General features: G+C 50.7%; 4 protein-coding genes and 4 long non-coding RNA genes across 12 annotated transcripts; 3 read left to right on the top strand and 5 right to left on the bottom strand.

Moving 5' to 3' along the window:
• Window positions 1–33757: 33757 nt before the first annotated feature.
• Window positions 33758–66840, top strand: FAIM2 (Fas apoptotic inhibitory molecule 2). The gene is made up of 12 exons (XM_047786571.1): window positions 33758–33940; window positions 37614–37809; window positions 40190–40293; window positions 40727–40791; window positions 41492–41545; window positions 47497–47547; window positions 47882–47921; window positions 48695–48732; window positions 49295–49382; window positions 49657–49752; window positions 51459–51512; window positions 63278–66840. The coding sequence occupies exons 1-12, from the start codon at window positions 33926–33928 to the stop codon at window positions 63425–63427; spliced, it is 951 nt and encodes a 316-aa protein (XP_047642527.1). The 5' UTR covers window positions 33758–33925; the 3' UTR covers window positions 63428–66840.
• On the bottom strand, window positions 39440–40683 carry LOC125130792 (uncharacterized). The gene is made up of 2 exons (XR_007135804.1): window positions 40427–40683; window positions 39440–39546 (listed from the first exon to the last, which is right to left on the bottom strand). It is a non-coding gene; the product is annotated as an uncharacterized LOC125130792 (long non-coding RNA).
• Window positions 40739–47154, bottom strand: LOC125130791 (uncharacterized). The gene is made up of 3 exons (XR_007135803.1): window positions 46481–47154; window positions 45299–45370; window positions 40739–41137 (listed from the first exon to the last, which is right to left on the bottom strand). It is a non-coding gene; the product is annotated as an uncharacterized LOC125130791 (long non-coding RNA).
• Window positions 48545–86454, bottom strand: LOC125130790 (uncharacterized). Of its 2 annotated transcripts, XR_007135801.1 has the most exons (5): window positions 86186–86454; window positions 81424–81583; window positions 58244–58327; window positions 54516–54663; window positions 48545–49396 (listed from the first exon to the last, which is right to left on the bottom strand). It is a non-coding gene; the product is annotated as an uncharacterized LOC125130790 (long non-coding RNA). The 2 variants fall into 2 exon arrangements; XR_007135802.1 differs by lacking the exons at window positions 58244–58327; window positions 81424–81583; window positions 86186–86454 and adding an exon at window positions 54737–54868.
• LOC125130789 (translationally-controlled tumor protein-like) lies at window positions 70845–71474 on the bottom strand. The gene has a single exon (XM_047786574.1). The coding sequence runs from the start codon at window positions 71422–71424 to the stop codon at window positions 70906–70908; it is 519 nt and encodes a 172-aa protein (XP_047642530.1). The 5' UTR covers window positions 71425–71474; the 3' UTR covers window positions 70845–70905.
• On the top strand, window positions 86349–91212 carry BCDIN3D (BCDIN3 domain containing RNA methyltransferase). Its single transcript, XM_047786573.1, has 2 exons — window positions 86349–86614; window positions 90515–91212. The coding sequence occupies exons 1-2, from the start codon at window positions 86381–86383 to the stop codon at window positions 91187–91189; spliced, it is 909 nt and encodes a 302-aa protein (XP_047642529.1). The 5' UTR covers window positions 86349–86380; the 3' UTR covers window positions 91190–91212.
• An 8808-nt stretch (window positions 91213–100020) lies between these two features.
• Window positions 100021–107744, bottom strand: LOC125130786 (uncharacterized). The gene is made up of 3 exons (XR_007135800.1): window positions 107418–107744; window positions 100763–100952; window positions 100021–100049 (listed from the first exon to the last, which is right to left on the bottom strand). It is a non-coding gene; the product is annotated as an uncharacterized LOC125130786 (long non-coding RNA).
• On the top strand, window positions 106911–137818 carry NCKAP5L (NCK associated protein 5 like). 4 transcript variants are annotated; one of them, XM_047786570.1, is made up of 13 exons: window positions 106951–107054; window positions 123939–124000; window positions 125077–125226; window positions 125920–125988; window positions 126091–126129; window positions 127155–127274; window positions 130316–130429; window positions 131774–134403; window positions 135316–135478; window positions 135740–135821; window positions 136162–136470; window positions 136549–136691; window positions 136917–137818. In XM_047786570.1, the coding sequence occupies exons 3-13, from the start codon at window positions 125104–125106 to the stop codon at window positions 137127–137129; spliced, it is 4005 nt and encodes a 1334-aa protein (XP_047642526.1). In that variant the 5' UTR covers window positions 106951–107054; window positions 123939–124000; window positions 125077–125103; the 3' UTR covers window positions 137130–137818. The 4 variants fall into 4 exon arrangements, with proteins under 4 accessions (XP_047642523.1, XP_047642524.1, XP_047642526.1 ...); XM_047786568.1 differs by lacking the exon at window positions 123939–124000 and having other exon boundaries at window positions 106912–107054; XM_047786569.1 differs by having other exon boundaries at window positions 136162–136691.
• Window positions 137819–140137: the final 2319 nt, after the last annotated feature.

Raw genomic sequence — 140137 nt, 5'->3', positions numbered from 1 at the left:
TGCAGAGAGGGGAGTGAGGCCCCAGAGCTCCGAGCAGCCTGGACTGGAGGAGGAGGCAGACAAAGCCACACACTGGAGTCTCTCCCTGCACTGTTGGGGCGGGGGGGGGGAGGCAGCTGCCTGGAGCTGCAGAGGGTGATGGTCACAGGAATTCAAGTTCCATCAGCAGTTTCCAAATCGTCCTTCCAGGGCAACATGAGACAACCCTGGGTCCATGAGGACTTGTCCAGCAGTGGACTGGGCCGGGGCCCTCCTGGGGTAAAGGGCACAGAGCAGTGAATGAGGTCAGGTTGAGAAGGAGGCCCTTCGCAGGGAGAGGTCCACACTCCACAACCCTACACTCATTCCAGGGGGAACTGGCCCACCCCTAGACCCTTGGCTTCTCAGAGCAGGAGGGAAAGTCAGCCACTGCTTGTCTTGTGGGTGGCTCCTGGGCCCAGGGCTGCACAAAAGCTGGGATGGGGCTTCTCAAGCTCTTCACTATTATTCAACGGGTGTATCAGGCTCTGAACATTTCCCTGACATGAGGTTGCCATCAAATAACTCAGCCCTAAAGAGCCTCTGCTTATTCCTGGAATTCTACCAACCTTGGTTGGCAGGCTTGCTCTCTGCTATAGATCTGAGTCGGCCCCATACGTCTTCCGTGAACAAGAAATGGGGAAACAAATTAATCATTACTCACATGTGGTCCGCTCAGTTGGCAACATTTTTCAAAGCATGTCGTCCATGGCAGTGGCGGAGGTGGGGATAGATAACAAAGGGTTGCTTTGGTGGCGAAAAGACAAGAAACTATTATCCACTCCAGCCCTGCGGAGGAAGCAGCTGAGGTCCAGAGAGGGAAAGATTTTCCAAGACTGCACAGTCAGCTGTGGAAAGATGCAGAATTTGAACACAAGTCCCCTCCTCCTGGACCAGAGTGCTTCCCATCAGGCCACCTGCCCTCTCCACCCTCTCATGGACTGCAGAGACCCCCACACACATGACATTTACTCCATTTTATTTTATTTTTTGCTTTTTAGGGCCACACTCGTGGCACATGGAGGTTCTCAAGCTAGGGGTCTAATTGGAGCTACAGCTACCAGCCTATACCACAGCCACAGCAATGCGGGGTCTGAGCCACATCTGTGACCTACACCACAGCTCACGGCAATTCTGGATCCTTAACCCACTGAGCAAGGCCAGGGTTTGAACCCGCAGCCTTGTGGTTCCTAGTCAGGTTCGTTAACCACTGAGCCACGACAGGAACGCCAACATTTACTCCATTTTATATTTGTAAGTCCCTAGAGCCAGTTTTTCAAACACCCTCTTGTTTTCCCTCTTCAGAGTTTTAACCAATCTGTTTGTTCAAAAGGAAGTGCCAAGGGAGTTCTCTTGTGGGGCAGTGGCTTAAGGATCCGGCATTGTCGCTGCAGTGGCTTGGGTCGCAGCTGGGTTGCGGGTTTGATCCCTGGCTGGCAACTTCCACATGCTGCGGGTGAAGCCCCCCCCCCCCCAAAAAAAGGAGCTAGTGCGCGGAGAGTCCACACTATGTGATTCCATCTATATACAGGACAAAATCAGAAAAAACTGATCTATGCTGTCACAAGCCAGGACAGTGGTTGTCCTTGGGAGGAGGGGTGACTGAGAGGGGAACCAGAGGAGTTCTGGGATGCTGGTCATGTTCTGTCTCTTGACCCAGGTTCTGGTTACACGGGTGTGTTCAGTTGATGACACGTGCATCTTAATACTTGTTTGTAATACGCCAATGACAAAACTGAAAAGGTATGTGATCAGTAAATACTTATCATTGATTGATGCAGAAAAGCACATGGGGACAGTTTCTGAGCACTGGACAAAGCTACACAGAGTTCCCAGTGCTGCGGAGGCGCTCCCCACCCCTGTAGCTTGGGCTCACAGACAAAGGCCCCAGAAGGGCAGGTGAAAAGTCTGCATCTTGTGACACCTGAGCTTCATCTGGACCAGGAACCTCTGGCTGAGTTCGTGCCGGGTCTCCAGAGATAAGTGCCAGAGTTTGCAGTGAGTAAGGACCCTGAAGGGAATGTCCAGTCTGGTGACAGAGAAAGCGCTGGCACTGATGAGAAGGAAGGCCAGGGATGGCAGACATTTGATGCCCCCTTGGAGGAAAGGACAGCTGGGACCCAGAGCCTGGTGGGACCTGGGGCTGTGGGCTGACGCAGGTGGACAAGATGACATCTTTCCGACAGTTCCCGGTTCTTGGGAGAAGGATGCACCTGAGCGTGTGTGTATGTGTGTGTGTGTTGGTACAATGTGTGCTGATGAACACACCTTTGCTCTAGTCGTTCCATCTGCCTGGGCCACCTCGCCCACCCTGCCTGAAACCCGAAGTCTTTGCCGGTACCCAACAGAACCCTAGGCAGGATTCCAGGCTCAGTTCAAAGATCTGAGGTGGCCTGAGGCCTCCCTGCCTCCCAGGCAGAATTATGCCCACCCAGCTGGGCCCACTGTATGACCCAGCGCCTGGCCCCCTGACTCAGAAGAGTCAAGTGTGTCGTGTCTGTGCTTCCACTGAGGCCAGAGACTCAAACCCCAGCTCCCCACTGGACGGTGTAAGGGACAAATAAATATGTTAGCTCTGGGAGCATATATTAGAATCAATTAGGGCTAATCCCTCTAAACAAAGAAAATCACTAGCAGATTAATTAAGGGCCCTGTTTGGAGTGCTAATTTGAAGGCTAATAATCTTTTAGTTGAAGCAAGGTCTGTTGCTTTGATAAGACCTGTCATTGTGTTACAGTATTGACTGAGGCCAGGCCTGGCGGTGAAATGCCTAAGTGTGCAATTCACACATAACTCCTCCACTAATTCAGGCACATTTTTCTCTTATTGACAAGCCTTATAATGACTATAATAAACTAAGGAAACCTCAGGTGAAACAACACATGACTATACTTGTCAATAGAGGTGTAACTCCGAATTTAAGGAATGCTTTTCCTAAGCCCTTCTTTGTTAAGGATGTTTGTCAGGTTCTGATCAGACTATGAACTATACGAGTGACTCAATAGTATTCATTTATTTATATGCTTATTTGTTCATTCATTCAGCATGTGATCAGCTCTATCATAGTCCTAGGCTCCATGCCAGGGGGTATGGGAAATATTTTCAAATAAAAAACCAACCCCCGTCTTCAATGAGCTCTTCTTCCAGTGAGATTGGTGATCCCAGCAACTTCACAAGAGTAGAAGATGCTGTAAGACAAGTTCTAAGGAAGCATCCAGAAGAAGGCAGATCCTGAATGGAAAGTCTGGGAGAAGTTCCCTAGAGGAGGTGGCTTTTGGGTTGGAATGAATGGAATACACAGGAGTTTGCTAACAGTAATATGTATTTTTTTTCTTCTGCAAAAGTAATTCATGGAGTTTGCGTTGTGGTTCAGTGGGTAAAGAATCCAACTAGTATCCGTAAGAATGTGGGTTTGATCCCTGGCCTCGCTCAGTGGGTTAAGGAGTCGGTGTTGCCATGAGCTTCGGTGTAGGTCACAGATGCGGCTCAGATCTGGTGTTGCTGTGGCTGTGGCTGTGGCGTAGGCTGGAAGCTGCAGCTCTGATTTGACCCCTAGCCCGGGAACTTCCATATGTCGCAGGTGCAGCCCTAAAAAAGCAAACAAACAAAAAAGTAGTTCATGCTTCAGAATGGTCAGAGCAATCTTGAAAAAAGAAGAACAAAGTTGGAGGAGTCACACTTCCTGATTTAAACTCACTGCAAAGCTGCCGTGGTGCTCCGTGTCCAGTATCAGGACTGTGTGGGGCTGGTATAAGGAAGATGTGGAATAGACTTGACAGTCCAGAAGTAAACCTATATATTTATGGACCACTGATTTTCCACAAAGGTGCCAGGACAATTCAATGAGGAAATAATAATCTTTTCAACCACTGATGCTGGGACAATTGGATATCTACATGCAAAAGAATGCATTTGGAGCCCTAGATTAAAATTAAGTCAAGATGATCAAAGACCTAAATGTCAGAGGTAAAACTTTAAAACTGACAGAAGAAAATATAGGGATGAGGCTCTTTGACCTTGGATTGGGTGATGGTTTCTTAGACGTGACATACAAAGCATAAGCAACCAAAAAATGATAATAAATTGGATGTCATAAAAATTGAAAACTTTTGTGCTTCAAAGGATACCATCAAGAAAACGAAAAAACAACCGATATAATAGGAGACAATATTTGCAAATCATATGTCTAATGAGTCTAGTATCCTAAATATGTAAAGAATAATTATGACTCAACAATAAAAAGACAAATAACCCAGTTTAAAAATGGGAAAAGGGAGTTCCTTGGTGGTGCAGTGGGTTAAGGATCCACCATCCTCACTGCTGTGGCTCTGGTTGCTGCTGTGCCATGGGTTTGATCCCTGACCCAGGGAACATCCTCACGCCATGAATTCAGCCAAAAAAAAAAAAAAAAAAAAGAAGAGCCACACTGTCTTGGAGTTCTCACTGTGGCACAATAGGATAAGAATCAAATTGCAGCAGCTTTCTTGCTGCAGAGGCAAGGGTTTGATCCCCAGCCTGGCTCAGTGGGTTAAAGGATCCAGCATTGTTGAAGCTGTGGCATAGATTGCAGCTGTGACTCAAATTCAGTCCCTGGCCTGGGAACTACCATATACCGTGGATGTGGCCATGAAAAAAAAAAAAAAAAAAGATGGTCAACAGCATTAGTCATTAGGAAAATGCAAATTCAAACCACAATAGGATGCTACTTCCAGCCATTAGCATGGTTATAATAGGAAATACAGATAATAACAAGTGTTGACAGTGACATGAAGAAACTGAAACCTTCACACAGAGCTGGTGGGAATAGAAAATGCTGCAGCCGCTGTAGAACACATTGTAGTGGTTCCTCAAAAATGTTAACTGGGGAGTTCCCATCGTGGCTCAGTGGTTAATGAATCCGACTAGGAACCGTGAGGATGCAGGTTTGATCCCTGGCCTTGCTCAGTGGGTTAAGGATCTGGCATTGCCGTGAGCTGTGGTGTAGGTCGCAGACGTGGCTCGGATCCGGTGTTGCTGTGGCTGTGGCTCTGGCATAGGCTGTGGCTATAGCTCTGACTCGACCCCTAGCCTGGGAACATCCTTATGTCACAGGAGCAGCTCCAGAAAAGGCAAAAAGACCAAAAAAAAAAAAAGTTAACTGGAATTACTATATGATCCTGCAATTTCACTCCTTACCCAAAAGAATTGAAAACAAGGACTCAAACAGGTCATTGTACTCCAATGTTCACAGCAGCATTATTCACAATAGCCAGAAGGAAGAAACAAACCCAGGTGTCCGCCCACAGATGGTTGGAGAAACACAATGTTGTATATCCATACAATAAAATATTATGCAGACTCAAAAAGAAAGGAAATTTTAATACGTCCTATAACATGAATGAACCCTTAATCATGCTAAGTGAAATAAGCCAGTCACAAAAAGCCACCTATTTTATGATTCCATTTATGTGAAACATCCTGAATAAGCAAATCTACAAAGATAGTAAGCAAATTAGTGGTTGCCAGGGGCCAGGGAGAGGGAGAATGGGAGTGACAGCTAATGGGTATGGGGTCTCTTTTGCGGATGACGAAAGTATTTTGGAATTAGATGATGGTGGCGGCACAGCCTGTGACTATGCTAAAAACCACTGAATCGTACGCTTTTTTAAAAGGATGACTTTTATGTCATTTGAATTATGTCAACTTTTTCTTTCTCCTCCCTTCCCCATTTTTTTTTTTTTTTCAGCACAGCCACAGCAACCCCAGATCCAAGCTGCGTCTGAGACCTACATCTCAGCTCATGGCAACACCAGATCCTTAACCCACTGAGCAGGGTCAGGGATAGAACCCACATCCTCATAGATACTAGCCTGGTTCTTAACCCACTGAGCCACAACAGGAACTCCAAGAATTATATATCACATTTAAAGATAGTTCATGCTGGTCATAGCAAATTTGGAAACAAATTTTTTTTTGTCTTTTTGCCATTTCCTGGGCCGCTCCCGCGGCATATGGAGGTTCCCAGGCTAGGGGTTGAATCACAGCTATAGCCACTGGCCTATGCCAGAGCCACAGCAGCACAGGATCCGAGCAGTGTCTGCGACCTACACCACAGCTCACGGCAATGCCGGATCCTTAACCCACTGAGCAAGGTCAGGGATCGAACCGGCAACCTCATGGTTCCTAGTCGGATTCGTTAACCACTGCACCACCACGGGAACTCCTGGAAACAAATATTTTAAAAAAGAAGAAAAGGCATCCTCTGAACTCTGACCTGAGGATCTTCAAGGGTTGGGGGACCCATCAGCAAAGAAGGAGGGAAAAGGTGGGCTAAGAGTAGCAGGTGTCCAGGGTGACTGGTGCTGACCTTCAGAGAGACTGAATGGCCCCTGAGACCATGTGCAGGACAAGAAGGACCCAAGAAGGGTTCTGGATAGACCAGGCTGAACCCCAGTTAGGGGGTCATGTAAGAGTCTGGGCAAGAAGTAGCCTCCAATAATGGTCGTTGTCCCATCAAATAGTGAAAATGTGTTTCCCTGATTTACTGTAAACTCAAAGTGTTCACAACTCATGTGCACAGAAAGTAGTGAATGGGGATGGCTGTATTATTTACAATAAAGAGAAAATGGAAGCCCTACAAGGGTCCAGCAAGAATGTCCCTGCAGTTATGTGAGAGGAAGTCGCACGGGAAGATATGTGACAAGACACAAGTTTAAAAAAAGCATTCACACTAAGAACTTGACTTTGTTTAAAAAAAGTTATTCAGGAGTTCCTGTTGTGGCTCATCAGAAATGAACCTGACTAGCATCCATGAGGATGTGGGTTCAATTCCTGGCTCTGCTCAGTGGGTTAAGGATCTGGGATGTGGCCATGAGCTGCGGTATAGGTTGCAGACACAGTTTGAATGTGGCATCGCTGTGGCTGTGGTGTAGACCAGCAGCTGCAATGCAGATTCAACCCTAGCCTGGGAACTTCCATAGGCTATACATGCAGGCCTTAAGGAAAAAAAAAAAAAAAAGAGAGATTATTCATAACCCCACTCTTTATATATGAGTGGAATTAGATAAGCTTAAATGTAACTGATAGTTCTCTGCTTGATAGAATTTGCCTGACTTTTTATTTATTTTTTATTATTTTATATTATTCTGGGGGGGGGGTGTGTGCTGTGCCTGTGGCATGTGGAAGTTCCCAGGCTAGGGTAGGGGTCGAATCAGAGCTGCAGCTGCTGGCCTATGTCACAGCCACAGCAACGAGGTATCCAAACCTTGTCTTCAACCTACACCATAGCTCACAGCAACACCAGATCCTTAACCCACTGAGCGAGGCCATGTACAGAACATGCATCCTCACGGATACTAGTCAGGTTCGTTTCCACTGAGCCACAACAGAAACTCCCATAAGACCAATTCTTATAACCCTTTATTGTTGTTTTTTTCTCCTTTTTTTTTTTTTTGCTTTTTAAGGCCACATTTGCAGCATATGGAGGTTCCCAAGCTAGGGGTCCAATCAGAGCTACAGCTGACAGCCTATACCACAGTCACAGCAACGCCGGATCCTTAACCCACTGAGCGAGGCCAGGGGTCGAACCCACATCCTCATGGTTCCTAGTCGGAATCATTTCTGCTGCACCATGACAGGAACTCCATAACTCCTTATTGTATATTCATAGGTCTAGGTATAATGTGGAGGTAGCATGATATCAATTCTTTTTTTTTTTTTTTTCTTTTCTGGCTGCCCCCACAGCACATGGAAGACCCCGAGCTAGGGATCAAATCAGAGCCAGAGCGTCGACCTACACCACAGCTGCAGCAATGTCAGATCCTTAAGCCACAGCTCAGCACCTCCACAGAGACAAGCCAGATCATTAACCCACTGCGCCACCGGAACTCCCATTCTTTACATTGTTCCACAGCAGCAGTTCTCCAAATGAGGATTCCCGGGAATCCCTGGGCCCTTCCATTGGGTCCATGAGGTCAAAACCATCTTCATCACAAAACTAAAGCATCACGGAGCTTCCCCCGTGGTGCAGCAGGTTAAGGATCCAACATGGTCTCTGTGGTGGCTCGAATGTGATCCCTGGTCCGGGAACTTCTATATGCCGCGGGTGCTGCCAAAAAAACCCCCCAAAAAACCCCTATCAGTTTAATTTCTAATATGATGACTGCAGATAGTTACAATTTACATAAACAAGAGCTCTTTGGAGTCACCAATAATTTTTAAGAATGCAAAGGAGTTCTGACCTAAAAATATTTGAGAATTGCTATTTTATAGATTGAGAAATTGCTTTAAGAAATTTGTGGGTTTGATCCCTGGCCTTGCTCAGTGGGTTAAGGATCCGACATTGCCATGAGCTGTGGTGTAGGTCACAGATGCAGCTCGGATCCTGCGTTGCTGTGGCTCTGGTGTAGGCCGGTGGCTACAGCTCCCATTAGACCCCCTAGCCTGGGAACCTCCACATGCTGTGGGAGCAGCCCTAGAAAAGACAAAAAGACGAAAACAAAAAACATTTTGTAATTTTTGGTAACAGTGGGAATGTATCATATGCCATCCCGTTATTTTGTTTGTACATGATACATAAAATTTGTGATTTCATTCTGAATCCAAGCATTGCTTTGAGAATCGTATTGAAGATTTCCAGCCTCGTGAAGTTTCTCTAGACTGAAGTTAATAAGAAACTAACCACTATAATCACCCAAGAAAGATTGTCTCATTTGGCATGACTGTCAACAGAACACAAATTATGTGAAAAAAAATCTAGTTTTTCAATTTTTTTTTTAAATTTACAACATTACATAAGTTTCAAGTGTATGATACAGTGCTTCACAATTTTTAAAGATCATAATCCATGTATAATTATTACATGAAAATCTTTATTATAAGCATATAGTTGGTAACTATGACAAAAGCAAGAAAAAATTTTCATTAACATGAATTATGTATAATTAATTACACATACATTTATTACTCAACCAAGCATTGCCAGCCCATCAAGAGTACACCCAGATGAGGGCAATAATAATTAAATTTATTAGCTATATAATAACTTTTAGCTTTACAATAACAATAACGTCACACATTTGCAAAATGTTGTCATTATGAAAGTATATGATCAAAGTAGGTGATAGACCTTATTTCAGTTGGCACTTTGACACTTAGCTTGACCAGTACCTTTTCAATATATAGACACCTGGTGTAAGAACCCTGCCTGGGTCCTGTACACGTTAAGGGCGGGTCTGGAGCTGTGGACTAGGTCATTATTTCTCACAGAATAGGGCAAGAACTTCCAGAATGTTCAGATCCCATGTCAGCCACTTTTCACTCAAGCCGGTAGTTCTACCAAAGGAGAGTGGAAGGTGTGCCATCCATGCCTCAGCTTGAATCATGGCGCTCATTGCCTTTTCCGTGGAGCTGGTATTGCCTGAGGTGTGAGAAAAGTCTCTGTCCTCCACAGCGAGCTCTTTGAGCTGCAGTGTAAGCAGATATTTTACATACACAGAGACCAGGGCGGGGGGTGGACCACAGGGGTCCCGTCCCCGCGCACCCTCGCGTGGGCTGCAATGATGAGCCTGATGTCCTAGGTGAGAACAAAGGGCAGAGCATCTCCTTTGGGCAGGACGGCCTTTGCAGGAGGCTGGGTCCCAGAGCTCCAGGCCCGAGGTTCCCTGTGGCTTGGCAGGTGCGGCTATCCCAGCTCAGCTCACTTGGGCACAGTTTCTCAACACGGGTTGTCCGTCAGTCCAGGAAATCTGGGTTAGAAGGTTTCACCCAGACCTCAGCTCTCTTTCTACACGTCTCCACAGAGGCCACTCAGAAAGAGCCAGGTGGGGGCTGGGGGGCAAGGATGCAGGGTGGCAGCCAATGGGAAGCCAGCTCGGTGTCCGGCATCCTAGGAGGCATCGCCGCAGAGGAAGCCCTAGACCCCTTCACCTCATCTGCATAGTCCAGCTTGACCTCCTGTCTACGCCTCTCTTTTGCCTCCTGGCATGGAAGGAAGGATGGGAATGTGGAGAAAGAGTGACCCTGTCAACTTCTGATGTCCCCTTCGTCCAACCATGGGTATGAGGACACAGTCAGTTGTGGTTACAAGGACAGAGAGAGCCAGGACCTTGGGTCTTCCTCCTCCTCCTCAGTTATCTCTCATGAGCAACCCACGTTAGGAGCTGCACAGGGTTCAAAAGAGGATGCCATTCACTACCCCGAGGCATCTCAGGGCCAGGAGACTTGGAGGACAGACATGCCTCCAAGGGTGAAATTCAGAAAGATCTGGGAGCTCATTGGACCAGACAAAAGGGCCGAGGCGGAAGGGTGGGGACAAAGGCCCAGTGGAGGGGTGAGGCGGATTGACCGCTCTGGGCCTCAGCCCTTAGAGTCTTGAGGGATGAGGGCCCAAGGATGTGGCAGGATGAGGCCAGAGCTGTTGCTAATTCAGTTCTCATGGGCACCTACTACCTGCCAGACCTCATCCCTTCCCTCAAAACACTTAACAATGTTTTCAACCAATTATGCATTTATTGAGCACCTACCACACACCTGGCTCAGAGCTGGCCACCAGTGTCTCAAAGATAAATACAATTTTAAGGAGCTTACAGTAGAGTATCCGAGTCACCTGTGCATGGAGTTAGCACTAATTAACAGGGTGACTGGAGTAAGTCATGTAGTCTCTAGCAGACTTGACTTTCTCATTTATAAAATGGGGGGGGGGGCTTGACTATCTATTTACTACTTATATCCTACTTGTTTCCAAAAGATTTTGAGATCACTTCCAATTAAACACGCATTTACAGTCATTTTGTTAAACTAGAATTGGAAAATGACAAAGCAGGTGGAAGGAGAGGAAGCAATTGAAGGAGAGAGGGAAAAGGAGAACTAAAGTGACATCAGATTGGATTAAGAAGTCCGATGTCAATCACTCTAGTTACCTGTTGCCATAATGGACCATTAATTACGGCTCTGAGGTTCCTGGTAGCCAAAGCAAAGAGAGAAGGAGAAGTAGTCATATAGTTATCATTATCTGGGAAAAGAAAACATATTGGGTCTTCAGGAGAGAGAAATTCTTTTCCTAGTCATAAATGTACTACGTGCGTCCTTCCGTCTGGGAACAGATCACCAGATCAGACAATGCCTTTAGTGGTACTGTTTTTAGGACAAAAATAATGCAGTGTTTCTCATGTGGTCATTTCTCCTGCCAAACATTTACTGATGCCAAGAGTGTACCGTTGAAATGGAAAGAGGCTGAAGGCATTTTTTTTTTTTTTTTGGCATGGGCAGCTAAGCTAATGTGGTTCAGATGTATAATTTTCCTAGGACATGAACTGACCACAAGATAGAACCCAGAATATGCAAAGATGCACCGAGAGAGTAGGTTGATTCCCACACCCTCATCCCTTGGGTAGTGGCACATGTTTTCATTTCTGCCTAGCGAGGAGTGAAAAAGGGATATCTAAATTCTAGTTTGTTTGTATGTTTTCAATTATGAGTGATAAGCATCTTTCTACATGTTTATTAGCGTTGTATTATATATGTCTAAATGTGTATTGATGTTTCTTTTTCTCTAAGCTACCTGGCTATATTCTTTGACTCTCTTAAAACAACAACAACAACAACAACAACAACAAAAACTGCTTCCGGAGTTCCCCCTGTGGCGCAACAGGATTGGTGACATCTTCGGAGCGCTGGGACAAAGGTTCAATCCCCAACCCGGCACAGTGGGTTAAGGATCTGACACGTAGGTGGCAATTGTGGCTTATACCTGATCCCTGGCCTGGGAACTCTATCTGCCACGGGGCAGCCAAAAAAAGAAAGAAAGAAAGAAATTAAAAATTTAAAAACTGCTTTTATGTCCTCATTTATACAGTAAATAATAGCCTCTTTCTCATAGTGTTACCTACAGTGAGACTTAAATAATATATGTACTTAAAATAGTGTCTGGAACATAGTCAATAATTATTAGGTATTAGTTTTTATGATAATTAGGCTTTTTATTTTTATTTATTTTTTTAATTTTTATTTTTTGCTTTCTAGGGCTGCACCTGCAGCATATAGACGTTACCAGGCTAGAAGCTGAATTGGAGCTACAGCTGCTGGCCTACACCACAGCCACAGCAACACAGGATCTGAGCCACGTCTGTGACCTACACCACAGCTCACAGCAACGCCAGATCCTTAACCCACTGAGTGAGGCCAGGGATCAAACCTGCATCCTCATGGATACTAGTTGGGTTCTTAACCTGCTGAGCCACAGTGGAAACTCCTGTTGATTTGAACGGAAATGCTTGCGCTTTTCACTAGAGTTCCCAGCCCTTCCTCTAAGGTTCCTCTTGGTCCTAACACGTTAGGATGGAAGCCATCCCACGGGAGGAGATGAGGTGGGGATGTGGGGAGTGGAGGACCCTGGCCTGGAAGGTAGGCGACCTGGGTTCCAAGCCTGTACTGTTAGCCTGAGAGTGATCTTAACAAGTCATTTCCACTTTCTGGGCCACTGTACCTCTCTGTAAAATGAGGAGATAAGACCTGATGGTTTCTTAAATCCTTTCCAGCTTTTTTTTTTTTTTTTTTTTAAGGGCTGCACCTGTGGCATATGGGCAGCATATGGAGGTTCCCAGGCTAGGGGTCAAATTGGAGTTGTGGCTGCTGCTCTACACCACAGCCACAGCAACGCCAAATCTGAGCCGCGCCTGCAACCACCACAGCTCATGGCAACGCTGCATCCTTAACCCGATGAGGGAGTCCAGGGATCAAACCTGTGTCTTTCTGGATACCAGTTGGGTTTGTTACCACTGAGACACAACAGAACTCCCCTTCCAGCTTTATACCATTCAAGTCTAGAAATGACAGAGTGCGTGCACAAGTGTGTGAGCCAAACCTGCAGATGGAGGCATCCATGGCATTGGTCAGTCTCTTAGTGCCAGCCCTGCCCTCCTCACCATCCGCACCCCCCTCCTCTGCCCAAGAATCAAGGGCTGGGGGACCAGCTGTCTGCCATCTTGGAGACACTGGCTCTGGCACAGGAAGGCAAGGCCTGAGAAGCTGCTGATTGAAGGAGAATGGACAGATGGCACAAGCCCCTGACAAAGCCAGCCCTGAGCCAGCATTGCTGGAGGGAGCCCCCTCCCCTGCCCTAGGCCCTCCCAAGAGAGAAAGGCTCGGGGAGGACTGGAAAACCCTACGCTGAAGATTGGAAGTGACCGTGAGTAACAGTGCATGGGCATGCACAAGGCATATGCACAAAGGAGGGCAAAATTATTTATGCTCTGAGATGAGACAGACCTGGGTTCAAATCCCTGCTCCACAGGAGCAAGATACTGAACTTGCAGAGTCATGATACTTTTACCTGGGCAAGATACTGAACTTCCAGAGTCTCCTAGAGAATAAACTTTACAAGATTTTGTGACAACTCAGTGAGTTCTAACACAGTGCCTGGGACACGGTGGGAAGCCAGTTCTGGATACCCCATGTCCACCTCTGCTCCTCGCATCCCGGGTGCTTGGGTCTTTGAACCATTGCAAGGGCAGTGGAAATGGAGCTGGGTCAGCCAAGCCACGTGGCTCATGTCTCTAGAGCACGCAGCCTGGCTCCTGGTCCCCAGTGGACACACAGGAAGTGGTATAAATGTTATCACTTTGTACAGCTTCCAGGTTCCTGGAGGGCAGCGTCCAGGCGGGTCCTGGGAGGGCAAGGTGCCCAGACATGCCGGGAACAGAGACTGACTGGCCCCAAGAAGGCTGAGTCTAAGGGATTGACTAACAAATAAACCTAAGACAATGGCACAGCAACAATCCCACGGCCCCAGGAGGTGTCTTGATGCTCATTCTCACATTCAGTTCAGTTTTATCTTTTTTTGTTTTTAATCGTTTTTGTCTTTTTAGGGCTGCACCCGCAGCATGTGGAGGTTCCCAGGCTAGGGGTCTAATCGGAGCTGTAGCCGCCGGCCTACGCCAGAGCCACAGCAACGCTCACGACAACACCGGATCCTTAACCAGGGATCAAACTCGCCACCTCATGGTTCCTAGTCAGATTTGTTTCTGCTGCACCACGACGGGAACTCCCAGTTCAGTTTTAGATCGGCTTTGCAGAGCCATTTCCTGGCCCCGCAGCCCTGCCATCCCACTGAGTCCCTAAACTGTCATCAGCAAGCTTTCCAGATAAAATTCAGGATGCTCAGATGAACCGGAATTTCAGCAAAACAGCAAATCACATTTTTGTGTTATAAATATGTCCTGGAGGGTGGCAGAACACACCATCCCCAAATAGACCACTTTGACATGAGGATTATTTTGAGCTACAGGCACTTGCGAAACAGCAGATGCGAGAAAGGCATCCTAATCTCTTTTCTTCCTGAGAAAAAGGAGATAAAAACTCCCGTGTGAAAGATGCCCTGCCTGTACCAGGAAGACAAGAAACAAACATTCTCCGAAGGTTTGTCAAAGCCCAGAGACTTCTGTACAATCGGACCTTGCTAGAGTAACTCTTATCTTCCTTTTTCCTCACCGTGGAGTTTGGTTACTTTTCCACAATTGTCTCTCTTTGTTCAACCCCAAATAAAGGCACGTCGTTTTCACCATTCCTTTGGGTCTTATAAAATCTATAGAAATGACTTTCCTCCTGTTAACCTGACTTCCATCAGTTTAATTCTCAAGCCCCGCCAAAACAAAAAAACAACAAACGACACTTAGAAAATAGAGGTAAAATTTTGTTTCCCCTACAGTCCCCAACAGTGTGCGGGATATACTTAGAAAAAAAATTTTCTTGGGTTATTTATCTGAAATTCAAACTTAACAGCGTCCTGGATTTGTATTTGCTAACGGTGGCAGCCTCGCCATTGATCAGCCGGTAGAACACTTAAATGCCCATTACATCAGCTGTGTGCTGGTATGACCTACCTTTCAACAGAAGTGGCCTGGTGGCCCCTTGACACAGAGTGTGGGGGTGTGAAAATGCTGCTGAGAGGAGGGTCAGAAACTAAAACCAGACAGTGAGCTTGGAAGTGGGTGGAGGCTGGCTCTGGGGAGCCCTCAGTCAAAATGTTAATACTCCCATTTATCATGCAAACTGAAGTGCATTTATTTAAAAATAGGTTTTGAGGAGTTCCCATTGTGGCTCAGGGGGTTAGGAACCCAGCGCTGTCTTCCAAGGATGTGGGTTCAATCCCTGGCCTCGCTCAGTGGCTTAAGGATCCAGCGTTGCTGCATGCTTCAGTGTAGGTCTCAGGTGCAGCTTGGATCCGGTGTGGCTGTGGCTGGGGCATAGGCTGCAGCTCCAATTTGACCCCTAGCCCGGGAACTTCCTTATGTTGTGGGTAAGGCCATAAAAAGAAAAAAAAAGTGTTGAGTGCAGTACTTTTTCTGGCCTGGGAGGAGAGGTTAAAAAAAGGGTCCCCTAACTGGTCGATAAGGACCCTCTGAACTCTGCATCCTCGGGATCACTTACCCTTCTGCTGCCAGGGCCTCTGCTGTAGCTGCTGACGGCTCGCAGCATCCTCCCCACCAGGTGTCCACTCAGCTGCCCCCTCACCTCCTTCAAGTCATGTCGCTCATACTGCCAAATCCTGTAACCTCTCCTCAAATCGGCCTCCTCATCGCACTCGGTGGGTGTGGCTCTAATTATTAGGAAGTCTTACCTATTTATCTTGCATTTTGCTCACTGATCTATCTCAAAGCAGCAGGATAGTGCCTGGCATGGGGGTGCTCAATAAACATGCATCGTATTGAGCCCATGGAACTGGATTTGGAAGGGACCCCAATAATCAGGTTGTTTCTAAGCAGGTGTGTTTTCAGGTTCCCATGGAGCTTGTTAAATTACCCCCAGCAGAGTCCCTTCCCTGGGCCTCCTGAGTCAGCCTGAGATCTTCCTGGAGGCTTCTGACATTAAAAACTCCTTCTCTGGCACAGCCCCCTCACACAGCCGCGGATTTACAGAGGGCCTTGCTCAAGGTCACGGCTAAGTCAGGGCCTGAGCCAGCAAACCTGCAGCTCTTCCCACTGGGGCCCTTTTGAGCTCTTCAGGCAGATCTGGGGCACCTCCTAGTCCAGCACCAGGAACCCTCTGTTCAGAATATTGGTTATCAGGGAGTTCCCATTGCGGCTCAGTGGTAATGAACCCGACTAGTATCCATGAGGATGCTGGGTTGATCTCTGGCCTTACTCAGTGGGTTAAGGATCTGGTGTTGCCATGAGCTGTGGTGTAGGTTGTAGATGCGGCTCTGGCATTGCCATGAACTGTGGTGTAGGTCTTGGGTGTGGCACGTATCCCACATTGCTGTGGCTGTGGCATACACCATTGGCTACAGATCCAATTAGACCCCTTGCCTGGGAACTTCCATATGCCACACTTGCAACCCTAAAAATCGAAGGAAAAAAAAAAAGAATATTAGTTATCAAGAGTTCCTGCTTCGGTGCACTGGGTTAAGAATCCAATTTCAGCAGTTCAGGTCACGGCAAAAGCGTGGGTTCGATCCCAGGCCCAGCACAGTGGATCTGGCATTGCTACAGCTGAGGCCTAGGTTGTGGCTGAGGCTCAGATTCAATCCCCAGCCTGGGAACTTCCACATGCTGCAGGTACAGCATAAAAAAAAATAGTTATCAAAGAGGGTGTCTGCTGCTTTTGTTCTCTGTCTAGTTTTTTCTACAGCACCTCTAACTACTAGACATTTTACTCATTTTTCTTGTATTTTGCTCACTGAGGTATTCCAAATGTAGCACATAGCTGGAGCCCAATGAATATTTGTTGGTATTACTTGCTGTCTCATTCTTGATAAGCAGGGATGCCTGGGATACAGGCCCAGGTGATCCCCGTCTCACACTCCCATCAAGGCTAAGCAAGAGCAGGGCTGAAGCCAGCAGCTAAAGCTTGCCTCTGTCTCTTTCCCTCTGCCCTGTGTGTTGGAGCAGTGTCCCATGCTGGCTAGAGCACTGGGCTTGGGGCCAGGGGTTAATGGCTTTGGGGCCTGAACATGTCTCATAACCATTCTGACTGTCTTTGCTAATCCGCAAAATGGGCAGCTCTCAGAATTGGGGTGAGGCTTCTACTCGATAATGTCCCTCGAGAAGCTCCTAATAAACCACAGATCTCCACGCAAACCCAAGGTATCACTGTCGCCAGCGCTCTTGCCTAATGCCTCCCATGGCCCTGCATCCACTCCCTCAAGGACCAAATTCCAGCTCCTTGGCTGGAACCTGAGGTTTCTACCTTGGCCCCAGAACCTGCCCCCCTCCCCGGCCCCCTCCATCTGCTGCCACTCCTCCCTCCACTCCCTTCATTCTGGGTTAGTGGCCTGTTCAGGGTTAGTCACCACCCTGAACAGGCCAGACCCTTTCACGCCTCCACACCTTTGCACAAACCGTTCCTCCTGCCGGGAAGGCCCCTCCTTTCTTTGCTCCCCAGAGAACTTCAGCATCACCTGCTTCTGCAGCACCCTGCTTCCTCATCAGCTTGTACCCGATGTGGAGTTGGGCAGCTTAGATGAGATTGCTGGCTCTGCCACCTGCCCCAGGCAAAGTTGCTTAACCTCTCTTAGCCTCCATTTGCTCACTGGCAAAATGGAGATAAGAAAGCCCACCTTTTCTGAGCACTATGAGGTTGAGCTGCGATAATTTAGGGCCTGACCCCTGCCTGGCACAAGGCAGGTGCTCAGGAAATGCTGCTCTAGGTGGGTTTTTTTTTTTTTTTTCCCCCCTAGGGCCACAGTACATGGAGGTTCCCAGGCCAGGGGTCGAATTGGAGCTGTAGCCACCGGCCTACGCCAGAGCCACAGCAACTTGGGATCCGAGCCGTGTCTGTGACCTACACCACAACTCACGGCAATGCCGGATCCTTAACCCACTGAGCAAGGCCAGGGATCGAACACCGCAACCTCATGGTACCTAGTTGGATTCTTTTCCGCTGCACCACAAAGGGAACACCTGCTCTTGGTGTTCTTATCGATAACACCTCCCTCCCAGCTGCACCCACGATATCTGCCCTCGTCCCCAGCCAGGTAGGACCTGGACTGTCCTCTGAGACTACTTGAAGGCCACCCAGGCCCCTCTGGGGAAGCAGAGGGAACGTTCCTGCCCTTAATTAACAAAGCAATTAGGATGAGAACCACGAAGGCAGTGGACGTAGAACTCACCCAGAACAGCTGCCTTCTTGGGCAAGAGGCCTGCATCTCAGCAGCTGAGGGGGAGCCTGGGGAGGGAGAGACCACAGCTGCAGGAGTGTCGCCCCCTCCCCCTTGTGCCAGATCTGACCGCGCTCCATTTCTGAGGGGAGATGCCAAGAGCCAGTGAGAACCCCACTTGCCCTCTGGGCCCTGCCCTGACTTTCCCACCTTCCAGGCCCTGCCCTTTTCCTGGTTCATTCCTTACCCCATCCCTTCCTCCCATGGTGGGAGTGATAATTCTAATTACAATCATTCTAATTACGTACCGACTATAGGCCAGCACGGTGAAAACAGGGTACGAGCTAAGACTATGGGCTTTGGAGTCAAGCCAAGTGCCTGGCATGGAATGGGCATGGGACGAACGGGCATCACCACCATCATCTCAAAGCTTCGCAATAACCATTAGACAACAGTGGGCTTGGGAGCGAGGCTTCCCCGGGTTCAAGTCCAGGTTCCACCCCTTTCTAGGTGTGTAACCTTGACTAATTGCTCAACTAGTTCATGTTTTAGTTTCCTCCTCATCTCTACCTGGGGATGATAATGGCTTCTACCTCACTGAGCTGATATGAGGATTACATGTTATTATGCTTTTTTTTTTTTTTTTTTGGCTTTGTAGGGCCACACCCAGGGCATATGGAAGTTCCCAGGCTAGGCAGGCTAGGGGTTGAATCGGAGCTGCTGGCTTATGCCACAGCCATAGCAACGCAGGATCTGAGCTGTGTCTGTGACCTATGCCACCGCTCAAGGCAGCGCCAGATCCTTAACCCTCTGGGCAAGGTCAGGGATCTAACCGCATCCTCATGGATACCAGTGGTTTTTTGTTTTGTTTATTTGGATTTTTTTGTTTGTTTGTTTGTTTTTTGTCTTTTTGCCTTTTCTAGGGCCGCTTCCGAGGCATATGGAGGTTCCCAGGCTAGGGGTTGAACTGAAGCTGTAGCCACTGGCCTACGCCAGAGCCACAGCAATGCGGGATCTGAGCAGCGTCTGCGACCTATACCACAACTCACGGCAACGCCAGATCCTTAACCCACTGAGTGGGGCCAGGGATTGAACCTACATCCTCTTGGATCCTAGTTGGTTTCATTACCGCTGAGCCACAAGGGAAACGCCTATGACTTTTTAAAAAAAATCCATCACTTTGGGGGATGCTAAAAGGAGGTAACTCATCATTTCAGAAAGTGTATAAAAAGGGAGAAGAATGAAGCACTGACCGGCTTTTCCTGTTTAGTTTATAAAAGTTAATTCAGGTTAACCAAGTAGTTGAGAGATGCGCATTTCTTTTAGTAAAAGCCTTTCAGCTATTAAATGCAGAAGAATGATGAAATAGCACTTTCTGCAACCCTTAAAGAAATAATGGATGAAGCATTGATCATCAGGCGCTCACACTGTATTTTCTGATAGAAGAACACACCACCGCCTGTGGGGTTATTGTCCCGCATGTTGAACTTGAATCACATCAAGCCTTTAGATAAAGGGATGCGACCAAACTCCAAACTGTGGGAGAGTCTACAGAACAAATGACCTGGTTTCTTCAACAAATATACTGTAAGGGAGAGAAAAGGGAAAGGGGGGAACCTACAGTTTGAGAGACACAGTAGGAGTTCCCGTCATGACTCAGCGGAAATGAATCTGACTAGCATCCATGAGGATGCAGATTCGATCCCTGGCCTTGCTCAGTGGGTTAAGGATTCAGCATTGCTGTGAGCTGTGGTGTAGGTTCCAGAAGCAGCTCAGATCCTATGTTGCTGTGGCTGTGGTAGAGGCCAGCAGCTACAGTTCCGATTTGACACATAGCCTGGGAGCCTCCATGGCCTGCAGGTGTGGCACTAAAAAATAAAAAATAAAGGGGAAATAAAAGACACAGCAAGCAGGAGTTCCCATTGTGGTTCAGCAGGTTAAGAACCCAGTATAGTATCTGTGAGGATGTGGGTTTGATTTCTGGCCCCACTCAGTAGGACTTGGCGTTGCCATGAGCTGCAGATAAATTGCAGATTTGGCTAAAAAGAAAGATGGCATCTTTTAGATGCCCTAAAAAGAAAGATACAGCAATCATTTGCTATATATAGATTTTATTTGGACTCTGCTTTAAACAAATTATTTTAGAAATGAGACAATTAGGGAATTTGAAAATGATTGGATATTTGATGATATTAACACATGATTGTTAATAATTCGGGTATAATAATGGTAATGCAGCTATTTTCAAGTCCTTTTCTCATGGATATATACTGAAATATTTACAGGTGAAATGATATAATGTCTGAGATTTGCTTCAAAAGAACTCAGGGGTATGTCAGAGCTATAGATGAACCTCAGTGGGCCTGATAAGCGTTGAAGTGGGGTAAGGAGTTCCTGGGAGTTCACTGTGTTATTTCTCCATTGCTGTACATTTGAAAATTTCCATAATAAAAACCCAAAGAAAAACACTGAATGATATAAAACCATTTTGTCTTGATAACAATGCCTAGTTATTACTCCTCTCTGGGCTTCGTTTCCCCAAAGGTGACGTGAGGGATTAGACTATTTCTAACACCGTTTACCATGTGCCAGGCACGGTTCTACGTCCCTGATTTGTTTTCAGTCATTGCATCTCTGAATTGCCCTTTGGACAGGGCACCAGGATTGTGCCCATTTTCGAGGGGAAGGATCTGAGGACTAAAGAGGTCAGCTAACAACTTGCCCAAGGCCACACCCAGCAGGTGGAGAAGCTGAGATGTGAACCCGGGTGTTCCAGCTTTAGCGCCCCAGTGCTCGAGTTCTACAACAGGCTGCTTCTCAACACGCAGTGCAAACCATCCATCCTCTGAGGTCCTCCGGGGTCCTCTCTGTGTCCCCAAGCCCTCCCCGACACTGCTGCTTCCCTCCCTTGCCTGCTGCTGGGCAGAAGAGGCTCCCAGAGGGTGGGGACTGTGGGAACCTCCCAGCTGGACCCCACCTCGAGAGTTGAGGTGTGTGAGAAGGATGCTCTTTAGAGTTGCTGACCCATGAATTGGGCCAGGGTGGGGCCCTGGCTTGAAATGGAAGCAGAGCTGTGTCAAGCGGGAGCAACTGAACAGTTCCGCCTTCTGGGCTGCACTAGGCAGCCTTGCCACCCCAGCCTGAGCAGGGAGAGACCTGCTGACTTCTCTCCCAAGTGCGCGTGCCCTGGGGAAGGACCAGGCCTGAGCTCGCGGGCTGACAGCGGGAGGGGGAGCAACCTGCTGCTTTGAAGGGAGCAAAGAGGCAGGAGGCTGGATGGGATGACCTCAGGGTGTCCTCACTGCCTGTTCCCTATTGTCTTCCACCACCTGCGCTCCCCCCCTCCCGAAGTACATATGCCTCTTCTCTGGAGATTATAATTTAAAAGATTTAAGGATTAAAATCTCCAAATGTTCCAAGTGCCGTAGCCCCCAGCTGGGCCCGGCAGCATGTCAGCACCCCGTCCTCTGCTGCCTGGATTCTCTCTCCATTCATCCCATCCTTTGCCTCATCCCTTAGTGCAGGGCCTGTCTCCAAGCACTCACTCTAGGGCAGGCTCTATGCTTGGCACTGAGGATATGAAGATGGATAAAACAAGGTCTTATTTATCCCAGAGAGATTTATCTCCGGGAGCTCACAGCCTGCTAAGGAGGCAGACATATGAACAGAGAAATATGGAGGTGAAAGAGAAAATACCAGCTCCACGCTCCCCTCTTCCAGGGGCCTCATCGGGCAGAGCCGTTCCCCGCGCATCCCTCCCCATCTCCAGCCCAATCTCCGTGGATCTCGCCCAACACAATCCCTCTCCATCTGGGTCTCCCCCGAAATATCTCCCCACGGGTTCTCCCTGGGGGAGTAGGGAGTGGTTCCGTCTAGATCAGCACTGATCAATAGAAAGAAATATCCAAGACACAAATGCCAGCACGTCTGTAATTTGTTTTAATACCCACTTGAAAAAAGCAAAAAGAGGAGTTCCTGTTGTGGCTCAGTGGTAATGAACCCGACTAATATCCATGAGGATGCCAATTCCATCTCTAGCCTCACTCGGTGGGTTAAGGATCCAGCGTTACCATGAGCTGTGGTGTAGGTTGCAGATGTGGCTCAGATCTGGTGTTGCTGTGACTGTGGTATAGGCCGGCAGCTACAAGTCCCATTCCACCCCTAGCCTGGAAACTTCCGTATGCCTCGGGTACAAAAAAAAAAAAAAAGAAAGAAAGAAAGAAAAGGAAAAAAAGAGCAAATAGAATTAACTTTATTTATTAACTTTATTTAGCCCAATATACCCAAAATATTTTCACTATGTAGTCAATTTTAAATTTATGAATATTTTATATATGCTTTTCATATTGTCTCAATAGCAAAAAAGCCCCAAATAAGCTTGATTAAAAAAATAGGCAAAGGGAGTTCACATTGTGGCTCAACAGAAACAAATCTGACTAGTATCCATGAGGATGCAGGTTGGATCCCTGGCCTTGCTCAGTGGGTTAAGGATCTGGCGTTGCCGTGAGCAGTGGTATAGGTCGCAGACATGGTTCAGATCAGGCATTGCTGTGCCTGTGGCATAGGCCAGTGGCTGCAGCTCTGATTAGACCCCTAACCTGGGAACCTCCATATGCTGCAGGCGTGGCCCTAAAAAAAAAAAAAAATCAAAAGACAAAAATAAAAATAAAAATAAATAAATAAATAAAATAAAAAATAAAAACTAGGCAAAGGACTTGAACAGATTTCTCCAAAGAGAACATACAAATGGCCAACAAATCTATGAAAACATGTTCAATGTCACTAATCACCAGGTAAATGCACATCAAAACCACAGTGAGATACCTTATCACACCTGTCAGGATAGCTAATATTAAAAACAACAATAACAACAACCCCTCAAAACCAATAACAAGCGTCAGTGAGGACGTGGAGAATCTGGAACCCTCGCACACATTGGGAGGAATGTAAACTGGTGTAGCCACCCCAGAAAACAGTAGAGCAATTTCTCAAAAAAATTAAAACTACAGCTACTGTATGATCCATGAAGTTCACTTCTGGGTGTTTAATCCCAAAGAACTGAAATTAGGGTCTCAAAGAAATATTTCGACGCTCATGTTCATTACAGCATTATTCACAATAGCCAAGATGTAGAAACAACCTAAATGTCCATCAGTGGATGAATGGATAGAGAAAATGTGACATATTCAACCTTAAAAAAGGAAATCCTGCTACAAGTAACAACATGATTGAAACCTGAGAACATTATATTAAATGAAATGAGCCAATCACAGAAGGAAAAATGCCGCATGAGTCCCCTTTTGTGAGGTATATGAAAGTCAGACTCATAGAAGCAGAGAGCCCAGTGGTGGGGGAGGCGGGGGAATGGAGAGTTGGTATTTAACGAGTATAAAGTTTCAGTTATGCAAGATGAATAGGTTCCAGAAATCTGCTATATAATATTGTGCCTATAGTTAACAATTGTGGATTGTGCCCTTAAAAATGTATTAGGAAGGTAGATCTCACGTTAAATGTTCTTACTTCAACAAAGTTGTTTTTTTGGTTGTTGGTTGTTTTTTTTTTTGTGACGGGGTAGGGGTGTGGAGGAAGAAGGCACTTTGAAAGGGCTGTGAGCCAGTCACAGACCAGCAGTTCTTTAGACCTGGATCTTTCTTTCTTTGTTTTCTTTTTAGGGCCGCACCCACAGCATGTGGAAGTTTCCAGGCTAGGGGTCGTATCAGAGTTGCAGCAGCCGGCCTACACCACAACCACAGCAATGCCAGATCCAATCCACATCTGCAACCTATACCACAGGTCACGGCAATGCCAGATCCTTAAGCCACTGAGTGAGGCCAGGGATCGAACCCGCATCCTCATGGATACTAGTTGGATTCTTAACCCGCTGAGCCACGATAAGAGCTCCTAGACCTGTATCTTAGAATAGGGCTATGGGAGTTCCCATCGTGGTGCAGTGGTTAACGAATCCGACTAGGAACCATGAGGTTGCAGGTTCGGTCCCTGCCCTTGCTCAGTGGGTTAATGATCCGGCATTGCTGTGAGCTATGGTGTAGGTTGCAGACGCGGCTCGGATCCCGTGTTGCTGTGGCTCTGGTGTAGGCCGGTGGCTACAGCTCTGATTAGACCCCTAGCCTGGGAACCTCCATATGCCGCAGAAGCGGCCCAAGAAATAACAAATAGACAAAAAAAAAAAAAAAAGAATAGGGCTATGAACATTTGGATGTATGAAACGTCCCCTATTTTGGGTTAGGAAGTCACGACAAGACAGGGGTCTGCTGGGTCCTGGCCAGATGGTAGTTTCTTGTCCTGGCATTCTCCCAGGGGCAATGGCGGGGTCCCTAGGAGCACCCGACATCTGCCTGGTGGATGAGCCTGAAGAGGTCCCTGGGATTAGTCAAGGAGAGGAACAGGAGCCAGTGGGAAACAAAGCGACCAGATTTCCAGGGCCTAAATCAGCAAAGTATTCTTTTCTAAAAAAGAAGTTCAAGTGCTCCAGAGGCACTGACCCAGGCCAACTTGCCCTCAGTTCTAGCTTCCACCCTTGCTCTAGGGGCACAGCCTATGTCCCTTGTTTTCTTCTTTGGGCTCCCTGCAGCACTTCCTGGATCCCAAGTGTGACAGACCCCTTGGCATAATAGCCAGGTTGGAAGGAGGAGCCCGTGGAAGGCTGCTGAGTTTGGCCGTGACCTTGGGAAACGAACGGGACCCTGGGCCGGTTCCTGCTCTGGTCTCTCTCCAGAAGAAGTCTACAGATCTGTCTCCTGCCAGGGACTGTCAGCTCTGCCGGGAAAAGGTCTTCTCCTTACAATGAAGCTGATCAAACACATGCAACAGGCCCGGGATGTCTCCCAGACCTCACTGTCACAAGGGCTTCGGAGAACGGGCTGCACAGCCTCAACCACACACAGATGCTGCTGAAATATTTATGAAGCTTCTGGCTCGTGAAACAGGGCGAGGCAGGTATGAAGACCTACAGCATGTCACATCACTCAGGGAGTTTCACCTTCATCACAGAAGCCTCCTGGCTCAGTGAAGGGGCTACCGTGAACCCCATCTAACTGGTTAGAAAACAGTATCTGGAGTACCCATCATGGCTCAGCGGTTAACGAACCTGATTGGCATCCATGGATCCATCGCAGGCTCGATCCCTGGCCTTGCTCAGTGCGTTAAGGATCCAGCGTTGCCATGAGCTGTGGTGTGGGTCAAAGACGCGGCTTGGATCCCGCATTGCTGTGGCTCTGGCGTAGGCCAGCGGCTAAGCTCCGATTGGACCCCTAGCCTGGGAACCTCCACGTGCTGCGGGTTCGGCCCTAAAAAGACGGAAAAAAGAAAAAAGAAAAGAAAAGAAAATAGTATCTGAGACAGGACAACTTGTGGTAGAGAGCTGGGCTCTGGGGTCTGGCTGCTGACTGCCAGCTGTGGGAGACCTTGGGCAAATCACTTAACCTTTCCAAGTCTCAGTTTCCTCATCAGTACAATGGAAATAAGAGGACCTATCTCTGCTGTCAAGGACGAAATGAAACAATCCACGTAGCACACTTAGCTCAGTGCCTAGCACTGAAGTGCTCAGTAAGTGTTAGCTATTGCTGTTATATTATTCCCCATCACATCACCCCGGTCCCCCACTGTTCCTAGGTCTTTTCCCCACTATTCACCTCATGGCCCAAGAACCATCCTTCCATGTTATTCCTGTGGGACGACTTGCCCCCTGCCAGGGAACTCCTGGAGGCTGAATGCTTATCCAAAGAAATGAATATCTAATGGTGTAATTTGAGCCTGGGGTAGTCTTAGCCAAGGGTAGAGGGCTGGGAAGGGGCCCCTATAAGCCCTACCTCTGGAGCAGTTGTTTCTTGTGCCTGTGAATACAGCTGCCCTGCCTGGATCAGCCTTCAACCTCACTCTCGGCTAAGCTATTTTGGAATTAAGCACAAACTTGGTGCCGCATATCTTCCTTCCTCCAAGCCTTTGTGTGCCATTCTCATCTGCTGAAGGGCCTCCCTTCCTATTGCTGCTAATACTCTCTCCATCTGCTACATTTTACTCTTCTTTTTACATCAACTATGACAGAAAAAATAGAGTTCCCATCATGGCTCTGCGGTAACTAACCCGATTAATATCCATGAGGACGTGGGTTGGATCCCTGGCCTTGCTCAGTGGATTAAAGATCTGGTGTTGCCATGAGCTGTGGTGTAGGTCACAGACTTGGTTTGGATCCCACGTTGCTGTGGCTGTGGCATAGGCCGGAAGCTACAGCTTCAATTTGACCCCTGGCCTGGGAACTGCCATATGCCGCAGATATGGCCCCAAAAAGACAAAAAAAAAAAAAAGAAAGAAAGAAAAGAAAAGTCTTTAAAAAAATTTGTACACTTCCAGATGCAGTTCAAAAACCACCTCCTACAATCCCTTCTGATCTCCCAACCAAGTATAATCACATCTCTTTCTGAACCTCCCACAACCATAGTGTTGATTACCATACATGTACGGCTTTGTCTGAAGGATATTGGGGGACAAACAGATGTCTCTGTTCTACCTGACATTCTAGGACTTTTTAGTTCTTTTAAGTACCTGATACAAACTGGCGCTGCTCCAGCTTCTGAATGATGATGAAGATGGTGCCCGTTGTTAGCATGTGCAGTAGACTGCAATTTTTTTTTTTTTGGCTTTTTTGCTTTTTAGGGCCATGGATGTGGCATATGGAAGTTCCCAGGCTAGGGGTTGAACTGAAGCTTCAGCTGATGGCCTACACCACACCCGTTGCAACATGGGATCCAAGTCGCATCTACAACCTACACCACAGCTCATGGCAACGCCAAAGGCTGAATCCTTCATCCACTAAACGAGGCCAGGGATCAAACCCGCATCCTCTTGGCTACTAGTCAGATTCATTTCCCCTGAGCCATAAGTGGAACTCCCTGCAAGTTCTTTAAGGGCATAGATGGGTGTGCTGCAGCTATGTCTTCCTAGCACCCAGCACGGAGCTGGCACATAGTAAGTTCTTGCTAAATGGTCCGAAATGGATGCTCGCAACAACTGCTCCCATTCTCCTGCCTACCGTGTCAGGCAGTGGGCTAAGCCTTTCCCATATGATGGCTCATCGAGTCCTCACAATCGCCCCAGGAAACAGTTATTAATACTTCCCACTTAAAAGTAAATCCCACAGGGCAGGGATTTGCTTCCTTTGTGTTCGCTGCTGTATACACATCAGATATAATAGGTCCTCAATAAACATTGGTTGAATGAGTGAATTAATTAATGGATAAGCTCGGAGAAGTTTAGTGACTTGCCTAGGATCATTCATGTTGTAAATGGCAAGGTCAGAATTTGCACCCAGATGGGTCGGATTCCAAAATCTGTATCATTATTAGTTTATGGGTGCACCCTCAGCATATGGAAGTTTCTGGGACTGTATCTGAGCAACACCAGATCCTTAACCCACTGCGCCTGGCTGAGGATTGAACCCTTGCCTCTGCAGCAACCTGAGCCACTGCAGTTGGATTCCTAAACCACAGTGCCACAGCAGGAACTCCCAAAATCTGTATTCTTCACCACTGATCTCTGGCAGGTGGAAGAGATGGGGTGAGGACTGAAAGGCTCAAAATACACTTACCCTTAAAGGAGCTTTCCTAAAAGGAACGAAATAACAGCATTTTCAGCAACATGGATGGACCTAGAAATTATTACACCAAGCGAAGTCAGTCTGACAATGAGACACCAACATCAAATGCTATCACTCGCATGTGGAATCTGAAAAAAGGACACAATGAGCTTCTTTGCAGAACAGATACTGACTCACAGACTTTGAAAAACTTATGGTTTCCAAAGGAGACAGTTTGGAGGGGGGGGAAATGCACTGGGGGTGTGGGATAGAAATCCTATAAAACTGGATTGTGATGGTCATTGTACAGCTGTAAATGTAATAAACTCATTGAGTAATAAAAAAAAATGAAGTAGCTTTCCATCTGGTGGAAAACCAGAAATGCAGAAGCATAGCACACAGAACACAACAAGTGATCGTAATAACCAGTGACCCTTCCAGGAATCAGGGACATGGACAGGGTGGGGTGGGGGGTGGGGATGGCGCCCACACCAAGCCCCAGGGGAAGGAAATGACTTCTCAAGGGCCCCAACACTGCCCAGAGCAGCAGGAATGAGGTATCACACCATAAGCAACCCCTATGCTTATGGGAAGGAGGGTGATTCAGGGCGTTGGTGCCTGTCAAGCACTTCAGGTCCCTGTGCTTCGCAGACTGTATCTGGGGGTGGGGGGGCAGGAATGGACACCCCAGCCCAGAGGGGTTGTCCAACAAGGCTATGATTGGCCAGTATAGGAGGTCAGGTTCTTTACTATAGGGCTGCTGAGGGGGGTTGGGGGAGGTAGACAGGGCCCATAAGGATAGCAGGAAGCAGGGTAGGAAGCCAGGGACCTGTTTCAAAATCTGTGGGAGGCAGCACAGCTGAGGTTCAGGTATCCCTTGGGGCAGGGGGTGGGGGGGCGCTCACAGTGGTATGCCAGAGCTGCAGCCCAGCCCAAGAAACCTGCCTCTCTGAGCCACCTGGGCTCTAGGCCCTACCCTTGGGGGGCAGGTGCTGTTGCAGGCTGGGTGTGCAGATTTTTGGGGGCAGTGAGTGAGGATCTGGGGAAAGGTGCCTGGATAGCTCTGATTCGGCCCCCCTAGGAAGCCTGAGAATATCCCAACTCCTCCCCACACCCGTCTAAGTGTCGGCATGAGATCACTCTTGGGCTGAGGGTCCCCGAGCTGGGGTCACATTCATTCTTCTTACCTTGGCTCAGCCCCCAACGTGCCATGTAACTTTGGGTTAGTCACGCACCCTCTTTGGCCGTTTGCTTCAAGGCTGTAAAATGAGAAGAGATGTCTCTGCCCACACCTCTGACCCCCTCCCCTTCCTGGCACTTGCCGAAAAAAAGAGCTGGGTGCCAACCACGGCAGAACAAGGATTGGGCTGGGCTGCCACTGCCACGGTGTGGGCCTGAAAGGAGCAGCGAGGAAATGCCTGGGACCCCACCACCGCCAGCCCCGCCCCCGGCCCCACAATCTCCCCTGGTCCGGGGCATGGTCTTCGGATCTCTCCACACCCACCTTAACCTGGTGAAGACGGTAAGGGGGATTCTGGAAGGAGGAAATAACTTTCTTCTGTGCTGCTTACAATTCCCACTCCCCCCAACTCCCTGCCACTTTCCTCCTTGGCGCACCCTCCAGGGACATCCTCAAACAAATACTCTGTGATTCAGCCACTGTCTATATGCTAATGACCTGTGGCTGCGCAGTCCCCGTCAACTATACCGCTAAAGTCCCAGAGGCGGCAGTGCTGGGCTCCAGGGCAGGAAGGGAAGCAGCGGTCCCCATAAATTCAGTGCATGGTGCCCCCTGAGCTGTCTAAGGCCCTGCCGGGACCTCCAGTCGACTGCCTGCGGGACATCTCCACCCGGGGGTCCCGGGGGCACCACAAACTCACCCTGACCTCATCTGAATATGTCAACACCTTCCTCCATCCTAAATACAGCACCATTCTCCTAGGGACTCAGCCTCCAAAGCTCCATCTCTTCTGACGCCCCTTCACCCCTTACCCTATATCTAGCCTCCTTCCCAAGCCGCCTGCCTCTCTCCATCTTTTCTGCCCCTGGATCATTGTCTCTCTTTTTGTTTTTCTTATTTTTTTTTCGGCCACACCAGTGGCATATGGCAGTTCCCAGGCCAGGGATCAAATCTGAACCAGAGCTGAAACCTACATCACAGCTTTAGCAACACTGGATCCTTAACCCACTGCACTGGGCTGGGGATCAAACCAGCTTCTCCACAGAGACAGCCGGATCACTAGTCCACTGCGCCACAGCAGGAGGAAACCCTTGTTTCATTTTTAAATGCTATATGCCTGGCTCTTCTCTAAGCACTTTACCAATCCTACCTCACAACCTTCTTTTTACAGCAGAGGAAACTGAGGCACAGAGAAGTGAAGGATCTCACCCCAGGTCTGGACTTGAATCCAGGCAACCTGCTTTCAAGTCTAGGCTCCCAACCTCCATCATGAGAACTCTCCCAAAGTCTCTGCTCATCCTGGCACCTGAGTCTCTCCCTCATTCTGTCCTTCCTACACGTTGCTCACAGACCCCTTCTCCCGCCTTCTCTTTAAGAAAATGCTTTAGGAATTCCTGTTGTAGCTCAGTGGGTTAAGGACCTGACTAGTATCCATGAGGATATGTCTTTGCTCCCAGGCCTCGATCAGTGGGTTAAGGATCCGGTGTTGCTGTGAGTTGTGGTGTAGGTTTGCATACGAGGCTCCAATCCCGTGTTGCTGTGGCTGTGGTGTTGGCCAGCAGCTGTAGCTCTGATTTGACCCCTAGCCTGGGAACCTCCATATGCTGCAGGTACAGCCCTCAAAAGAAAAGAAAAGAAAGGAAGGAAAAGGCCTTAGGGACAAAAACGACTCCAGCAGTGTGGTCTTTCTGAAGCATGCCTTTAACATGTTAACATGAAAATCTTAAAGCCGCCCCGCCTCCTCCAGCTCCACTTCCCTACCTAGTGCTAACAGAATAAAGCACCCACCCGCTCTGGGCTAGGGATTCAGGATGTGACCGTAACAAGCTCCCAGCTCCACTGGGGAGCCTCTTACTGTTCCCAGCTCCCCTGAGGCACCCCGTTCCTTTAGCCCCCTGCCAGCCCTGCTGTCCCCGCCCCTGCGCAGGGGTGAGATCCGAATGCGCCTGGGATGGATCCTTCCTCCTTAAAGAAAGGCTGCAGGTCTGACTCCTCTTGGAACCGTCAAAGCATCTACCACAGAGCCTCACACAGAGGAAGGCATGACACACTTGATAATAAATAACAGTAGAACTGAGCTGCTTTAGGAGAGTGGAAATTAATTATTTCATTAAACAACATTCGTGGAACCCCTAAGGCTAACAGCTTACTTACACAGAGAGCTTATTTTGTGCTGGAAAGGCTGTGAAACACTTTACATGCATTATCATTAAGCGTCTCTGCCATCTTCTGAGGTCAGCACTATCACTATTCCCCCATTTTACACGTGAGGAAACTGAGGCTCTGAGAGGGGCACTGCGTTGTCCAGGGTCACACAGCCTTCAGGTGGAGAAGCTGGGATCAGAACCGAGGCTGCCTGACTCTGAAGTCTGTTTTCTTGGCCACCAGACCTTACCGGCTCCAGAGGCCAGAGGAGTTCTAGACAAATATTCCAACGTCCAGGTGACGTCCAAAGACTACCTAATAGTGACATACAAGTGACGTCAAGGTCGTGGGGTCCAACATCTGAGAACCATCGGAGCAATGACAAAGTCAAGATGTCTGAGGAATCTAAGAATTGTGTATAATGTTGTACTTTACTCGTCCAAACATTTACCAAGCACCTACTTCAGCCATGCCAGGCACTATTTTAACCCCAGCATGTAGAGCAAAAATGCCTCCTTTCATAGAGTTGATATTTCGGTGGGAGAGAGACCAAAAACTAAACAAAAAAATATATATCAGAAGAGACAACTGCCAGGGAAAAAAAAATTAAGCTGGCTCAGGAAAAAGGGACAGCCCAACAAAATGGGTGGCACTACATTGGTGGCATTTGCATGTGTACAGGATCAAGAAGGACACCCCCCCATAAGGTGATGCCTGAGCAGAACAGTGCAGTAAGTGGGAGAGTGAGCCAGCCAGCGATCTGTAGATATGCCAGGCAGAGGGCAGGGGAAGGGCAAGGCCCTGAGCTAAGCTTGACCCAGTCTAGGAACAGCCAAGAGGCCTAGGGCAGAGAGAAGGGGGAGAGAAGGAGCAGGTGAGAGTCACAAACACATGCAGATGCCAAGTCCTACATAAACGCAGGCTCTGTGTGTCACTGCACGTCTGCGTTATAGTAATGGGATTCATTCATTCCACATGCCTGGCACAGTCCTCAGTCCTGCCAACACAAAAACTGCTGCAGACAGAATCTCTTAGAGTCTAACAGAGAAAAAGACAAACTCCACGGTGCCATGTGACAGCTGCTTTGTCAGGGTGCTATGACACCATGAAGAGAGCATCTAACCTGGACTAGGGGGCCTCCTGGAGAAGATGGCCCTTGACCGCCAAACAGAAGGAAGATGCCCCAGAACACAGATCCGGAGACGGAGGGGAAGGCAGAGCCTGGAATGCCGGGCAGAGCTCCAGTAGCAGTGCGGTGGGGGGGAGGGGGGGCAGCCTGAGGGAGGAAGGGATGAAGAAGAATGATGGGACAGAGAGGGGGAGGGGGCTGGGGGGAGGGGCTGGTAGGAGGGGCCGGGGGAGGGGGCTGACAGAGCCTCTGGACAGAGAGGCCCAGGTTTAAGTATGTGGGAAGTCTGTGGTTATGGAGTAGGAGGCACTGGATGAGTGGAGGTGGTTAAAAAAGACTAACAATTTACCTGCCAATCTAGGGCCCTGCTTTCTCATGGGTCATTAGGTAGGTCTAGCTGGGAGGTGACAGAGAAAGAAGGTAGGGGGCCACCGCCACCTGCACCATCCACAAGGTTCAGATCCTTCCCTTTAGGCAGCTCTTTGAGTCCTCAGCTAGGGGCAGCTCGAGACACTCTAGGAGATTCCTCAGTTAATAATAACTCCAATCCAACCCTGTGTGGTCTTCAATGCTTTTCCACCACCATAGCCCTTGTGTCTTACAGTAAGTCTAGGACGAACAGAGCTCCACTGTTATCCTCCTTTCTGTAGGAGATACCGCAGCTCAGAGAGGTCAAGGCTTAGCCAAGGTCACACAGCCAGTGGGTGACTCAACTGGACTTGAGCCCAGCTATTGAGATGGCAAATCCCACAGCAACACTGCAGCAGCTGCGGAAAACAGGGCTTGGTGATGGCCAAGTACCAAGGACAAGCCTGGGGAGGGGGTGGGACCAGGTCCAGAATGGGGAGGAGATGGAGATGGGATGGTGGAGGCTGAGAGGGGAGGCAGACAGGGAGCAGGGTGGTGGGTTGGAGGGGCTTTGAGACAGAACTAGAGGTCTCTCCAGGGAGACCCGGTAAAAGCCCAGGATTTTCAGTCCCAGCAGGGTTGAAAAAAAAGAAATAGAAGCTGCATCTTCCCACACTTGTGTCTGTGTGACAAGGTAGGGAGGGGCCTCTTGCTCCTATTTCACAGGTGAGAAAAGGAGGGAAGGAGAGGTGCCCGCCTGGCCTGCCCAAAGACCCACAGGAACTCAGGGCCCCGGGGCCCTGTTAGAAGCGGGTGGGGTAGACAAGACATCAGAGACTTTTCCCACCCCCAGCTCAGATGACGAAATTGGGATGATGAGAGGGGACGTGAAGATGGAGACAGAAATCAGGGATGCATCCAAAGACGGAGGGGGAAAAAAGAGGTACGGATGGCTCCTGGCAGCGGCAGAGATGTGGAGAGATCAGACCCTGACACCCAACTCCAGTTACAGGCAGGCGGCATCAGCTGGTCAGGTGTCACCGAGTCCAGGCGCCTCCTCCCGCCGGCGCGGACCCATCCACTTGGCCAGTTCCGCAGCGCTCCCTGGTCGCCCGGGTGAGGGTACCAGGGTGGAGGAGGCGGGAGGAGAGGGCGGTGCGCCTCCTCCTCCCCCCCCTTCTCCGCCTCCTCTTCTCCCTCCTCCTCCTACGCTTGCAAATCCGCAGAGGCCTCAGCAGCAGCTTCCTTGCCCGCTCGGGGGCCCCCTCCTCCCTCCCCATACCCCCCCCCCCAAGCCTGGATGGTATGCTCCGGTCTGCCTGGCCCGGCTGCGGTGGATGTTGCTAGAACCCACGCGGAGAAAGGAAGAGACGCAGGCAGGCTGCGGTGACCCAAGCGGCCGCCCCTGCCTCAGGGACCCCTTCCCCGAGAGACGGCACCATGACCCAGGGAAAGGTACTGGCATCTCCCCCGCCTGCACCATCCTCCCTCCTCTGGTTCCCCCGACTCCCTGTCCTCCAAAGCAAGCTCTCTGGACCACCGAAAGCATCCTCCCTTGGCTCCTGTGCCAAGGTCTTCTGTGGTCCTTGCTGAAGTCAGAGGACCAGAAGGCCCATTTCAAGGAATGGGTTGTGGCCTCTTTCTGCCCATTAGGCTCACCTCTCCTCCCATCTACCTTCCACCTTGTGCTTTGGCATCACAGGGCCCTCTCCAGATACCCAGGTCCCCTTAAAGGAGTTAGCCTAGGTGCCTGGTGTGTGTGTGTGTGTGTGTGTGTGTGTACGTACCCACGCGCGTGCCCCAGCCATGAGGGGCACTCCCAGGAGGGCACCCCCCTATCTGTCTGATCCCAACTGCAACCACACTATGCTCATCTTCCACACACTCCACAGACCACCCCCCACCCAACGCCCTGTCATTATTCCATATCTGAATACATCCCCTGTGGTTGAGGGGGTTACTATGACAACCCTGCTTCAGGATGCTCTAATTTTTGTTTTTGTTTTGGCCGGACATGGGACTGGATAAAATGTATTCTCCCTATCTCTCTTTCCCTCTCTCTCTTTTTTTCCTCCAATTTAGGTCTGAATTGCAGGGGAGGGGCTGGAGCAGAGACTTGGCTGGCCTAGTGGGGTTATGTAACATCAACAGCCTGTGGAATTATACAACCACCAGGGCCTGGGGCAGAGGGGGAGGGTCCTCTGGCCTTCTGCTTGGGGGTGCTAAGGATTGGGCAGAGAAAACAGAAAAGGGACCTCCCCTCCACTTCCCCTTCTTTTCTCTGAAAGGAACCTCGAGCCAATGGCATCTTTCCTGGGCTCCCAGACCCTCCTTTCCCTGTTTTTAAAGCTTATCAGGCCTCAAAATGATGTCATTGGGTGATACCACCTTCCGCCATCGGGCAGACTTCACTTGGGAATGTCGGATGTGTGTGTGTCTGTGGGGAGCAGTGCCCAGGAGACTCTGGGTGGGTGGGTGGGGGTGCTAGTCAGCAGGGGGGGGGGGTGCTGCAGAGGAGGACCAGCTTTGGGCAGGGCTGAAGGCAGAGGGAGTAACCCTTCTCCCAGGCACAAGCCCTGGATCTGGGCTCAGAGGACCTGGTTGTTAGGGGGCTGGAATGGATTTTCCTGGGCAGGACCCTTCTGGTCTGGGTGATGCAGGGGGTCGGGGAGTAGAAGGGAAGCAGATGAGCCAGCCTCCCCTCCCACAGGCCTGGTTTCCAGGGCCCTTGTCTGAGGATGCTGGGGTTGGGGGTGGGCGATGTTCACTGTGATGAAATTGCAGGGCTTCCCCCTCTGTGGCTTCTCTCCCTCCATTTCCCATCCCCGCTTCTGCCAGTCCCTTTGCTGACGCTGCCTCCTGTCCTGGGGTGAATATATTGCCCCTGCCTCCTCTGCTTCTCACCCCTTAGCTGGCTCCCAGGCTTTCTGGTGATGGAAAAGACCCCTCCAGTTCAGTGGTCCTCAGGGCTGGATGGAAGCAGAGACCTCGCAGTGCTTGTCAGTCTCCGGGCTGCCTCAGCTAGACACGCCCCACAGAGCTGGAACTCCACAGTCTTCCTCCATGGCCCTGCAGGTGTAACACACTCTTTTTGAAACCAGATCTAAACCCCGTTTGTTTTCTGAGGTTCAGTCCCATTGGTGCTGTTTCGGTTTTCATCCTCTTCTCTGGCGGCCTCCTCAGGCCATCCCAGCCCTATCCTCTCACCAAAGCTAAATTCACACATTGTGGGGCCGGGGGCATATCTGAGTGTAAAGAGACTTGCATTTTCAACCTGCTGTGGGCCTCAGTTTCCACGTCCATAAGATGGAGGAAGGGTCTGAACTAGGAATTTTCCCATCCATCAGTGACAGTCTGTGATTCTGGTCTGATTTAGGGGACGGGCTGAGGTTCCAACAGGATGGGGCCGAAAGGAGACCCATAGCCGCTCCCCCACCCAGTAGCCCCCATTCCTCTGCCTCTTTGTTCCCTTTCCACCCCCTTTCTGTTTCCCTGCTTGGTCATCTCCAGCCCAGCAGAAGGAGGCTGGTCCCAGTGGACCGTGCCTGGGGCTCTGCAGCCCAGGGGACCATGTGTGGGTCTGAGTCATTCTTCCCTCATTTAGAAACAGGGGTCCAGGAGTTCCCACTTGACCCCTCAGCTCAGAAGGTTAAGGACCCAATGTTGTCTCTGTGAAGATGCAGGCTTGATCTCTGGCCTCGCGTAGTGGATTAAGGATCCGGCGTTGCCAAAGACTGCAGCATAGGTCACGGATATAGCTCCGATCCAGTCTTGCCGTGGCTGTGGCATAAGCTGCAGCTGCAGCTCCAGTTCAGCCCCTGGCCTGGGAACTTCCATGTGCCACAGGTGTGGCTGTAAAAAAGAAAAAAGAAAGAAAAACAAGGGTCAGAACACCACGAGTAGCAGAGATTAACTGAGACTACCTTTCATTCAATAATATTTGCAGGGCCCCTCTGTGCCAGGCTCTTCCCTGGACCCCAGGGAAACAGTGGAACCATATCAAGCCAGCCTCTGCCTTGGGGACAGTGACTGCCAATGGTGGGCTCACCTAAGAAATTTCTCCTTCCTCAGTTCTTATCCCAGCTCCAGTGTGCACCCTTGGCCAGCCCTGACCCTCCTACAGCTCAGTTTTCCCATCTGTAAAATAGGGAGATTCTTTTTTTTTTTTTTCCTTTTAGGGCCACACCCGCAGCACATGGAGGTTCCCAGGCTAGGGGTCCAATCAGAGCTACAGCCGCCAACCTACGCCAGAGCCACAGCAATGCAGGATCCAAGCCACATCTGTGAACTACCACAGCTCACGGCAATGCCAGATCCTTAACCCACTGAGCGAGGCCAGGGATCAAACCTGCAACCTCATGGTTCCTAGTCGGATTCGTTTCCGCTGTGCCACAACAGGGCCTCGGAGATTCTCTTTTTTTCCAGATTGATTGGGGTGTAACTGACAGTGCAAAAGCGTATGCCGTTTTCTATATTTTGACATACATATACTTTGTGAAATGATCACCGTAATGAAGCTAGTTAACTCATCACTTCACAGAGGTACTTTTTTTTTTCTTTTTTTGGTTTGGTTTTGTGGCAAGAACACTTACGATCCACTCTCTCAGCAAATTTCAAGTACACAATGCAGTATTGTTAACTATAGTCACCACGGGGGCATATTAGATCTCCAGAACTTTTTCATTGTGTAGAACTGAAACTTTGTACCCGCTTCCTTGACTAGTAAGTATCTCTCCATTTCTCCCCACCTCCCCCCCGCGCCCCCACCTCTGGCAGTCACCATTCTACTCTATGCTTCTATGAATTTGACTATTTTAGATTCTCCATATAAGCAAGATCCGGCAGTTTTTAATCTTTCTCTGTCTGCCTTATTTCACTCAGCATAATGTCCTCTGGGTTCACCCATGTTGTTGCAAATGACAGGGTTTCCTTCTTTTTTAAGGCTGAGTAGTACTCCATTGTATATATACCCCACATAAAATAGGGAGATTCGTGTGTGCCCCTTGCCACCCTTCCTAGTGCAGGTGAAAAAGTACCCATGGAAGCTCCAGAAATTGAGGGGCTAGTGAGGAGGACTTGGAAGACACCCTTTCCCTGGTGACAGTCTTTCTCTGCCTCTATTCTGCAGCTCTCTGTGGCTAACAAGGCCCCCGGGACAGAGGGGCAGCAGCAGGCGAATGGTGAGAAGAAGGAGGCTCCAGCAGTGCCCTCAGCCCCGCCCTCCTATGAGGAGGCCACTTCCGGGGAGGGCCTGAAGGCAGGAGCCTTTCCTCCAGCCCCGCCGGCTGTGCCTCTCCACCCCAGCTGGGCCTACGTGGACCCTAGTAAGTCTCTCTGCTCCTGGGGGCTGGCGCATTGAGGGTATGGTGGGCCCAGATGGAAAACCTGGATAGGAGGAAGTTGCGCAGAAACCGGTGCACTGTGTGGTCATTGTACAAGACCTGATGTCAAGGGTTTAGGATCTGGAGGTCTATTCCGAGGGTAGGTCAAGAAGAACTCTGTGGAAAAGGAAAGATATGGTGTCTGCAGTCATGGTTCTTTTAGATGAGGAAGAGGGGCTTTTTTCCCAAGTCACCAAGCCAGGGCAAAAAGAGGGGACAGATGGGGGAGAAAAGCCAGGGGCTAATCTAGGGAAAAGGGATGCAGAGAAGGGGTGGGAGAGGTCAGACAGTATGAGCCTGCAGCTGACCTTGGCCTTGGCTGGAGTTGGCTTCCTGAGAGTGAGGGCTCAGGGTGCTTACATGTGGGCTGATCTGAATCCTTAGGAGGGACATGTCCCCATGGAGGCCCAGGGTTGCTGGGGACTGGGGGCCAGAGGATCCACTTCACTGTCCTTCCTCAGGCCTTAACTGAGGGCAGGAGAGCATGTGGAAGGCATAAGGATAGGAGCCTCAGTGTCCCTCTTGGCTCGGCCCAGCTCATAGGCAGACCCACCCAGGCTGATGCCAGCTCCTTGCAGACTAAGGATCGCTCCTGGTGGGGGGGGACTCTGTTAGGTGGAGCAGCCTGTGGGGACTTCACCTCCAGGCTGGGGACATACAGCTCCCCACAAGCTCTAAGGACATCTTCCTTGGTCCCTTCAGCTTCCCCCAGCAGCCCCTCGACCCCCTCCCCCACCTTCTCATCCCCCCACCCCCACCCGAAGCAGAATTCTAGAAGGTTTCCCAGGGACAATGCCTTAGACAGAGTCTCAACTCACGACCGGCAGCTACCATGGTCCACACCTCCCACCACAAAGCCCCTCGGCCCCGACCCAAGCAGACCCACTCTACCGTGACCTACTGGAGTGCCTTTGAAGGTCTGGTGTTCATGGGAGCCCTCCCCGCCGCCCTTGACAGCCACAGGACTGCTTTTTCTCCCCTTTCCCCCTCCTCTGTGGCCTGGCCCTTTGGGCTTTGGTGGAGGATGTAGACAGAACACGCAGGAGTGAAGGATGTGAAGTTCAGGGTCTCCAAGCCCCAGGCTGGCAGTGGGTCCACCTCCTTCCCCCTTCCTCATTATCCTGTATCCTGAACCAACCTGGCAGTCAGGGAAGACTTCCTGGAGGAAGGGGTATCCACATGGAGTCCTGAAGGATAGCATGTGTTATCTCGGTGAAGAGGTGGGGAAATGAGGGTCCAAGGCTGAAAGAAAGAATGTGTAGAGGCCCAGAGGCGGGGGAACACATTGCTGAAAAAAATATAGTCAGGATGGAAAAAAAGTGGAAGGGAGTAGTGGGCGGTGGGGCGGGAGGGCTCATAGAAGGCTGAGGAGGCCCAGTTAAGGAACTCGAACTTGAGTGAAGGCAGTGGGGGGGCCATTAATGAGCCTGAAGCAGGGCAGTGCCGAGGTCAGCTTCAGAAGACCACGACGGAGGCTGTTGCTGTGGAGGGGAAGGTGACGGACACTGGCAGGGACCGTGGGGGAGAAGAGACTAGACACATTTGAGGCCTTAGGAATGGCCCAGACGAGCGATGGAAGAGAGAAACTTTTATTTCGTTTCATCCTCATGAGGTGGTTCATATCGTAGAAAAGACTCAGAGAAGGCTGGCGACCTGCTTAAGGTCACACAGCTCGTCAGCCTTGAGGAGGAAAAGTGCATGTTAGCCTGTGGAGCGCATGCTCTCTGAAAGCCTGAGTTCTGGGATCAGGACCCAAAACTTCCTCCCCACCCACACCCCACTTCTTGCCCTTGTCCTGACTTTATTTCCCCACCAGTCTCCCCCACCCCCATCCCTGGTCCCCGACTGGAGTACCAGCAGGTCCACCCATCCAGCGGGTCCCCAGTTCCCACCCCAAGAGCCTCAGAGCAAGCCAGGGTAGAACCTTTGATCCCGGGATGTGCAAAGTGGCCTTGGGAGAGTGGCTGTCCCTCTCTGATTCTTAGCCACAAGGGAGGAGGCAGGGGGGAACCCAAGAGGAAAAGGTCCCATTTGGGTGGCAGAGCTCCGCCCCTGGAAGCCCTCGCCAGGGTGGGGGTGGAGAAAGGGGGATGGCAGTTCATTCTCAGGACTCAGAAGAGGAAAGATGAGAGGCAGCCTGGGAGAGATGTGGGATCTCTGGCGGATGGGTGGGTGGGAGGGTGGGGGTTGAGAATGGGGCTGGAGAGAAAGGCTTCGCCTGGACCAGAAAGCCAGTCTGACAAAAGGCAGCTCTGAGCAGGTGGCCTTTGGGGGCGGTGTTTGTGTGTAGAGGCTCTCATGGGTTCCCCCCCTGCCCACCCAGGCAGCGGCTCCAGCTATGAGAGCGGTTTCCCTGCTGGAGACCATGAGCTCTTCACCACCTTCAGCTGGGACGACCAGAAAGTTCGCCGAGTCTTCATCAGAAAGGTAAGTGCCTCCCCCAGCTCTCCAGGACTGGGAGGCTGGGCGGGGAGAGCCCCTTGAGAAGCCCCTGGCCCAGCCCTCTGCCCAGAGACCATCCCTCTCCCTGTCTCTTGTGATCCCAGCGGATGGCACCTACCAGGAAGTGCTTCCTTAGGTTTGACCCCACTGCCCGCTGCTGTGCCTGAATACGTGGTCTCCTCTCTCCAGATCCCATGGGCGTGGGTTCTGGAGCGTCTTTGCTCCCCTTTCACCTTGTCCTGGATTCATTCCAGTGACCCCCTAAGAAGAAGGGTGGAGGGCACAGGATGCAGGTCTGGAGGGGAGATGGAGTCTCTGGGGAAGCTGGGGGTCTCCCTGAACTTTGCTGGGGGCCTAAGCCTCCCTGGCCTCCAACAAGGCCCCCCAGGCTGAGCGGAACCCCCTCCCACCCCCCCAGGTTTATACCATTCTGTTGATCCAGCTGCTGGTGACCTTGGGTGTTGTGGCTCTCTTCACCTTCTGGTGAGTCAACCATGTGGACCAGCACGTCCCAGGGTGGTGGGGCCGGGCCTCGGGTGGTAGGGGTCCAGAATCACTCTGTTCTTGGAATGTTTGCCTGAAGATGTTTGTGCAGGACAGCGGCCCCCGCCGCACTGGGAGGAACCTTAGTGCACACGGAAGGATCCTCTATCAGGCAGCGGCAGCCCCCATGCTTTCTGGGCCGGCAGGTGTCTGTGAGGCGGCCATTCTTCTCAGATACACCAGCCCCACACCCAGGCACATCTATGTCTCAACCTGAGACTGGGGCCAGGGGTCCCTCAGCTGCCAGGGGTGTGGTCCCTCCTTTCTTCTTCTCAAGTTCTGTGAACTGGGAAGGGGGAGGCAGGTGCAGAAGTTGAACCAAGAGGTTGACAGAGGGAGTTCCTGTTGTGGCTCAGGGGTAATGAACCCAACTAGTATCCATGGGGATGCAGGTTTGATCCCTGGCCTCGTTCAGTGGGTTAAGGATCTGGCGTTGCCACGAGCTGTGGTGTAGGTTGAAGATGCAGCTCATATCCCACATTGCTGTGGCTGTGGCTGTGGCATAGGCCAGTGGCTGCAGCTCCAATTCAGCCCCTAGCCTGGGAACGTCCATATGCTGCAGCTTTGGTCCTAAACAGCAAAAAAAAAAAAAGACAGAGACAGGGTGAATTCTGATTCTGTCTCCCTCCCTTCTCTGCAGTGATCCCGTAAAGGACTATGTCCAGGCCAACCCAGGCTGGTACTGGGCATCCTAGTGAGTATACCCCAAGCCCCTTCCCGGAGCACCCTTGGTGGCACAAGGGGGAAATCTCTGCTGGCAGAATCCCAGCCCGTGGCCCCTTCCCACCCCGTAGGAACTATCCTCACAAGAGCATGGCCAAAAGGGCCCTTCTGGGTGTTTTGATCTGACGGGGAGGGGAGGAGATGGGCGTTGGTTCCGGCACCTGCACAAGGAGGGAAGGGTGGGGCTGGGGTCACAGCTAGAGAGACCTAGACCTTGGCCCCGAGGAGAAGGGGCCCTGGAACACTTTGGCCCACACTAATGATACTGTTGCTACTCTTATTAGCATAGTTGTTATTAATGCTTACGAATTATTAATCATAATAGCTACCACTTATGAAGTGCCTAATAAGGGCTGGGCATTGTTCTGTGTGCTCCATGTACAGTGTTGCACTCACTCCTCCAATCTACTGGGTATGATTACCTCAGAAAACTAAGGCTCAGAGAGGTTGAGTAATTTGCCCAAGGTCACACAGGGAGGCAGTGGTGGAGCTGAGATTCAAACCCAAGATTCAAGTTGAGGCTCGCACTCTTAATCCCTCTGCTGGGCAGATTCCTTTCCTCCCCAGCACCCAGCTCTTGCTTGTCCTATACTCTTGAAGGAATGTGTTAGCTTGAGAGAAGCTTATTCTGACTCTCCTATGTGGGCAGTTAAGGAGTCACTCTGGATAACTCTAGGCCAGACCACCCCTAAGCTCAGAGCAGAACTACCGTCACCTGGAGTTCCCATTGTGGCGCAGTGGAAACGAATCTGACTAGGAACCATGAGGTTGCGGGTTCGATCCCTGGCCTTGCTCAGTGGGATAAGGATCTGGTGTTGCCGTGAGCTGTGGCGTAGTCTGAAGCTGTAGCTCCGATTAGACCATATGCCATGGGTGCGGCCCAAAAAGACAAAAAAAAAAAAAAAAAAAAAAGAGCTACTGTCACCAAAGTCTCCCTCAGCACCCACAGCGAGCCCAGCTGGGAACTGGGGCTGCCCAGGAGGCCTCTGCGACGGAAGGTGGCGGGCAGCACAAGGCAGCCTATGAAAGAGCAGTGTTCAGAGGAGGGGAGCCCCCAGGCCACATCAAGGGGTGTACCTCAAAGGATGGGCCCAAGTTCCCATTGTGGCTCAGCAGTAACAAACCTGACTAGTATTCATGAGGATGTGGGTTCGATCCCTGGCCTCACTCAGTGGGTTAAGGATCTGGCTTTGCCATGAGCTGCAGTGTACATCGCAGATGCGGCTTGGATCTGGTGGCTGTGGCTGTGGTGTAGGCGGGCAGCTACAGCTCCTATTTGACCCTTAGGCTGGGAAGTTCCATGTGCTGCTGGTGGGGCCCTAAAAAGAAAAAAAAAAAAAAAAGAATGGGCCAAGAGGACTGGGGACTGGCGTGGCCTAAGCAAGAGAGGAAATTAGGGACGGGCTGGCAGGGCGCTGGAAGGCCCCACAGAGGGCATCCAGAGAGCAGTGGGGCCTTCTGGGATGGAGGCACTAATGGCACTAATGGCCACCCAGCCCATGCCCAGGTGGGCACCATGGCTGTCCCAGTCCGTTCCTGGGTGGGGAATCCCAGAGTGGGGCTCGAGTTAACACAAGCCAGCCAGAGGCGGACCAGAAGGAGGCGTCTGGACCTCTGGGGCCCCTCAGAGGAGTGGAGGAGTCGGGGGGTGGCTCAGGCAAGTTGGGGTCCCAGGGGAGAAGACATTCACACCCAGAGCCTTTCTTAAGGCACAGGACCAAGGGCCTGTCTGCAGACCGGACAGGGAGGCTGGCGTCTTGGGGATCTAGGGACATTGTAGGCAAAGCTAATGAGGCCCCAGGGACAGCCTCCCGAGCCAGCCCACACAGCAGGTTGGCATGGCTCCCGGCACGTCAGCACCACCTGGCAGCCTCTGCGCCTTGAGACTTTGGGAATGGAGTCTCCAGGCTCCTGTGGGAGGGTCTTTGGGACCCTGTGCCCTAAGCAGATGGTGGCAGGGGGACAGAGCAGGAATAAGCAGGCTCAGGAGGTGGAGGCAGAGTCCACCCCCACTGAGGGTGGACGTGATACTCTGACCTCCGAATGTGAGATTCAGCATCCTCCCTCCTCCCCATCTCCTGGCAGAGGACAGGGATGCTGTCCACAGCTCAGGCTGGGTGGGAGTGGAGAGAAGTCGGAAGTAGGCGGGGACGCTTTTCATGGGGTGTCACAAAGACTTAAAAGTTGCTTGGGAATTCAGTTCACCACCAGGATGCTGCCCTGTCCTCCAGAAAGCCAGCCTGTTGCTTTGGCCCTCTCTCTCCCCTCCCCCCATCCATCCCACTCCCTGAATCTGCCCTGGGTCCGAGCCCTAGTGGATCTCATCTCCTCTGAATACGAAGCCCTTAACAGCAAGAAGAACAAAGCAGATCTTTTTCTACGCGTGAGGCACTGTGCTGTGTGATTTGCAGGTGTTTTTCATCTGCTCCTTAACAACCCTCTGTGCAGATACTATTACTATCCCCATTTTATAGATGAGGCAATTGAGGCCGAGAGAGGAGGTGTTGCTTTCTAAGCAGTGGAGCTGGGACTGAAGCCTGTCTTTCCGACGGCAGAGCTTGCGTTCTTCCCCTCTAAGCTCTGCGCACCCTCCCACCCCCCCCATAGCGGGGGACCGGTCCCAGAGCAGGATAAGTTGGGGGGAGGTGATGCTGGCCTCCTGAGCCTCACGCCTCTGATGCTCTGTAAACAGACCATGGCTCCAGCCCAGGCCCTAGGGCCCAGGCTCTGACAAGCAAGTCCATCTTTCTCTCTTTTCCTCTGACTCATTCTCTGCTCCCTGGGATGGCAGCCTTCCAGTACCCCCCCCCAGCCCCCACTTTCTCCAGGCCCAGTCATCTCCCTCAGTGGGCTCTTGCCCTATTGTCTGATTGCTCCCTCTGAGCCTTGGCAACAGGAACTTCGGGCCTCCCTGCGGTGGGGAGGAGTGAGGGCTGTGGGGTGGCGTCGGGGGAGACCTGGCAGAGGAGGAAAAGTATGAGACCAGAGCTGGGGGAGGTGGGTCCGAGCCTCCTCAGGAAGCTGTCAGTCAGCGGGTTCTAATTATCATAATAACTCCCATCCTCAAGCCCCAACACCTGAGCCAGGCCCTGGGCTCAAGGCTCACAGTGCATTCTCTCATTCAGTCCTCTGTGCAGCCCAGTGAGTTGGTACCAGTGTTCCCGCTTTGCAAAGCAGGAGCCTGGGGCTCTGTGATCAAGGGCACACGACAGTGGTGGCAGAGCTGGGATGTGAGTGGCAGGGTCAGGCTCCCAAGCTGCATCCACTGCTCCACGTACTCCATCCCTCTGCCCTTCCTCCTGACCACTCGTCTTGAGGGTTGAGGAGCTGTGGACCAGAGAGAAACAAAAGGCTGGGCCCTGCCCTCAGGAAGCTTCAGGTCTGGCCAGGGAGACAGGCCCCACACCCAGGATATGAATAGACAAGGGTATGATTATTATCATTATTGTTGAAGTGACTGACCAGTGACTCAAAGGAGACCAAAAGAGAGCAAATGCTGGGGTGTTTCTTAACAAGTGGGGCAGGACGACTCCACTGCCCCTCACAGGGCAGGATGTCTTGCAGTCCTGGCCCTGGCACTGAGAACCCCTCCATCACTGCGACAACAGTGACACATCATTTGAGAACCAGTGAAGAGTGAGAAAGGGTGAGGATGAGTGGCTCTGTTCGCCAAATCCAATAGGCTTGACCCAACCCCTACATTCCCTGTGTTTTCATATCTCACCGTTGATATTTGAAGATCACGTAGCCTAAGCCAGGCCCAGGGTTAGAGGACAGGTTGCTCCAGATGCTACACCTGGATGGGGGTCAGATGAGCAGACCTGAGAGATGTGGGGCGCAGGCTTCGGTGGAGGACTGCCCCTGGTGCACAGAGGAAGCCCGTTCACCTCGGCCCCAGGCATCCTTGCCAGCTGGTCCTTCCCAGCAGGGGCAGAGCATGGAGGGGCACTGTGAGGAGGCAGAGGGCGATGAGAAGGTAGAATGGAGGGGCGGAGTGCATGAGGGATGGGCTGGAGAGGTCGGCGGGGGTGGATCTTGCAGGGCATTGCCAAGTCTTCGGAATTTTAAACAGAAGGGTCACATGATCAGACCTGCCTGTACCTTGGAGAGTGGAAGGCAGGGCTGGAGACAGGAAGACTGGAGAGAAAGAAGTGGCCTGACCTAAGAGGGTGGTAGTGGGAATGGAGAGAAGGGGACAGATTCAAGAGCTGACTGGGTAGCAACAGGTCCAGGTGGTTAGTTGGGCATGACATGGTGGGAGGCAAGGCTGACCGAGGTCATTGTTTGGGTGACTTGGAGGCTGCATGACATCCTCTGCAATGGGGGATGAAGGAACTGCGACGAGGGCAAGTTCAGCTCTAACCTGCTTGCAGCCTTTGGCACCTTTCTGAACAGCCATGTCTGCCCAGTAGGCAGTTGGTTACTCAGGTCTGAGGTGGAGAAGGATATTCTGGATCAGAGGAGTTCTTGTCATGGCTCAGTGGTTAATGAATCTGACTAGCATCCATGAGGACGTAGGTTCAATCCCTGGCCTCGCTCAGTGGGTTAAGGATCTGGCGTTGCCGTGAGCCGTGGTGTAGGTCGCAGACCTGGCTCAGATCTGGTGTTAGTGTGGCTGTGGCAGAGGCTGGCAGCTGCAGCTCCAATTCAACCCCTAGCTTGGGAACCTCCATGTGCCCCATGTGCAGCCCTAAAAAAGAAAAGAAGAAAAGAAATGGCCAAGGAGGTTTGTGAGGGAGAAGAGGTAGCAGCAGGATGGTGTCAGTAACAGAGATGGCAGGGCAGTGGAGGGTGGGGGGCCAGAGGCTGGGGGGATTAGCCTGGAATGGGTAGAAGGACAGGGAGGGCACATAGATGCATGATGTGACATTTGCAGGTGGCAGGCAGGGAGCCAGGGGAGCCCTACCTCCTCTCAGATCTTTCTGGGATGCATCAGGCCAGACCAGGCAGGAGACCAAGGCAGCCTGGGACGTTTGCAGATGGAGGAGGTCGGTCAGCACTGCTGTTGTGGGGGGTGGGAGAGAGAACGGAGGAGGGGGATGGGAGAGGAGGACAGGCGCCATGTTGAGAGCACACTGGGAGCTGGTGTTGGCACCAGTCTAGTAGGCATGAGCATGCCCTGCTCTTGGGTCCTCAGCCCTCATCTCCCACCTCCTGGCCTGGCCTCCACCTCCACTGCTCCCCAGAAAATCCTCAATTCCTCAACCTCTATCTCTGGGTGACACCCAAGCTTCCTGCCAGTCTCCGGATGGACACAGTCACTTGACCCAGAAATTCATGCCACAGGTACTTCTTGCTGTGCCACACGCTGGCAGGACAGACAAGATCATTACAGGTGGCGACAGGGCCAGGGAAGGCCTAAAGGAGTCACTGTGGGGTAGTGGTTATAAGCTAGGACTCTGGAGCCAGAGTGCCTGGGTTCTAATCCTGCCTCTGCCATGGGGTAGCTGCACAACCTTGGACAAGTCACCTGGCCTCCCTGTACCTTAGTTATAAAGCGAAGAACATGCTTCATAGAGAAGATACAAGGGTCATTTTAGTTAATGTTCATGAAGCACGCGGCACCCTGCCTGGCACACAGAGAACACTGTGTGTCAGCTTTTTTTTTTTTTTTTTTAAGTAATATTGTCTGGGGGGAACCACTTTGGATAAGGTGCTTAGCTAGCCCTTGGCATCCAAGATTCAGTGTTTCTAGAAGTAGCCTCATCTTATTCCCCTTCCTCTCTTTTGGAAGTGGACCACCGCCCTACCCACTGCAAGGTTCTAGGATGATCGTGGGCTTCACCAACCCCCATCCCTGTCCCTCAGACCCTGCTCGGTGCCCTGTGGGCAGGGGTGGCAGAGGGTGGAATGAGCAGGGGTCTGGGTGGAGGGGCCTCAGCGAGAACTAGCTGACTCACCCATCCATCCGTCTCTCATCAGCGCTGTATTCTTTGCGACCTACCTGACCCTGGCCTGCTGCTCTGGACCCAGGTATGATGATGGCCTGAGGGGCAGCTTGTGGGAACATGAGCAGGATCTTGGAAGTTCTGGGCCCAGTCCTGCCTGCCTCCAGTGCTATGCACCCCTAAGAGGGCCCCATCCTTCTCTGGGCTCCATCAAGCAGGCCTGTCCCTCCCTCCTACTTGGCACCTGGGTGGGGGGAGAGTGCATGGACAGATGGGGGCACATGGGGATGTGGCTGAAGGAAGAGGTTCCAAGGAATGGGGGTGAATAGGCGAGAGAGAGCCCTCTGTGCAGTGGTGACCCAGCCTGTGCTGCTGGCACCCTCTCCACTCACCTCTGAACTCGGTGGCTTACCTTTCAGGAGGCATTTCCCCTGGAATCTGATTCTGCTGACCATCTTTGTAAGTTGTGTGGGGGGTGTCTGGGGACAGATGCTGAGTGGGGATGGAGGGCGGAGAGATGGAAAGTGGGCTTCGAGGGCTAGGAGTTGGGGACAGCTAAAGTGAGATCCCTGGGGGAAGCAGGGGTGTTTTCACCCCACTGTTTCCACAGAGACATCCCATCTTCCCTTTCCAAATGGGCTTCTCTCCCCACTCCATCCACTCTCTCTCTCTTTCCATTGTGACTTTGTGTTTAAGATGTTTGGGGAATCCTAGGGCTATGGATAACAGGGAGGGGGTGTCTCAGGAAGAGGGCAGAGCAAGACTGCAAAAGAAAGAAAGGGCCAGGGAGTTCCCATTGTGGCTCAGCGGTAACAAACCCAACTAGTATCCATGAGGATGCAGGTTCAATCCCTGGCCTTGCTTAGTGGGTTAAGGGATCTGGCGTTGCCGTGAGCTGTGGTGTAGGTCACAGATGTGGCTCGGACCCCACATTGCTGTGGCTGTGGTATAGGCTGGTAGCTGTAGCTCTGATTCGACCCCTAGCCTGAGAACTTCCATACACCTCAAGTATGGCCCTAACCAAAAAAAAAAAAAAAAAAAAGGAAGGGAGGGAGTGGGGGGGGAGAGGGACAGCTGAAAGAAAGAGGAGGTCAGGCCAAGTCCTGGAATTAAACGTGTGCATGAGTGAGGCAGACTCAGAGTCGAGGGGTACCTGCAAGGGGTGGAGACCCTGGCTGGCCCTCGCAGGTGTCTGGGCCCCTAGCGTTCACTCATCCTGCTTCTCCTTTCAGACCCTGTCCATGGCCTACCTCACTGGGATGCTGTCCAGGTAAAGGGGACAGACAGAAGGGGACTGGCTACACTCCAAGGGGAACTTCCCCAAACACCATCCCTCCTGGGAGCATTTGGATGGAGTGGGGTTTGGGCAGGCACGAAACATTGGCGTAGAGCCCTCTCCTCCTGCTCTCTTCTGGGCAGGCCTCCAGGACATGGCTGGGTTAGTGGGATGGGGGTGGGAGGCAGAGGAGAGCCAGGGGACCCCTCTCAAGCTGCAGCCAAAAAGACCCCAGCTTCATGCTCACATAGTTCCCTGAAAACCACCTAGAGGCACCAGCACAAACCCTCCCCACCCCAATTCCCACCTCTTCAAGATGCTTCAAAGAGGATTTTGAGTCTAAGCATGTTGGAAAGGGCGGGTCCCAGCAGAAAGGATGGGGAGGCAGAGAGCGGGAGGATCATGGGAAAGGGGAGAGGGTGGTGAGCAGAGGTCATGGGATCAGGTCCTGGCAGAAAAGGGGGGGCCTGGGAAGAGGGCCCGGGTCAGGGGGGCGGGGCAGGGTGAACCAGAAGACCCAGTCAGAAGCTGACCTCCCGGCCTGCCGGTCCTGCAGTTACTACAACACCACATCCGTGCTGCTGTGTCTGGGCATCACGGCCCTCGTCTGCCTCTCGGTCACCGTCTTTAGCTTCCAGACCAAGGTCAGCGCTGGGGCCTGCGGGCAAGTGAAGGCAGAGGGGGTGGGGGCTCCAAGCTTCGTGGGGAGGGGTAAAGGGATGCGGAGGATCTGGGAGGCCACCTGGTGTGGGAGGGGGAGGAACGCCGGGTTCTGGGGGTGAGCACGGGAAGGTGGCCTGCTGCAGAGGCCTTGGCCTTCTGGCCAGCACCCTGCCCAGCCAGGGTCCCCCAGGAATGCCGAGCTGCTCTGTGTGGGCCAGAGGGGCCTGGCAGCTGACACCCGTCCTGTCCCTGCAGTTCGACTTCACGTCCTGCCAGGGTGTGCTCTTCGTGCTGCTCATGACCCTCTTCTTCAGTGGACTCATCCTGGCCATCCTCCTGCCCTTCCAATATGTGAGTCTCTGGGGCTCCCAGCCAGCCCCATGGGGGCGGCCGAGGTGGGGACCGCTGGCCCAAGAGGGCTGTTTCTTCTTACACCCTCCAGGGAAGGCCTGGGGCCAAGGGCTCATAGCCTCCATCCTGTCCTGCCCCTCCTGGCACCTGCCCTGGGCTTGCTGGCACTGTAAGCAAACAACTAAGGGAGGCTTTTCTTGGCAGGCCCCAAACACCTGCCTGCTCCATGAGCCACATCCGGCTTCACCTTTCCGGTCCTTCCCCCTAGGGTGGCAGCGAGGCTGAAAGGGAGGTTGTGGAGCCTTTAAACCCCAGGCAGGGGAGGGAGCTTTGGCGCTCCACGGGGCCCCCAGGCCCAGAGGGGCCCTAGGTCCAGAGAGGCAGAATCTGGCTGGCAAGGGAGGACAGGAAGTGGACAGTGGGGCTCCAAACATACCCTGACCTCATGACAGTGTCCATGGGGACAGCCAAACCAGCTCTTTAAGAAGTGTCTGGGAGTTCCCGCTGTGCCACAGTGGGTTAAGACTCTGACTGCAGTGGTTCGGAGGTACGGGTTCAATCCCTGGCCCAGGAACTTCCATATGCCATGGGTGCAGCCATAAAAATAAAATAAAATAAATTTGTTTAAATTAAAAAAAAAAAAAAAAGGAAGTGTCTGGCCTGCCTGGGAAGTCCAGCTAGCACTGACTGCTCAGGGCTCAGTGACCCATTCAGACACTCAGGCGCCTCAGGTAGAGGAAGGGCAGATTGAGGGCATCCCAGGAGGGGGTTTGAGTCCTGGGAACCCCAAAGAGGAAGCTGTTGAATCCCTGTTCAGTGCTTTATATCTGCCCTGAGGCTCCTCTTAGCCACCTTTGCTACCCAGTGCCCACTGCCCCTTTTCTGCCAGGCTGGGAGCAGCAGTCCTCACTCTGCCCCTCCCCCGCGCCAGCCTGCCCGGGCCTCAGGGTTTTGGCTCCCAGTCCAGGACGTCAGGATTGGTTCTGGCATTTTCTTGGCTCTTCCCAGGATCCTGTTGACGCAGGGAGGAGCCGGAGCTGGCCTAGGGGCCCTCTGTGTATCTAGGATCGGGGGGTAGGGGCACAGGAAGGGAGCCCTAGAGCTTCAAAGAACCCTTTATTGACCAAGGTCAGGCTGATGAAGATGTCTGTGTTTCCAGGAATCTCTGGGGGAAGGCCCTGTGGAGGGCACAGCTGGGGTGGCACCCCTCTCAGGGTTTCCACACACAGCTGGCTGCCTCGAGCAGAGGTTGGGAGGGGGCCCAGTTCCAGCCTCTGCAGGTGGTCCCCTGAGTTCAAGTCTTTGTCCCCTTCTGCCTGAGCCTCTCACCCCAGCGGCAGGGCCAGGGAGCTCCCAATGGAGGGACAGGCTAAGTGCACCCTGGGAGGAGGGTGCAGCCTCGGGCCAGACACAGGCTGGGAGGATGACAGGGCCCCAGAGCCTGAGTCACCCTGGGCCAGCCTGAGCCTGGGGCTGTGTGGAGGGAAGAACTAGCCCCTCCACAATCACTGTTATCCTGGGGTTCCCCCACCACCCTGAGCACACAGAGAACTAAGGACCTCTCGGTCTGGGGTTGGGTTTGGGAGGGGTCAGAGAAGGGAGGTCCGTCCCACATCCTCCATTCTCTGCACTGATCCTTCCTCCCTGCCCCTCCGCCCCCTGGCCCATCTCACCACCCCTAAGCCCACTTTATGTCTGCCCTGCAGGTGCCCTGGCTCCACGCAGTGTATGCCGTTCTGGGAGCAGGCGTGTTTACATTGGTGAGTCTAGGGGGCGCCCCACCGTCTCAGCCTCCCACCGTCTATCTCCCCAGGCGCCTCCACTGTCCCTGTGCTCCTCATAATCCTCCTGTCTAAACTATTCTGAAGCACCAGCAGGCAGGGAGGGGCTCAGTGCTGCGGGCAGGGATCTCTCAGATCGCTAAGACAGACCAGCTGACCTGGGCAGAAGGGGGAGGAAGGGTGTCACGGCAGGACTGAAGCTTTAGACAGGGGCTGGGGAGAGGTACCCCTGGCTTGTGGAGTGGTTCAGTGCTGCTTATGGGGGTGGGAGAGTGAGGGTGTCCTGGCCACATGGACTGTTAGTTGTTGCTCTCCTGGAGTAATCTGGGAAGGCTTCTCGGAGCAGGAGAGATCCAAGTACCTTGTGACCAAGATGCATTTAGCGTGAGCTTGTTCTTGGCTGTTCTCACCAGACAGAGTGTTGATGACGAGGAAGATAGTGGAGGTACCAATGATAGCTTATAATTACTGAGTACTTGCTTCTCCCACAGCAAGCGCTCCATGTACACAGACACCTCCCCATGAACCTAAAATGAGTTCTGTTCTCAAATTATGATGAGGAGCCTGAAGCTCAGAGACTTTATGTGACTTGCCAAGGGCGTATAGCATCCTGGGAAGTGGAGGGCCAGGTTGGGAATCCAGCCAGTCTGGCCCCAGAGCCCCACTTGGGGTCTGAGGCTAGGCGGGGAAGGGAGTGGGGTGGCTGGAGGCAGATGCCCAGGGGACAGAATGTGACCAGGGGCAGACGTCTGCCTGGAGCAGCCCAACACAGGCCCTTTGCTCAGTGGGCTCCCGGCACCTGAATGTTGGTGGTGCTCCAGGACCCACAGTGGACAAGCATTACATTGGTGACATCTTCTTGGGAGGTGGCATCCAGGGTAGACATCTACTGCCAGCAGGAGCAGTGACCAGACTCTCCTGTCCCTCATTGGACTTTTCAGCTCAACTCAGTCTGGCCAGAGTTCTGGGCTTAAATCATGGGTTCCAGCGGCTTATAGGTGACAGATTGGGAGAATATGTGCAGTCAGAACTATGAGCAGAGGGGATTGGATAGGGATCAAGCCAGGAATGGGGGTAGGGTAGGTTCACTCATCATTTTCACAGGTCTTCACTGAGCACCTGCCAGTGTGAGGTGTGTGCTGTGCACTCAGCAGGAAGAGCACAGAGTGTGGCACCCAGTGGCACTCAGTAAATGTCTGTGGAGTAAATGACCTCCAGGCTCAGAACAAGAGGGACGGACGGGACCAAAAAGGGGCTCCAGCGAAACAAAGCCTCTCATTTTACAGATGAGGAAACTTAACCCCAAAGAAATGAAGTGATTTGTCTAAGGCCTCCCTACAAGACAATGGTAAATCAGTTAAGTGTGGTCTTGGTCGAGACCGGGGTGACCAATTTATCCCAGTTTCCCCGGCACTTGCCCAGTAAGTCCCACTTCTTAGGGGAACTCCAAGGTTGAGCAAACCAGGAAACCATCTGTTAGTGCCATTATCCTATGGCACTAACCCCTCTGAGCTCTTTCCTCCAGATTTGAATGAGAAGGATGGGGCGGGGAGTGGGGCTCAGAGGAAGGAGAGGGAGGGTCAGACTGAGGGGACTGAGACTGGGGAGGCCTCCAAGGCCAGCATTTGCCAGCAATGAATGGAAGGAGAGGGTCCATGGAGCACAGAGTGGTAGGAGGGGGAGCCCCAATGGAGGGTCAGGGAGTCTACTTGGCTTCCTGCTGATCAGGTCACAACTCGCTCATGTGCCCATCGTGTGGGGAGGCTGCACCTAGAGGTAGGGTTGAATGAGCAGTAATCCCTTACATTTGCTTAATAATCCCTTGAGTGATTAGAATAATAAAAATAATCCCAACTATCTCTTCTACCCTTTGCTTTCTACAAAGCACTCTCACACCTCTTACCTCATCGGATCTCTATCACCACCCAGGCAGGGAGGCAGCGCTGCTCTTATAAGACCTGCTTTCCACATCTGAAGCCCTGGCTGTTAAGGGGCTGGCACAGAGTCCCACTGCCAGCAAGGGGCAGATTTAGGACAGGACTCAAGACATCCTGTGCCCAGCCTGGTGCCATTTCCAGAGCCCCCACTGTCCCCTTAAGAGAGGACAACTCCTCTTGGCTGGACATGGGGAGAGGCTGGAGAGCTCTCTAGAAAGGGGCCCTCTCTTGCCCCATCAGTACTGCCTTCTCCACTGGACTATTGCTATCAGCACAGAAACAGGCTGTGATTTCTCCCACCTGAAAAGCAGCAACACACAAACCCTCTTAACCCACATCTCCCTCTAGCCCCCCCCCTTTACAGCAAAGCTCTTTATAAGGGAATCTACACTACCTCCAATTCCTTTCCTCCCTTCCTCCTTTCTCCCTCCTCTCTGCCCACTCCTTCTCCCAGTCTCTCTTAACCCTTTTCCAAATGCTCTCACCGAGGTCCCCATTGGCCTCCCTGTGACTGAATCCAGAGGTCATTTCTCGGTCCTCATCATCGACTCTCAGTAGCATTTGACACAGTTGTGCGTCCCCTCCCCCCAGAAGCATCCTCTTCACTCAGCTCCCAGGCCACCAGCTCTCCTGGTTCTCCTCCTGCCCTTGCCCCCACCCCTGACCCCCCCCATCCGTGTCACACTGGAAGGCCCTCAGGCCATGAACTTTCTATACTCACTCCTTAGGGGGTCCCAGACGCTCTTGAGACTGAATCCCATCTTTATGATGATGAGCCTAAATTTTGCATCACTCACCTGAAATCCCAGACTAGAAACTCCAACTACCTACTCCGTATCCCCATTTGGAAATCTAACAGGCACCGCAAACTTCACGTGTCCAGAACTGCGCTCCTGCCCTTCCCCTGAATCCCCCACTTCTCCCACCACCTTCCTCCTCTCTGTGAAGAGCAGCTCCATCCTTTCGGTCACTCAGGCCACACGTTTTGATGACCTGCTCCACTCCCCGACACCCCACAGCTGGCAGCAAACCCAGTTGGCCTCACCTTCCATCTAGACTGTGACCACTTCTTTCCACCTTCATGGCAACTCCCTGGTCCGTGTCACCATCGCCTTCCCCCTGGATTCTTGAAATGGTCTCTCCTGGTGCTGCCTCTACAGTCTATGTCCAACCTGGCAGCGGCCGGGGTGATCCTGTTAAACATTAGGGAGGTGACATTGCTTAGCCCCCAGCAATCACTCCCCACGCCTGCAGCCCCTCACTGACCTCACGGCCTCCCACTCCGCCTCCCACTCCTTGCTGCTCCTGAGGACGGCAGGCTCACTCCCTCCCAGGCCGGGGCCTCTCTACCGCGGTTGCCTCTGTCTGTTCCTTCCGATGTGCTCACAGCTCCCTCTCTCCCCTCCATCAAGTGTTTGCTTTATTTACAATCTCATGTGCCTGAGTGTACACACACATACGCACACATACACACAAGCACATGCACATTGCTCCTGACACCCTTTATTTCTCTCCATGGCACTTCTCATCCTGTGACATTCTATATATTTTCCCAGATTTGTTTGCTTATCATTTGTCTCTGTCCAGCAGAATTTAAATCTGGCTCACTGCATTCCCAGTGCCTAGAACAGAGCAGGACATGCAGTAGGCACCCCCTAGCTGTTTGCAAAATAAATGGGCGCCTGAGAGGCCGGGTCTGGCTGAGGTGCTGTCAGAGCGAGGCAAAGAAAGCCTGGCCGCACAGCTGACTTAAGCATCAGCTGTCTGTGAGTCATGCGGGAGGAGGAACCACTGCGCCTAATTACCCGTTAATGTCTCCTTAGGAGAGCAGCAGGCCTTGGTTGGGCTCATCCTGAAGGTTTTGTAAACAATGGTAGCAGCACATGGGGTCAATCCCCCAGCCCATCCTCTGGCCCCAAGGAGGGAAGACCTGCAGCCACCCCCTAGGTTCCATGGGATGGGAGGATTTGAGGAGGAGCCGCTGGACAGATTCTGCCCCTGCCTCAGTTACAGGTGGATGGAGGCACTCAGAGGCCCCACCCCATAAGAACTAAGATCCCCCGTGCTTTCTCATTACTCAACTCACAAGGTCCTGGACCTCAATCTGACCCCACTTCCAGCATCAGTTCTGTCCTATGGAATCTGTGGTCCCACAGCTCCAACCCATCCCCAGAACCAGTGCCTGGCACCCCTGATCTCTCCAGCTGCCCATCCTGGCATCTCCTACTCTCACCTTTGGGGAATTCTCAGTACCATGAGGGGCCCTCCCAGCTCTGCATCTAGACAAGAATTTCACTCAGCGATCCCCACCCTCCTGGCTGCCTGGAGGAGGAAGGGAGACCAGAAATGTCAGAGGAGGTCCCAGACCCCTGGTGAGAAGCACCTCCGACCCCCACGGGCCTGAACCTTGCAAGGGCTATGACAGTCAAAGGATTTTCTCCTAGAGACCTCAATTCGGCCCCTCCCGAGAGACTCTGTCTTTGAGAGCAGGGCCACCCAGCTACACTTGAGGCTTCTTAGGGCCCCTCCCAGGCCTTGCCTCGACTAGCCTTGGCACATTCTCAAGAGGCTTGGGTTTTCTGCCTCACCCTACCCTCCATACCCCTCACTGGACATCAGAGCCAAATGCCAGCGCAAGTGCGTGAGTCAGCCGAATGTCCTGGCCTCTGGATGGCTCTAACCTCCTGGCCCCTCCAGAACCCCCTCCTCGAGTGCTTCATTGTAGAAGCTCATGGAAGGTTAGACAGGGGAGCATGAGGGCTAGGCTGGGGTGAGTAGGCAAGGCACAGGGTCTGGGAGAGCGCAAGCAGGAAGAGCTCAGGGCCTGGCCGGCTGGTTTCCCACAGTGATGGAGCCCCTGTGCCTGCGTGACTTTCTGAGGCGGGTTGCCCTACCTCAGAGTCTGTCCTTTGGGGAAGCTAAGGTCTCCTAGTCATTTAAATCTGGAAGCCAAGCCTCGATACCTAGGGAAGAAACCAAGAATAGGACTTTAGGAATTAGGTGACGAGCCAGTGGGAACAGAACGCTCCCCTCCCTGCCCAGCCAGGCCAGTCTGAGGACCGCAGGAAACATTGGTCTCTGGGCTTAAGGAAGATTAGTGAGAAACCAGATCAGTAAACAGGCCAGAGGCTGGGAGATTAGTTAGGAGGCCACTGCGGTGTCAGACTCGGGGACAGGGTGGCAGGGAGAACCTGTGTGGTCAGTCCTGATCCTTCAGGGCCTGATGGCATTTGGACGAGTGAAGCTTGAATAGGCAGACGTTCTGTCTGTGGAAGGGCTGGGTGTTGACCCCTAACCATTGAGGGCTTACACCCAGCCATCTGTCCTCAGCCCCTGGAAGAAAGGGAGCACCAAGCCCGTGAGCCCTGAGCTGGCAGGGACCTCCCTGTGCCGAGACCAGAGAGAGCACATCCAGACACACACACACACTCACACTCACACTCATGCAGTGTTGGCCGCCAAGCTGGGTGAGAGTCCCATCTTCCCGACTCTCAGCCCAGCCTTCTTTCTACTCTGTCTCCTTGTCCATTTCACAGATGGGAAGATAGAGGCCTAGAGAGGTCCCCTCATGGCAGGAGGACCCAGAGAGGCCCTCTCAGCCTCTGTCACCATGAGACTAGGCTTTGTGGCTTCCATCCAGCCCCAGCAGGGAATCTGTGTGTCCTGTCAATGTTCCATCCAGCCTAGACCAAACACACAGCATCTGAGGGACTCCAGAAAGTCTACAGGCTGCCCACCCACCTCCTATCCTGCTTTTCTAGTGGGGGCTGCGATGTGTGCCCTGCCTTCTTCACAGTCAGAGAAACACTTTGAAAAGTAAAATCAGCTACACAAACCCAAGGCAGGAATCTGACTTTATTTTTTTTAATTTATTTTTATTTTTAAAATTATAGTTGATTTACCATGTTCCGTCCATTTCTGCTGTACGGCAAAATGACTCAGTCGTATATATATGTTCTTTTTCTTACATTATCCTCCATCATGTTCTATCACGACTTCATTTTAGACTTACCCTTATTTCCTTCAGAGTTTCGAGGCTCTCTGGCCTCAGTGGTTTACATGAGCCCAAAAGATCCAGTGAGAACCTTCTGTGTTCTGCCTGCCCACCCTCTGCCACTATAACAGCCCTGAGGCCTCACCCGAGCCCACAGCCAAACCCTCTGGAAGTTGACTGGATTCCGCTGAGGGCAGCGGGAGGCGGGGAGTGGGGGCTTGATGGGTAATTGCTTTTTCGGGGGTAAAGTACACTCAGTGTCCCCCTCCCAGGCCTCACCTCAGTCTCACTTCCTGAGACACTAATCCTCAGAAACCAACACCCTGCTCAGACCAAGCCCTGCAAACCAACACCCTGACCCAGAGAAGGTGAAAGAAGCCCCCCAGCCCGAGGGGTGTGGGCTGAGGGAGGGGTGGTGCAGAGTCCCTGAGCGGAGCAGGCAGGGAAGGAGTCACTGAGAGCCAGGAAGGGGCACTGTCAGAGGGGCCTCGGAAGCTCCCCAGGTGGCCACCTGCACCCACCCAGGCCACTGGCAAGGTCTAGCTCATCCTCTCACTGCTGTGACCTTTGGGCAGGTTACGTGATTTCTCTGTGCTGAGCTCAGTTTCCTCATCTGTAAAATGGGGCTAATATTAACTCTCTCCCAAGGTTGCAGTAATGCTTAATAATATATGAACAGAAGAAAGAAAACAGCCTAACTGGAACACGGTAGTTCCTCAACTACCATGGTAGCTTTTACCTAATTGTCATTCAGAACACCAGATCTTGGAGCACAGTACCTGGGTTCAAATCCATTCTCTGCCACAGTCCAGCCGTGTGGATGGATCAAGTCATGTCACCGCTCTGTGCTTCTGTTTCCTTCTCTGTAAAATGCAGATAATAATAATATTCATTTCAGAGTTCCACAGTTAAGACTCCAACTGCAACAGTTCGGGTCACTGCGGAGATGCAGGTTCAATCCCTGGCTCAGGGAGTTCCCGTCATGGCTCAGTGGTTAACGAATATGACTAGGAACCATGAGGTTTCGGGTTCAACCCCTGGCCTTGCTCAATGGGTTAAGAATCCCGCGTTGCTGTGAGCTGTGGTGTGGGTCGCCGACTAGGCTCAGATCTGGCGTTGCTGTGGCTCTGGTGTAGGCTGGTGGCTACAGCTCCAATTCGACCCCTAGCCTGGGAATCTCCATATGCTGCAAGAGCCGGCCTAGAAAAGGCAAAAAGACAAAAAAAAAAAAAATCAATCCCTGGCTCAGTGCAGTGGGTTAAGGATCTGCCACTGCTGTAGCACAGGGTCGCAGCCGTGGCTCAGATTCAATCCCTGGCTCAGGTGCTTCCGTATGCTGTAGGTGCGGTCATTAAAAATAATAATCATCATCATACCCGCCTGTGGCTTGTGACTTTTAAGAGAATTAATATGTGCAGAGAAAACACTCAGAAAGTGCCTGGCATGTCATCCGTGATCCATACTGTTACGTTTGTCAGTTGCCTAAGGTCAGAGGCAAGCTTTGAACCCAGGTCTCTGTCACTCCCCCGTCAGCGTTCTTAAGCGCTGTGTTCACACATGCCCTTCCCCTTTCACATACCTTCTCACACTGCTCCTCTTTTCTTTATCCTGGGCCAGAGTTTCTGGCTCACATGCCTGCCAGGCCCCATTCCTTTCGTGGTGGGAGGACTGAAGGTCTCCCGAGGACCAGGGCTGCACACAGAGGTCGTGTGCGCCATTTCAACTTTGAACACCCAGGCCCCTGAAGACACGAGAGGTATCTTCTGTGGGTCCCAGGCAACTCATGGACCCCAGGTCTCCACTCAGCACCCCTCTCCCTGTCCTCATCCCAGCCAAGGGCACAAAGGCTCAAGGCTGGTCATCTCTTTTCTATGGAATCCTCATAGCCTAGGCTCACCCTCCAGCCTCCACAGTGGTGACGGGGCCAGGTGTGGGGGTGCAGGTCTCCCTGCATCCCCCCAGCCCCAGGTAGCCTGGGCTCTTGGCCATGAGCTCTGTTTATACTTCTCTTCCCACCTCTTCCATCCTTCTACACACACACACACACACACACCACACACCCACACCCACACACACCCACACACACACCCACACGCCATGCCCCAAAGCAGTGAACATGGTGGAAAGCGGATGGGATTGGGGGTCAGAAGACCAGAGCTGTCCTCTCAGCTGGGTGAAGTGGGCGAGTCACGTACACTCTCTGGGCCTCAGTCTCAGCTCCATGATGGAGACAACAACGCAACACCTGTTACAGGGGCCGCCAGTGAGAATTAAATGAAAGGGTTCGCCAACTCTTATGTGTTACTTTAACCCTTCTCTTACATTTTCTAATACGGTGTATGAATACACTTATTCATAGATTGCAATTTTTTAATCTTAAATTGTATAGATAAAGCAGATGTCATTTGGCCCTCTCTCACTGCCTTCCTCAGTGCTAACTGCTGTGGTCCTCTCTCCTTCCAGACCTTTCTATATGCATTTTATAGATATATGCTCTGTAGGCTCCTATAATATAGGGGTTTGTGAGTTTTTTAAAGGGGCTCATGTGATATGGCTTTTCCTGCAAGTTGTCCTGTTCCCATAAAAGTGTGTATTGGAGATGTCTCTGCCTCAGCACTGCTACCCACAGTTTATTTAACAATCCCCTGGCTGACAGAGTTTGGGGTTGTTTCCAGAGTTTCAACTGTTAGAACCAGTGCAGCCGTGAATGGCCTTGGGTGTGCTCCCTTGCACACTTGTGCTGGCATTTCTGTGGGATGGACATGGTCCACGTGTTATTTTTTATGCTGATTCAACACATCACAACCCCAGCTTTTTGTATTCAGGGCCTATTTGTTGGTGGCTCTGAGCTGTCCTTTGCATGGCCTGGCTCTCCCAGAGCCTCTCAGCCCCACCTGTGGGAGGACAGCAGGCATAACCCTGGACACAACAGGGTCAGGCCGAGTGTGTGGCCTAACCGGGTCAAGCCCTGGTCAAGGGGGTGAACCAGGAAAGTCTCCCTTTGGCTCCTCCCTCCGCAAGCCCACCCTCTCCCCATCTCCCTCAGGTGATCTGGGTTCAGCCAAGATAAATGACCATCAGCAACCCACTGCTATGAGACTCCTTTCCGCATGTGTAAAATAGTGTTAATAGTATCCACCTCCTGGGGTGAATTGGGCAAGTGAGATAAAGGATGAGTGAAAGGACTATTCAGATGTTAAATTAACACATTCTAGTCCTGTCCCTGCCTCCTGCCCCTTGTCACTTGTGCCCCCCTTGCCAGGTCCTCTATCCAGCTGGCTAGCAACTCAATGCTTGCTATCCTTTTAGGGGTTGGTGGTCAACCCAGTTGTCAGCTCTCAACTAAGGTCCTAGCTGCCAGCTAAGATGTTAACTATCACCAAGGTATCTGCTCTCGGTAGCCAAGATGTTAGTTAACAGTGCTCATCACCCAGGGAGATGACAGAGTTCCTTTCCCCTTTAATGAGCCCCTGCTCTTAAGGTAACGTCTGCTAATGTCTTTTGCTCTCATTAGACTGTCCCTGCTCTGAAGGTCAGTTCCCTGGAACAGAGGAGATGCTCAGTAAATACTGTTGGGAATAAATGAATGGACAGTCAGTTGACTCGCAGGCATGAGGATGCAGTGATGGCTGGTACCCGGCAGTGGGGTTGAAATGTGGGGTCGGCCGTCCATAGAGCACTGTGTAGATAAGCATCCATGGCCAGAGGCCAGAGGCAGAAACTGTTTCATTCCTCTTCTCTCCAAGAGAAAAGCCAGCTGGCTGCTCTAGGAGGTTCCTTGGAGAGGCCACCCCCAGACCGGGTCAGGTTCCAAGCCTTCTAGGTTGAGAGATTTGATTTCATTAGCTCACCCAGGGTGACCAGGCTCTGGGAAATCAACCAAGCAAGCTACTGATGGGTAAGGCAGATCAGCAGTTTATTAACTTCTCCTGGCAGCTGCTAGCATTTGAGTTGGCCCCTCTCCTTGCCTGTTCTCACTGCAGAAAGGAAATTTTGCCTGGGAACCCACGTCAAGTTGAGAAGGAGCAGAGTAGGATGGGGTGAAACGACATGGGAGAATGATGATAGTCGATGCCACAGGCATTGCCATCCATTTACCCTCAAAGCCACCCCCTGGTGTGGTCGTCATTACTGTCCCATTTTGCAGATGAGGACACTGAGGTCAAGTGGGTGACAGTTCCGAGGGACAGACCCCCAAATCCAGGTGTTCTGACTCCGGTCCTGTGTTCTCATGCCCTGCACGGGGGTGGGTGGGGGAGGGCCCTCAGCCTTGAGTGTGGTTCTCCCTGTGCTTTCTGTTAAGGCCACAAGGCTTCCCTAGAGATATGAGCGGCAGGAGACACCTGAGTCTCAGCAGCAGCATACACGCATTCTCAAGAGGGCACCTCTCCTGCAGATAATAACAATAAAACCACATTAATAGCCACCATTCATTAAGTGCTTACCATGTGTCAGGCAGTGTGCCAGGCGCCTTGCACGCATTATCTCACCCTCACAACCGCCTCAGGAGGCAAGCACACTCATCAGCCCTCTGCCGACTGGGACCCATGGGCTCAGAGCAACTAAATCACCTGGGCCAGGCTCCCCGAGCTAGTGAGTAGCAGAGCCAAGACTGGACTCCAGGTCGGTCTGACTTTCAAGCCTGTACTTGCGATCACCCCCATCTCACTCTCAGGTGACGTTCCTTGAGGTCCCACATCTGGGGCTGCTCGTTCCGGGACCCTCTGGCCCCTGGGCTCCAGCCTCTCTCCATCTGTTCCTTTGCCCCACTGCTCCTGCCCCACTGAGTCCTCATTCTTCACACTGCTCCCCTCACCTCCGGGGGGCCTGCTTAGTCTAGCAAATGCCTGCTTATCCTTCAAGCCCCAGGTAAGTGTCACCTCTCCTGGGCCACCTTCCTCCTGCCCAATCAGCCCTTATTGTAGCTTTTACCGGGTTTTATTGTAATCATCTGTGGGTGTCACCCACTAAGGGGTGAGCCCCCAAAGCAGGCACAGTGGTCCTCACTGTCTCTGCAGCTCAGAGCAAGCTGCTGGGGCTCCAGGGGGAGCTCCTGTTTCCTGGCAGGAGACACCTTAACCCTGGGTGCTGCCTGTAAGCCACAGAGCAGAATGGCTACACAAGGGGGCTCTGGAGCCAGTCTGCTTGGGTTCAGATCCTGGCTTTGCCACTTGGGAGCCATGGAACTCTGGTTAAGTACTTAACATCTCTGGGCCTTGGTTTCCTCTAGGAATGATAGACTCCCTACTGGAGAGGGATGTTATTAGGACAAAGTAAGCTGTCTGTAAAGCACATAGGTGCCCCCTCTCTGCTCGCTGTTTCTTGGAGCATTGGTTCATCCTCCAAGAGCAGGGCCCTAAGGGAATGGCACGAAGATTATGCCTCAGCTTTCCAGGTCCCCTCCTCCAGGAAGCCTTCCCTGACCCCTGCCACGCTCACAGAGGTTAGGTTCCTGTTACCAGCGCCCCCACCTCCCTGTGGCACCACGTGTTTCTCTTTGGTGTCTCATCGAACTAACAATGTCTTCCCTGCTAGACTCATAAGCTCTGCAAGGTCAGGGATCTTGTCCGTCTCATTCTTTGCTGCATTGATGCCTGGCTCATAGTGGGTGGTCAGTAAATAGGTGTTGAATTAGGGGTGGAAGGTGTTAGGAAAGTTCCAGATTTGGGGCTGTTACAGGAGGGTCACTGAGCAGCCAGGCAGCAGGTTGATAACAAAAGCACTGTGGGCCTGGGTGGGGATATTGGGCTCCCGTGGTCAGTGTCACAGTGACTGGACCTTCTGACCCCTCTTTCTCTTCTCCCTTCCCTCAGTTCCTGGCATTTGACACCCAGTTGCTGATGGGTAGCCGGCGCCACTCGCTGAGCCCGGAGGAGTATATTTTTGGCGCCCTCAACATTTACCTAGACATCATCTATATCTTCACCTTCTTCCTGCAGCTTTTTGGCACCAACCGGGAATGAGAAGCCCTTCCCACCCCCTCCTCCCTTCAGAGAATGCCCCCTTGCTGGTCCTCTGCCCCGCCCTGCGCTCCTGCCAGCCCAGATATAAAGCTAGCTGCCAGCCCAGCCTGTGGCCAGCCCGCTCACTGCCCTCAGCCCAGACCTCGTTCTCACCCTCTGCAGCTTGAACCCATGCCATCAGGGGCCCTGCAGAACCCAGGTCACACCCTCCCCTGTGCACCTGCCCCCATTACATCTCCCAAACTGGGATGGTCAAGGCTGGAGGCCCCTTTGCGTTCGAGGGGACCCGAGGATGAGTGGGAGGGGCCTGGAAGGATTTCAGATGTGGGAAAGATACCCCAGGAAGCCTGGCCGAGGCTGTGCCCCCACCACACCTCCTGCTGAGGCTGCCACCACTGCATGATGCTGGGGCACACTACCCTGTGTCTACCTGCCCCCCTTTCCAGGTCAGGCCATGACGCTCTGTAAGGAAGGGCTGGGCAGGACAGCGGGGAGCCAGGGTGTGGGCGCTCCGTCGGGGCAGGGAACAGTATGGCAGTCCCGGGCTGCACATCCTCTCTCAGCTCTGCAACCAGCGCCTTGTTGTAGGCACTTGAGCCCTGGGGACCAAGGGCAGCGAGAGAGGGGCAGAGAGCCAGTGCCATCCGTGCTTGCCTCGGTCTCCCCTCCTGGGTCATGACAGAGCACTGCTGGGGCAGCAGGAGGGGCCGAGGGCCCTGCTCCTGAGTGGGGCTGGGCCTGGGACTCCAAGAGGGGCGGGAGCAGCAGCTTGGGAGGAGGCCAGGGCTCACCCAGACCTGCATCCTCCCAGGAGGCATGGCAGGCTGAGCCCTACATCCTCCCAAACCCCGGGCTGCTCCCACAGGCCCAAAGGCCGGTATATTCTGAGGAGGGAGGTTATTCTAGCTGCTGAGTCAGCCCTGGAAAGAGGGAGCCTGGCCCCCACCTGTCCCCAGCCCCACCCCACCCCCGCCTTTTGGCCCCTTATTTCCTACACCCTCCCCCCTCTGCTGCCATGTGCTGGCTTCTCCCCAGCCAGGCCTCCCAGAGGCTTCAGCTGGCAGTGCCCCTGTCCCTTCTCCCAGCTTCTCTGGCCACTCAGCCCAGAGGCCTCAGCCACTCTACCCCTTATCTCCTCATCTCTCCAATTTGGAAGGCATCCAGCCGATGTTAACAACCAGGGCAAGTCCCTCCAGCTGGTCCCCTGTGATGGGGTCGAGTCTCCTTATCAGCCTCTAGGCAGCTGAGATCTCCGGCAGGGTGTGCGTCAGCCACCCGGCCCCCTGCGGGTCCTTCTGGGGAGGGGACCAGCGGGCCCCACCTGGGGGAAGCGTGCAGCCTGCACTGGTCGGCAGCTCACTGGGCCAGTGGAAAGTTACTGGGTGGAGTCAGGGAGGTTCAGAGTGGATACCTGGACCCTTCCTTGCCTCTCCCTCCAGAGCTGCCTCTCTCCTCATATGCCCGTGGTTCTGTTTGCCCCTGGGGAGGGTAACTAGTTTGTCACCTATGTCTTCCTGATCCCGCCCTTCCCCCCGCCCCCACCCCAAGGCCCTTCCTATTTCTAGCTTTTAAAAAATATTGCAGAAGCATTTGACGTTTTGTTCCATCTTGGGTCTGAGGAGAGAGGGAACCAAGAATGGATGGCGGTGTTTGCGTGTGAGTTAAAGGTGGCTGGGAGCAGGAGTGGAACACGTCCTGTGTGCGGGTCCAAATTAATCCATCACAACAGTCCTGCCAAGGCAGTACCCTCTGCAGCCCCATTGCGGAGGGAAGCTGAGACAATGAAGAGGCTTGGCCCAAGGTCTTAGAGCTAACAGTCTAGGTGGGGGCTGAAATGAGACTGGATGGCCAGGCCCTGACACGTCGGGGGATTTGTGGTTCTCAGTGCCACCCCTCGCCCCCACCAACGACCACCACCAGATTTTGTATGCAGTAGTTTTCAACCTCTAGACACAAGCTGGGAAGCAGGATTCCAGTGTCTGATTTCCAACCACGCTGCCAGCGCACTCCTGGTTTTAAGCAAGTGTTTCTTGCTGTCTGTGATGCGGTTTTCTTATCAGCGAGATGGAAGACCACAGCCAGGGCGGCTCAAGGAGAAGTGCAGGGAGAGGCACTGGAACACCGATTTGACAGACTTGCTTATCCAGTGGCCATCACTTCTCCAAGGTCCCCTCTCTTTCCTTCCTAATCTCTAGTTCCAGTTCTAAAGGGGTTACCTCCCCTACCCCTTAGCCAGGAATTCTCAGCCTGGGCCTTGGTCATGCTTCCCAGAATCCACTTGTCCAAGTCCTCCTCTTCCTGGGCCAGTTAATGCAGAAGCTGGGGATTGAGGAGCTTTTCTGAGGCTGAGCTAGCAAAGTGTGAATGAGTAAACAATGGGGCAGAACAACTCAGACCCTCTCAAAGCAGAGTACACTATGGAGTCTCCTCTTCTGGGTCCTGGGAGGGGTCCAGGACACGCCACAAGCTGGCAGCAGAGCCCGGGCTGAGGCCCCTGTGTTCCACCTGCACTGAGGCCATGAGGAGCCCCAGGAACACCTGGATGGGTCTTGGAAAGAGAAAGGGTGGGGGAACAGGAATGTGGGATTATGAGAAACAGCGAAACCAAAGCTGGGCAGGTGCCACAAGCTACAGAGGAGGAGGGGAGCCTGCTGGCCCCTCACATTTTTGGCAGGGGTGGGGCTGAGGCCAGGAAGGGGTGGGTTGTATTTTATAAAGCTGGAGACAGACATGAATCTTCCCAGCTGGGATGTGAGTCCAAGGTCTCTTACCGAGGGGAAGACAGATAGAGATCCTCTCTGGGGACTGTAGACGGGGGGGCCAGGGAGGTACACTCAAGTGCCCGGCCTCCTGCACCGATTCCCAGGCTCAGGTGTGGTCTCTCTATCGCCTGGGGAAGCTCCAGGAGTCTTGGTTCTTCCACCTTCAACTCTTCCTCCCAGGGGAGTCAGGATCAGGCGGATACCCTTATTCCAAAAAGCTCCCCCTCTCCCTCCCTGGCCCACCTGCGATTGCACACAGGCACTTTGCTGCCCCCTGGTGGCTTCCTGAGGAAAAGCAGGGCCTGCTTTCACAGGGAGGAAGCCTGAGGTTTGCGAGCAGGATCTGGCCACTGGCTTTCATTCCTGGCTCTTCTCAGACCTCCCTGGACCACATCAGCCTCCTGCTATTCCCTAAGTCCAACTACTGTCATGTCTTGGACACTTTACCTGTCTTCTGGATACCACTCCTGTGCCACCTGGCCCCAGAGCTTTTTCTCTAGTGCCTGAGGGCAGAGACACACCCCCAGACATAAGTCCTTCTGGCCTCAGCTGCTCCAAGTTTCCCAGGGTCCACAGTGTTCCCTTCCCTGGCCTCACCTTTCTGGTCCATGACTGGTGGGAGATAAGAATAAAATAACAGTGACACCCAAACCTTGCCTGCCTTTTGTTCTTTCAGATGGCTCAGGGAGTGTGTGTGTGTTGGCGGTGGTGGCGGGGAGGGGGGGGGGGTGTCACACCAGGGCTGCTGCTCGCAGCTCAGGTAAGTGAGAAATCTCAGTCCTCTACATCGAAAAGGGGGGCTGGCCCTCCTCTGGATACAGACCCTTAGCAGAGGTTCTGGGGATCCTTGCACCTGTCACAGCCCTGCCAGAGACTCCTCCCAACAGGGGGCCCTCCCCTGAAGCCTGTTTTGTCCACAGTTCTGTTGAAAGAGTCTTCCTTTTTTGGACCCAGAATCTGTTCTCTAGGAGGAAAGCCTATGTTGTACCTCGAAGGATCCCCAAGAACAGTAGCTTAAAGACTCGCCTGGCCTGTGAAGCCTTTCTCAGTCCTTCCCCTGGTGCCCTGGCCACTCCCTCCTCGGAGCCTCCCTGCCCTGCACCACCCTAGCTGAGTTTTTACCACTCTTTCTGTCTCCTTCTATAAAATGTGAACTGCTGCAAGGCGCAAACTGTGTTTCGTTTACCCTTGAATTCATAGGTCTTATTGCAAAAGGTGTCAATAGATAGCTTCTTTTTATGCCACAGCCATAGCAACGCCGGATCCTTAACCCACTGAGAGAGACCAGGGATTGAATCTGCAACCTCATGGTTCCTAGTCAGATTCGTTTCTGCTGCACCATGACGGGAACACTGATAGCTTCTGAATGATTGCAGGAATGAATAATGAACCTTCTCCAACCCTTTTAATTTACAGAAAAGGAAACTAAGGAGCAGAAGGTGCAGTGACTTGTCCAGGTCTATACACAAGTGACTGAGAGAGGGATTAGAAGGCACATGGGGTGATGCCTACGTTACCAGATTCCTCTGGGGAACTCGGGGCTGAGGGTGGCATGTGCTTGGGGACACATCACGGCAGGGCAGGGGGAGACATTCTCTCACTTCCCACAGGGTTTTGGTAGACAGGGTTTTGGTATTGATGCAACTGGAGCAGGGAAAGGAGCAGGGCAACAGTGAGGGGACTCTGAAGAAAGAAAAAGTAACATTTATTAAGCACCTCCTGTATACAAGTGCTTCCACGGGTCACAGGAGATAGGAGATGGAGAAATCACCAAAGGTGTTGCAGGAGAGAAAACATAGCTGCCAGCTGCACACCACATAGCTGGGAGATGCAAGTAAATGTGCTTTAAAGTATATACTTATGACTGGGTCACCATGCTGCACAGCAGAAATGGACACGACACGCTAAGTCACTACACGCTAATGAAAAGAAAATTAAAAAAAAAAAAAAAAAGGAGTTCCCTTTGTGGCTCAGCAGAAATGAACCCAAGTAGTATCCACGAGGATACAGGTTCCATTCCTGGCCTTGTTCGAGGGGTTAAGGATCCGGCATTGCTGTGCACTGCAGTGTAGGTCAAAGATGTGGCTTGGATCCTGCGTTGCTGTGGCTGTGGCGTAGGCCAGAAGCTGTAGCTCTGATTCAAACCCTAACCTGGGAACTTCCATGTGCCATGGGGTGGCCCTAAAAATAATAATAATAATAAATAAATAAATATCATCAAGAAGCTAAAAAAATAATAAAGTAGCCCTGGCAGAGAAGCAAGGAGAGGTGGAGCAGTGGAAAGGGGAGGCCTCTGAGTCAGGGCCGGGAGTGAAGGGAGGCAGAGGGGCACAGCCCAGTGGAGAGAGAGGGATGGCAGCCCAAGATGGCAACACTGGGCTCCCTCGTCGCCTCCCACCTCCAACCAGCCCTTCAGCCTCAGGACATCTTTCTACCTATTCTGTCTTCACTAGTCACTAGGGCTGCCATAACAAATTACTACACACTGGGTGGCTTAAAACAGCACAGCTGGAGTTCCCGTCGTGGCACAGTGGTTAACGAATCCGACTAGGAACCATGAGGTTGCGGGTTCGGTCCCTGCCCCTTGCTCAGTGGGTTAACGATCTGGCGTTGCCGTGAGTTGTGGTGTAGGTCGCAGACGCGGCTCAGATCCCGTGTTGCTGTGGCTCTGGCGTAGGCCAGTGGCTACAGCTCCGATTAGACCCCCTAGCCTGGGAACCTCCATATGCCGCGGGAGCGGCCCAAGAAATAGCAAAAAGACAAAAAAAAAAAAAAAACGGAAACAAAACAGCACAGCTAAGTTATTCTCCCACGGTTGTGGAAGCTGGAAGCCTGAAACCAAGGTGTCAGTAGGGCTGGTTCCTCCTAGGGGGTCTCAGGGGGATTCGTTCCATGAGTCTCTCCTAGCACCTGGGGCTGCAGGCAAACCTTGGTGCTCCTTGGCTCGTGGCGGCCCTTCAATCTGCCCTGTCCTTTCCTGGCCTTTTCCTCTGTGTCTCTGGGTCTTGAATCCCTCTCTCCTTTCTTTTATGAGGTTACCTGCTGCTGGATTTAGGGCCCGACCTAAATCTAGGATGATGATTTCTTCTTGAGAGCCTTAATTAAAACTACTATTTTCAAAAGGGCCTCGTTCACAGGTACCAGGCGTGAGGACTTAGACACCTCTTTTGGGGCCAGGTGAGGACAGGGCAGAGATTGGAGGGCCGCCACGAGCCAAGGAACACCAAGGTTTGCCTCCGATCCCTTCTGGCAGCTGCTGCCTCAAGTGGTGACCTCTGTGCACATCCCCCCCACCCCCACCCCCACCCCCCAAGAAATGGTCTTCACACTGAGGGTCTTCATTCCCACTCCCAGGCTCCCAAGCCAGGCTGGAGAAATTCCAGAGCCGAGCTGACCAGATCCAGCCCCCACGTGCCATCCATCTGTCTACACTCAGGTCCAGTTACTCCCAGCAAACCTATGTTTGCCCTTTCACTGACTGTCCCCTGCCACAGACACACACACACACACACACACACTCACACACACACTCGGCTGAAAGGCTAAGATCCTTTCTTCCCAGCCCACTATCCCCAACCCCTCCCCAGGGTCTCTGCTTTTTTTTCCTGGGAAAACCCTTCTTCCACTCGAAAGGGTGTCTTTTTTTTTTTTTTTTGTCTTTTTGCTATTTCTTGGGCCGCTCCCACGGCATATGGAGGTTCCCAGGCTAGGGGTCAAATCGGAGCCGTAGCTGCCAGCCTATGCCAGAGCCACAGCAACGCGGGATCCGAGCCGCATCTGCGACCTACACCACAGCTCACGTCAACGCCGGATCGTTAACCCACTGAGCAAGGGGCAGGGATCGAACCCGCAACCCCATGGTTCCTAGTCGGATTTGTTAACCACTGCACCACGACGGGAACTCCTGAAAGGGTGTCTTTTTGTTTTGTTGCTAGTTTGCTGTGCAGGACTTTTTAGTGTGACTTAGTCTCATTTGTTTACTTTTGCTTTTGTTTCCCTTGCCTGAGGAGATCTATCTAGAAACAGATTGCTAAGAATGATGTCCAAGAGTGTGCTGCCTAGGTTTTCTTCTAGGAGTTTTATGGTTTCCAATCTTACAATTAAGTCTTTAATCCACATTGAATTGATTTTTGTGTATGGTATGAGATAATAGTCTAGTATCTTTTTTCTTTCTTTCTTTCTTTTTTTTTTTTTTTGGCCATGCCCACAGCATGCAGAAGTCCTGTGCCAGGGGTAGAACCCAAGCCACAGCAATGACAATGCTGGATCCTTAAACTCCTGAGCTGCCAGGGAACTCCAAGTTTCATTTTTAAGCTGTCCATTTTTCCTGACCCCATTTATTGAAGAGCTTATCCTTTCTACTCCTTTCTCCATTATATGTGCTTTGCTCCTTTGTTATAAATTAATTGCCCATATATGCATGGGTTTAGTTCTGAGCTCTCGATTCTGTTACATTGATCTATGTATCTGTCTTTCTGCCAATACTGTGCTTTTTTTTTTTTGAGTTTAAATGCATTTTATTTTTAGACAATCTACATGACATGTTTTTTTTCCTCAAAAACAATGCCTCTGCTCCAAAGAAAAATCAATGTCAAAATAACGAGCTCAAGATGCCATCAGTCCCACATGTCTAAGTCCTGGTGTTTTGTAGATGAAAAGCAGTGGCCAGCCAGTTATGACGACGGGTGATAGATCCGATCCCAACAGCCAAATTTGTTAACATTTTTCCATTTCTAAGCCATCCTTAAAGAAAATCATATATGGAGTCACACCATCCTCACGGTAGTCCAGCAGAGCAACTATGCTGTCTGGATTCATGTTTTCACCAATAAAGAACTGATAGTTTTTGAAATTAGCAAGGATGTGCTTGATTTGTTCTGCAGCTCCTGTCATAAAAGGTTTTACTCTTTCTGGTCTCTGTTCTTCAAGTGTCCCTTTGATTGACTTCATATAATCTTTGATGTACTTCTTGTAGGCTTCCTTTGTGAAGCTGGTTTCCTGCAGGTGATGGTTCAGGACAATATCCACACCAGTGATTACTGTGCTTTCGGTACCTTCGCCCTCGGGCCCTTCAGCGGAGGCATTTCCACCAATGAGCGAGTCATCAGTGTGACCCTCTGTCCTACTGACCATCTTCCCCTCCACCTCCAGACACAGCCCGTCCGCGATCTCCCGGATCTGGTATATGTCGGAAAACATCTCATCATGGCTGATGAGGTCCCGGTAGATGATCATGATGGCGGCTGGAGGGAGACGACGGCGGGCGGCGCTAGCTTAGCAGGAACCGGGAGCTCAGAACGGGCGCGGTGCAGCCGGAGCGGTGCTCCGGGGGAGGGGGAAGCGGGCGGAAAAGCCTATTCTGTTTATGATTATGTGATATAGTTTGAAATCAGGGTGTGTCATACCTCCAGCTTTGTTCTTTTTTCCTCAAGATTGCTTTTGCTACTCAGGGTCTTCTGTGGTTCCATTCAAATTTTGGAGTGTTTTGGGTTCTATTTCTGTGGGAAATGTCCTCAGGATTTTGATAGGGACTGCACTGAATAGGTGGATTGCTCTAGATAATATGGACAAGTTAACAGTGTTAATTCTTCCAGTCCATAAGCATGAATACATTTCCATCGAAGACACTGTCTTCTTCAATTTCTTTCAACAATACCTTACAGTTTTCAGTGCACAGGTCTTTCACCTCCTAGATTAAACTTATTCCTAGGTATTTTAGGTATCTTTTTGTTGCAGTTGTAAATAAAATTGTTTTCTTAATTTGTTCCTACTAGCTCACTGTTAAGAGTATAGAACACAACAGATTTTTGTACCTTGCAACTTTACTACATTTGTTTATTATTTCTGATAATAACTAGTATTGGTGGCATCTTCAGGGTTTTCTATGTATATAAAATCATGTCATCTGCAAACAGTGACAATTTTACTCCTTCTTTTCCAATTTAGATGACTTTTATTTCTTTTTCATGCCTAATTGTCCTGGCTAAGACTTCCACTACTGTGTTTAATAAGAATAGTGAGAGCGGGCATCCTTATCTTATTCCTTGTTTCAGAGGGGTAGCTTTCAGTTTTTCACTGTTGAGTATGAGGTTACCTATTCCTCTGTTGAGTAGGTGCCACATGTGGCCTTTATTATGTTGAGGTACAACAGAGTGATGCACAATTTTTCAAAGTTATACTCCATTTACAGTTATGATAAAAATTGGCTATATTCCCTGGGCTGTACAATATATCCTTGCAGCTTCTTTATTCTATGTATAGCAGTTTGTACCTCCTCAAAAATGTTCTGAAATGTAGGCTTTTGGGGCTATCTCCAAAAAAAGGTAATACCCACAGTTATGTTTAAGCGAGTAACAGTAAAAACATTAATTTGTTTAATGTTGATTAAATATATGAACATATACATACATTATGGGGCTGGATCAGCTCAGCTCGGCTCTGGAATTCCTCCAGCCTGGCTTGGGAGCCTGGGAGTGTGAATAACAAAAAATCTAGAAGATGTACATTAAAATGTTAATTATGATTATCTCTAGGTGGTGAGACTTTAGATCTTTTCTTGTGTTTTATCTAGATTTACTAATTTTTCCATACCAAAAGAAATTACATAACTTGTGTAATAAAATATACTGTAAAAGCACAGCCTTGTAAATTAACTATACTTCCATAAAACTTAAAAAATATACATACTATAGGAGTTCACATTGTGGCGCAGTGGAAACGAATCTGACTAGTATCCGTGAGGATGTGGGTTTGCTCCCTGGCCTTGCTCAGTGGGTTAAGGATCTGGCTTTGCCATGAGCTGTGGTGTAGGTCTCAGACACGGCTCGGATCCCCTGTTGCTATGGCTGTGGTATAGGCCAGCAGCTGCAGCTCCAATTCGGCCCCTAGCCTGGGAACTTCCATATGTTGTGGGTGTGGCCCTAAAAAGCAAATATATATATGTATGTGTGTGTGTGTGTGTGTATGTATATATATTCTATAAAGGGAAGTTTGAAAAAATGAATAGAGAAAAAAGGGAAGGAAGGATAAAAGAAAGAGAAAGAGGAGAGTGGAGGAAACTGGCAGAAGCAGTAGTTACTAATTATCATTTGATGTATCAAGTATCCTTTCCTGAATCTTATTTTCTTTATCCTCTTTGTAAAACTGTACATTGGTGAGAACACAGTCCTTTATAAAACAAGCATTCATTCATTTAGGTAGAATGCATTTGGCTTCAGCACTGTGCCAGATGCTGGGGATGCGAAGATGGGACACGGCCACTTCCTTCAGGGAGTTCACAGTAAATCAAAAATTGCAATATTGTATAATAAAGGCAGTGACAGACATGGAGGGAGAAGGAGAAAAACAGTCACTTTTTTTTTGTAGATCAGTGGGTGGTAATGGCTTCACAAAAGATGACACACATGCGCTGTGTCTCAGGAAAGTAGAAGTTGTGAGAGGAGGGAGAGTAGATTCCAGGTGCAGGAAAGAGCATGTGCAAGGACGTGGGGTGTCCCCAGCATATTCAGGGGACTGGGAGTGGTTCAGCGTGGCTGGAATAGAGACGCTGGAATGGAATGGGTTGGGTGGAGAGGGTGAAGCTGAAGAAACAGACAGGAGGTTAGTTTTCGAGGTCCTTATGGTTCTCCTATCATGCTCCACGGGCCAGCAGACTTGGCACCACCAGGGAGCTTGTCAGAAATGCAGACTCTCAGGCCACCCCAGACTTCCTGAATCAGAATCTGCATTTATTTTTTAGAATCTGCATTTAAACAAGAGGCTCGGGTGATTCATGTTTTCGGGTTATTCAAGTTCTAGAAACCCTGATTTAAAGACGTCAGCCTTTATTCTGCAAGGAGAACTTAAGGGCTTTCCGCAGAGGCACCACCCAGTAAGATGCGTCCTCCCTTGGCCTCCTCAGAGGGCAGCCTCATCTCTTCCTAGGTCACCCTTCCCTGCTTTCTTCACCAGCCCCTTTCCTCCCTCTGATCCTAAAGCGCTCTAGGTCGGCACCCACTGCTCCCTTTACAGACCTTGCCTCAGTCTCATTGTCCTGAACACACTTTACAAAATTCTTTTTTTTTAAATGGGAAATTAATATAATTTTTGCATATGGAAAAACAGATAGTAAAGTATTTTATTTATTTATTTGTGTTTTGTCTTTTTGAGGGCCGCATCCATGGCATATGGAGGTTCCCAGGCTAGGGGTCTAATGTGCCACTGGCCTATACCATGGCCACAGCAACACCAGATCCTAGCCATGTCTGTGACCTACACCACAGCTCATGGTAACGCTGGATCCTTAACCCACTGAGCTAGGCCAGGGATCAAACCCGCAACCTCATGGTTCCTAGTCAGATTAGTTTCCACTGAGCCATGACGGGAACTCCGTTTTTTTGTCTTTTGTCTTTTAGGGCCAAACCCATGGCATATGGAGATTCCCAGGCTAGGGGTCCAATCAGAGCTAAAGCTGCCAGCCTACACCACAGCCACAGCAATGCAGGATCCGAGCTGCATCTGCGACCTACACCACAGCTCACGGCAACACTGGATCCTTAACCCACTGAGTGAGGCCAGGGATCAAACTAGCAACCTCTTGGTTCCCAGTTGGATTCATTTCTGCTGCACCACGATGGGAACGCCATAAAATTCTTGAATGCAGGGGATCCTTTGGGTTGGAGAGATACTAAATGAAAGTGTAAGATTCTATGATTCTATTAAAGAATACTTTGCACAGCAGGGTGACCTTGTGGAACCCATCATGTCCAAGCAGGGGTACATGCTGAAATGGTAAGAAGGCTCAAATAATGTTCAGAAAAATTCACAGATGCTAAGTCCAAGGTGAATTAAGAAGAGCTGAGGGTGCCTGGAGACACGGTTCCTAACCCTTTCTTTGTAATAACCTTTATACATTTTCTTTCTAATAGATGTACATTATAGGGCTCTTAGGAAATACATTAGTCTGAAAAAGACAGTCAGAGAAAGAAACAGAAAGGACTAAAAACAGACCGGGAGAGGAGCGGAAACAAATCAGACTAGGAACCATGAGGTGGCAGGTTTGATCCCTGGCCTTGATCAAGGATTCGTTGTAGGCTGGCAGCTTCAGCTCATTAGCTGGGAACTACCAGCTAATTACCCCTAGCTTGGGAACCTCCATATGCCGCAGGTGCAGCCTTAAAAAGACAAAAAGACAAAGACAAAAAAAAAAAAAACACAACTGGGAGATAGAAATCAAGGGTGCGTGCGCACATGTGTGCGCGTACACACACACACACACACACACACACACACACACACGCATTTTTTTCTCCCCCCTCCCCACCCTGGGTCCTTCTGCTTTGGATATGGATTGATCAATATTTATTGTTTACATTATTGAGATTCTAAACCTTGGTGACCACTGAACTATGGTATACAATGATTATTTTTCTTGCATATTTTGCTTTTCTGGAGGTTAGTCATTGTTGTTGTTAGTTGCTCGTTTGTTTAATTTTTATGTCCTTATAAATAACTTATTTTTCAACTCTCCCCTAAGTGGGTAAATATACTCTCGACATGTTCAGATACACTAGCCGTTCTATCAGTTTCATCTTATTGACACCATCTCCTCTCCTGGAATCTCCTGACTTGCCTGCCTTGCATTGGTTGCTCTAAAGATCTGCTGCACAACAACGTCCAGGAATATTCCTTCACCCCCACCCAGCGGATCCCCTCCACCTCTCTGCTGTTAGAAACTAGCACTCAAGAGTCCATGAATTTCCCTTTCTTGGTTTCCTACCTCATTTTGGTAGCAAATATTTTCTAGAAGCTTCCTGAGAAAGAGCTCATTGAAGATAATATTTTTGGCTTCTTGCATGTCTGGAAATGTCTTCATTCTGTCTCCACACTTACTTAATCATTTGGCTGAGCATAGAATGGAAGGTTGGAGGAAATCACGTTGCTGCAGAATTTTCAAGGCACTGTTTCACTGCCTTCTAGGCTGCCGGCATGGCTGTTGAGAAATCCACTGCTGTTATGATCCTTGATCCTTTTTGCATGCTTCTTTTGTTTTATTTTATTTTTAATCTTTCTGGAAACATGTGGGATTCCCTTTTTGTCCTCAATGTTCTGAAAATCTACCATGTGGTGTCTTGTTATGGAACTATTTTTATCCTTTATATACCTCCAGTTCTGAGAAATTTTCTTGAATTATTTAATTGCTGGTTCTTTGATTTCTTTGCTAGTTCCTGATAGACAGTTTGATAGTTCCCTCTGCTATCTCTTTCTGAAATTCCTATTATTATTTTACATCCAGACCTCTAGGTGGGACTTTTATCTTTCATCTTCTATTTCCCATCTCTGCCGTTTTTGCTCCACTTTGTGGAAGACTGCCTCCAACTGCTCTATGGAGTATTTCATTTCCGCTATCATATTTTTAACAACTCCCAACACTTCTTTTTGTTGTTTGTTTGTTTGTTTAGCCCACGCTGATGCATGTGGAAGTTCCTGGGCCAGGGGTCAAACCCGTGCCACGGCAGTGACCTGAGCTGCTGCAGTGACCATGCCAGATCCTTAACCCGCTGCACCATGAGAACTCTTTTTGTTCTTTAAATGTTCTTTTTTCCTATCATTTTGTTGTGAAAGTTTCTAAATGTATAGAAGAGTTGAAAGAATTTTATGGTAAACATTAACTATCACCTGGATTGAATGTTCTTTTTCTAGCTTGTTTCATGGATGTAATATCTCCCTTAATTCTTAGAGAATATTACTATTTTAGGACTTTTTAGATTTTTTTCCTCCCGGCATGGTCTTTACTCCTCTGATTTACTTTGTTGCCAGGCTACTTGACTCTGTTTTTCCTGTTAGAGACTTTCCTCAAATGCCTAATGATCTAGGGTCATCTGCTCTACTTCCAGAGTGGACAATAGGAAGTCCATCCCCACCTAGTAGTTTTCCTGCCAAAAATCAAATCTGAATCTGATCAAGATTCTAAAGTTAACCGAGAGTTTATATAGACCACAAAGCTCGAGAAACTTATTAAATGACTTCCCAGAATATGGGAAATGCTACAGGGCAAAATAGCTAATGTCTGAGGGGGGAAAAAAAAGAAAAAGAAAGTGGGCACCTGCAGATTCAAAGTACAGAGGTACAGAAGAAATAAGACTTGCTGTATGTTGGAGCTGAGTAACAGGTACATAGAAGTCATACCATTCTCTCTACTTTCACAGAGGCTTGAAATCTTGTATTGAATTTTCTTTCTTTTTCAGGGCCTCACCTGCAGCCTATGGAAGTTCCCAGGGTTGTGACCTACACCACAGCCACAGCAATGCCAGATCCAAGCCACATCTGTGATCTACGCCGCAGCTTGCAGCAACAAGGAATCCTTAACTCACTGATCGAGACCATGGATCTAACCCGCATCTTCATGGATACTAGTGAGGTTCATAAACCACTGAGCCACAGTGGGAACTCCAAAATCTTCTATTTGAAAAAGAAGGAATGGGGAACTGAAAAGCTCTGAGCTGGAGGTGGGCTTGCCCCTGTGAGCTTCATTGGCTTGTGTTCTGACTGGGCCATTTCCTTAAGGAACCCCAGATATTAGTAAATGTCCCCAAGAAGGTTCTCCAAACCCTCCTACTTGAAGGGTGTAATCCTGGCTGCCTGTGATCTGGAAAGTGGTAGATCAAGAAACCTGCCATTTTCAACATTCCATGTGTAAACGTTCACTTAAGCCCCCCAAAAGTTATCCTTGCCTCCAGGGGGCTGGTGTCCCCCAGACCAGGGATCCTCTATCCTACCCCATACTCTTTGCTGCTGGGGTTGCAGGGGGGCAGGGGCACGTGGTCAATGGCAATGTTGAATGGTGGAGCCGATGGGGTGTAACTGCTTCTCATATTGACTATCTAATAATTCCTCTTATTTTTTTAACTTTTTATTTTGAAATAATTAGAGATGTATAAGAAGTCACACAAAGGTACAGCAAGGTGTCCTCAGCCCTTCACTGTTTCCCTCAGTGATTACATGTTATACAATTACACTGCACTGCCCAAACTGGGAAATTAACATTGGTACAATGTGTGTATATAGTTATGTGACATTTTAGCACATAGATTCATGTAGCCACCACTATAATAAAGATATAGGAAAGTTGGCGCAGCAGGTAAAGGATCCGACATTGCTGTAGTTAAAGCATGGATTGGATCCCTGGCCTGGGAACTTCCACATGCTACAGGTACAGACAAAAAAAAAAAAAAAAAAAAAAAAAAACAGACCTATTCCACCATCACAAACATCTCCATTAACCTTGCCATGGTCACATCCACCCCCTTACATCCCTAACTCTAGCAAACCACTAATTTGTTTTCCATTTTCTGTAATTTTTTCATTACGAAAATATTATATAAATGGAACCATATAGTTTGTATCTTTTTGAGTTTGGGGTGGTTTTTTTGTTGGCTTTTTTTTTGTTTTTGTCTTTCCAGGCATATGGACATTCCCAGGCTAGGGGTCAAATCATATCTGCAGCTGCCTGCCTACACCACAGCCATAGCAATGCTACCTCTGCAACCTACACCACAGCTCACGAGCAAGGCCAGGGACTGAACCCATGTCCCCATGGATACTAGTCAGGTTTGCTCCCTCTGAGCCATGACAGGAACTCCCTTGAGATTTCTTTTAACTCAGCATAATGCTTCAACATCCACCCACGTTGTTGTATGTATCAGCAGTTCATTCCTCTTTATTGTTGAATAACAGTCCATGCTGTAGATGTTCCTCAGTTTGGTTAATCATTCACTTGCCCGAGTACATGTTGGTTGTTTCCAGTTTTTAGCTATTACAAATAAAGCCACTATGAACATCCACGTAAAGGTTTTGTGTGGATATAAGTTTTCATTTCTCTAGGATAATTGCTCAGGAGTGTGATTGATGGGTCATATGGTAAGTGAATTCATTTTTAAAAAATAGACTTGTTGATATACAATTCACGTACCATACAATTCACCTATTTAAGGTGTACAATTTAATCTTTTTAGTATATTTAGAGGGTGTGAATAAACCATCACCACAATCGATTTTCTTTAACCATAATCTATTTTTAGAACATTTTGTCCCCCCAAAAGAACCTCTATATCCATTAACAGCTAAACTTCATTCCTCCTAATTCTAGTCGTTGCTGTTGTTTTAAGAATTTGCCAAACTATATTCCAGAGTGGCTATACCATTTGACAGTCTCACAACAATACATGACAGATTCAATTTCTCTGCATCCAAGAATTCCAAGCATTTGGTGTTGTCAATATGTTGGGATTTGGGGGTTGTTTTTTTGTTTGTTTAGCCACATCTGCGGCATGTGGAAGTTCCCAGGACAGGGATCGAAGCCCAGCCACAGGAGTGAGGACGCCGATTTTCCAACCACTAGGCCATCAAGGAACACCTAATATGTTTTTATTTTCACTGTTCTAATAAGATGTATAGAGAGAGCTTGTGGTGGCCTTAGTTTGCATTTCTTTAATGGCTACTGATGTTTAATATCTTTTCATGTGTTTATTTGCCTTCAGTGAAATGGTTCCAGATGTTTTTAAGAGCTTCTAGATGGGTCTATGAAGTCTCTGAGAAGTAGGGTCCCCCCCACACACCCCACCTCTGACCCACACTAAATTGAGACAAAGAGAGGAATAAACTTTTATTGGGGTAGGCCACTGAGATTTGGAGGGTAATTTTTTACAGCACTTAGCCTACCTTGACCAATTTAGTTCCATCTTTGGAGAAACTGCCTTTACCTCCTGGGTCCCAGTTTCCTCGTCTGAAAATGAGGAGTTTGGAATGGGTATTCTATCGGTTGCCTTTCAGCTACAATACTCTTTAGAAATTATATGGTTATTATTTCCAAGTGGTTTAAAACTCTACCAGGATTAAGTGCAGCATTTCTCAACCATAATAACAATTAAATTCTCCATTCATAGATGGTTTGTGTTCCAAAAGTCCAGATATGAGTCCCTGGTTGAAACATTGTTTCTGTGCAGAAATAGATTTAATATTTTAAAATATACATAGATTCCTGCTTAACCCTCAGTTCTGAGACCTCCTAAACCCCAGCTGGAGGCAGTGAGTGAGGTGGGAGAGCAGGGACTGAGCAGAAGCTCTGGGTGTGATTAGAGCAGGACAGGATGGGAGGGTAGGGGGAGCTGGACCACAGGCCAGGATGTCAGCGGCACAAGATTCCTTGGGAGTCCACAGAAGCCATTATACATGGCTGCAAGCTCAATTTCAACTACACGTAGTTCCTAACTTGAATTTTTTTTTTTTTTTGTCTTTTTGCTATTTCTAGGGCCACTCCCGCACGGCATATGGAGGTTCCCAGGCTAGGGGTCCAATCGGAGCTGTAGCCGCCGGCCTACGCCAAAGCCACAGCAACGCGGGATCCGAGCCGCGTCTGCAACCTACACCACAGCTCACGGCAACGCCGGATCGTTAACCCACTGAGCAAGGGCAGGGATCGAACCCGCAACCTCATGGTTCCTAGTCGGATTCGTTAACCACTGCTCCACGACAGGAACTCCTGAATTTTTTTTTTTTTTAATCATAGTTCATGTACCGTGTTGTACCATGATGAATGTTTTCAATTCAATATATACTTCATTTTACTGTGCTTGAGTACATGTTCTGTGCAGGGCAGAGATGCATTTACCGTGGAGCTAATGAAGCTCAACCTTCAGGGCCCTCACTTGCACCCCAGGACCCTTCCAAGGCCCTAGTGTATTCCCAAGGTCATTTGATTTTTATAAAATGTGAAAAGGTAAGACATTTTAATTGCAGTAGATTAAGACTGCTGCCTAGGAGTTCCCACTGTGGTGCAACGGGATCAGCAGCATCTCTGGAGCGCTGGGACGCAGGTTCAATCCTCCCCGGCCCAGCACAGTGGATTAAGGATCCGGCATTGCCGCAGCTGTGGCATAGGTCACAACGGCGACTCACATTGGACCCCTGACCTGGGAACTCCATATGCTGCAGGGCAGCCACAGACCCCAAAACTGCTATTTCCACTCTGACTTCCCCTCCTTCACATTGCCCCTTGCATCAGATGGCCCTGGAATGGCCACAGGCATTCTTGGAATCCAGCTAAGGGGCGTTAAGTTGGGGAAACACTCTGTTTAGGATCTATCCACACAGTTTACAGACACTGCCAACCAGGGTTGAGCTATTATAGCTATTACCTGCCGCCCAGATGGAGGAATAGCTCCAGGAATCTCTTAACCGCCCATTGGGCTGACTCACCTCAAGTCGTGACCTGAAGGTGCAAGGCCAGTGTTCAAATCAGGATCTAAACGTGTCCTACTGCACCCGGGACCGGAAGCGTGTGGGAGTAGAAGTCAATCAAGTTTTGAAAATGTATGAAGCCAGAAGCTAGTCTGAAGAAAATTCTTCCAATCGTCAGCTGTACAAAAACAGAAGCAGAGAATTCTGTCCTTATTGACATTCAGTCCAAAGAATTTTGTCCTGTCAGCAAAATATTCAGTAACACTGCACATATTGTTTATAAATGTAGCACAGATTCTTCTTTTCTTTCTTTTTCTTCTAGGGCCACACCTGTGGCATATGGAAGTTTCCAGGCTAGGGGTTGCATCACAGCTGCAGCTGCCGGCCTACGCCAGAGCTTTCGGCAACTACAGATGCTTAACCCAGTGAGTGAGGCCAGGGATCAAAGCCACATCCTCACCGACACCAGGTTGGGTTCTTAACCCACTGAGCCACAGGAACTCCCTCTTCTTTTCTTTTTTTGATAGGAACTGTTCAAAATACAGTTTATCAAAACAGCTATCTTTACACTTTTTGATGATGTGACACAAACTACTGATATCAATGCAGATAATAAAAAACTCATAATACACCATTTATAGTTTTCAAAGACCAACTGGCTTGTAAAATGCAGTCAATTTGAAGAGAATATCTAAGGTTAGTCCCTGCCCACGAAAATTTGAAATGCTCTGAAATCGCATAGCTCCTAGACGAAAGAAACGTGATCAGAGTTTTTCCCCGATTTGAGAATAAACTGAAATATTTACATGACACTGGTAACAACAAATCATGAACCTGAAATTTTCTGAATGATCAAATAATAAGATAAATTTGACTTGCCATGCTAAGACTGAATTATCTTTCTAGTCCTCTCTGTAAAATGGCATTATCAAATCATTACCACGTGAAAAAGCAATCAAAGCATGTGAGGCCAAAAAATGTAAGAAAAAAGTCACGTTTAAGTGTGATTGGCATTTGATTTATCAAACTATTAGGAAAACTTTTGCGATATTCGTGGTATTTGTCAACTTTTTAAAAACTGTGATTTGTTGTGGTTTGTTCTCATTGTTCACAAATATTCACTTTATGTTTGTACCTTTTTTTCCATAAAGCACTACCCACCCCCACAACTGTGTAAGCATCTGGCTCCAATAAAATCTGGTCAACTGCAGTGCAGAGCGTGCTCTCAGGTGCTACTAAAGCTATTTGAGGTAGGAGTTCCTGGCGGGGCTCAGCAGAAACAACTGACTAGTTACATGAGGACGAAGGTTCCATCCCCGGCCTTGCTCAGTGGGTTAAGGATCCGGCATTGCCGTGAGCTGTGGTGTAGGTCACAGACATGGCTTGGATCCCAAGTTGCTGTAGCTGTGATGTAGGCTGGCAGCTGCAGCTCTGATTCGACCCCTAGCCTGGGAACTACCATATGACATAGGTGTGGCCCTAAAAAGAAAAAAAAGAAGAAAAAAGCTGTGTAAGGTATTGGAGCTGAGTCTGATCAGGTCACTTGGGCTGATGAAGGTTCTGGAAAAAAAATGGCCCAGCTAAAAAGTCACCAGAGTGAGTGGAACAGAAACGCCTCTTTATGGGCTCACCTCTGAGGCATTTCAGGTCCCCAGTAACATTACCAGGCCCACTCCTATCTTTGTTTCTTGAGGATCTCAGGATCAGGAGGAGCCTGCCATTCATTACCTAGGATTGTTGTCTATTTCTTTTTAGGTGAACAGTGTTTTGAGAAGTCCAAAATCATGCCCATGTCCTTAATGAAATTAAACTCTTTACTGGCAAAACGTTATATAGACTGTGTTTAAACAGACAAACAGAAAAGTATTTACAAAAGCAAGGTGATTCCTGGTCTTTGAAAATTAAGGATTGGAGTTCCCGACGTGGCTCAGTGGGTTATGAACCCGACTAGTATCCACGAGGATTCCGGTTCAATCCCTGGCCTCACTCAGTGGGTTAAAGGATCCAGTGTTGGGGTGAGCTGTGGTGCAGGTCAAAGACGAGGCTGGGATCCCGCGTTGCCATGGCTGTGGCGTAGGCTGGCAGCTGTTAGCTCTGATTCGACCCCTAGCCTGGGAACTTCCATATGCTGCAGTTGCAGCCCTAAAAAGAAGGAAAAAAAAAAGAAAGAAAATTAAGGGTTGTCGAGTGTTTGTGCTAGCATCATCTAGTGACAAAAAAGGGTAAGCTCAGGTCACCAAAATCTGTCAAACACTGGGGAAATAGTGGTGTTGCTGTCCCCTGCACACCCTCTTTTTCTAGAAATTGTGCAGGATATCATGATTAACTCATTTTGGCTGTGACTTTTGGCCATTAACTTATGTCCCCCTCTAATAGATCAGAGACAGATGAAAGTATGAAGTAAAAACTGAGAGAAAAAGAGATAAGCCTATTTTAACCCTCTGATGGCACAACCTGAAGTTGTGCTTCAAGCCTTGGAAGAAGTTGAGCAAATCGCTAGCCTCATGAAGCTGGACACCCCTTTAAGGTGGTCGGTCAGGTGGGTAGAGGTTAGCACAACTCTGCAGACCCCTGGCTGAATCTTTTGGCTGTTCTGGGCTATCCTGGCTGCTGACTAGAACCTGCAACCTAGGCTGATGCCCTGCCCCCACCCCCAGTTTCTCTCTTACTAGCTCTGTTTTTTTCTTATCTCTAGCTCTGCCCACATTTTGCCTAGCTCCTTTCCACCAGGTCTGTTTCAGTTCAGTTCTATCCTTTTTTCCTTTTTAGTTTTCTCAAAACAGACCTGGCTTTAGTTGCCTACTTGCCTCCACAATGGCGTTTGGGTGCCCTTTTTTTTTTTTTTTAACTTTATTTCACTGCGGCAAGAACACTTAATATAGATCTTTCTTAACAGGTTTTAAGTGTCCAGTACAGTACGGTTATCTATAGACACAATGTTGTACAGCAGATCTCTAGAACTTACTCATCTTGCATAAGTGAAAATTTATACCGGTTGACTAGCAACTCCACCTGCCCCTCACCCCAGCCCCTGGCAACTACCATTCTATTCTTTGCTTCTATGCGTTTGACTATTTTAGCTACCTTATATAAGGGGAATCATGCAGTAACTATCCTTCCATGACTGGCTTATTTAATTAGCATAATGTCCTCAAGGTTCATCCATTTTGTCACATATGACAGGATTTCCTTAAGATGAATAATACTTCATTGTATGTATGTACCACATTTCTTTTATCTACTCATCTGTAGATGGACATTTAAGTCACTTCCACATCTCGGCTATTGGGAATAGTGTCACAACAGATATGTGAGTGCTAACATCTGAGATTCTGATTTCAACTCTTCTGGATAATTACCCAGAAATGGGATTGCTGGATCATGCAGTAGTTCTATTTTTAACTTTTTGAGGCACATCCATACTGTTTGCATAGAGGCTGTACCATTTCACATTTCTATCAGCAATGCAGAGCTTTACACTTTCTCCACATCCTTGTCAACACCTCTGGTCTTTTGGTTTTGTTTTCATAATAGCCATTCTAACAAGTGTGAAGTGATATCTCACTGTGGCTTTGATTTGCATTTCCCTGATGATTAGTGACACTGAGCATCTTTTCCTATACCTGTTGGTCATGTGTATGTCTTCTTTTAGAAAAATGTCTATCCAAGTCCTCTGCCCATTTAAAAAATCAAATTATTAGGGTTTTTTTTTTTTTTTTTGCTTTTGAGTCATAGGAATTCCTTATATTTTTTGGAAATCAATCCCTTATCGGATACATGGCTTGCAAATATTTTCTCCCATTCCATAGGCTGTCTTTTTACTGTATCAATGGTTTCTATTGCTGTATAGTTTTGACTTTGTAGTTTGACACAGTTGCACTTGTCTATTTTTGCTTTTGTTTGTGCTTTTGGCATCATATCCAGGAAATCACTGCCAAGATCAGTCCTGAAGCCTTTCCCCTATGATTTTTTTCTAGGAGTTACACAGTTTCAGGTCTTAAGTGCATAATCCATTTTGAGTTGATTTTTGTGTAAGGGTCCCTTTTCATTCTTTTGCATATGAATATCCAATTTCCCAATACCCATTTGTTATGGAGTCTTCCTTCAACAAATATTTATCAAGTCTCTTTGGGCCAGGCATTAAGGTAGGCATAGGCTGCCATACTTTCAAGGCTGATAAGAGCAAAGGTACATCCTGTGGAGTCAAAGTGCCTGGGTTCAAATCCTGGTACTATCATTTCTAACTGTGTCACCTTGAGCAAATTACTACCTTCATTGAGCCCCAAAGTCCTTAACAATATAAAGGCGATATTAAGTATGGTCCTTTCTTCACAAGGGTTGGTGTGAAAATTAATGCATGCAAAGGGCTTAGAAAAGTGTCTGGCGCCGGGTAAACATTCGTAAGTGCTGGCTCTTAAGGTACAGTCCATGCCTCTCAAGAGCTCACAGTCCACAGGTGCCCCTATCCACCTGTCCCACGTGACAGTCAGGGCCATGTGGGTCTTCTGGTACCTGGAATGACCGTAGTTCCTGACTACCATTTCCTGGAATCACAGGATGAACTGGGAGCAAGTTCCTGTGTCAGAGACTCACCGTGTGACCCTGGACGAGTAATTTCTACTCTCTAGGTTTGACTTTATGCATTTGTAAAGGAAGGAAGCTGATTTCCAAATCCCAACAAACTCCTTGTTCTGGGTAGCCCAAGTTGAAACAATGTCAGCCTGGGCAACTCAACCTCTCTGTGCTTGTCTGACCAGAAAAATGGAAGGATATTACTAACCATCTCCTAGTTACAGCCAGGGTCCCACAAGGGAAGGCCAACAACAAGCTTCCGCCCTCGTTCAGGGTAAGCCACCGTTTTACCCGCCAGCCTTTGTCATTCAGCGCACGCGCACTTGAGCCAAGACTGCGCTCGCCCCGCCCGTAGGTTCCCGACTTCCGGTTCCGCGGGGACCCAGAGGTCAGACTGAGACTCATGGCGGCGTCCAGGAAGCAGGCTGCCGGGAGCGTTGACGAGGCTACGGCAGAAGAGGAACCACGAGTTCTGGAACCCGGGGCCGCCCCATTCGGAAATTTCCCTCATTATTCCCGCTTCCACCCTCCAGAGCAACGGCTCCGCCTCCTTCCCCCAGAGCTGCTTCGCCGACTCTTCCCTCAGAGTCCCGAGACAAGGCCGATCCTGGGGCTCGACGTGGGTTGTAACTCCGGGGTGAGTGACAGGGGAGGGATCGGACGTCGGCTGAGCCTAGAGGTTGGCGGCCTCACGTCCACTGGGGTTCTGGCCTGGGCGTGGCATCACATCCGTCACAACTTTCACAAAATAAGTTTTTAAAGGCATAGCGTTCGACCCCGTGCTGCTGCTATCTGACCTCCAGGATCCCAGCACCATCTCTTTTAGGACTCGTGGGGAGGAATCATTTTCAACTTTGGTTCCTAATTCCTGCGCCCCAGACGCCGTGCCAAACCGCGGGTGGAAAGGGCCACGTGTCTGGGCTTCTGGCGCTTGCCTCCTGTCCAGCGTGGCTGGCAACCAGGCTGGGGGAGAGGGCGCTTCCCGACACTCACGTTTGGAGCATGGAGTTGGGATTGGTTTACTGAGGGGTGACAGAATCATACCTGGAATTAAGATTTGTGTGAGGATTCCCTTGTGGAGCAGCAGGTTAAGGATCCGGTGGTATCACTGCTGTGGTTTGGGTCGCTGCTGTGGCGCGGGTTCGACCCCTGGCCCGGGAAGTTCCACATGCCTTGGGCACGACCAAAAAGGGGAAAAAAAAAAAAATCACGAATGAAACACAATGCAGAATGGACCCTGGAGCCAAGAGGATATTTATTTTAAAAGCAGTGAGTTGGCTGAGTATAGAAGCGACGATTAAGAAAGAAAATAAAGCATCCTGCCAGAGGAAGGCATTGCCACGTTTTCTTACCACAAAGTATTCTTAGGCATACAATAATTATAGTCAGTCCACAAGTAAAACAGGGAAATGTCACTCTGACACCTATTTGTAGCCACTAGGATATTCTAGAGGAGCAGTCCTTCTGACCCTGTGATTAACAAATGCTTCATAAGTTAGTACCATCACTCCATTCCAGGCTAGGAGTCAGATAAGGTGAGGAAAATTTTACTGTGTTGCTGGCCTTAGGCAGAAGAGACTTTGGTATGGAGTTGAGGGCTATAGGGACACAGCTGGTAAATGGAAGGAGGACATTTAGGCTAAAAGCTGGAGTGAACCGGTGGGTGGGTATCTATCCTTTGCAAACATTTCCTTGCTGTGATGATACAGATACCAAAGGGAGGAAGCAAAGGAAAAGAGAGACTGCATTTAAGACTTTATTTTGGGGTTTATTCCCCCCCCCCACCCTTGCTTCATGCTGATGTTTTGGGACCAGAGATGGAACCTGTGCCACAGCAGCAACTCAAGCCACTACAGTGACAATGCCACATCCTTAACTGACTGTGCCACAAGAGAACTCCACGACTTGGGATTTCATGAAAGGCATTAGGAAACCGAGAGAGATTTTGAAAGTAGTGTTAATGCACCTTAGGGGCAAGGACATAGTTGCAGTTAAAAAGGGCAGTGGTTTCCTAACCTGGCTGTACATTTAGGGAATTTTTTATTTTGCACTTAAGAAACATGCTTGTACTTGATAAAGCAAAAAAAAGGAGGGGGGATTCAAAATACAAAGGGGCTTATAGTAAAAAGCAAGTCTCTATCCTTGACCCTGAATCCTCCTAATCCCCTACACAATGACTAAATAATTTCTTGGGAGTACATCCTATGTGTACACAAGCATTTATGTATATATAAATATAAATATGCTACCTCTTCTAGTTTTACAAATGGTAGCACACTGTTTTGCACATTGCTTTTCACTTAATAATTTGGAGATCACTCATATCATTATGTTCTTTTTTTTTTGGCCACATCCATGGCGTGTGGAAGTTCCCAGGCCAGGGATCGAATCCACACCACAGCAGCAACCCAAGCTGCTGCAGTGATAACACCAGGTCCTTAACCCACTGAGCCACAGAGGAACTCCTGCATTCTTTTTTTAGCAGCTTCATAATAATTGTGTAGACGATTATTGTGCAGTAATTTGGGAAGTGCTCTGTTTAAATTTTTAAAACTCCTAGGCCCCACTCTAGATCTAGTGAATCAGGATCTTGGGGGATTGAGCCCTTGAGTCTGCTTCCTTTTTAAGCTTCCTTTTAAGGGGACTCTGGGATTGGGGAATTGAGGATGAAGAGATGTGATGGAGGAGGGACCCATCAGATAGGAGGAGGGAGACTTAATCAGATCCCTAGGTGATGTGTATGCCTGTTAAAGTCTGAGAAGCCTGGTATGGAGAACAGAACCTAAATGCAGACTCAATCTTGCCATGTATTAACCATGTGACATTGGACGGGTGACTAGCCTCTGAACCATAATTTTTGAGATATAGGGTTTTTTGGTAAACTGCGCCACACTTAAAAGTGCACAAAACACAAATTCACACCTTATGGATTATTATGAACCAGACCCATTTACGCTACTGTCTGGATCAAGAATAAAACATTGTCAGCACCCGAAGAAGTCTCCCATATGCCTTTTCCTGCTCATAAACTCCCAACTTTTATTATTATTGTTTCCTTGCTTTATTTATTTATTTATTTTACTTTTTGTCTTTTTGTCTTTTCTAGGGCTGCACCCATGGCATATGGAGGTTCCCAGGCTAGGGGTCTAATTGGAGCTGTAGCTGCCAAGCCTACGCAGAGCCACAGCAACTTGAGATCCGAGCCACGTCTGCAACCTATGCCACAGCTCACCGCAACTCCGAATCCTTAACCACTGAGTAAGGTCAGGGATTGAACCCGCAGCCTCATGGTTCTTAGTCGGATTCGTTAACCACTGAGCCGTGACGGGAACTCCTGTTTCCTTGCTTTTTTTATAGCTTACTATTTTTGTATCCGTAAACAATGTTGTTTAAAAAAATTTGTCCATTTTTGAACTTTATATAAATGGAAGCTTGCTATGTATTTTCTTTTGTGTCTTGCTTTTTTACTCAGCATTACGTATTTGTGTGAGTCATTCATGTTGCTGCACTGAGCTGAATTCCTTCATTTTTAATTGCTATCTGGTATTCTATCTTAATTTGTGCTACTATTATTGGACATCTGGGTTGTTTCCACCCACACTTTATTCACCTGCACAAGGAGTATAAATATATTCCTCACAGGATTGTTGCACAGAGGGAATGAGGTAGTGAATAGAAAAATGCCTTGAGAAAACATTAGGACACAAATTTGCATTAGTTATAATGACTATAGAAGTCAGAGTTAGAGAAAGGAGATAGTTACTTGTTTACAAGTCAAAGCGGTGGTAAGATGATGAAAATCACAAATTGGATTTGGCTAGAAGGAGTTCAGCAGTGACTTTTGGGAGCAATGGATGCAAAAGTAGAATAAGTCTCAGAAGAGGGTGGTGAAGCATAAGACAGGTAGCAGAATTGAAGCTGTAGAATGAAGGCTGAATGAGGACTGTTTGAAATCCAGACTTGCCCAACCACAGGTCTGAAAAGTAGATTTTTTTTTTTTTTGGATAGGCAAGAAATAGATTTATTAAGATAGGACACTTGTGAGAGATGCAAGCGGGCAGGCACAGAAGCTCTGCTGAGAAGTAGATTTTTATAAGATGGTGCTTGCTCTATTCCTCACCTTCCTGGTAAAGAGCACTGGTTATGCCACCCAAACCTTTTCGTCCTCCCTGGGGACTGCAATGCCACCAAAAGAAAGAGATAGTGAGTTTACCAGCATATTACTTGAGCTGGAAAATAACACTCTGGACTCCTTTGCTGTATCCATTGAGCTATAACTTTCAACCGTACAACCCATCAGTATCAGGAAAGTATAGATATGATGCATTATAGCCTGAGACCCCTGGAGGGCACTGAGCTCAAGCCTGCTCCGTAAAAAACTGTTTGGGGGTAACCTCCTTAGGCTATAGATTAGGAACCTTACAGCCTGTGAAGCCAGAAGTATGTGGCAGTCTCAATGGGAGGTTAAGAGTTATAGGTTTCTCTTCCATTCACTGGTTGAGAGCTGCAATGACAAAGCTCTTTTGGATTCCTCTAGGATTTGAGTGTGGCCCTATACAAACATTTCCTTCCCTTACATGATGGGGAGACCTGCTCAGATGCCTCAAGAGAACTCCATCTCCTCTGCTGCGACATAGATCCTGTCCTGGTGGAACGAGCTGAAAAAGAATGCCCTTTTCCTGATGGCTTGACCTTTATTACCCTGGACTTTATGAATCAAAGGACCCGGAAAGTTCTCTTGAGCTCTTTCTTAAGCCAGTTTGGATGCTCAGTTTTTGATATTGGCTTCTGCATGTCTATAACCATGTGGATTCATCTGAACCATGGGGACCAAGGTCTATGGGAGTTCCTGGCCCACCTTTCTTCCCTATGCCGCTACCTCCTTGTGGAGCCACAGCCCTGGAAGTGTTATCGGGCAGCTGCAAGGCGTCTTCGGAAGCTGGGCCTCCATGATTTTGACCACTTCCGCTCCCTTGCCATCCGAGGAGATATGGCCAATCAGATTGTGCAGATCTTGACCCAAGACCATGGCATGGAATTCGTATGCTGCTTTGGCAATACCAGCTGGGACCGAAGCCTTCTGCTCTTCAGGGCAAAACAAACCACAGAGACTCATCCCATCCCTGAATCACTGATAGAAGAAGGGAAAGAAAGGAACAGATTAAGATTCTGGAAACAGATGGGAGGGTTGGAAGACCAGGGTAGATATTAAAAGGGTTTTATACTAAGAATTAAGTTTACTCTCCATAACTCCTGATAGTTAGGCAGCCTCAAAACCTGGCAGAAACTTTTAAAATATCCAAGACATGGAGTTCCTACTGTGGCACATTGGGTTAAAAATCTGACTACAGTGGCTTGGGTTGGATCCCCAACCTGGTGCAGTCGATTGAAGGATCCAGTGTTGCCTCAGTGTAGGTCCCAGCTGGGCTCAGATTCAGTCCCTGGCTTAGGAACTTCCGCATGCCATGAGTGCAGCCATTTAAAAAAAAAAGTCCAAGACATGCAATTAAAAGAATTGGAGTTCCTGTCGTGGCACAGTGGCTAACAAATCCAACTAGGAACCATGAGGTTGTGGGTTCGATCCCTGGCCTTGCTCAGTGGGTTAAGGATCTGGCGTTGCCGTGAGCTGTGGTGTAGGTCGCAGACGCGGCTCGGATCTGGCGTTGCTGTGGCTCTGGCGTAGGCCAGTGGCTATGGCTCCGATTGGATCCCTAGCCTGGGAACCTCCATATGCTTCAGGAGTGGCCCTAGAAAAGGCAAAAAGACAGAGAGAGAAAAAAAAAAAAAAAGAATCAGTGGACTTCCCATCGTGGCGCAGTGGTTAATGAATCCGACTAGAAACCATGAGGTTGCGGGTTCGATCCCTGGCCTTGCTCAGTGGGTTAAGGATCCACCATTGCTGTGAGCTATGGTGTAGGTTACAGACGCAGCTGGGATCCTGCGTTGCTGTGGGTCTGACATAGGCTGGCGGCTACAGCTCGGATTAGACCCCTAGCCTGGGAACCTCCATGTGCCGTGGAGCCCAAGAAATGGCAAAAAAGAAAAAGAATCAGTGTCTGTTCCCCATTTGGGGGATGATCCCTATGGAGAATACATCTGTGGAGTAATGATCTGGGCTGTCTGGAATGAAATGGCCCAGAGAAAGAGATCCTGGTTCTGGGGTATAGAAGGAGCCGCTTTTGGTGTTTGTTTGTTTGTTTGTTTTCAGGAAGGCTTAGACCTGGTTAGCCTTAGAATGTATCCATTCCCTGGGCTCCTTGAATCTAATCTGCCTTCTTCAGGCATCTGGATTTACTCATCCTGTCTGTGAGGCAAAAATCTCACAATACAATCTGGAATGAAAAGTCTTGCCTGCTCAGGGAGAGCTTTGGTAGGAAATACAACTTTTCAGAGCAGGTCAAGTTTCCAGCATACCTGGGCTGAGCACAACTGTTACACAGTACTAGCCAAGATGCATTGATTAGTGTTTAAAAGATTTAAATTATGAATTCAAAGTCCAACTGGTACAAATGAAATAAATGAAGTGGGATTGTATACAGTCTATCTACAATTATATTTTAAGTATAATAAAAGTGCCAAGTGTGGTTGAGAATGCCCTGTGAATCTGGGATAGATAAGAAACTTCTGCTTTTAACCACTCTGACCATGGAGGTTTCAACACAAGAAAAAGAACCTCACCCAGGCTTAAAACAGAAAACATGCCAGTGAGTAAACTAATTCAGGACTTTTTTGGTCAGTGTCTTCTGCCAAAGCACACCAGTATGGGGGGGGGAGGGGGTACACACCAGTATGGGGGAGGGAATACGTGCAGGGAAGCATACAAAACGCAGTCCACAGTTGGATGGCACAACGTCACTGTTCTGGGATAGGTGTCACTGATGTCTGGCAGGTTTTGATTTTTAAAACACCCACAAGTCCACTCCAAGGGAAAGTGGAAGATAGAGAAAGAGTTGGTAGAGAGAAGATAGAAAAACTTAGATATCTTGCTTAGAAGGGAGATTGGATTGATGCGTTTCAAAATCTCTAAAATCTTATTATTTTCTGAACTGATGTTATAGAAGGAGGAACCAGGGACAAGAGAGTCTGAAGCACCAATTAGAGGTTGGACCTCTTGAAGGAGAAGTTAGTAAAAGTTCCTACTGAGGAATTTGAATTCTTTGCATGAGAGAGCAGAAGCCAGAACAGTCCCTAAATAATAGGAGGATGAAACCAAAACCTTCATTTAGGAAAACCAGTTTTTCTATTTTGTGCAGGGTAATTGTGTGGTGTGGGCCATTTCCAATCTCAGTTGGACTCCAGTGCTACTTCAGAATCTTTTTATACTGCTGCTCCTGATGCCTTTCCTCCCATTGACTTCCAGACTCTTACCTTTCTTCAGGCTCTTTAGTCTAGTCCTGCTTCATAAATCTAAGCAGGCGACCTAACACCAACTAGCGCCATTCTTGTTTGCTGTGTCAGGAAGTCTTTTCTTGCCCTCAGTCTTGAACCCCTTCATCTTCCCTCCTTTTCACTTGGAAATTTACCCAAATAACCTCTGCCTAAGTTCCTTAGGCAATCCGAAACTCTGCTACTTCTCCTAAATTGTGTTTTATTAAGGATCCCTGTTGTGTCTCCTTGGTCTCATTGGCTCCTATCCACCTACCAACACGCTCCGTTCTCTTTCATCTTCAGAGCCACCAACTGTTCCTGTGTCCTGTCTCCCCCCCTCAAGCTTATTCAGGCTTTCCCTCCATCTCTTCGCCACCACAAACATAAGCATAGCCCTTAAAAGAACAGACACCACAGCCTCAGCTCCCTCACTCGCATTCATCTGTGACCTCCTGAACACCATAGTCTGAGGCCTCTTTTTCAGTCTTTCTCTTGGGCCGCAGAACCATTCAACACTATTGATCCCTTCTTCCTTATTGAACCATTCTCCCTTTATTCTCTTCCTATCTCTTAGTTTCTCTCTACCCTTTAAGCAAGTAGTTCAAATTTTAATTTACGTAAGAATTACCCAAGGAGTCCAGGACTCATCTGCAGAAACAGTGATTCAGACCAGAAATGGGGCTTAAGATTCTGGTTTGGTTTGGTTTGATTTGTTTCTTTTTGTTTGTTTGTGTTGGGGTTATGTTTGCATTTTTAAAATTGTAAAATTTATGTAACATAAAATGTACAATTTTAACTTTTTTTGTTCCTTCTATGGCCACACCTGAGGCATATGGAGTTTTCCACGCTAGGGGTCAAATTGGAGCTGCAGCTGCCAGCCTACCCCACAGCCACAGCAACACGGGATCCAAGCCACATCTTCAGCCTACACTGCAGCTGCAGCAATGCCAGATCCTTAACCCACTGAGCAAGGCCAGAGGTCGAACCCACATCCTCATGGATACTATTTGGGTTCTTAACCCGCTGAGCCACAGTGGGAACTCCCCAATTTTGACTATTTTTAAGTGCCATTCTGTGGCATTAAATACATTCACAATGAGGACTCGTTTAAACAAGCACCCCATATGATTCTGATGCAAGTTGAAACAGGCCATTCTTTGATGCTTAGGGTACCTGAGGGCCCATCCAGTCCTCTCCTACATGTTTTTCCTGGGGTGAGTTCCTCCGCTCCCAGCTACCTATATCTAATAACCCCCAATTGTTCCAGGCCCCACCTCAACAGTTCCAGATTAATATTATTTCCTGTTGTATCATATTCCCCTAGATAGTTCTTTGGCACATCAGCATATCCCAAAAGCAAACTCATTACCCTCATTCCAAACCTAATCCTTTCTCAGTTGTTGGCACCCACCCATTGCTCAAGCTACAAACTTCAGTTAACTCTCCTCCCTTATATTTCCCAGTGGAATAGTCACACAAAGTCCAGTGAATTCTACCAACAACAGGTAAGTTCACATATTCTATCCACGTGGCTGGCGCCTACCAAAGATTTCTGCATTGTCATCTACCTTCTTATCCATTCCGTCTTGCTGCCAGTGTTCCCTTTCTCAAATATCTAGCTATGCTAGTATTATGCTTAAAAAACTTCAGTGGTTTCCTTGTGCCTAGAGTCCTGTCCTTTGTCCAGTGCCAAAACCAATATTTTTCTGTAAGGTAGCCCCTTGCTATTTAAATTTAAATGAAGTAGGAGTTCCTGTCGTGGTGCAGTGGTTAACGAATCCGACTAGGAACCATGAGGTTGCAGGTTCGGTCCCTGCCCTTGCTCAGTGGGTTAACAATCCGGCGTTGCCGTGAGCTGTGGTGTAGGTCGCAGACGCGGCTCGGATCCCGCGTTGCTGTGGCTCTGGTGTAGGCCGGTGGCTACAGCTCCGATTCGACCCCTAGCCTGGGAACCTCCATATGCCGCGAGAGCAGCCCGAGAAATGGCAAAAAGACAATAAATAAATAAATAAATAAGTAAGTAAATGAAGTAAAACTGAAGATTCAGCCCCTCAGTCACACCCGCCACATGTGAAGTGTTCAGTAGCCATATGTGACTGGTGACTGCCTCACTGGACAGTACAGATAGAGAAGATTTTTTACTGATGCACAAAGTTGTATAGGACAGTGCTGGTTTTCATGCCTCTTCTCTAAGTGTCAGCCAAACAACTTTCTTAGCACAAACTCCTGTTTCTCCTCTCTCTCCCCCAAGTTTCCCACTTGGCAGTGTGGTTCAACTGTTTGTCTTAAAAGATGGATGAGACATAGTATTTTCTCAGAAATCGTTCCCAACTCCTATAGCATTTTGCATTTGTTACTATATTTTAGTGGGGCCTTTGCATAGAAACTTCTATTATGGTATTTGCCTCATGTTATAATTGTTTATATGCCTCCTCCCAACCACAAGACCGAGCGCCTCAAGCCCAACCTGTTTTTGTATTCCTAGGCCTAGCTCAATATCTGACACATGGCAGGCAGCTGAGAATTGTTGAATGAAAATATGAATGAATGAAAGAGAAATGTACCTGAATTCAAGTGTGAGAAAAAAAGGGAGATCTACGATGGGGCATAAGATGGCCATGGATGGGAAGAAATTAGAAAGTTGTGAGGAGGATAAGCTTAGCCTTTGGCATGGAAGTTTGAGTTATTTTGCTAATGTATCTTTGAGATAAAAAGGTCCATTTCAAGACTTTCATTACTGATAGTTTGAGAGAGAACAGCAGATCAAGACTAAATATAAAAAAGTCGGAATTCATTCACAGTGATTGTAACTTAATGGGTAGTAAATTCCAAAACTAAGTGGACGTGATAGGAGACTAGATCCTAGGTCTGAGGGCTGCTAATAGTTTTTGAGTTAAGGGGAAAGAAAGAACCAAAAGAGGTCTGGTTAGAAACAGGAAAAAAGAACAACAGCAAAGATAATAATATAGCACCAGAGAACATAACTTTTTAAATCCTTGAAATAACCCTATGAGGTAGATACTATCATTATCCCCATTTTGCGGATGTAGGACCAAATCGCATGCAGGTTAAGTGACTTTGCCAAGGTCACATACCTAAGTAAGTGGCTTTGAACCTAGGCAGTGTGGTTGCAGACACTGGGCCTTGGTTGCTGTGCCTTGAAATGTCACAGAAATCAACACTGAGACCAGCAAGTCAGTGTAAAAGAGGATGGGCTTGGAGTTCCTGTCATGGCTCAGTGGTGAACGAATCCGACTAGGAACCGTGAGGTTGTGGGTTCAATCCCTGGCCTTGCTCTGTGGGTTAAGGATCTGGCATTGCCATGAACTATGGTGTAGGTCGCAGACACGGCTCAGATCCCAAGTTGCTGTGCCTCTGGCTTAAGCCAGTGGCTACAGCTCCAATTGGACCCCTAGCCTGAGAACCTCTATACTCCACAGGAGTGGCCCTAGAAATGGCAAAAAGACAAAAAAAAAAAAAAAGAGCGTGGGCTTTGGAGTTACTGTGCTTCCTCAAATTATGGGTTCAGACCTGGGAATACGAGACCCAGCCAGGCCACTCTTAGCTATCCCTAATGTTCTTAGAATTCCCCTCATGGAAGTCAGGCCTACCTGAATAGTAGCCCCCGCTGCTGCCTACCAGTTAAACAGGCATGTGTAGCAAACACAGACACTCTTATGTCTCCATAAGTCTAAATCCCCTCTCATTGTACTCTTGACTTGCCAGCAACCCTAATCTTCCCCTAAATTCCTAGAATTCCCAATTGGCCCCTAGCTTTGGCTTCCGGGTAGGACCTCTAAGAGTGGGTTTTAATCTGTTTCATGCTCAGGAAGTAGGGATTCCAAGGCCATCTCCAGGATGTATGAAGATCCCAAGGTCAGTCAGATCCTGCTCAGCCCTCCAGCATTGAGTCTGGCCTGGGAACAGTGCAATGGAAAGAACATCAGGTCAGGAATCTAGATCGGCTAGTAACTCATTGCGTGACCACCCTATTCAATTCACTTAACCTCTCTGAACCTCTGTTTACTCATCTGTACAACTGAAATAACAAGACCTTCCTTTTCCTATGCCCAAATAAACTAAAGGATATGAAGGTATTTTGCCAAATATGGAGTATTAAACAAAAGCAAAGTACTGTTACACTCTTAAGCATGCTACAGACTACAACTATGCCTGTTAGAACAAAAGCTATGAGGAAGACATCTCATCTCTGTAGAAAACACTCACCTTACTATTTCAAAAAATTTGCCTTTTAGGATGAGGAAGTAATAAGGAGTTCAGCTTCAGCCTACAGAGCCTTGTAAAGGAAGCAGTCCTGGAGGGAGTGATCGTGGCTAGTGGGAATGAGATTTAGGATGGTCTCAGAGCGATAATAGTGATTACAGGTGAGAATTTACCTACTTCTCTATAGATCTTAGTTTAAGAACAATTTGAGGAGTTCCCGTCGTGGCGCAGTGGTTAACGAATCCGACTAGGAACCATGAGGTTGCGGGTTCAGTCTCTGCGCTTGCTCAGTGGGTTAACGATCCGGCGTTGCCGTGAGCTGTGGTGTAGGTTGCAGACGCGGCTCAGATCCCGCATTGCTGTGGCTCTGGCGTTGCTGTGGCTCTGGCCTAGGCCGGAGACTACAGCTCCGATTCGACTCCTAGCCTGGGAACCTCCATATGCCGCGGGAGCGGCCCAAGAAATAGCAAAAAGACAAAAAAAAAAAAGAACAATTTGAAAGCTTGTGACCCAGTGCAAAGAAAAATATATGTGGCTATGGCAGGCTGAATAACGGTCTCCCCAAATGTCCACAGCCTAATCCCTGGAACGTGTGAATGCTACCTAGGTAGTGAAAGGCCCTTTGCAGAAGTGAACAGATGTGTAGATTAAGGCTCTTGATGAAGGACTTTGAGATCAAGAGATTAGTCTGGTTTATCAGGGTTAGCCCTAAATGTCATCACAAGTATCCTTATAAGAGGGAGGCAAAGGGAGATCTGACCACAGGAGATGTAATGACAGAAGAAGCTGGCGTGAGGTTAGAAAGGGCCACGAGCCAAAAAACAAAGTTAGGAAAAGCAACAAAATGGTTTCTCCCCTGAAGCCTCCGGAAGGAATGCAGCCCTTGCAATAGACTTCTGACTTCCAGGACTATAAGAAACTAAATTTGTGTTGTTTTAAACCACTAGGTTTGTGATAATTTGTTTCAGCAGGAACAGGAAACTAATTCGGGGACTCTGACTACAGTGAGACCATGCCACCAGTCAAGTGGCACCTGTCCCAAATAACTCCTTGATGGCAGAAAATGGCTGCAGTGACCAAAGGAATAGGCTAGGGCTCCATCTGCCTGGGTAACTGAGGAATCTTCAGTCAGTAAAAGCTTCAGGAGATGCTTCAGCATCTGAACCTGACTTGTTCCCTCCTAACATTTCTGTTGGCTGAGCAGTTTCCTGACCTGTTGGGAGAAACTGTTATATTTGAAGTCTGTGGCAGTTAGTTTCAAAGAAGATTTCTAAAGAGTGCTCATAAAGATGAGGCCCTGCTACTAAGAAGGTAATGATTGGATAATGGCCTAGGGGAGCCCTTGGAGATGGTGAGACTATCTTTGGCTCCCAGAAAGGATCGTCTTTATCCTCAAACCAGTCTAATTTGGGAACCAACACCAAACATGCTGAGAGACTTCACGACAAGAATGGAGAATAGTCCTGGATATACTTTAACTCTCTCTCTATGTGTGTGTATATATGTATGTGTGTATTTATATACATATAATTTAGTATATATATGTGTGTGTGTGTGTATATATAAAATCTAGTAGATCCAAAAATCTGTAACATGCTGTAATATAAAAATTATTAGTGAGATACATTAATTTTTTAATACTGTCTTCAAAATCTGGTGTGTATGTTACAACTTATCTCAATTAGACCAGCCACATTTCCGATGAGATCGGGTGTGTTCAGAGTGGTATGGCTGTAGACAGAGGCAGGTGCCGCACTAGACCAGCCACATTTCAGATGCTTATTAGCCACATGTGGCTAATGCTACATATTTATGGAAAATCAAAAAGTAATTTATCAAATTCTTTTCATATCCCCAGCATGCTTTTTAGCTGCTGGGGGAGGTAAGGAAAAGTCAGTTAAACAACCCTATACTTCCAAAGGTTAGATTTGATTCTTTGAGCAAATATGTTAAAGTTGAGGAAAACAGAAGAGGCTGATACATGGTAGCATGTGATCATGTGAGCTTCAGAAAAGGGAAAATCTTTGTGGGCTACAATGGGCAAGGAAGATTTTTTTTTGAGCTTCCCTGAAAGTCAGCCCTCCAACTTCACAGGTTCCACATCTACAGATTTAATGAACCATGAACTGAAAATATTTGTGGGGAAGAAATTCCAGAAAGTTCCAAAAAGCAAAACTTGAAATTGCTCTGCACCTCCAGCATAACGTTTACATTGTATTTACAACTCTTTACATAGCATTTACATTATTTTGGTATTATATATAATCTAGAGATGATTTAAAGTAGGGGAGTTCGTGCGGAGGCTCAGTGGTGACAAACCCAACTAGTATCCATGAGGACGCAGATTCAATCACTGGCCTCACTCAGTGGGTTAAGGATCCGGCGTTGCCGTGAGCTGTGGTGTAGGTTGCAGACACAGCTCGGATACTGCATGGCTGTGGCTGTGGTGTAGGCGGGTGGCTACAGCTCAGACTTGACCCCTGGCAAAAAGTCCAAAAGCCATAAAGATAAAGATCAATAAATTTGACTACCTAAGGCAAAGGAAAAAAAATTCCAATAAAGTCACAGGACAAACTCCCAAGGGCAAATTTCATTAAAATACAACCAACTCTTACACATCTATTAGAAAGACATTCACAGAAAGTGATAATGGCAGATAAACACCTGAAAATTGTTTAATCTTACTCCTTATTAATTACATGCAAATAAAAACCATGAAAGAACATTTCATCACTTAGAGTAATATTCACAATTTTTTTGTTTTGTTTTGGTTTTTTGTTGTTTTTTGTTTTGTTTTGTTTTGTTGCTCTTTAGGGCTGCATCCGCAGCATATGGAGTTTCCCAGGCTAGGGGTCTAATCGGAGCTACAGCCGCTGGCCTACACCACAGCCACAGCAATACAAGGTCTGAGCCGCGTCTGCAACCTACACCCCAGCTCACAACAATGCCAGATCCTTAACCCACTGAGTGAGGCCAGGGATTGAACGGGCATCCTCGTGGATACTGTCAGACTCATTTACGCTGCGCCACAATGGGAACGCCCCTATTTTGTTTTATTTTGTTTTTTATACCTTGTTAGTGGAAATGTAAATTAGCATAACCATTCTGAAAGATTGTCAATATTTATCCAAAATAATTACTGCACATACTCAGGAATTCCATTGCTAGGAATTTATGCTGTGGATATACTTACCCTGCAGATAAGTATGCAAGGATTTTTGTACCCTGTTATCCATTACAGTTGGTTGAAAGCTGGAAACAACACAAATGCCCATCAGCAGGAAACAATGTGGTGCAGCCATAAGTAGACTACTCTGCAGTTGTTTAGAAGAACAAGGTAGATCTGTATATGCTAATATCAAAAGGTCTCCAAGATATTTTACCTACAAGAAATAAGGTGCAGAACAGTATGAATGGTAAGATCCCATTTTTGTGCCTTTTAAAAAGAATATATACATAGAGGATAATGAAAAATCAAAGAATTAGCATATAAGCATATTCAATCATATTGAAGAATCAGCCCAGAAATTAAAACGGCTCATGGTTCTGGATGGGAAATACAGCAAATAATTGCTTCTGTATTGCTTGATTGTTTTAAACCATCTGCACATGATACTTTTTTAAAAATAATTTTGAAAATTAAATTAAGAAGCCGTGTCTTTCTAAAAATAATTTTTCTAAAATAACTCTCATCCCCCATTGCCACACCCACCTACCTGTCTAACTTCTTTCTCACAGCATAGCCAAAATTCTTGAGAAAGCTTTAAATGCTTCTTGTCTTCATGCCTTACTTTGTACAACCTTTTCGACCCCTCAAAATATGGTTCTTCCAAAGTCACCAACCACATGTGGCTAAAGTCAGCAGGTTTGTCTCAGTCTTGATCCAGCTTGGCAGCAGCAATATCATAAACTTATTAGTCTCTTTTTGGAAACCAACTGGGCTCTGGTGACATCAGTCAGCCAGTTGTCTTCCTCCTTCTCTGGAGACCCCTCTCTAATGGGATTCTGTTCCTTAGAGGTCTGTTCCAGTCCATCTGCTTGCCTTGCATGATCTCCTTTACCCCATGGCTTCAGTTACCACCTACATCTTTATATTCTTTCTGATGACTCACAAAGGTCTTGTCTCTAGCCTAGATATGTCTCCTGAGCTTCAGAGTTATTTACCCAACAGCATTATACATCAGTACTTCCCAGCCTTTTCCATATCATGGCAGAGTATGATGGTGTTTTCATGGCAGTCCGTCTTACTGAGACTGCTGTCTGTTGGAGGGAACTTGTGCTGCTCTGAGTTTTGAGAAGATCAACATACAGCACACCTGTAACCTCTTCCTGAGGCACCACGTTTGCAGAGCTCTGACCTCTTGGATAGACATTTCCACTTGGACGCCTCCCAGGCATTTCAATGTCAACATATTTGGAAGTGAGCATATCATCTCCCGAACTGCTCCTCGGGTGTTTGATATTTCAGTGAGTGGTCCTACCATCTGCAGGTTACCCAGTCCAAAGGTCTTGGCTTAGCTCTCTGCTTCTCTCCACTGCAATCCCAAGACCTGCTGACTCTAATACCGTTTTTTTTCTTGAAGTCGTTTCCTCACCATTACCACTATCATTTTTCTAGTCCAGAATACATCGTTTTTCCCCTCAGTTACTACAAAAACTTTCTGTCTGGTCTGCTTGACTTCAATCTTGCTCTCTCTAATCTTTTCTCTACACTGCAACCACAGTGATCTTTTAAAAATGCAATTCCAGGAGTTCCCGTTGTGGCTCAGGGTAACAAGCCTGACTTATCCATGAGGATGAAAGGTTTGATCCCTGGCCTTGAGGGTTGAGGATCTGGTGTTGCCGTGAGCTGTGTTGTAGGTCACAGACGCTGCTTGGATCCTGCGTTGCTGTGGCTGTGGTGTAGGCCGGCAGCTACAGCTCTGATTAGACCCCTAGCCTGGGAATTTCCATATGCCACAGGTGCGGCCCTCAAAAGGAAAAATAAAAAAATAAAAATGCAATTCCGATTACAACACCTCCCTGCTTAAAGCCATTTAAAGGCTCTTCATTGCTTTTAGGATAAAGTATGACCATCCCACTGCCTTTCAATCTCATTGCTTATCATACCCCACATGAATTCCTTATCAGTCATCTAATACTATATACACAGTGTCTGGCATACAGTAAAGACTCAGAATTTTTGAATGATGAAAATGAGGAGAAGGGGTTCAAGGACCCGAGGAGATCCATCATTTCTGTACCAGGTAGAAAGTTTCAAAGCACTTATTGAAAGTGCTGCCAGAGCCCAATGAATATGTTGTCCTTGCAGATTAAGCAGCACTAACAAAGATCTATTCCCGTTCAGCAAATGGGCCAAACATTAGCCTCTCCCCAGTTCCTTTCTTCCTCTTACTGAGCCAGAAAGACATCAAGAATGCACTTAGAGTCAATCCAGTCTGGAGAATCATCAGATTATTTAAATGTTTTGAGAGGCCAGTTACCAACCTGACCATCTCCTGATGTCAGGAATTCTAAACTGGGGTCAGTTCATCAGCCAATGTAACATAATAGCCAAATGACCACAGTGCCAAACTGAGGAATGAAGGTGCTCCAGTGCTGAACGAATGCCCACAGAGTATTGAAGCAGAGGACCCCATTTAAAGTACTGATGTGCACAATGAGGACATCGTTCTCCGAGATACCATCTACCAGTCACTCATCAACACTATATGCACAGTTAGACCAGGCCACCAAACTGGTGTGTTACCAGTAGCTTGCCAAAACCAGAGATTTAAGAGGCCTAGCTTGGTTTTTGGTTTTGTTTCACTTTTGCTTTTGGGGGCCGTATCTGTGGCATATGGAGGTTCCCAGGCTAGGGGTCAAATCAGAGCTACAGCTGCCAGCCTACATCACAGCCACAGCAACACAGGATCCAAGCCTCGTCTACAACCTACCCCACAGCTCATGGCAACACCAGATCCTTAACCCATTGAGCGAGGCCAGGGATCGAACCTGCAACCTCATGGTTCCTAGTCAGATTTGTTTCTGCTGCGCCGCAATGGGAACTCCTTGTTTTGTCACACAGATAAGTCAAATGAAGAACAATTTATGATCAGTAGTATATAACAAGGATGGAAAACCAACTCTGGGACTTCAGTATAATTTTAAGTAAGTGAATAATACCATTGTGGAATTAAAGTATGTTAAGCCTCATGAAAGACAAAAAGGAATCATGGAACAATGGTAGCTATATTTCTTTCACCTCCTGTCAGTAAAGATGAAGGTCTGTGAGGCATAGAGAATCTGCCAAAATCTGAATGTCTAAACTTTCAAGCGTGCAAGGTCTTTTAAGTTAAGGAGGGCAGGTACTTGTTCTGACAAGTGCAGATGTTCTGGTTGTGTTTACTAAACAAAGGCAAATGGACCAAACATTAGCTTCTGATCTTAATGAAAAGTAAAAAATCTAGATGGTTTGTTTACTTTCAAAAATTTAGTTATTTGGAAACATCCAAAAATAGTTAGAAATGCTTGGCAGACTTGTAAGGTTTTTCCACCCCATTGCTTTGGAATGCAACAGATTCATGGCTTTTACTGGACTTTTAAGACCTTTGAGGAAACTATTATGTCTTAATTTTTGTTTTTTGTTTTGCCTTTTCTAGGGCCGCTCACGCAGCATATGGATGTTCCCAAGCTAGGGGTCTAATCAGAGCTGTAGCCTCCAGCCTATGCCAGAGCCACAGCAACTCGGGATATGAGCCACATCTGCAACCCACACCATAGCTCACAGCAATGCCAGATCCTTAACCCACTGAGCAAGGCCAGAGATCGAACCCACAACCTCATGGTTCCTAGTCAGATTTGTTTCTGCTGCGCCATGACGGGAACTCCTTAATTTTTGTTTTAAACCCAGGACAAGGATACTGATTCCTATTCAATAAATACTAGATGATTGAATGAATAAGAATTAATCAGTGCCGTCAGATTCCAAAGATACCACTATCTATCATCAAGAAATAAGGTGAGCTTTCTCAAAATGGAAACACATTCACAAGATTTGCACGAGAATATTTAGAAAGGCTTCATTCACAATAACCCTAAACTAGAAACACCCAAATATCCATCAGCAGGAGAATGGGTAGACAAATTATGATACATTCATGCAATAGACTATTACTCAGCAATATAAAAGAACAGACTACACACGAATCTCAAAAGCGTTACTAAGCTATGGAGTTCCCACCGTGGGTTAAGAATGTGATTGCAGCGGCTTGAGTTGCTGTACAGGTGCAGTTCTATCCCCCTCCTGGTACAGCAGTTTAAAGGATCCAACAACATATCCACAGCTGCAATGATCAGATCCAATCTCTAGCCTCGGGGATATTCCATATGCCATGGGTGCAGCCATAAAATACACATTTTTTAAACTTACTAAGCTAAAGAATACAGACACAAAAGAATATATACCGTATGGTTCCACTTATGTGAAATTCAAGAATGGACAAAACCATGGTGATAGACTCCAGGAAGTTGCAAGGGGTGGGTATTGGTAGGTACAAGGTAGTTGACTATACAGGGGCATGAAGGAATTCTCTGAGGTAATGGTTCAGTATCTTGTTTGGGGGGTTACGTGGGTGTATATCACTGTTGAAATTAACCAAACAAAAACCTAAGATCTGTGCATTTTATTGTATGTTAAGGATAAATCTGTTTTTTTAATTTTTTTTTTTTTTTTGGTCTTTTTAGGGCTGCACCCTCAGCATATGGAGGTTCCCAGGCTAGGGGTCGAATTAGAGCTATAGCTGCTGGCCTACACCACAGCCACAGCAACGCAGGATCCAAACCATGTCTGCAACCTACACCACAGCTCATGGAAACCAGGGATCCTTAACCCACTGAGCAAGGCCAGGAATTGAACCCACAACCTCACGGATACTAGTCGGGTTCATTAACCACCGAGCTATGACGGGAGCGCCCTAAAATTGTATTAAAGCAAAGGTGAGAGAGCTGGTGGGAGTAACTTCCATGACATCTCTTAGGGTTCAGTAATCACTATCCATAGGTACTCTTTTCACCAAGGTAACTCTAGGCTCAAGAATCCAAAATGACTTTTTTTTTTAAATCACCTGTCCTGACAATTCCATATCCTTATTCTGTGTCCCCCCCTCCCCATACAAAACTTCCTCCATTAACTTCTCCCCCTTCCCACTTTACCAATGTGCTCCCACTCACAGGTGATTCCCACTGACCCATCCAGATGATTTGCCCTTTTCTACGTGAATCTTCTTGTGTCTTTGTCTTGCCTGGATCTTACTCAAGTTCTCTCTGCCCTTCAAATCCCATTTTAAATTAAGGCGCCTCCTTCAGAGAGGATCTCTTGACTGATCCTAGCCAATTTGAGCACCTTATGCTCCCTCGGCTTTTATGTTCATTTATCAGATGATATGACGCTTCAATACATACCGTATACCTTCAAGAGAAGCAATTTTAATAAAATGGGCAGAGACTATAGCTAGGAATCCCATTGTATTTCTCTGCAGAACCCCGTTCTGAACCTGCACTAACGGGCCAGACTGTGAAGATTGTATGGTATCCAGACAAGGGCAAAGAGTTGTTTAACTAAGAACCAAAGAGAATGATATCAAAAGGAGGTCTGAGCCCCTGCAGGGGCCTAGGTGGGCTGTTTGCTTTCCCTCTCTTAAGCACGCAGTTAGTTTAGCAGGGGAGGAACTCATCCCCACTGAGACAGCAAGTGGCTGAGAACAAGCCTGCATCTTTTTTCTGCACAGCCTTCCCTCCTCCTAAACCAGTGAGCACTGCTCTGAGAGGAACAGAGCCCGTTCCCAGCGCCCAGGTTTCCAAACTGCTGGAAGGACCGGATGCGGGGGGAAGAAATGGGAGGCGGGAGCATTAAGGCCAAGCAGGCACTCAAGCCTTTCCCCATAGATTTGCACCCAACACGTACGCAGTAAGGCAAATTACAAACACCAACGCTCACAACCACATACACGTGCACGCCCAGCCCTACCGAAGCAGACGCGCATGCCCATGGCTCCGCGTGCACCTACTTAGTTTTCTCTGCTATAGATGTCCCCCCACCCATTCCACCCCTGCTCGACCCAGCCCGGCTTCTCCTACCCGGGCACTGGGTAGGTTTACAAAGCCAGACCCCGCCAGGTCTGAAAAGACTGTTTCACTATAAGGGGGAGGGGCGGTCCTTCCCTGCAGGGCGGAAGCGGCGCCCTCCGGACGGGCGGACTTAGCTCTCGTCCTGGGAACATCTGGAGGGGGCTAGGAGGGGCGCGCATTCAGGGTGAACGTGGATTGGCTGCGCGAGAGGAGGGAGGCGGGGTCTGGGCGAGGGGCGGGGTTCACTGGCCCCTTTAAAGCCTTGACATCAAGAGGCGGCCCCAGCACCCCCCCTTTTCTCTGCCCCCCGCCCCCGAGGCGCGGTCATGGACCCGTTGGATCCGGCCTGTCCTGGCCCAGCTCAACACCTGATTTTGGTGAGTTCTCGGCCTACTTGGGATTTAAAGGGCGGCGAGTGGGGGGGGGGGGGTCTGTAAGCCCTGGGCTGGGTGGGAGGTGTGGAGGGGGTAAGGGCTCTTGTGGCAGCCTTGGGTCGGAGAGGGCGGCGCCGCTTCCTGCGGGACCTCGCTCCGCACCTCTCCCTCCGGCCTCACTACCTTGGGGGGTCCGGCCGCGACTCTGTCCACCCCCACCCCACCCCCTCCCGCCCCCTGCGCCATCCTCGCGCACACTCCGTGGCCCCGGAAGGGAAACTTTCCGGAGAGGGGGATGTTCCGGGGGCCGGTCTCCCTCCCCCTTTGAAAGCCCTGACCTTGCCCCGGCTGCGCACCCCACCCCACCTGCATCCCACGGTCCGGGTGCAGCTTAGCGGTGCCGGGTTGTTGCGGAGGGGAGGCTCTCCCCAAAGCGCAGGCGCGGAGACGAGCCCGGGCTTCCCTTCTCACTCCTTGCAGTCCCCGTGGCCTGGGGCTGTAGGGCGTGGGGGAGGTGGGATGAGACGGAGAGATCAGGGTCTCTCTGAAAGACTGTTCGGTGGCTTTGAGGGGCTGCGGGAAGGAGAACGGGAGCCCAGCGGACTGAACACTAAAGAGAGGCTGAGGAAAGGAGAAGGGCTGGGCAGGGAATGGGGCCAGGGCAGCGCCTGCAGGAAAGGCTCTTTGGGTCCTGGCTGCGGTGCCAGAAGAATGCAGAGAATTTATCTGTGCCCGACACTCCCCTGGCCTAGACCGACTAGGAAAGCGGCTGTCCGAACCCAGCCCCCCTTTCCTTATCCTGGGCCCAAGGCCGAGCAGTCCCTCCAGTCCTGGCACTGCCCCAAGGACAAGGAGGACCCTTACCTCCCACAGGCCTGGTCTTGCAGGTGTCTCAGCGCTATCCACCAGCCTGTCCAGCTGCTGCTTCTTAAATGCCCACCTTCCTGAGAAGCCAGGGGTCTTAGGCTGTCGGTTCTATGGCCATAAAGGCAATTCTTCTATTCCCTCCCCACCACTGCTCTTCCTCCCACAAGGGTCGTCCTGCTAAGCAGAACGTGCCAGAGGTGGTGGAAGCAGATGCCTGGGACAGGCGTAGTCCTGGAGGACAGTAGCAAGGGGTCAACATCTAACCATCCTGTGAGCAGTACTTTAGGGAAAGTGAACCTGGTCCAGTTGCCTTGCTGCACACCCTCTCTTGCAAGACATTCCCGCTGACTCCAGGACCCCTACCTTTCAAGAAAGGAGACACAGGACTTCCAGTTGTGGCTCAGCAGTAACGAACCTGACTAGAATCCACAAGGAGTCTGGTTCGATCCCTGGCCTCACTCAGTGGGGTTAATGATCTGGCGAGGCTGTGAGCTGTGGTGTGGGTTGCAGATGCGGCTCCCATCCTATCTGTGTTGCCATGGCTGTGGCGTCGGCTGGAAGCTGCAGCTCCAAAATGACCCCTAGCCTGGGAACTTCCATATGTCACAGGTGTGGCCCTAAAAAGACAAAAAAAGGAAGGGAGGGAGGAAGAGAGAGGGAAGACACAAAATTCACTTCTCACGCTGGGTCTCTGTCTTTCTAAGAACAGCCTGGGGTTGGTGGGTTTCTTACCTCAGAGGAACACCTGTTTTCCTTTCTGGAGAGATGCCCACTTAGTTCAGCTCTGTTTTCAGTCCATGTTCTGTGCATGAGGTGGTGTGAGCCCTCCAGTAGCTCCCTCCAGCTCAGGCCTTTGGAAGAGAGTGAGAACCCGGAGAGGCAAATGGCTTGGGCTACGGGGAAGAAGGCCCTTCTACCATAGAAGCAGGCAAAAACCAGCGTGTATGAGGACCAAGCTGCTATCACTGTGGACTGAGAGTCAGAAGCTCTGGTCCCCGTGCTTCATAGGTTGCTGTGTGACTTTAGCCAAGATCATTTGCTTCTCTGGTGCTCATTTCCCCCATCTGTAAAATTCAGCAGTTGGACTAGAAAGCCCTGTCATTCTCTTCCACTTTTTGGTATTGTGTGCTTCCACTGATGAGTGAAGTTGGAGGGGAGTAAGCTTCTCCAGCAGGGTGGCTAAGTTTGGAGAGATAGGTTGCTTAGGATTAGAACCTTTGGTAGAGGGGAGCAGACTCCCTTATCCTGCTTAAGAATAGCTACCGTCCTCTTCACCCCTGGTGCCTTGGAGTATGAATTCCTGCTGGCTGGGATTTGGCCCACCCATCAAGGCCTCTGGTGGGCCACCCTGGCAGGCCAGTCTTTGAGCTGGGCCTTTGGGGAGGGGTTGAGAGAGGAGGAGGCAGCCAGGGGCCAGCAGGGTAAGCAGATTCCCAGGAGACAGTTTGCATCTCAGCTGTTGGGACTTGTTTTAGGATCTGAGCCAAGGAGTACAGCATGCTCAAGTCCCTTCTGATGGGAAGAAGACAAGGAGAGCCCCACCGCTACTGCCCATCCCACCCCCGGCCCTACTCACCTCAGCTCCATACTCAACACCCAGCTCCCAGGCAGGGGGCTTAAGGAATATTCCCCACTGCCCTCACCCAGCCCAGCCAGCCTCCCAGGCCTTGCCGTGCCAGTCAGGCAGCAGCAGGGAGAGGCTGCCCCAACCCCACCTTTCCCAGACTCCTTCTCTCCTGGGGGTAGAGCTTTCTCAGGAGTCAGGCTTTCCAGGTTGGGACTTGCTCTGTAGCCCAAGAGCCACAGGCCTTCACGTTTTCCCGGTTTGTTTTCATCCTTGGTCTCCCAGGTGCTAAGAGGGATGTCAGAGGAGAGGTGGTGATTAGAGAGGCTGTGGGGTTGGTTGGATGTGGGGCACATTCTCCTGCATTGCTTGTCCCTCTGCTGGCTCCCCTGGGACTGGGGAGTCCTCTTCCCTGGGCCCTGCTGCCCATGGGAGTTGAACTGCAGCAGGAGGTATTCGGGTGAGAACCCAAGGAAACCTTCCTCGCTGCAGGGCCCCCTGGAATAGAGAATGGATGCTCCCAGGGAGGTCAGTTTCCCAGAACATGGCTAATGGTGGAGTCCCTGTCAGAGTGAAGGATGCGGCTGTTGCTAGGCAGAGGCTGCTGCTTCCTCTTGGGGTGTGGCTCTGAGGCCGGCCAGCCAGAAGCCCCGTTAGAAGTAGGAGAAGAAAGGACTCTTGCTTGATGGCTGAAGAGGGGTCCCTGGCCCCATCAGCCCCAGGTCACCAGAACCACATCTCTCAGAGCAAATGCCGCCTCTGCCCTTGCTTCCCCGGCTCCTCCCCTAATTCACTACCATGTCTCCTTTGACGATCCTTGCCAAATCTGGCAGGCTCCTCCAGCCCCAGTCTGGCTGCACTAATGGACTGATTGGATTTTCTATACTCCGGAGTTTGGGGTTTCTGATTGAACATGCAAATTTATGTAAATCAATCTGGGATCTGCCACCACATCAAAACAACATAGAGTCACAGGCTGGAAGGAATCCTAGAGACAGTCTAGTCCAACACCCTCGTGTTAAAAATGGGGAAACTGCAAAAACGGGGGGGGGGGTGCCCTGGAGTCCAAAGGGGGAAGTGATTCATACCATGGTGAGTGTCAGAGCAACGCCTCCTGACTCCGGTCTAGTGTTTTAAATTGTACCGTTCTGCCTTAATTTCTTGTGCACAAGGGGTCCTGGCTGGGTTTAAAGCGGAGAGGACCATTCTTGAACCTGAGATTTCGGAGAGCTGAGACCTTGGGGTCAGAGTGTTATCTCAAAGTCCCCCAGAGGCTCTGGTCAGCATCTCTTAAGAGGCTGAAGTAAAACAACTTCAAATCCCTTAGAACAGCACCCTTAATATTTTTGCCCAGGCCCTTCCCTGGAGGGTTGGAAGACAAGGTCATTGGTTGCTACCGGACTTGGCCCTTAGGCTTCCCCAGAGCTGAGACTGTGTCTGTTCCCAGCATCTCTCACAGTACCAGGCATGTACTGCAGATGGATCTGCAATTAGCAGTGCCTCCATCTTCACACTTCTGTGTCCATTCACATCTCTGCTGCTTCACCCTGTGGCCACAGCAGGAAAAGACCTTTGGTCTTCTGTGACTCTTTGCCCACCCTCCGCTACCCTCCTGGAGGAGGCACAGGCCAGCTGAGCTTCCTCTGCAGGTTGCTAAAGCAGTGACCAACTAGGCAGGCCTTGCCGTAGGAAAGATCTCATTATTTTAAGATCAGTGTCAAAGATGGGCAGAGGGTGCAGCGATGGGCTTGGAGCCCCAAGAAGCAGTCTCCCACTTGACATGATTTTGATCTGATCTACCCATCCGGCTGCCGGGTGCCCCCTGCTCCCTCTTCACAGATGGCACCTGTAGTGTGGGACCCTTTGGAGAGCTGGGCCCTCATTTACCCTGGAGAACCTGTGCCTGTCGCAGAGATGGCAGAGATGCTCAAATCAGCTGTTGGCCCTCTTTGCAGTGCTTTGGGAGAATAATGTCTTGGCTCAAGATTAGAACCCGGGACCCCCAGCCAGGGCTACCTGCAAAAAAAGGGGGGTGCACTGGAGTGATTCATACCATGATGAGTGTCAGAGCCAGACACCCCCAGAATGTGCCCATCCTGCTGCAGCCTTGGGATGGGGGCTTGGGACACCTGTCTGGGGTCTTCTCACCTTCCCCCCCAAACCCAGATCTGGCTGACTCTGAAAGGAGTGCCGTTGTCTTCAGCATCCTCTCAAAACATAGTAGATATGGAGCTGGCACCTCCGGTTCCTCATTGGCCAGCCGGCTTCGGCACCTGTATCCTTAGCTCTGTGTGAAAGAAATCCTTCTCCCTGGGCCTCAGTTTCCCAGCCTGTGCTGATGGATTAATAAGACAACATGATTGGGGTGTGGTACCTGCTTGATAATTACCGTTTTCCCTGCTCTGGGAGTTACACAGATGAAAGAGGGCTGAGGAGGCCAGGCTGTTATTAGGGTGAATTATCATTGCTGTCATTCCTGATTTCTCAAAATCCAGCAGCTGCTGAGAAGAGCCCAGTCAGGCACAGCTCTCTGAACCTTATGCTGGTCCTTAAACTCTAAGGGTTCTCCAGTACTCACTAAGCTGTTTAATTTATTTATTTATTTATTTATTTATTTTAAGTGTAAAGGTATTTTGAAAGGAGAGATGCCCCATTCTGCAGTTCATACTGTTGCCTGTAGGGTTTGAGTGGTGAGTGCTCCTTGAGGCACTGGTCTGCAGTCTTCACTCTCATGCTGGGCTCACAGTTGTCCCTCCCTGAGGACCCTCTGGGTAGGAGAATGGTGAGGTTTGTCCTAGAGGGAAATGTGAGGGGCCCAGAACTCCAGGGGTGTGGCCATGGGGTTCTCACCAGCTGCAGTTCCCAGGGGCTGATTCATTTCACTCTTAGCTGGCTTGATGTGGGGGCTGTAATTGGCCCTTTTGTGTGAGGATCTGTTGAGACACCCCCGGAACCTGCCCGCAACAGCCCCAGGCACTTCCAGGAATCCTTTACCCCTGCCTTATCCCTACCTGCCCCAAGCACTGCCCTTGCCCAAGCTCCCACCTCAGTGTCTGCCCTTGGCTAAGACCTTCCCCTGTCACAGGAGTGGGAATGAACCCAGTCCTTACCCAGCCAGAAGTGGCCCTGACCAGCTTCTGAGCAGTTTGTTGCTCTCAGTGCACCCTGGGGCGGGGGGGGGGGCGGCTCCCCTACCCCAGGGATAGGTGGCCGGGAAGAAAGGGTGTGAAAACACTGGTGCTCCGTGGCCAGACCCCCCCCCCCACTCATCTATCTAGACCTCCTCGCCCCTCCCTTGTCCCAGGGGTCTGGTCCCTACTTCCTATTATGGGAAGGGAGTAGATGGCCCCAGGTGGGAGGGGCTTTAGAAATCACCTGCTTAAGTGGTTTTTCCATCTAACATTTTCTTTTAAGTTTTATGTTCTTTTGTTTTTTCATTAGATTTTTTTTTACATAGTCCAGAGATAAAAATGATACAAAAAGACATACATTGAGAAATCACACTCCCATCTCTACCTGCTTCTTCCTCTGTAGATAATCACTTACTATCATATAATATCAAGCTATGGGAGTTCCCATCATGGCACAGCGGAAACGAATCCAACTAGGAACCATGAGGTTGTGGGTTCGATCCCTGACCTCACTCAGTGGGTTAAGGATCCAGCGTTGCCCTGAGCTGTGGCATAGGTCACAGACTCAGCTCAGATCTGGCGTTGCTGTAGCTCTGGTGTAGGCCGGCAGCAACAGCTCGCATCAGACCCCTAGCCTGGGAACCTCCATATGCTGTGGGTGTGGCCCTAAAAAGACAAAAAGACTATATATATATATCTCAAGCTATGGCCTTGGTGCTTGGTGTGGTGCCAAACTCTGAGGGCACAGTGGTGATCTCAGAAGTCCATGTGAATCAAATAATCAAACAGATATAAAATTACACCTGTGATGGAGGCTGTCAAGAAACATCAGATACTGTCAGACCAGGTAATCAGAGGCCCCGCCCACCTTGGTGGGCACGTGGCACAGTGCAGTGCTGGGCTGCAGACCAGGGGCCATGTGACCTGGGAAGCTGGGCTTCCCAACTGGACTGCCGTGGAGTCTCTTCTCCCGCCACGGCAGTCTGGGCCCCTTGAGTTTTACTGTGTCCAAGAACAGAAGCCCCTCCTCTGCCAGATGGTGCTGCCAATAACGCCCTTTCCTCACCTCCATCCCATCCCCTCCCCGACCTGTCTCTCCCCCGTTTCCTCCCCCCCACTGCCCTGGCCTGGGGGCTCCTGAAGCTAGAGCCTTCCTTTCTACTGCAGGCTGAGGGGAAGTTGGGGGGTGTTTGCTTCTCACTTCCTCCGTAGACGGCACCTCACTTCCTGTCCCCGGGACTGGAAGAAGGCTAAAGCTCTTGGCTTTGCTGCCCCTTCCTCTCTACCCTCCTGCTTTCCTGGGAAGCCTGTGGGGCCTGCAGGAGGAAGGCAGCATCAAAGCCAATGGTTTGTCCCTAAAGGCCCTGCTGGATTCCTCACCCGCATGCCCGCACCCCACACAGGGGCACTGTCTTCTCAGCGGCAGTTCCTTTCCAGACATGATCTCATCCTTTTCCTCTATGCCCTGCAGGAAGAGAGGAGTCCGAGAGAGCTCACCCCGTTTCACAGATAGGAAAACCGAGTCAGGGGGGAATTCTAGGCTTCACCTAGGGGCATGCAGTGTGACGGAGCCGGACCTGGAATCCAGGAAGCCTGACTCCCATTTGTGGGCACAAACGAGCAGAGCCCAGTGGGACTTATGGGTGAACCGGAGCTACTTTCTCAGAGCAGACCTGGCCACTTAGGAAGTCACCTGTGGGCTCTGGCCAAATAGCAGCCATGAGTCAACACTGAAACTGCCTGGACACAGAAGGCGGTTGGCTGACCAGGGCCTGTTCCCTTTATAGAAAGAGGCCAGGATATAAAGCTTGAGGGAGTGAGCACTAGGGGCTGACATGGGGCACTGGGGAGTTTATGCCCAGCTCTTTGGGGCCTGCAGGTGCAGTGTGAGAGCCAACAGCCCCCTTTTCTCTCAGATCCGAGAGCAGGTAGCTGACGTTCTGGTAGTCAGCTCTGCTATTGCCTTCAGGAGTCTCTCTGCCTGGGTTCCTCCTGTGGGACCTAGAATGTGTCTCTGGTTACACCCAAGATGTTGAAAAGATGCTGACCCTCGTATTCAGTCAGGGGAAAGGAGACAAGTTAGCAACTGCCATGGGCCAGGGCACCAGGCAGCACTCACCTTCAAATGCCCTTCAGTCCAGCTGCACTGTTTCCATGCACACCCAGAGATTTCTGCCTCCTGCTGCCTGGAATGGCCCGTTTTCTGTGTCCCTAAACCCTACCTCTCTGTAAAGGCTCAGTTCACTGGATGCCTCAAATTCTTGAAAACTGTTCTGGCTCCAGCCTAATATTTCTCTCTTTCTTTTTTTTTTTTTTTTAAGGGCCACACCCATGGCATATGGAGGTTCCCAGGCTGGGGGTCAAATCAGAGCTGTAGCTGCTGGCCATGGCCAGAGCCACAGCTACGCCAGATCCTTAACCCACTGAATGAGGCCAGGGATCAAACCCACATCCTCATGCTTCCTAGTCAGGTTCATTACTGCTGAACCACAGTGGGAGCTCCTCTCCTGATTTTTAAAATTCTCCAAAGTCTTCTCTCGTGGAACCTTCTTCACAGTACAACTCTTTACCTCCATGTCTTTCATCCCCTACTCACCTGAAAGCTCCAAGAAGTCTGAGATGAGCTGGCCCATCTCTAAATAGTCCTCCAGTACCCAGCATTGTACCCTCATGCTGAGTGATCTGTCCAGAGTGTCTGCAGCGTGAATAGGTTAGTCCCTTTCCCAGAGGGTGTCACCGAGGCCTGGCAGTGGGTTGAGAGCTTGGAGAAGGTCCCATCAATGTTGGGGGCATATCTGAAAATGGCCCTTGTTCACCTCCCAGGGTGGCTTGTCATGTGGGCCTTCCAAGCCACTTGGGTGGGGGTGGGGATAATTGGGGATCTTGAAGGGAACCTGATGTGCCCACTGTACATTCTCACCTGTTCTTTCTGGTCTTTTTCAGTCTGGAATGAAAGGGGATCACCAGGTTAGGGCTTTGCTGGCAGGAGCTGTGCCCTGGTAGGAAGTGGCGGGAGTTGGGGGGGAAACAGAAGCATATGCAGGGCCCCTCAGGGAGCTCCCCTTCTCACAGCGTGGAAGTGCCCCCTTCGCACAGGGGGACGAGAGAACAGGATGCATTACAGTTTGAAACACAGATCCTGCAGGAGGGACTTGAATAAGCGAGATCCATGTGGGCCTCGTCAGTGCAGGACAGCTTTTCAGAAGAATCGTGCTCTGGGACCAGCCCAGAGCAGGGCTTCCAGGGTCATGTCGAGAGCTTTCATCTGTTCCCAGAGCAGTAGGAGTTCATGGGAAGATTTGAAGCAGGAAAGACGCAATCAGATTTACAGTTGTAGAAAGAAGGTTCCTCTGCTAAAGCTCCTTGGAAAAGAGACTGTGCTGTCAGGACAATGCAAGATAAGCCTGGAGCATCTTCTGGCGCCAGAAAATAAGCACATGTTAAAAAGTAACAGTAATAACTTTTTTAAACAGAGGCATATTGAAAGGACATAGGAGCCAACCTAAAAGAAGGGCCAAAGCTGGAATTTAAGCAACAAAATAAGTGGTGATGACAATATTGAATTAGAATTCAAAGAATATAATGCATGTGAGTCCATACTAATACAAATATGTATACATGTAAATAAATGGGAGTGAAGAAACAGCTTTTCCTCAGAAAACTTCCAGTTAAATGACAAGGAGCTGGAGTTCCCGCCACGGTGCAATGAGTTAACCATCTGGCTTGTCTCTGTGGAGGCGCAGATTCAATCCCCAACCCAGCCCAGTGGGTTAAGTATCCAGAGTTGCTGCAGGTCCCAGCTCTGGCTTGGATTTGATCCCTGGCCCAGGAATTTCCGTTTGCCATGGGTACAATCAAAATAGAAACAATTTTAATAAAAATTTAAAAAAATGAATTACAAAGAATGAGGGAAACTGAAAACTTATCATTGGAGCACCGTAGTAATTGCTGCAAGCAAGATTTGCTGATGAATCCTTAAAATTAGTGGGTGAAAATTTAAGCAGAAACAGGATTTTGCATAGTCACCGAGTGTTGCCCCCTCCGAATTATTTATTGATTATAAAAGGAAAATAGTCATGAAGTTCCCTGGCGGCTAGCAGTTAAGGATCCAGCATTGTTACTGCTATGGCTTGGGTCACTGCTGTAGCATCGGTTCAATCCCTGGCCCAGGAGTGTGTTCATGCCACAGGTGCAGGCAAAAAAAAATTACTAATGACCCAGCAATCCCACTCCTAGATACATACCCACGAGGAAATGAAAACATTTATCCCCACAAAACTTGGACACCAGTGCTTAGAGCAACGTTATACATAATAGCCAAAAAGTGGAAATGGCTCAAATGTCATCAGTGAAATGGATAAACAAATTGTGCCATAGCCATAGAGTGGAATATTACTTGGTCATAAAAAGGAATGTAGTACTATACGTAGTACTACATTTTCCTACTTCAACAGGGATGAACCTTGAAAACATTATGCAGAATGAAAGAAGCCAATCACACAAGACCACCTATCATGTGATTCCATTCATGTGAAATGTCCAGAATGGGGACATCTATAGAGATAGTAAGCAAATTAGTGGTTGCCTAGTTTGGGGCGTGAGGGTGATAACTAAGGAGTAATGAAAGCGTTCTAAAATTGACTCTGGTCACGATGGCACATCATCTGTGACTGCACTACACACCACGGAATTGTACACTTTAAATTGGTGAGTTGCGGGGCAGTCGAACTATGTCTAAAGCTAAAACAAAACGAAACAAAACAACAAAACCAGTCCAGCAGGAAGTGGCCATCAGAGGCACTTGTGCCTGAGAAGGCAATGGGGACTGGGAAATATTGTTGGATTTAGTGTTGGATTCAGTTATTGCCGAAGTTGGACCGGGTTGAGGAAGGCGTGAGCAGTGAGGATGGCATTTTTTTTTTTTTTTTGAGAAGATTGGCTGTGAAAGCAAAAGAGAATCTGGAATATCTGGAGAAATGTCAGGGGGAAATTATCATTATTATTTAGAGCCCAGTATACTTTACTTTTTCGACTTTGAGGACCTCCGAATCTTTTTAAAAATTTTTTTTTATTATAGTTGACATACAGCTTTCTATCAATTTCTGCTGTACAGCAAAGGGAAATTTTTTTTTTTTTTTTGCTTTTTAGGGCCTCGCCCAAGGCATGTGGAGGTTCCCAGGCTAGGGATTGAGTCAGACCCATAGTCACTGACCTGCACCACAGCTCACGGCAATGCCAGATCCTTAACCCACTGAGGGAGGCCAGGGATCAAACCCGCCACCTCATGGTTCCTAGTCGGATTCATTTCCACTGTGCCACAATGGGAACTCCAAGGGGAAATTTTTTTTAAAGATGAAAGACACTTGAGAAGGTGGAGAGGTAGATCCTGAAGACGTAAATGGGGAGTGTCTGGGGTGGGAAAGACCGGCCTTGCCCGGGAAGAGGGCAGCCCCTCTCCTGTAACAGGAGGAGGGGGAGAGGTACGGGGGGTTCCAGTGGGACCAGGACGATGGTGGCGGGAGGTTTGAGGGGTTTCCCCTCTGCTGGTTTTAATCTGGGGAAACGAGGACCAGAAGTTTAAGGCGAGCGGAGAGGGTGAGAAATAGCCATTGCAGAGAATGAGAGAGCAACTCTAACAGTAAGGCTTGGTAAAGGCGCCTGCAGAACTGGCCATTTGACTGAGATGGCCTTGCTTTGGTGAAGAGAGGCTGAGAAATAGTGGGGGCCAAAGCCTAGGGACAGGAGTGTCAGGTCCTGTCCTTTCCTACCCCCAGCCTCTAGACTGTGGGAAGAAGTATTGACCGCAGATGCTCAAGTCAAGGAGTCCCAAGGACCTTCTAACCGTGCTGTCTAGTGTAGACGCCACCAGCTGCATGTGCTATTTAAATTTAAAATTCAATTCCTCCGTTGGACTAACTACATTTCAAATGTTCGGTAGCCGTGTGTCGCTGGTGGCTATGGTATTTGACAGCAGAGAATAAACATTATCATTATCACAGAAAGTTCTGCTGGACACTGTTCTAGAAAAGTGATTCTTTTCAAACTCTGTGATCTGAGGACCCCCTCTACACTCTTTAAAAATTGAAGATGCTGGGGCGTTCTCTTGTGGCTTGGCGGGTTAAGGATCCGGCGTTGTCCCTGCTGTGGCCCGGGAACTTCCACATGCCGCAGGTGCATCCAAAAAAGAAGGAAAAGAATTGAAGACCCTAGAGTTCCCGTTGTAGCTCCCAACTAGTATCCATGAGGACTCAGGTTCCATCCCTGGCCTCACCCAGTGGGTTAAGGGTCTGGCGTTGCTGTGAGCTGTGGTGTAGGTCACTTTACATGGCTTGGATCTGGTGTGGCTGTGGCTGTGGTGTAGGCCGGCAGCTGCAGCTCCGATTCAACCCCTAGCCTGGGAACCTCCGTATGCCACACCCGTGGCCCTAAAAGGAAAAAAAAAAAAAATTGAAGCCCTTGAAGAGCTTTGGTTCATCCGTGTGGGTTATACCTATTGGCATTTACTGTCATATGAACTAGAACTGAGAGTTTTAAATATTTAATTCATTTTAAAATGACAATAAACCCATGTTAGCATATTTTGTGGAAAATAATTGTGTATTTTCCAAAACAAAAAAAAATGTGAGAAAATGGCATTGTTCTTCATTTTTGCAAATCTGTCATGTGTGACTTAGTAGAAGGCAGCTGGGTTCTTGTATCTGCTTCTGTAGTCGATCTGTCATGTTAGCACATATCACATAGTCACTGGAAAAGGCCGCTACATACTCAAAGAAATGAGAGAATGAGAGTTACAAAGGCAAATAATGTCTCAGTGATATTATGAAACTAGTTCTGAGCCTGTGGATTCCTTGAAAGGGCCTCAGAGTCCCCGGACCACAGTTTGAGAACTGCTGTTCGAGACCCACCTCCTCTTGGCCTGAAGGAACTTGTCCCCTGAGAACCTGAGTGATTTGCCTAAAGCCACACAGCAAATAAATCGCCTCGCTGGGACCATAAACCTTCTGCCTTCTGCTCTGAGGCTTTTTCCAGTACCCTTGGCTGGGCTAAGATGGGGCCTGCTGGGCTTTTGGGAGTGGGGCCTGGGCTTCTTGGCTGCAGAGCCCCTGGCATGTGGCCCTATAAATAAACCCATTGTGTCTGTGTTGGAGCCCCTTCCCTCTCCCCACCCCCAGCAGCTGCTTTTATTGTTACTGGGTTGTGCCTTGGACAGGGAACTCGAAGGATGGGGTGGGGGGAGGGGAAGATAAGGGGTGTTGAAATCTGTAGGCCTTTTGGACTCCTAACACTGCTGCCCTTCCTCCTGCCTTTCCAGGCAAGGCCGGGGACTGATCCTACTGTCGGTTTGAAAGAACCTATGCTATGGTCTGGCGGTTCTTGGAGCGCCTGTGAAGAGGAAATGGGAGGAAGGCTATAGTGGGCCCCTTCCCCGTGGACACATGCCTCTCAGAAGGGCTATTGTGTCTTGGGGCCAGTTGTCAGGAGGAGGGAAGGAAATTCTTGTCTGCCTCTTTCCCTGCGGGGTGGGGTGGGGGAAGAGCAGTTGAAATGCTTAGGGCTGGAAGATGCTTTAGGCCGGACTGCGGTGGTCGCGTTGGGGCTCAGGATGCACTGGGGCCTCGGTCCCTTCTCTTCTTCCCCCCATCCCAGGGCAGCCCAGGGCTGCTCTCGTCTGGAAAGGCGTGTTTGCTGTGGGTGCCGAAGCTGCTGTTTACAAGTGGACTTGGGTGTGACAGGGATTCCAGAAAGCAGCTGGGGGAGGGGGGAGCAGAGGGAGGACGGTTGGTGTTATGGAGGATTCTGTTATTACAAGGAGCTCCATCTCTGCCTTCCCACAGCTGCCCACTCCTCCCCCAGCCCCCGGCCCCTGGCTCTTTTCCCCGGAGGCCTCTGGGGGGAACAGCTGGTGAGTGAGGGGGCTCATCAGGGCCCGAAGGCCTTGGCTAAGGACCAGGGTAAGGGAGCCTGCAGGACAGGCTCCCTGCCATCTCCCCGGCCCCTTCCTCCCGGGCCTAGACTCAGTTTAGGGAGGGGTCTTGCCTGTGCCCTGGCTGGGGAGGGGTGGGAGCAGCAGGCTCCCCTCCTTTGATCCCGCTGCCTGACCATCGAAAAAAGGCCAAGACTGTCTGATCTTTGGGGTGGGGTCGGGGGTGCCGACCAGGCTGAGGAGAGAGGGGTCACTCAGATTCACTCAGTGATTGGGCTGAACCCGCCTCGCCACTGGTTACCCAGAGACCCCTGAACAGCTGTTCCCTTTCCCTGTCTCCTCTGAACGAGGGCCAGAGAGGCTCAGAGAGGCCGGGCTCTTCCTCGCTTCCCCTCCCTCCCTCCCCTCAGCACTGAGGTCACCTCCCTCTGAATCAGCCCTTTGTGGGGGGCGGGGTTGCCCGTTGGCAGTTCTGGCGGGAGAAGCCTCCCGATTCAAGTTCAAGCTCCCACCCACTGCAGCTCGGTCCCTACCCAGCCTGGCCAGCATCATGTGTTCCAGACCCACATCCAACATCCGGGATATTTTGTGGGACCATTCGAGGAATGCATGAAACCAGGGCCATCCTGAAAAACCCAGGCCAGGGGTTTTCCTGGGCCCCAGGTGGGGCTGAGCACAGAAGCTGTGAGTAGCAGTGGTGGGGCCTGAGGGAGGGAGGGGGCCCCCCAACCCCTGCCCTGCAGGGACAGCGGCTGGGGATCAACTGGGTGGTTTTGTTGGTTTTTTTTTTTTTTTTTCCTTCATGAGATTTGGGTCAGACGCAAGGGCCAAGTTCCTAATTGGGTTCAGATCGGGAACTAGAGGTGGTATTTTCTCTCTGGATCTTCATATTCCCCCCCATGGAGGGTAAAAACGCAGGATGTATTTTCACCATAGAAATCTTGAGCTCCAAGAGCGTGCTTGCCTCCCTAGCGCCAAGTTTAAATGCAGGCCTCTTCCGAGTGACTCAACAGTCTGGGCTGACAGCTTCCTGCCCTCTGCTTGTTGCCCTGCAGACCCCTCAGGACCCGAGGAGGCCTGTGGTCCTGAGCTGGCCCGACCACTTAGGCTGAGGGCAGAGAACTTCTCCCCAAAGTGGGGCTGAGTCACAGCCCATCTTCAGCTGACATAGCCAGGGCCTCTCCCAGGCCCTGCAGGGGCTAGAGACCCACCCACGTGACTGGGCGCTTACGCTGGGGTCGCCTGTCCCTTAGAGGGACTCCCCCAGGCCGCAGTGGTTCTCGGGCCACCCTGCCTTGGCCTCACATGGAGAAGGTGGCAGAAGCTGGCTTTGTGGCGTGTGTCAGGTCCCCGCCCTCCTCGGCACGCACAAAGCCACATGTATATGCTCCACAGGCAGCCCTCAAAGTCTGGGCCTCATGCCGAACCTGGATGCTTTTTTATTTTTTGGGGAAAAGATATTCTCCTAAACCACCTTCACCCTGAGTCGGGGTCTTGTTGTTGTGCGAAGGACACCAAGACTCAGGGTGTCTCCGACTTTATGTTGCCCCATTCTGGCCCCGGATGCTGCCCTGTTCATCCCACCCCCTCCCCCGCCCTCCCATTTTCTGTCACATGCCCCAGCACTCCGTCCCCTCCCCAGCCTCCTGTTCACTGGGGAAATAAATGGTCAGGGGGTTGAGGGGACACTAGTGACCCATGGGGACCGGCTTCCCCTAGAGCAGTGGCAGCTGCCACCTGGCAAGAGGATGGTGGCCCTGAGATGAGCCCTGGGAGGGGGCTGGACCTGGGCCCATGGTGGAGGTCACCGAGGACTTTCTTGGTTTTAATGCCTATTTGTGTATGTAGGAAAAAGGATTTTTCCAGAATTTTTTCATTTTTTTTTCCTAGGCCTGTCTGCTTCTAAATGTATCAAGCTTGATAAAGCAAAATTGTACTTGATACACTTTTATGATGTGAAATGACAAAGGGGTTTAGATTTCGGTGGAGTGTTAACAATAAGTATTATGGGAGTTCCCACTGTGGCTCAGCAGGTTAAGGACCCAACGTTGTCTCTATGAGGACACGGGTTCCATCCCTCACCCCGCTCAGTGAGTTAAGGATCTGGTGTTGCTGTGGCTGTGGTGTAGGTCCCAGACGCGGCTCAGATCCCAAGTTGCTGTGGCTATGGCATAGGCTGGCAGCTGCAGCTCCAGCTCCACCCCTGGCCCGGGAACTTCCATATGCTGCAGGTATGGCCCTGAAGAGAAAAGAAAGAGAAAAAAGGTATTACCCAGTTTTTCCTTTCTCTCTAGTTTTCAGAAGCCCCCTTCCCACTATTGTGCACACAGGCTTGTTCTCTGTTGTGCCTCCGCCTCCTGAGAACCAGCATTCTTCCTTTCTCCGCCCTGGAGCTGGAGGGCTGGCAGGGAGGGGCCTGGAGAAGAGAAGGGCCCCGAGGGCTGGCAGGGGGGCAGCACCTCAGATGCTCAGGAGCCCCTTCTACTAAGACCCTCCTGCCCAGGGTGAGGGGCCTGGGACTTAGAGTCTGCTTACACGTGAACAGCTGGAGTAGCAGCTGGCTCTGAAAGGTAAAAAACCTCCGTTTGTTTGAGTCTGTGAAAAACACCCTACATACCTTATCTCACTTTATCCTCCAACAACCCTTTAGGCTAAGTAGTCTCACCCCTTTATATGGGTGAGGAAGCCTTTCGCAGAGTCAGATTCCAGCCCAGATCTATCCAGCTGCAGAGCTCCAGGAGCACTGGGACTGATGGTACGCGCATCTACAGAGAGGCTGCCTAGGAAGGGGGCCTCCAGGCCCGTCCCGTGTGCTTTGGGAACCAGCCAAATGGTTTGGGCAGCATCCTTTGCCTCTGGAGCCTGCTTCAGACCAGGCTGGCACCTCCCATCCCCCTTAGAAGGTTGATAGGAGAAGCAAATGCAATTGGTGGTACACGAGGAAGTGCCAGCACACAGGACGCACACACCGGGTATGTGGCGTCACTTCCTGTGCCTTGGTTTCCTCAGCTCAAGTGTAGGTGTGGGTCATGGCGGTAATTCCCTTGCGGCGATGAGGATTAGAGAAGGCAGTGCCTGTTGTGGAAAAGCTGTGTTCATTCCTCTCCGGCTAAGAGCTCGGGACCTTTTCCCTGGCTCTTTCCTCTGCCCAGAATGCTTTTCCCATTCCAGGGTTTCATCTGGCCTTCGTTCAGGTTTCAGTCTTGCTGTCACCTCCAGTGCCTTCTCGGGGTCTGTTGTTTGTTCTTTGGTTTATCCCATATTACTTGCCTCCCCCAATAGAATGGAAGCTTCATAAAGGCAGGGTTTCTCTGGCATCTTCATCCCTTTGGCCCAGGGTGCCCGGCAGCAGGAACCCAATAAATGCATGGCTGACATGGTCTCCCTCTGTGTCTCCCCAGGCAAGGTGACCATTCTGGCTGCTAGCGTGAGTGTGCCAGCCTGGGTGAGGAGGCAGAGACAGGTGAGGGGCTTCGGCACCTGTGCATGCTGGTGGGGGACTGGAGGAGGCAGGCTGGGGGTGAGAGAGGCCGCCTCTGGGTCCCCTGGGAGGGATGGAGCCCTCAGATGCCTAGTAGGTGAGCTGCCGTGGGCTCCTCTCATCCTTGGTCCAAAAGCACTAAGCCCCTTTTGTGGGGGCTTCCAGATCAGAGAGGCAAGCGATCAGCTGTAGACTGGGGGCCTCCACCCTTTTATATGAGGAAGGGTTTTGCATCTCCTGGAAATTTCTGCAATATTTGTGCAGAGGAAGGAAATGAGTACTTTGCTCTAGCCAAGACATGGAAACTCAGATGGAAGATGAAGACTAGTCAGGTAAAGCCAGTAGCTATGGCAACAGTTAAGGGTGAGGGGGATCACGTGACGTGATACAGGTCCGAACCCTGGCTCTGTTGTGTTCAGGCAATGACAGACTCATCTGTTCAGTCATCAGTCCATCTCTTACTCGCCAGGTATCACACCAGTGTGAGTCTGGACCGTGAAATGAAAAGTGTCCCTGCCCTCACAGTGTAGGCAGCCTGGAGGGACAGGTACAGAAGCATGTAGGAGTGGTCCCTGACCTTGGAGTGGGGGCCCTGAAGAATGAATAGGGAGGAGGGCGGGGGGCAGGTATCAAGAGACCCCTGCAGAGGGCCCAGCGTGTACAAAGAAGCTGCTCTGGGTCTCACCAGAAGCAGGGAGGCTTGGAGGCATGAAGGCCGCCTCCCCCTGTGCCCAGGGGAATACAGGTGCCAGTGCGAGGCCAACCTAAGCGGAGAATTCGGGTTTCTTGGCTCCTGGCCAGTATCTGTGTGACCTGGGAGAGGGCGAGGGGAGTTACAGGAGTTGATAAAGAAATGGTCTTTGTTGAGATGGGACGAGTGCCTTTAAGTCTGTCCTGTGAGCTGGAGTCTTAGCCTGACCCAGAGTTGTTACAGTGTCCATGGCACATTGGTTACACTGATCCAAGACTCCGAGAATACTGACAAGTTTGTCTCTGCCCTCCTTCTCCTCCTCCTCCTCCTCCTCCTCCTCTGCTCCCCTCCCTGTGCCCTGGAGTAGCCTGCCAGGGCTTCTCTCACTTGCCTGATGTCAGAGGCCATGGACCAGCCGGCTGAGAGCCCTGGAAACCCGAAGCCTGGAGAGGGTGGTGATGGCAGCATGGAGCCGGGCACCTGCCAGGAGCTCTTGCACCGGCTGCGGGAGCTGGAGGTGGGCAGGGGGCCGGGGGGGGGGGGCAGCAGTGCTGGCCAGAGCCCTGGGGGAGCTGGGTGTGGGTTTATGGGTGGGGGTGGACCCTCCTCTCAGCCCGCTTCACCAGGCTGGGGCAGAGCTGAATGTTTCTTTAGCAGATGCCCTTTCCTTGCTCTTAGCTCTCTAGCCCACATGCCAGCTCAGGGCAGGAAGTGTGCACAAGGGTGAGCCTGTCCTAACCCCACAAGTCTCCCTTCTTTATGCTGCACCCCCCCATGTCCATGCCCCCGCAGAGGTCACAGAGGGTCTCAGGAGTTGCGGGACGAGGGTATGGATCCTTCCATGAGCCCTTTCAGCACATTTTTAAGACCCTGCCCTCCTCCCTCCAGCCTCCTTTCCCCTCTCCCCAGGGAAATAAGGGCTACTTTTGGCGCCTCCCTCCTTAGGTCCTCCTGGCCACTGTGTCTCCCCAGTCCCTCCAGCCTCACTGACTCAAGTCGGGGTGATCAAAACCCAGCCCCCTCAGCTCTGCCTTCTGGATGCCCTTGGCCGTCTCTGCAGGCTTTCCCGCCTGGCAGAATCGGACCAGAGCCAAGAGCTGGGGCAAGGCTGGAGCTCGAAGACTCCTTGCCTCCCCTTCCCCAAGAGGAATTTGCCCCAAGGAAGAAAGGTCCCCTGGCCTCTTACCTGCCCTCCCCCTCCCTCCTGCAGGCAGAGAACTCGGCACTTGCCCAGGCCAACGAAAACCAGCGGGAGACCTACGAACGCTGTCTGGACGAGGTCTGTGGGACGGATGCTGGGGGAGCAGGCGGGTTAGCTTGTCTGCTTCTCTGCCCCAGGCAGAGGCTGGGTCAGCTAACGGCTCTGCCTTTCTCTCCCCAGGTTGCCAACCACGTGGTGCAGGCACTGCTGAACCAAAAGGTAAAAAGGCTTCGGGAGACGTTCTCACCACTGCCCTGCCTCCCCCCGCAAACCCAGATGCCCTGGGAGGAGGCTATGGGGATCGCAAGGGAGAGCCCTCCTGGGGACCCCTGAGCCTGCTCAGCTAGAGCAGGGAGAAGGGGGCCTGGTAGAAATGGCCTCTTGGCCCACCAACGAAGTTCCCCTTTCTCTGCCTTGGACAGTCTATGCTGTTCTACCTAGAGCCAGGGTGGGCTAGGTAGGGCCAGGTCTCTGAGCTAGAGTAACTTTGATTTGGGCTTGAATCCTTCTGTTATCCTGGCCCCAGCCAGTTGCTCCAGGTTGTGATGGCTCTGATAGCAGTGTTGATGTTGTGAGCATAAGGTGGCAGCTAAATATTTACCCGGGCATTGTGGGTAATTTCTCGACATGGGAGCCACTCTGACCCCTGGGGTCTTCCTCTGCCTTATAGGGGCCCTTCTTCTGTTTTTGGGTTTTTTTTTAAGACATTTTATTTTATTTTTGCCTTTTTTTAGGGCCAAACCCATGGCATATGGAGGTTCCCAGGCTAGGGGTCAAATCGGAGCTGTAGCCACTGGCCTATACTACAGCCACAGCAACGCCAGATCTGAGCCACATCTGCAGCCTACACCACAGCGCAGAGCAACGCCGGATCCTTAACCCACTGAGCAAGGCCATGCTTCCTCATGGATACTACTCAGATTTGTTTCCACTGAGCCACAATGGGAACTCCCCAGGTGGGCCCTTCTTTGATATGTGGTTTCTAAGAGGCAGCAGATTGGCTCCAGGGATGGGAAAGCCACCAAAGAGAATGAACTAACCTTGGACCGTGGGTGGTAAACTTTAGAAAATTTACCAGCCCCAGAAGATGCACTAGCCATAAATATAGGCCTCCCTCACAGGAGGTCGCGAGAGAAGGGCATGCCCAGCAGGCGTGCCCGCTGCTCTGACAAAGGTGACGGTGCTCACGCTACCCGCTCCACCGTCCCCTCCTTGTCTTCCTCCGCCTCCTGGGCGGGCGGCAGGACCTGCGGGAGGAGTGCATCAAGCTGAAGAAGAGGGTGTTTGACCTGGAACGGCAGAACCAGATGCTGAGCGCGTTGTTTCAGCAGAAACTCCAGCTCACGGCAGGCTCCCTCCCTCAGGTAGGCACAAGCTCTCCTCCTCCTTCCTCCCAGCTCAGCTTCCTGCCTCCCCCCAGCCCCGTGGTCATCGTCACCCTCGGTTCTCCCAGACACTCACAGAAGCAGGCTGTGAGCCATTGTCCTTCATCCTGGCGGCCCCCCTCGCCTGATAGATCTGAGCCTTAGATGGGGGTGGGGGGACTTCCTGAGTCCCCGTAAGCTTGACTTTCCCCCACTTCCCAGATGCCCCCCACCGCACTGGATGGTATCCCTTCTTGTTGACAGAGAAGGTCCTTGCTTCCTCCACCCTGTGTAGGGAGCTGGGTGGAGGCTGAAATTGAAGTTATTTCAAGCTCCCTAGGGGCCCCTTTGGCCACTGCATTGCCTCTTCTTGGCCAGGGGCAGGGGTGGGGCTGGGCGTAAGGCACCCAGTGCTTGGTGTCACAGAGAGGTCAGGAAAGGCACTTGACCCGGATCTCTGCACGCCTGGTTGCCTGTGCTCAGCCACTGACACAGGCCTGGCCGCGGATGCCACTCCCTGCTTCCCATCCTGATGCCTGCTTTACCCAGGAGAAGCAGGAGGCTGCCAGGAGCGAGTCCTGGGCCCACTTAGGTTGTCACTTGGGGTCCCAAGTTGTCAGGAAGCCCCAAGGATGGGGTGAGACCTGGGGGCCTCAGGAGAAGCTCCAGGAACCTGGGGTTCTGAGGTCAGCCAGCACACCCGCAACCTACCCCGACCTTGACAAAAAGAGAAACACCTTCCTGGTGCGTGTCTGAATTTGTGTGTCTGTGATGCAAACCAGGCAGCTCTTTCTTGGCCGCCAAACCCTGAGCAGGATGCCCTCAGCTCCCTGGGAAGCTGGACCCCTGGCGGAGGAAGCTTCTCACTGCCACGGCCTTTCTACACCCCCTGTCTCACCAGGCTGCTGCAGGCCTGAGGGGAAACTCCGCAGCTCCCACCACCCTGGGTCTGTCCCTGCTGTCGGGTTCACCCAGGAGTGCCCAGAGGCCTGACCACACCAGCCAAGTTTATCCCGTCCCATACCCTTCTCAGTGACCGCAGAGGTGTAGATCAGCCTTAAATCATTTCTTTTTTACTTAAATGAACCCTGGGATTTGAGTTGGGGATTTTTAAATGAATTTGGGGGTTTGGGACCATAGAGTTCTCTTCCCCAGAAGTAACATGACATAATGGAAAGAGCATGAATCTTGGCCTCAGATAAACTTGGGTTGGGTCCCTCACATAGGGAATTGTTAGCTGTGTGACCTTGGGTAAAGTATTTAACTATACAAACCACGGGGGTTTTTTCCTTTATAAATGGGGATAAAAATACCTATATTGCAGGTTGTCATGATTAAATGAGATAATATCTCATGCTTGGCCCATAGTAGATAATCAATAATTAGCAGCTAGTTGTTGTTATTAATGTTATTTCCAAGTTGTGCTTTGCTAGGATGGAAGCTCGGTTGAGCAGGTGCTAATTAAGCTCTTACTGTGAGCAGTGCCTTTGCCAACACATATGGAGCTGTGGCCTGTGCAGAGTGAACGTAACCCCTGAGAGGTAGGGCTCTCGGGCACTAAGATAGGTATACAGAGCATAACAGTGCTGCCCCAGAGCCCGGAGGGGAGAGAGGCCATCGGAGATAGGCTGGAGAGAGTTCCCTAAAAGAGTTGACATTTGACCTGGGACCTGATGGACGGGCCATTCAAAAAGAGTGCAGTGGAGGAGTTCCTGTTGTGGCTCAGTGGTAATGAATCAGGCTAGGATCCATGAGGGTGCAGGTTCAATCCCTGGCCCCTCTCAGTGGGTTAAGGATTTGGCATTGCTGTGCACTGTGGTGTAGGTCGCAGACTCAGCTCAGAGCCCGCATTGCTGTGGCTGTGGCTGTGGCGTAGGCTGGCAACTGGTTCCGATTCGACCCCTAGCCTGGGAACCTCCGTATGCTTCGGGTGTGGCCTTAAAAAGCAAAAAATGAATAAATAAACAAGGAAATAGAGAGCGGGAGGGGTGGGGCAGAAGGGAGTCCCCGTGGAAGGAATAGAGCAGGGAATCCTAGGGAGCAGAGAGCTGTTCAGCTGGACTTGACCAAAGGATGTGTGAAGAGCAGTGAGTGAGACAGAGGTGGGCACGGGGTCAGGGAAGAACTGGCCAGAATGGTGGCAGGGGCGTTCAAACTTGTCTCTGGAAGCAGTGGGCAGGCAGAAGATGCTTCAGAAAAAAAAGAAGACGACAAAGATGCTTCAGGCTGCTGTGGGCACAGGAGATTGAAAGACTGCCCAGCCAGGTCAGGGAGACCAAAGTGCTGAGAGGTGCCCAGGCCAGAGGTGTGAGGGTTTTGGGCTGAAGGAGCAGCTCCCAAGGGCCAGGCCAGGGGGAGGTAGAGACGCCACAGAGACAGGAGTTAACAGCTGTGGAGAATGCAAGGCGGGGGGAAGAGTAGTTAGAGCTGACCTGGGCATCTAGTCAAGATGCCCAGGAGAAGGAAATGACATTCTCGGGGATGAAGAGGGAACTGATCTGTGATTAAACACTGCTTTTGCAATCCTCGGAGCCGCAGCAGTGGTGGTTTCACAGGAAGCCATTCAGAGGAGTTCCAAGCGATAACTCCCGCCATCCCTTCTCCAGGACCCAGGAACAAGTGCCTCTTCTGTTAGTCACTGTCACCCCTGTGGGTGCTGGAGTCACAGGTGGTCAGAACAGGAAGGGGCCTTGAGGCTCATCCTCTCCATAATCAGGGAGGAGGCCTTGCAGAAAAGCAGAGGGTCCTGGGGGCTTGCTGGACACCCAGGTTAGGCCTGCCACTGCCCTCTGGCCCAGAGCCCCCGTCCTGTCCCACCTCCCGGCCACTTGGGCTTGCCCTTCTTCAGTCTCCCTGTGCTGTGGTCTCGCGAGGCTCCTCAGACCAAGTGGTGAAAGCAACACCTTGGGCCAGGAGACGTCATCGAAGGAGCAGACCTGGAAGAACGTTTCCCTGTCCCTGGATGGGACGCCATAGCTTCGGGAGGGAGCGGGGACTTGGGACAGACAGCACCTGTGCTAACCCTGGCCTCCCTCCTGCAGATCCCACTCGCCCCACTCCAGCCACCGTCAGAGCCCCCAGCCTCCCCGTCCCTGAGCTCCGCCGAGGGACCGGCCACCTCGCTGCCTCTGGGACGTTGTGCTGGACAGAGAGAGGTAGGCGGGCTGGGCACAGTGATGTGTGGCTCTGCTGGCTCCGGGCTCGTCAGCTGGGGCTCCACGGCTGTTTCCTAACGAGTCCCAGGGGACGGGCTGCTTCCGGGCTCACAGATTCTTGTCCAGACTGGTGTGAGCCCTCAGCTGTCAGCCTCATACCAAGAAAAACAGATCGCCAACCCCCCACCACTGGCCTCTCGAGCAAAGGCATTAGTACTGCAGTGAGACTCACAGTTAACACCTCCTGAGCTCTTACTCTGTGCCAGGCACTGCACTGGTATTTATCTTTTTTTTTTTTTTTTGGTAATTTTTGGCACAAATGTATAATTGTACACATACTTATTTATCTCAGTCCAGAATTATTATTCACTCATTCTTTTGCATATCCGGCTTCACTTTGAGATTAAATAGAATCACATCCTATTTTACAGATGATACGATGAACTTTAGACATTAAATCACTTGCTGAAAGTCATATAACTAGTTAGCAGTGGGCCTGGGTCTTGAACTTACACAGTCTGGCTCCAGAGCCCAGGTAGTCACCCACTGTGCCAGACCGGACTGGGCATGAGAAGGGGCCAAACAGAAGCAAGAAAGGGCTCGCAGTGGAGCGGTTCCCGGTCTGCTTCGCCATGGGGATCAGCTCAGCGGGACAGCTGTCTGACCTGAGAGGGCCTGGTCTTGCCTGCAGACCGACTTAGAACTTGGCCATATCACTTCTGCTTCTTGAATCTCTGTGTTTTTTCTGAAGCCTGGAAACTGGACAGCCCTCCCTCCCCTGGGGCAGCCATAGATATCAGGGTTGTAGGTGCTCAGCCCTGCTGACCCAAACAGTGGTGGGAAGTGGTGCTGTGATAACCAGGAGGGGAAGTGGGTGCCCACTCAACCCCAGGTGTGCCAGGAGGAAGAGTTAGGGTAACTAGGGCTTAGAGACTTGAGGAAGCTTTCTGGCATATCCCAGAATCTATCAGTTTCTTTAGGGGAGAAGTTCCCGTTGTGGCTCTGTGGGTGTGAGACCCAACTAGCATCCATGAGGACACGGGTTCGATCCCTGGCCTCGCTCAGTGTAAGGATCTGGCGTTGCCATGAGTTGTAGTGTAGGTCGCAGACGCAGCTCGGGTCCCATGTTGCTGTGGCTGTGATGTAAGTGGGTAGCTGCAGCTCTGATTGACCTCTAGACTGGGAACCTCCATATGCTGCTGGTGCAGCCACAAAAAGACAAAAAAAAATGGGGGATGGGGACACAGACAAACGAGGCCAGCTCTGTTCCTGACCTACTCAGTCATGCCCACTCAGGTCCCGGGCCTGCACTTGGTCTCCTCCTCATGCCATTTCTCTCCCAAGGTGTGTTGGGAGCAGCAGCTGCGGCCCGGAGGCCCAGGACCCCCAGCCGCCCCTCCCCCAGCGCTGGATGCCCTATCCCCGTTCCTTCGCAAGAAGGCCCAGATCCTGGAGGTGCTGAGAGCCCTGGAAGAGACTGACCCCTTGCTCCTCTGCTCACCTGCCACCCCCTGGCAGCCTACAGGCGAGGGCCCCGGCTCCCCAGAGCCCATCAACGGCGAGCTGTGTGGCCCGCCCCAGCCTGGGCCCTCTCCCTGGGCCCCCTACCTGCTGCTAGGTCCTGGTAGCCTGGGAGGCCTGCTGCACTGGGAGCGCCTCTTGGGGGGCCCAGGGGAGGAGGAGGGTGCTGGGCTGTCATGGGGCCCTGGTCGGGGCTCCCTGCAGGCCCAGGGCACGGGTTCTGGGCCTCCCTGTGCCCCAGGCAGCAGCTCCTCCTCCTCTTCTGATGAGGCAGGTGACCCCAATGAGGCCCCCAGTCCTGACACCCTGCTTGGGGCCCTGGCCCGAAAACAGTTGAACCTGGGCCAGCTCCTTGAAGACACAGAGTCTTACCTACAGGCCTTCTTGGCCGGGGCTGCTTGCCCACTCAGCGGGGACCACCCGGCTCCCAGGCAGCCATCCTCCCCAGACCCGGGGCCCCCGCAACTGTCCAAGTCCAAAGGCCTCCCCAAGTCAGTTTGGGCCGGGGGTACCCCAGAGGCCCACAGGCCGGGCTTCGGTGCTACCTCAGAGGGCCAGGGGCCCCTCCCCTTCCTCAGCGTGTTCATGGGTGCAGGGGACGCCCCCCTGGGTGCTCGGCCTGGCCACCCCCACTCCTCATCTCAGGTGAAAAGCAAGCTCCAAATTGGTCCCCCTTCTCCTGGGGAAGCCCAGGGACCCCTTCTGCCCTCTCCAGCCAGAGGTCTCAAGTTTCTAAAGCTGCCTCCAGCCTCAGAGAAGGTCCCTAGCCCAGGGGGCCCCCAGCTCAGCCCCCAGCTCCCCCGGAACTCTCGAATTCCCTGTCGGAACAGTGGTTCAGATGGCAGCCCCTCCCCGCTCCTGGCCCGCAGGGGTCTGGGCGGAGGAGAGCTGTCCCCAGAGGGGCCACAGGGCCTGCCCACCAGCCCCTCACCCTGCGTCACAACCCCAGACTCCGCACAGCTCAGACCTCCCCAGCCAGCCTTGCCCACTGCGCTTTCCCCGGGACCAGTGGTGTCTCCTTGCTATGAGAACATTCTGGACCTTTCCCGGAGCCCCTTTAGGGGGCCTTCCCCAGAGCCTCCTCCATCCCCCCTGCAGGTGCCCACCTACCCCCAACTAACTCTGGAGGTGCCCCGGGCCCCTGAGGTCCTCAGGAGCCCTGGAGTCCCATCCAGCCCTTGCCTCCCAGAATCCTGCCCCTATGAGAGCACCCAAGAGAAGAGTTTGGACAAGGCAGGCTCGGAGTCTCCCCATCCTGGCCGCAGGCCCCCAGGCAGCTCATCCAAGAAGCCTGGCCAGGGGGCAGGGCGGCGACCTGGGGATCCTGGCTTTACCCCCTTGAGGGACAGACTGGCAGCCCTGGGCAAACTGAAGACTGGCCCCGAGGGGCCCCAGGGCCCAGAAAAGAATGGGGTGCCAACCAGGCCTGGCACAGAGAAGGCCCGGGGAGCAGGAAGGTCAGGGGAGAGTCCTGGGGACATGGTGCCCCCTGCCTCCAGGCCCCCTGAGCCACCAGAAGTCAAGGGGGCTCTGCGGGGGGCGGTGGCCTCAGGCACAAGCAGCCTGAAACAACAGGAACCTGGGCTCCTGGGAGACCCTGGGGCCCGTGTCTACTCCTCCCACTCCATGGGGGGCCGGGTGGACCTGGAGCCTATCTCACCAAGGAGCTGCCTCACCAAAGTGGAGCTGGCCAAGAGCCGGTTGGCAGGGGCCCTGTGTCCCCAGGTACCCCGCACCCCTGCCAAAGTGCCAGCCTCAGCCCCCAGCCTGGGCAAGCCCAATAAGAGCCCCCATGGCAGCCCGACAAAGCTGCCTTCTAAGTCACCCACCAAGGTGGCACCCCGACCTGTGGGCCCACCAGCCACCAAGGAGGCCCCCAAGGCGGACAAGGGGAAGGGCCCGCCTTGGGCAGACTGTGGCGGGACGGTGGCCCAGCCTGCACCCCCAGCGCCTGGCCCTGCCGACCCCAGCCCAGGCCCCGAGGGGCGGCCCCCACACTCAGCCATCGAGGAGAAGGTGATGAAGGGCATCGAGGAGAATGTGCTGCGGCTTCAGGGCCAGGAGCGGGCGCCCAGCACCGAGGCCAAGCACCGCAACACCAGCAGCATCGCCAGCTGGTTCGGCCTTAAGAAGAGCAAGCTGCCAGCGCTGAACCGCCGCACAGAGGCCACCAAGGGCAAGGAAGGGGCCAGCGGGGGCTCCCCGCTCCGGAAGGAGGTCAAAGTAGAAGCCCGGAAGCTGGAGGCTGAGAGCCTCAACATCTCCAAGCTGATGGCGAAGGCGGAAGACCTGCGCCGGGCGCTGGAGGAGGAGAAGGCCTACCTGAGCAGCAGGGCCCGGCCGCGGCCTGGAGGCCCAGTGCCAGGGCCCACTGCAGGCCTGGGGCAGGTGCAGGGCCAGCTGGCCGGCATGTACCAGGGGGCGGACACCTTCATGCAGCAACTGCTCAACAGGTGAGAGCTGCCAGGGGCTCGGTGCCTGGGGCCACTTTTCCCTCCACGGACACCCCTGGTGCTGGCAGCCGGGCCTTCCCAGAGGCCAAAGGGGGTAGGAAGTCAAATGAAATGGCACCAAAGCAGATGGAGGTTCATGTCCTGGCCCGGAGGGGAAATCGGGGCCTCAAACAAGGATCTGGGGCTTTGTGCCCCAGCTCCCCTTCTCTCTGGCTATCTGACATTAGACTTCCTGAGACCCAGTTTCCCATTTGAGAAAGAGTTAGTAGCCCACATTTTCCTGGATCATCTCAAGTCAGATGCAGCGGCCTGTCTACGGTCCGTGTGCCTGGTAATTAAGGGAGTGCTGGTCCCTAACTGTGGGCTGACAGGGTCTTCTTGCTCTGGGGTTTTCTGTCCTGTAGACCAAGGAAGCCTCTCTTCCCATCTTGCCCTTTGGCACCTGCCACAGACTCACCAAAGGGAGCTGTGGTTTAGCAAAGGGGCTCCCCCATCTTGGGGTTGCTGTCTCTGGGCCCGGGGAGGCAGGATGTCTGCAGGAATCGGGCTCCAGGTAGGAGGTTTGAACAGCAAGTGCACTCACGTTCAGTGGGGGCAGGCAGGGCATGTCGCATGTGGACCAAGATGTGACTGTGGCTGCTGTCTCCCGGCAGATGTTGTCAGAGAGGCCTCCAGGCTTGACCCTGAGTAGTTTTAGGGGAGTTCTCCACCTTCCCTGGCCCTGCTGGTCCTGTGGGGTTTTCCCTGGGGTCTCTGCCTCTTCCCAGTTCAGGAGAGAAGGCACCAGGAACATGTCCCCGTCCCCAGGGGCAGCGGCTCCTCACTAGGCCCGGCACCATTGGAGGGAGCGAGGCCAGAAAGATGTGGGGGGTGGGCCCGGGCCTCCCTCACCTCCTTCTACGCTGCTTTTAGGGTGGATGGCAAGGAGCTGCCCCCTAAGAGCTGGCGGGAGCCCAAACCTGAGTATGGTGATTTCCAGCCAGTGGCCTCTGACCCTAAGAACCCCTGGCCAGCCTGCGGGCCCCGAAATGGCCTGGTGGGCCCACTTCAGGGTTGCGGAAAACCTCCTGGGAAGGTAGGTTCCTGGGGAAGGGGCTGGCTGGAGGCTCTGGCTCTGTGGCCCTGGCGAGTCTCCCTTACCCCCTGGAGGGCTCCCCTTCCCTGGGGCTTGGAAGCTGCTGGATGCATTTCTGGTGTCTGACGAGAACGGGGTGGGGAGAAGGTGGCCTGAGGGCTGGCAGAGTGCCGGCACTCTCAGACTCAAACTCCAGGGCCCTAATGGAGGGGTGCAGGATGGAAGAGGAACGGACTCTGAGCTCTCCTGTCCCCCGAACAGCCAAGCAGCGAGCCAGGGAGGCGGGAAGAGATGCCCTCAGAGGACAATCTGACCGAGCCAGTGCCCACGTCACACTTCACAGGTCAGCAGGGTCAAGGGCTGAGGCTGAGATCTCCCCCCACCCCGCAACCCCCGCTCACTTTACTCCTTCCTATCACTGCAGCAGGTGCCAGGCCCTGAGTGCCATCTTGGTGCCAGTCACCAGTGGGTACTGGGGCTACACAGGAACAAATCTCTCCTTGCCCCATAGGGAGGAGGGGCGGAGGTGGGGGGGAGAGGCAGGGCAGGTGGAACTGAGCCCATGGTGCCCTGAGAGGTCCTGACCAAGGGTAGAGCCTGGGCGGGACCAGGAAGCCAGAAAAAGGGGAAAGGGGCTGAGCCACCCACAGCCTCACGTCCCCGACTTCCCCTCCCCTCCCCAGCCTGTGGCTCTTTGACTCGAACCCTGGACAGTGGCATTGGGACCTTCCCACCCCCAGACCATGGCAGCAGTGGGACCCCCAGCAAGAATCTGCCCAAGACCAAGCCACCTCGGCTGGAACCCCCGCCCGGGGTGCCCCCAGCCCGGCCCCCACCGCTTACCAAAGTCCCCCGCCGTGCCCACACGCTGGAGCGTGAGGTGCCCGGCATAGAGGAGCTGCTGGTGAGCGGGCGGCACCCCAGCATGCCAGCCTTCCCGGCCCTGCTCACTGCTGCTCCCGGCCACCGGGGCCATCAGACCTGTCCCGACGGTGAGTGCCTGGGCAGGTGTGGGGGGGGGCCCTCCGGGAGCTCCACCCACCATCCACGTTCCCCTTGTCCCTGGACAGATCCCTGTGAAGACCCAGGCCCTCCCCCTCCCGTCCAGCTGGCTAAGAACTGGACCTTCCCCAACGCAAGGGCAGCCGGCGGCTCCTCTGACCCTTTCCTGTGCCCTCCCCGGCCACTGGAGGGGCTACCCAGGACCCCCATGGTGAGCATGGCTGAAGGGGAAAGGGAACAGCCCTGGAGGGAGTGAGGTACAGCCCTGCCCAGAAGAAGAGTGAGCGGCCAGCCCCACCCCCCATCCCCCTGTCCCCTCACCCACACCCACTCCCGCCTTCTTACACCCCCTTGGGGAAAGGGTTTCTCCCCCTCCGGGACTGTGCTCTGTCCTGCCTCCAGCCTGCCTGCTCCCGAGCCTCCCCTCCTTCCCCAGGCCCTGCCCGTGGACCGCAAGCAGAACCTGGAGCCCAGCAGGCCAGCCCCTGCGCTCCAGGGCCCGGCGTTTGGGGGCAGCCGCACCCCCAGCACATCGGATGTGGGCGAGGAAGGGAGAGTGGCCAGCGGGGGCCCCCCGGGGCTGGAGACCTCGGAGTCTCTGAGTGACTCGCTCTACGACTCGCTGTCCTCCTGCGGGAGTCAGGGCTGAGCGGCTGCGCGCGCCTCGGCCCCTCTCTGGACTCGGAGAGCGCGGACTGGACCTGCTCTCCTTACGCCCGCCCCCTCGGGGCCCGCGGGGCCCCTCCCCGAAGGGACCAAGGAGGCAGATGGACAGGAAGGGGAAGGGGGTCCCCGGCACACCCCGCTGCCCGCCGCCGCCGCCGCCGCCGCCGTGGAGGAGATGACCGCTCTCAGCTCAGGGAGAGACCCCACCCTTGGTCCCTTCTCTCACCCAGAGTAAGGCTCTTCTTCTGAGGGACTGGGGCTTCCAGGCCGCTGTGTCCCGGCCCCCAGCTCCTGCTTCAGACTGAGCCACCTTGTGGTGCTGGGCTTCTGCCCACCGGCCGTGCCATCTCACCCACCCTGGCGGCTCCCCCTGCCCTGGAGCCCCCGCTGGTGCAGTCTAGGAGCGAGGGGTCAAGTTGCCTTCTGTCTGTGTCTGCCCCGGTCCTCCCAGATGTCTGGATGGTGCTGCCCTCCCCTGCCCCGTGTCTTTGGGGTCCATTTGTCTGTCTTTTTTTTTTTTTTTTTTAATTATTATTAAAGCTCCTGGCCCGGTCCCACCCCACTATCCCCGCACTGCGGTTAATTTATGTGTCGTTTAAAATGCGGCTGCTCTGCTTCCAGCCTCTGCTTCTGCCGTATCCCTAATAAAATGTGGAGGCCTCTCCCTGCCCAGACTCGGCTTGTTCTGTGGGAGGACTCAGGAGTGCACAAGTGGGTGGAGACTGCGTGGGCCCCAGGGTGCTGGAGTCCATGGACCAGGACGCTGCCCAGGCACCCTGGCGAGGCAGTGCCCATACCCCCCCCCCCACCACCACCACCACCAGGGGGACTGGTTGGAGTCACCCTAGAAGGTAACTAAGGGCTGGGGCAGAGGGACTTGTTTAGGCTTGGATTGGTGCCTGAGGGCGGGGAGATCTCCTGGCCCAGGGCTGGGTCAGGCCAGAGGGCTGAGCTGCCCCTTGGAGAAGGAGGTGGGGGGTGGTTCTGGGCATGTATCAAACCTGGGACTTGCCAAGTGCGGTGGGGACGTGCCAACTCTGAGCTTCGGGGTGGGGTGGGGAGATAGAGTTAAGTGTCTGCAGCCTCCTGTTGCCATGAAGTGGTGCACACCCGGCTCTCAAACTGCCACCTTCGAATTTCTCCTCAGACTTTGGGCCTTCCTCAGATCTTCTCGTCCCTATTTCTAACTCAAATTTCAACCAGAAGTTCCCCTGGCTCGTAAATTCTCACTCTAGGAGTTCCCATCGTGATGCAGTGCTTAACAAATCCGACTAGGAAACACGAGGTTGCGGGGTGGATCCCTGGCCTTGCTCAGTGGGTTAAGGATCTGGCGTTGCCATGAGCTGTGGTGTAGGTTGCAGATGTGGCTCGGATCTGGCATTGCTGTGGCTGTAGTATAGGCCGGTGGCTACAGCTCCTATTAGACCCCTAGCCTGGGAACCTCCATATTGCCATGGGAGCTGCCCTAGAAAAGGCAAACAGACCCCCCAAAAAAAAAAAAAAATTTCTCACTCTAGAACAGGGAGGCCAGCAATGAGGCCATGTGTAAGGGTCTAAACGTCTAGGAGTTATTTCAGACTCTGCACACAAGCTGAGAAGGCTGTGGGAGTGGGGAGAGCAATGGTGGTAGCCCTCTAGCCCTCAGATTTCTTGCGGAGCGTGTAGCTGGACAGTGACCTGAAAGTGAACCAGGTGGGCCCCAGCCTGTCTCATGCTGGCAGCCAAGTTGGGCCTAGGAAGGCCTCCTTCCTGCCCGGGTTGCAAGGTGTGTGGGATGACTTGTCGAGAGCACCACCTGCGGTAGTCTACACTCGCTGCCTCCCCCATGACGTACTGTCTGGAGGCCCCCTGGCATTGTACATACTTAACACTCCCGGCCTGTGGCTGGGACTCTGGACAGTTCATCATGCAGGTGGGGGCCCTGTAGGGAATACATGGTCTGTGCTGACCACACAGGTGCGAACTGGGGTCAGGAGTGCCTGGCAGGGGACTCTGTCCTGTGCTCTGAGCAGCCCAAGGAAGGTTGGGTGAGGGGACGGTGCCAGTGCTTCCCTTTTTACTAGCTCCTTGCAGCAGTGTCTTTCCAGCCTTTGAACGCTCCAGAGCGCAGGGAAAGAACTCCCCATTAAATACTCCCCCGACTGGCCATTATTCCTCTTGTTTCCTTGCTGATGTCATCATTGGAGAAATTAACACGATGCAGAGAAGGGGCAAGTCAGATGTCTTGATTTTCTTAAAATGTCAGGATCCCTTTTTTTTTTTTGGCCACCCCTTGGCATATGGAGTTCCTGGACCAGGGACCAGATCTGAGCCGCAGTGATGACCTATGCCGCAGCTACAGCAACGCCACTGTGTGTCCTGGGCTCCAGAGCACTGTCAATCCCACTGCACCACAGAGGGAACTCCAGCATTTTTCTTCTATCTTCTACTTCCAGGTACCAATCCTGCTGTCCCTTCTGCCATGTTTTTTTTTTTTTTTTTTCTTTTGGCTGTGCCTGCAGCATGTGAAAGCTCCTGGGTCAGGGGTCAAACCTGCACCATAGCAGTAACCAGAGCCACAGCAGTGACAACACCAGATCCTTAACCTGCTGAGCCACCAGGGAACTCCTTTTTTTTTTTTTTTGCTGCAGAGTGCTTGATGTGGGATTTCAGTTCCCATACCAGGGACAACCAGGCCGCAGTGGTGCAAACACAGAGTCTTAACCCCTAGACCACCAGGAAATTCTGCATCCCATCTTGCTTTTATGGGCTTTGGGGTGTTTTTGCCAAGCTGTAGATCTCTGCCTCTTGCCAGCCAGACTTAAGAAGTCTACACCCCTCTCTTTAACTTTTTATTTCTTGGTTTCTTAAGCCCTTTTCTCTGATTGAACCTGATGGATTACCTCATTTCCTTGTTAGAACAGAATTGTTTGCCTACAGGATATTTATCCTATTTCCTTTCTAGGAAGGAGCGTGGCATGGTGGGTTCAGTTCTGGACTCCGCCTCCTGCA

The sequence above is a fragment of the Phacochoerus africanus genome, chromosome 7 (genome assembly GCF_016906955.1).
Source record: "Phacochoerus africanus isolate WHEZ1 chromosome 7, ROS_Pafr_v1, whole genome shotgun sequence".
NCBI lineage: Eukaryota > Metazoa > Chordata > Mammalia > Artiodactyla > Suidae > Phacochoerus > Phacochoerus africanus.
This window is presented reverse-complemented; position numbering and strand designations above follow the sequence as displayed.

Excerpts from the sequence above, each read along its gene's own strand:
- FAIM2 (XM_047786571.1), top strand. Across the intron at positions 48,733-49,294 it reads CTCACTGGGATGCTGTCCAG|TTACTACAACACCACATCCG; the intron begins GTAAAGGGGACA and ends CCGGTCCTGCAG. Across the intron at positions 49,383-49,656 it reads TCTTTAGCTTCCAGACCAAG|TTCGACTTCACGTCCTGCCA; the intron begins GTCAGCGCTGGG and ends CTGTCCCTGCAG.
- BCDIN3D (XM_047786573.1), top strand. The coding sequence starts at position 86,381 with ATGGCGGCGTCCAGGAAGCAGGCTGCCGGGAGCGTTGACGAGGCTACG. Across the intron at positions 86,615-90,514 it reads ACGTGGGTTGTAACTCCGGG|GATTTGAGTGTGGCCCTATA; the intron begins GTGAGTGACAGG and ends GGATTCCTCTAG.
- LOC125130789 (XM_047786574.1), bottom strand. The coding sequence starts at position 71,424 with ATGATCATCTACCGGGACCTCATCAGCCATGATGAGATGTTTTCCGAC.
- NCKAP5L (XM_047786567.1), top strand. The coding sequence starts at position 107,004 with ATGGACCCGTTGGATCCGGCCTGTCCTGGCCCAGCTCAACACCTGATT. Across the intron at positions 127,275-130,315 it reads CGGCAGGCTCCCTCCCTCAG|ATCCCACTCGCCCCACTCCA; the intron begins GTAGGCACAAGC and ends TCCCTCCTGCAG. Across the intron at positions 134,404-135,315 it reads ATGCAGCAACTGCTCAACAG|GGTGGATGGCAAGGAGCTGC; the intron begins GTGAGAGCTGCC and ends CGCTGCTTTTAG.